The sequence below is a fragment of the Haliotis asinina genome, chromosome 3, assembly GCF_037392515.1.
Source record: "Haliotis asinina isolate JCU_RB_2024 chromosome 3, JCU_Hal_asi_v2, whole genome shotgun sequence".
NCBI lineage: Eukaryota > Metazoa > Mollusca > Gastropoda > Lepetellida > Haliotidae > Haliotis > Haliotis asinina.
Window position 1 is genome coordinate 11,936,127 of NC_090282.1, and position 118,238 is coordinate 12,054,364.

Genomic DNA, 118,238 nt, shown 5'->3' on the forward strand with positions numbered 1-118,238 from the left:
GCAATGTCTACCCATTATTTCGATTACGTGAATGAAACTTGCATGCTTATATAAGAGGAATCAGAGACCTCACTGTATAGACTCAGTTAAAGAACTGGTGCCTTACAAGTTATATATTTCCCAGAGTTACATCCCTTTTTGCATATTGTTATATTTACAGTGTTTATGCCGTTGACCTGTGCTTTTAAACAATAAGCAGAAACTCCATATCATATTCATGCCATGTGAACAAAAAAAATCGAATGTGGTATCGAAAGGCTAGGTGCTTTCTCCTGGGGCGTTAGGTTCGAATCCCGAATGGGACACATTCATTCTGTTCTTACCTGGTAAAGAGTCACCCAAATACAACAAGTGTTATAACTGACAACGGTCTGTATTCGTAGCTTCGGTCAACGGTTACATTTATCAAAAGGTGCACAAAGTACGGGATCTCGACTACCATTTGTCAAGCTACCATTCTTGATGGGGGCCACTGGAGTAGTCAGCTGGTGATAAGGTGCCTTACGCAGAGAGTGTTGGTTCGAATCCAGGATGGGTTTCAACGAATGTTCCCGCGAATGTTAACAATCGACATATTCTGGAACCTTTTCTCCACTATTAAAAGTAAATGGGAAAATGTAGAACCTTTGTTTTCCTGCGAATGTCAACAACTGAGATAATGTTGAACCTTTGTTTTCCCAGTGAATGAAAACAATTGGGATAATATGGTGCTTTTGTATTTCCCATGAATGTCAACAATCTGTATAATGTAGAACTTTATATTCCCATGAATGTCAACGATCGAGATAATGTGGTGCTTTTTTACGTGAACGTCAACAATCGGAATAATGTAAAACCGTGGTTTTCCCGTGAATGTGAACAATAGAGATAATGTAGAACCTTCGTTTTCCCTTCAGTGTCAACAATCGGAATAATGTAAAACAGTGGCTTTTTCACGTGAATGTGAACAATAGAGATAATGTAGAACCTTCGTTTTCCCTTCAGTGTCAACAATCGGAATAATGTAAAACAGTGGCTTTTTCACGTGAATGTGAACAATAGGGATAATGTGGAACCTTTGTTTTCCCCGTGAATGAAAACAATTGGGATAATGTGGTGCTTTTGTTTTTACCATAAATGTCAACAATCGAGAGAATGTAAACCCTTTGTATTCCCACGAAGTCAACAATCGGAATAATGTAAAACCGTGGTTTTCCCGCGAATGTGAACAATAGGGATAATGTAGAAACTTTGTTTTCCCCGTGAATGAAAACAACTGAGATAATGTGGTGCTTTTGTTTTTGCCATGAATGTCAACAATCGAGAGAATGTAAACCCTTTGTATTCCCACGAAGTCAACAATCGGAATAATGTAAAACCGTGGTTTTCCCGCGAATGTGAACAATAGGGATAATGTAGAAACTTTGTTTTCCCCGTGAATGAAAACAACTGAGATAATGTGGTGCTTTTGTTTTTGCCATGAATGTCAACAATCGAGAGAATATAAACCCTTTGTATTCCCACGAAGTCAGCAATCGGAATAATGTAAAACCGTGGTTTTCCCGTGAATGTGAACAACAGGGATAATGTAGAAACTTTGTTTTCCCTTCAATGTCAACAATCGAAATGATGTAGAATCTTTGTTTCTCGCGAATGTCAACAAACGAGATAATGTGGAATCTTTGTTCTGCTGTTAATGTCAACAATCTGAATAATGCAGGACCTTTGTTCTCCACCAATGTTAACACTCGGTACACTGTGGAACCATTGTTTCTCTTTGAATGTCAGCAATCGGTATAATATGGAACCGTGTATTTTCCTGTTAATGTCTACAATCGGGATAATATAGAACCTTTGATTTCCTAGAACGGGGTTATCTTATCGGTATATAAAGGATGTCAGATGTAAATGTCTATACAAGAAGACACTTTTGGTTTTGTTGAATGTCTGCTGGTCACGTGAGTATAGTACCATTCAGACTGGAAGATACAGGGAATTAAAGCCTTTCTGAATGATTGATAAATGTGAGTGAATCGTAGCGACTTTCACTTATGATTTGACAGTTAAAGCAACGTGACGTCAGTCATCTGGAGCACGTGGCATCATCACCTTTTGATAGTGATTGAAAAGCATTTGCTCATAAATATCATAAATCGAGTCTATTTTCAGCAGACCTTTCTGGTGGCCATGGAAACGGTAGTTGTCGCTATTCCTTTTAGTCGTTGTTGACAGCAAATGATGACGTAATACATCCCCCCAGTAACAACATCATTGTAACCCGAACAACAGACCGGCTTAGTAAATATTTTTGCAAGGCAGATATTTCAGGAATGGTTTTATCGTTTTCTATCTTTCATGTCATCATTCACTAGGACACTTCGTCTATTCTTTTAAACTGGTTTTGGCATGAACTCTCATTTTGTTCGCCTCTCATTAGCTTATTTACATCAATACCTCAATTCTTGTGATTCTTTTTCGTCCTTTTTTCAAGCGATTACATATCTACGTTGCCACCTATGTATGCAAACTGATTGTTTAGCTAAAATGACTTTATTGTAAAAGATTCCAGTAACGACGATGGTCACTCTGTCCTGTCAGTATAGTAATGAAAACACAACCACGACGTGAAGAATACTTCCCATTTATTACATACAGGTACATCACTACACGTTGTTTTCAAAGCCAAAGACTTATATACGTATCTGTCATCTACGTCTCAGACAATCTAATACCGACTATTCTGGCAAGATCAAAGGACGTATTTCTTAGGTACATGCTTTCTAACGGAAGAAACGTTTTGTATTTAAAAGAAATTGTTACTTTGGTATTTGAATCGAAACAATATCAGCAGATGGATACACGGGCACGACATTTATAGCAATATCTAGTGTGTCTATATTTATTTAGAGGAATGCATGTCAGTTTGTTATTTTGTTTTTGATGGGGGTGGGGGTATGGGCGGAACTCTTACCTGGGGATCATATTCCCAGGATCCATCAGGCGACATCTCGCAGCGGATGAAGATTAGGGCACTCTGAGAGAGTGACTGACATTTCGAAAGCCGGTCAGTGTGCTTCGAAGTTAGCATGGCGGACGGATTCAACCTGCGAAGGTGACATTGCCGAGAACTGGAGACAGTTTGAACAGGAGTTTGACATTTTCATGGAAGCTGCGCATGGTTATAAGGATGGCAAACCACCGGTATATATCTTCTTGAACATTGCAGGAAAGGAAATGATAGAAAGGGAAAAGTCTTTAACATACGGGTTAACAGAATCAAGGGCAAGCCCACAAGCTCTAAAAGATGAGTTCAACGAGCTGTGTAAGCTAAACACAAACACTACGTTGGAGCGTTTTCGATTTCAAAGCAGAAGTGACCATTTCCAAACCTTCTATACAGATCTAGAGAATAAGACAAATACGTGCAACTTTAGCGATCTCAAAGCCGAAATGATCAGCGAGAGAATAGAGTGTGTGTAGAAACCACTGTTTGCGGCACTAGCAACACTGCAACGCATGCTACTAAACCTACAGGAGAGGGAAGGACTTCACAAATGCACACACTCTCACAAACATGCTTAGAAGACACCTCTGACAACGAAGACGAGTTTGACGTATTGGCAGTTCTTCCCTACGACACATTAACGAACAGAGCAACTGCAACGGGACACAACAGAAGATCCACTAAGCAGTTGCCATTAAATATACTACGACACATTAGCGAACAGAGCAACTGCAACGGGACACAACAGAACATCCACTAAGCAGTTGCCATTAAATAAACTACGACACATTAGCGAACAGAGCAACTGCAACGGGACACAACAGAACATCCACTAAGCAGTTGCCATTAAATATACTACGACACATTAGCGAACAGAGCAACTGCAACGGGACACAACAGAACATCCACTAAGCAGTTGCCATTAAATATACTACGACACATTAGCGAACAGAGCAACTGCAACGGGACACAACAGAAGATCCACTAAGCAGTAGCCATTAAATATACTACGGCTGGTCAGCATGAAAGAAAGATGTACACCCAGATGGCAAACCATGTCACGCATTCAGGGACGAACTCGCTGAATACTCAGAGATTATATACAAAGGCGAGAAGATTGTTGTGCCTCAAAGTCTGAGGAGTGCGTACATGAAACAAGTACACAGATCACATCTCAGCCCAGGTATGCAAGAAGAGAGCTAGATAGTTACTATATTGCCCAGAAATGAACAATGACAGACTTACAACATTGTGCCAGATTTGCAACAGCTGCGAAACGCACCACCAGAAAGAGCCACAAAAAGAACACAGTGTACTAGACAGACTGGCAAGCTGTAGCAAAAGACGTTTTCACGTGGAAAGGGAAGAATCAGCTGGTGTTAGTTGACGCTTACTCCGGATGGTACGAGATCAACACACTAGACAACACAGCTTCAACCACAATCAGCAGGAAACTGACAAGCTGCTTTTTTTATTTCAGAAACCCAGATATACTATATTCCAACAACGGCTAAATAATTCAACAGAATTCTCTGAATTTACATCAACCTAGGGTGTTTAAGCACAGAACCAGCAGTCCTAATTACCCACGAAGCAACGGACTCACAGAACGTGCGGGCAGTTCCACCAAAACCCTTCTACAGAAGTGTGACATGGACAGAACCGATCCACATCTGGCAATAGTAAATCAGCGCAGGACACCAAGAGATCCAATCTTGGTATTGCCAGGCTCAACGAATGATGGCGAGACGTACTTAGACACAGCTCCCCATGTCAATAAAACTCCTTGAACCTTCTCTCAAGGATCCACACGTAATCAGAAACAGGCTGCCTAACATCAGGCAGCATCAAACACCACAGTGCGGCAAAACAGCAACACCAGTGGGAGAACTCGTTCCAGGAGACAAAGTCAGATTACAGTCAGAAATGGCTCTGACAGAGTAGGAGTCGTAAAAGGTATGCACGACACACCGAGGTCCTACATTGTTGAATCGGCTGGCAGAACATGCCGGCATAACAGAAGACACTTACTTCCAGTGCCTGAAGAGCTCAAGAAGAGACTATACCACACACCTCCACAACAAAAACAGTAGATAGCACCACAACAAAAGTACCAGCTGCAGGAGCAAACACATACCAAACCTTCGCTAGTGAAATCGCCCTGCAAGCCTTCACCGTTGAAAGCACCCCTCAAGTTACCATCAATGAAATCTCCAACTACGACCTCGCCAAAGTCCCACACACCGACCAAACATCCCCAACAGCAACACAACATACGCTGACAAAACGAGGAGTGGAAGAATCGTGCGTCCCAGTCCAAGATATATATGCATACTGTTCAGTGTATGTTCAAAGACTGTGTTCAGCATTCAAGTTATCATGTTAATGAAAAGTGATTTGAACTCTAAAGTTTACATTCGTTCATATCATAAATTATGCTCGGTGCTAAACAAAATGAACTACAAAAACAATTCAAGGAAAGTGAGCGAAAAGAACGATAACAGTCTGATTCCATAAACTCCCCACCATATCCACTAGTGTACGCTAGTCTGAAGGGGAACCTTCAACAAGGAACACCAACAAGTGCCAACTGCGCTATTGTGTTCAAAAGCATAATCAAGCCTTATCAGTTTTCTGCCAGCCTTCTTGCTACATAATATTATATTAATCTCTTTCAGTATCATAAGTCACTCATAAAGCAGGAGAGATGAAGAATCCATGTTCCGGTCAAATAACATCACATATTTTATAATAATGCATGTCAAGTTTTAGTATGCACCGAGTCTAGTTGTCGTCTGCCGTGTGGCCTTGTCCAGAGCGAGCCATCATGTAGCCTGGCAAGTATTAAACAAGACTGTACGACACACATCGTTTGTAGCAGTCTTACAACGGATATGGTGCTGATAAACTTACAAACATAGTCAGGCGAACTTGGCAGACAATACGGTGATCGCTGATTATGAGCCCCGTCTGACATAATCCACCAGGGCATCTAGTCTGAGCACACAGTCCATGAAACTGTCTTTTATAACCGGTATCGGTTGCAGTGACCCAATTCGGTACCGGAATCCTGCTTGAACAACTAACCTGAGAATGATACCTGTCGGTTATGCCTATCCGGTTCAGAAACGTGAAGTCAGTTGCTGTAGTCCACCTTTCTGAAGGCAGCCTTAACAAATTCAAGACTTGACCTCAAGATCGATCTTCACGAATGACGTTTCATGATATTTTGTGATCTTCTCAATGGAATAGTTACGACATACGTTATAGTGTATTACAGGGAGGCGTAAAATCCTACTCTCGGTTCTCTACAATCTCGATAACAGGTATCTAATCTTATGCCAAGAAAGGGCTAGCAACCATTCTTGATTTCAAAACAGAATAACAAGAAGATGGTAGAGTACATTCCTGCGCCTGCTTGGAACATGGTGGTTTCTGTATGCATGTGCAAACATACCCTGGTTAATTTCTGCAATGCCCAATGCAATACACTTCCCGCGTCTGTAACCGTGACTGGTAGGGTCAATATCATAAAGGGAATTGGCACATGGACGGTCAGCGAGTGCTCTGTCGACAAGTGAACAATGGAAGGTGGGATACGGTCTGTTTGCCCTGTGTATGTTACAGAGTCGATGAGACAAAGGAATGTTTCTACATATGACTACACGCACGGAACCACACATACTACACCCATGACGACCCAGATCAGAACTGATCTTCACTAACTCATGACGGAATCGGGAGCTCTGATTCGTTGACGTGGTTGACACATACCATAGTGTTATGAGTTGATCAAAGATATCAATTACTGGATGGTCCAGACTCGATTATTTACTGACCGCAGTCATTTAGCTTGAATCTTGCGGAGTGCTGCGTTAAGCAAGAAACACTATGACGAATCTGCTTTACTAAAACACATACAATATTACAATCCATGTTCACTCTACATACAATGACTAAAGTGGTCGCGCCATATCAACACGTGAACTTGCGATGCGACAGCAAAGCATCGAAATAAGCAGCTAGTTAAAGCCAGATTTGTTGTCCCCTCAGAACATATTTAATTTGCTCAAAAGCGGCTTCTCCTCTCTCTGTGCTTGTCGTCCTATTGTCTGACTGCATCAGCTGCACAACTTCGTCAAATATGACGGACATATCAGAGCCTTCCTTGGCCGACACCTGGAAGTGCGGAAGCTGCAATCCGTCAGGGATGACGGTGTGTAGAATCTCACAGTTTTCGAACCACTTGTCCTTCCTTATGTCGGTCTTCGTCTGTACAATGACCATCTGCAGCCCATTTCCCCTCTTTTCAGCGATACTGTCCATCAGTTCTAACGCCCTCTGAAAGGACAATATCTCATCCACGGAATAAACTAATACGAACGCATCGGCGTTGATGATGGCTTGGCGTCGGCCGTACTCGAAGCAGTAACCTCCTGGTGTATCCAGAATCGCTAATTCAATCTGCTGTCCGTCCACGTTGACGACTTTCATGTGTTTATCACTCACCGTAACGAGGTACCTGTCAATGAACGTCTTGTAGATGTACTGATTCAAGATAGCAGTCTTCCCGGCGCAGGCACGTCCCATTACAGCCACCGTCAGAATGTCATCGGTCAGTTTTGGCTTGTCATTCACAGGCGACGGTGGCTTGGACACGGATTCAGCTTCGGAAATACCGCAGTTCAACGCTGAACTTTCAGGCTGATCCATTCGCACGTATTTGTTCTTAAGCAGTTGTATTGGAACCAAACGTTCGCTTCCTTTGTAACGGTTGAGTGTGTTGTTACAGCACGATTTTGCGAACAATTTAAATAGGATCCTTGTAAGGTGAAGACTGGGAAGATCCTGGCGTCTTCTCCGAATCAGTTTCTGCTTGTCTTACCACAAAGACACAAGCTGACGCTGACCGTTACGTTTTCTCGCCGTATGTACTTTTTAACTACTAGGCAAAATTCAAATACAGCTTATTAAAAGTATGTTCGTGAATATAAGAATGTGGTAAAGTAACCATAGTTACAAAGAGCCGAACGATCACGTGACTTTCGGTATGTCACACGTTATGAAGCCCAGCTGAAACCTCCACGTTATATCCTACGTTTCACTGCAAGATGCCACGTATCAGTGATAATAGTTGAGGTCATCAAACTGTTCCAGTTCAACAGACAAACCCTTTCGTTACATTCAACAGAATTGGAATCGCTGGTATAAAATGCGTCGAACTTGGTGAGACCTTAATGAATGTGAGGCATGTGTATAGCGACAACCCTTTCTGATTATGTCTGTGTTTGTCGTATTTACCATTTGAGACGACATGACGACAAAATACCGAACATTCGGCACATCAGTTCTCAAAAGGCAAGGATAACTAGTTCGACACAAATGAAAACAAAACAATGGTATTTATCCATATAATGCTGCTCAACCTGTTCACCATGAAGGATTTTGGATAAGGATGGGTAAACCCCCTCTGGATCTGTCCCTGACCACCTGGCCATTCATTCGTGGTATACACAATGCTAAGTTCTCGTTTAATCTGGACACTGAGTGTCTTCGTTCGTTTTCCATTGGGATGATCTAACTATAGTATTCCCAGAAATTATTGAGAATCATGTTGCGTCATGTAACTCATTACGTTTATGAACTTCTGGAGTTTTACTTACATAAACATGTTAAAACATCATCCTTTTACAGTCTCAGTCTTGTTTTAGTACTTTGTTAGACCTCCTCGCTCAGCAATGTATGCCTGAATACGCCTAGGCACACTACCCATCAAAGTTTGTAGGTAATCGTGTGACAGGGTATCCCAATATTAGACCACCTTGGCCTTCATATCTTCAATATTTCTCAGTCCCTTTTGGTTTATTCTGTCCTTCATGACTCCCCACACATTCTCAATTGGGTTTAGGTCTGGGCTGTAACTGGGCCAGTCTAAAACTTGAACATTTTCGCCCGACAACCACTGTTTTGTGTAGCGCGCAGTGTGTTTGGGGTCATTATCATGCTGGAAAATCCAATCATCTTCATACAATGTTTGTGCTGCCGGAAGAAGGTGACCATTTAGAATGTCAGCGTATCTTTCTTTTGTCAAGTTTCCCGTGAAAACACACAATGGCGTCACTCCGCGAGCCGATATGCCACCCCACATGTGAAACTTCGGGCTATGTTTTGGTCGCTGGTAGATAGGTTTGACAGTATCTTTGGTCCAAATTTTCACACAATTAGGGAAAAACCAAACAGAACTTTCATCCGAAAAGAAAACATTATCCCAATCTTGATTTTCATGAGCCCGACACCAGTTTAAACGTTTTTGCTTTTGTGCATCTTTCATCAACGGCGAGGGAATTCCACGTTTTTTCACCCAATTAAGTCTCTGTAATTCCTGCCTAACTGTTTCATTGCATACCTGAGGACTTCCTCTGCTAATCATTTCATTTCTGATGTTCTCAACACTTTTCAATTTGCCCCTACTCACAATCTGCCCAAGTCTTCGGCGATCCACAACACTGTATTTCCTAGGCCGACCTGCCCCTGCTTTGTGCTCTATCCCGGTTCCTGTTTGAATATTCTTCAAAGTTCTGTATACTGTAGACAGAGGAATACCATGTCTACAAGCTAACACTTTAGCATCAGCCTCACCCCTTTCAAAATCATCTAGAATGAGCTTTCTTTTCTCTCTTGCTGTAAATTCTGCCATGTCAACACAGGAAGCCGTCTGCTCAGACAAGGGAGATAACTCTTGACGTAATGAGCTGCCTTCTAAGCCTTCAAGAGTTGTCTCCCTTATTTAGTATGCTTAGTGCATAGTGAAAGCCCTTTTTCCAATCTAAGATTTTCTCAATAATTTCTGGGAACACTGTACACATGTACATAGACTTCGGGGGACCTTCGCTTGTACTTTACTCAGTACCTCGTTTTTTCGTGTTATTTGTGTGAACTCTCTGTGCCATACGGCAGAGGTGAGTTATCTCACCAGTTTGTCAGTCCCATGGCAACTGAAAAATGCGTGAATAACAAAGGAAGGTAACCTGGTAATTTTCACAGTGGACACAAAAACCCAGCTTCAATAAACAATGAGTAAATCATATTGCAACAGACAACTTGATTGTTTCTTGTTTAACGCCGCATTCACATTATGTCAGGTAGAAGGTGGGGGTCTGTAAATAATCGCTTCTGGACATGCAGTCTAGTGATCAACAGCACGAGCATCGATCTACGCACTTGATAATAATAGTAATAGTGCACATTTGTAATGCGCTCATATCCACGCTTGAAACATGCTCAAGGCGCACCAATCACGGAAGTACAATGGAATGGGAGATGACAAAGTTAGCAAGATTCGCAGAACTGACGGAAAAGATTTTGGCCTTGAGACCAACTTTGAATAAATCAAACGTTGGAGAAAGTTTCAGATCTTGGGGGGAGAAAGTTCAACATATACGGAATATAATAAGATCTCTGGCCAAAGGATTTGAGCTGGTATTGTGGCACTGTCAGTAGGTTCTTGTGTTCAGATCTCAGTTGACGTGCTGGGGCATAGACAGATAACAGCTCCGATATGTATGAAGGAGTTTGGTTGTGAAGAGATTTATATGTCAGACAGGGAATTTTCAACTGGATCCTTGCTACTGGAAGCCAGTGGAAATTCCTAAGAACTGGAGTGATGTGTGATTTCTTTGGGGTGAAGGTCACGATTCGTGCTGCTGTATTCTACACCTTTTGAAGCTAATCAAGAAGGACTTCGGGGAGTCCATCATAGAGGCTGTTACAGTAGTCAAGTCTACTCAGTGTCAGGCATCTAGCTAGACAATTAACAGTTTCCATGGTGATCAAGGGACGAATATCCCCAGTCACGCGGAGATTCCAGTAGCAAGCCTTACAGACGTTATTAATCTGAGATTCCATGGAAAGCGTTGGGTCAAGCAGGACACCAAGATCTTTGACAGTCTGTGATGACTGCACTTCTGCGTCAGAAACATAAATGGTGTGTATGTCCACTTTAAGGAGCTGCTGCTTGGATCGCCTCAGTTTTATCACTGTTCACTTTGAGTTTGATTGTGGCCATCCAGGATTTCCAGGACATGGTGCAGTCGGCCTTATCACGGAGAGCTTCAGGTGAGTTTTGAGGATGGAATTGGTTGTACGAGTACAATTGACAGTCATCAGCATAGGAGTGATGAAGGAGATGGTGTTGTCAGATAATACTAGAAGTACTGCCACAGTAGAGGATGAGTAGCGCTGGACCTAGAACAGATCCGTGAGGGACACCTTAACGCAAATTAACTGGGGCATGATGACATGTGTCAACCATGTCAGCGAGCCTGACCGTTCGACCACCGTCGCATTATACGTATACAGGCAGGTACAGGTTGTTGCTACCTTAGTGTAAACCAGAATCAACAGAGTGGGGAATTATCGATGAACTTCCTTTTGTCGCTGCTTTGAGCTCTTCCACAGTTTAAGAACATTCTTTCAGTTTGGTTCAGGTGAACGGCTGATGGGATGCAGGTCACCTTAGAAATGTGTTTTAAAGTATTGTGAAGGATCCCAGGATATTGCCTTCCATACATGTCGCATAGGCGGATTCACGTCTGCCCTTCCCAAGAGCCGGAGGACCAATAAAAGCCAGAGACCGTTAGTACTTTTCCCCTGGCCCGTCGGCAATGGAGAAAGGGAGTCCCACTTTCGTGTATGGAGATGCCATAACCACCAGCTGATTCATGCAGCTGTAGCGTTTGTAGGTGGCTCAGCCATTGTGTGTGAATGCGTTTCATGAGTGTCAGTTTGTAAAAAAGATCAGGACTATTCCACACAATCCAGTGATCAACATCATAAGTAGCGTTCAACGCAATCGGATACAATGACAATGTCGCCTCTTACGTCGAGCATGGATTTCTGAAGAGCATTGCCATAGTGGCGTTTCGTATGACTGCAAGACAGTACCTTGGACACCCATTGGTCAGTGTTATTAACAACTGGATGCGGTTGTAGTGCCACATTCTAATAACCATTCCTTTGAAAGTTGTGTGATATTCATGAATGACAATGCTAGACCTCAACACCTGCTTTGACCAAATTTTAAAGTGACTTTTGCGTTACGCCACACTCAGCAATATTCCAGCTATAAATAATCGAGTCTGGACCAGATAATCCAATGATCAACAACATGAGCATCGATCTGCGCAACTGGGAACCGATGACATGTATCAACCAAGTCAGCGAGCCTGACCACCCGATTCCGTTAGTCGCCTCTTACGACAAGCAGAGTCGCCCTTTATGGCAAGCATGGGTTGCTGAAGGTCTATTCTACCCCGTGACCTTTACGGGTGCCGAAGTTTAAAAAAAAGCCAGTGGATATAGTAGGTGTTTAATTAATACTTATGTTTATATGTTCTTCCTTCAGTCTATTTTCATGGTGAATTCCCAGCTAACATCACATTACTGGGCCAGTGCTGGCATCGTTCTGGCATGTGCCGTTGGCACTGGAATAATGTCTGCCAGTGGAGAGCCAGTGCTTATTTTCCTTTAGTAGCCCGTTACAGGCAAAACTGTGCCGGCCTACACACGGATGGTTACCGTAAACACAACACCACAATGCTGTACTGGCCCGGTACAGGCAGTGCACTTCCTGTCTGGGGAATTGTTGGAGATTATCTCGGTCATGTCGTCTGCTCTATAGAGGTGGCCAAACGGAAGGGGCTTACACTTTCCATATTTCTGAGTGTAAACTGATGTAATGTGACTCTAAATAGTAAACAATCTTTGTTTTGAATCACTTGTAGAGACTACTTTTGCTACTCAAGTTAAGTGTTGAGCTAAATTTTGAATAATAACATGCAGTATAAGTTTTGCGGAGACGAGCATTTTGAAAATTTGTAACAGTCGGTCATTCATAATACATGCCATGTTTTTAGATCATGCAAAACCTGTTTGCATATCTAATTCAAAAACATAAGTTCAATTCACGAGGAATTAAAGTCATATGGATAAACTTGTGTTTTGTTTTGTTTAAATCCTTCATAATATTTTGTTTGGTATCAGCTTGTTTATTTAAACCTATAGAAACGGTATTAAACTTAGATCCATAACCGGGCCAATGCCACTCAAACTGTAAAGGGGCAATTAGGCTGTGTACTGGGCCAGTTCAACGCCAGTGTGCAAAATAGTACAGGCCCAGTTCCGAATGCCTTAAACGGGCCTGATGCTCTGACCCAGTTATGTGATGTTAGCTGGCTTGTCAGTAAGAGTTAAGAAAATATCTCTTTGAAAATTTGGAGATAAAGAGAAAGTCAAAAGGAAAGAAAGCTGAGTAACCGTGGGATTAGCTTCAATGACAGGGACACCACAAAAATGGGCTTCATACACGATCCATGTCTTCAGTCTGACCAATGCTTTAAACCTATCCCACTTGACAACAACATCCAGGTGCTCCACTTAAAACTCACCCGAGGAGATGCTCAGTACAATATATACAGAAAGAGACAAAATAAAATACATAAGCCAAGTATCCCAAAGTGGTCTTTTTATTTGAAATGTAATCTGATAGTGTCATAAATCCTTTTGTATTTCACAGCTTCAATTGGGAACTCTTTTGTAAAACAATAAAAGCTGTTGACAAAAAATTAAAGAGAATGTCAATTATTCCATTAATCGAACAAAGAAAATCAGAAATACCAGCAACTGAATGACATTATGAAATTACATCAACAATTAGAATTTGGCCCAAAATATAACGTCACTTCGAACCAACTGTCATTCAAATGTTTATACATTCAGAAGACTCTCATTATCTTCAACCAACAAACTGATGACTCAAGTCATGGGGCAACCCTTCCTTATACCTATATCCCAAAACCAAGACTCTTAAAGTTTGTCCAACAGTTTGTTGGTTCTATCATTCAAGATAGTGAGAGTCAACCATGGTGACGTGCAGTACTAAAGTGTTGTTTAATAAGAGAATTGCAATAACATATACATGTACACTGTGTGAGAAACACAAAAAATATTGCAGGTGTGACCAGAATATGTAAGGAAAAAAAGAACATTATGACTGAAGTGGTCGCAAAACAGAAAATATCATCAAAACTTAACAAGTTATAAGATGTCATGCTTCCTGTAGTGAGTGTCATGGCTCCCAAGCTGACATCATGTCAAATATCAAGCCAAGAATTGAAGAATAAACCATTGAGAATAAAGTTTATCTCAAAGCATTACCTGAAAATTGATGATTTTATAAAGAATAAAAATATCAGTGTTTTGAATACCAAACTGACATCAGGTGGAAAAATGTGACAATATCGACATTATGTAGGAGCACTTCCATGAACAATATGGAAAAAAAACATAACAGATATTATTTGTATAGTTCTGTGATGCTGATATAATAACCCGAATAACTGCATCACTCCATGACATAAATATGAAACACAAATGTGAAGAAATAAATTAATAAAAATTATTTAATGCACAAGAAAGAAAATGAATAAATAGATCAATAAATATGAATCCAACAGCAAAAACACTGGGCAACAGTTGTGATAACTACAGAAGTACAATATGCTACACTTGCATCCTCTTTTGTCAGGACGTATCAACTCTGGGACAGGTCAGTAACTTATGTATCCCTGATACATAATCTGACTTGAACCCGTCCATTCACGTACATGAACATAATATTCATATCACATTTGCAACCAAAGTAAGAAGAAAACTGTTGCCTCATTACTTAATACTTCTACACAAAATGGAACATCAATATCAGAAATTCATTGAAAATGACTTTAAACTCTGGATGTTAATTACTGAAACACCAGAAAGAAAGCATCCTGATTTAAGCAGCATTTTTATCTTAAACCTCTTGTGTGCTTTTTTATCCACACCAGACCAATTGTATTTTCTTTTCCCAAAAATTTTTGGGATTACAAACACTAAATATTCTCTCCCTGTCCACATAAAGGCGGCTCCAACGTTGGAAACTTTCAAAATAAAGTTGAATTTTTTCTTTCCCAAAGCCTATTTCTAAAATCAAATTATGTCACCAATTTCAGTGTATACTTATTTTACTATTTTTGCCTTCTCCATGCATTGCATGTATGATCTACGTAGTGCGTTGGACATGTACCAGTTGGTGGATAATGGTGCGCTAAAATATCCATTATCAATACTATTAAATATTGAAAACTGAAGTACAACTATTTATAATTTTTGCATGCATATTGAAAAAAGGAAAAAAAAACCCCAACTGATCTGGCTTAAAAATTCTGCTATAAATATATTCTGAAATATGTTTTTGAAAATATATGTGCTCCTAAATTCACTCTTGATAAGTTTTTGGATTTAATTTAATTTCAAATTTCTGTACACATCTTCAGTTAAACCAGTTCATATGGCAGAAGATATTTTCAGTAGAACATACCGATTTGCACCTGATGTTAATCAATGATCATATATCACAACTACTGTAGTTTGAGCAGGTGCTGTATAAGTGAGTCCTAGTGGAAACTCAAGTCTGGAATGTGAGAGAAACAGTGCAAGATTAACATTAACATTCTTGTCAGATTAGTGAGAAATAGTATTTGACACAGTTGTGAAATATAGAGCACAGTGAAAACAAAACCATCATTACAGGTATTAATAAATATTACACATTGCCTTTGTGCGAGAATTAGGATTATACAAATGATGTAACTGTTATATGGTAGGTTTAAACATCATAATCTCTCCCAATTTTTGAGCATGTTATTTAATGAAGTGACTTATGTGACTATAAACCATCAGTGAGAATGTGTGAATATGCTGTTTAAATATCATGCTTTAAGGCAGTGCTGCATTTTCTTGACGATGACAAAATGAGTAGCTCCTCAAAACTATGAGCAACATTATGCAAATGGCTATTTCCGATGAATACTTCTCATATCTGCCCCTTTGAACAGTCAATAAATGTTATAAAAACAACAACCCCAAAACAAAAAAAACAACAAAAAAACAAAACCCCACCCCCCCTAAAACATCACTTACTGAAAAGAACCAAAAATTTTGTTTTACAGAAACTGGAGTTTGATAGCAAAAAAAAAATTCCCATAAATTTTCTATAACTGGATCAGAACATTAGAATACTGTGCTATAACTAAGACCCAAACCCTCATAGAATGTTCTAGGATTTATCTATGCTACACTATCTGAAATACAGAAGAGGAAAAACAACAGCAGAATTATATATCTTCAAAAAAAAAAAGCCCTTCATAAATTCTAAAATGGCACCCAATACGAAGAAGAATGAAAGGCACTGGGGATGGACAGTATCATCATCATCATCATCATCATCATCATCATCATCATCATCTCACAGCTTTTCATTTCAAAAACAATTTTCTTTCCCATATCTAATAATTCAAGTTCAAATGACAAAACAATTCTCAAATCTTCAAACTGTGATTCCCGAGTCAGAGTAAATGGGCACAAAGTATGAATTCATCTTTACTTCAACAACATTCCTGGGCAAAAGCTTGAGCATTCAACGTGAATGATATAATCTCTCCTAGCTAATTCCACTTTAACTGAAGGCTACAGCTGTACAGATACATTGTCAACATTCACATTCAATTTGTAGAAATTTGAGGAAAAAATACCAAAAATATTATGAATTAGTAATCACAGTGTATCACAAGGCAACAAGTGAGAGTCCAGTCTTCAGTAGCCAGAGTCATGAATATGTATGCACAAGTTATTTAAAAAAGGTGCATTAGCATCAGGGATGTAATATGTCGATAAAAGCTAATGATCATGTCAGCTAAGACTTCATGCACCATCCACAGACACAACTTCATGTTTTCTGTATTGAATGACAAACCACCGTTCATAGCCTTACAGGTAACTCTGGAAGTTCTGAATGTAGTGAAATCTTAGTAACATACCTGTTACTTTGAAGAAGTTCACATGGAAATCCACACCAAAATATGTAAAAGATACCAAATTTAAATCCAATGTAAATGTTCCATACCTACAATAGTTTACATGGACTTCTGACAGACTTACAGTCTTCTTTGGATGATCTGAAGGCAGTGAATCCTGTTAATTTGGAAAGGTTAACATGGAATTCCACATCCAAATGTCTCACAGATACCAAAGTTGAATCCTATGTAAAGTGACTACAAAAACTGGTTCTAAATATCCCCTGCTCTGGATTAAGCCTAGCGTTTACTGTAAGCTGAGTTCAGGTTCGAGGTGGAATGTACGTATCACAACCGTGTCATGTTATCTGATTTAACCTGGCTACTGAATCTGGACTCCGCAATATGGAAACAGTGAGGGTCTGATGTAATATGGCAGCATAGGCACATTGCAGGCTCAGGATATATCATGAAAAAACATACAAACAACTGTCGTTAAACGGTAACAAAACAAACATACAAAAATATGAAAACTGGAAACTGGTACAATAAATACGAAGCGAATGTGGGCGAAGTAACCAATAACTTATATATATATAACTTGAAAGTGACTTGAAAGGAATCACAATGTTTAAAATTCAAAATGGAACATAATATACACACTGAACAATAAGAATCTCAAACTATGTACATTTAAATAAATAAATTATAAGTAACCCAACAAAAACCCTAAAAGAGTCCCAAAACGGAATGTCCTCTCACCAAATTCTGACTTAGAATAACACAATAACTGCCTCAGCTGGGCAATGTCAAACATTCAGGAAAACCATGCATACCAGACTCTTACAATGCAAAAGTCAGTCCATAAGAAAATAAGGCACCTTGTTAGAGGAGTATCTCCTGCAATTAAACTATAATCTGTACAAAATTTTGCAATTCAAAATGTCAGATACAATAATCCATCTGCTGAATATATTCACCTTCAGTGGTTTCTGTACATGTATGAAACATGGCCCCTTCTGAAGGAGTCACTGAACAGAATTCAGATTTTGACAGAACGTTCAAAGGCTGTTCTTGTGAGCATAACTTTTCAAAACAATGTAGAAAAATATCACCTGTAAAAAAGGACATAATTCTGTAGAAATGTTTCAAATGTCTAAACATTTTATGTGTTTAAATATCACATAATATCTGTCAGTACAGGTAGAAAATCTAAATCCTAATATCACCACGGCTTTCTACTTAATGTATTCCTAATATGGAAAGCAAGGAAGGAGTGTGCTAGATAACTGCCTTCCGAAACACTTACCCTAGTTACAGCACTAAAATCACTTTGCAGAAAAACACTAATAAAGTCTTGAGAGAAACTGCATTGAAAAATAATTTCAGCTTTCAGGGACAATATTCATGAATTAGAAACCAAAATTAATGACTACAGAATTTGAACACGTTTATACTGTCCATATCACCATGAGATGCAGGGTTTGTAATTAATGCTACAGATTATCATGCATAACAGCTGGCAATGAGGAAATGCATGCATACAGGTGAATATGTGCAGTGTGGTGAATTAAGATGAGTGTTGAGTATCGGTGATATTCTGTTATTGTGAAGTGCCAGGGCTGGCAGTGATCACTTATAGAGATGAAGAAAATGATTGTACTGAACCTGACACACAGTCATCTCTCACTCAATCATCCATAGTCTCTCCCAGGAAGATTTACATTATCAGCATCAGTGATTGGGGATCATACCAGTATGAGATATGTCACCGATGGGGGTGCCATATAAAGACAAGGCATAGTATTAGGGCAAGCTTGGCCTACACTGGAAGTTTAATGGGTCTGTACCAGAGCATAAGCACCACGGCTACCTTTGGTGGATTTTACCAGTATTTCTGGGTCACAATGGAAGTTTTGGACAACCATACAGGCATAACTACTGATGCCTCTAGTGGATTACAACAGTATACAATGGAAGCTCACTTTAAAGTCCATGCACCTTGCTGTTATTATCCAGTCCTGTTCACAAGAACTTAGCATTACACAAATCATATTTAAACTGCTATGAAATAAAGCCAATATTTCATGTAACTAGGGGTCATTTAGTGATATGAATTTTAAATTTTATCCACAGTGTGATTTATATTGTGGTATATTTGGGTCAAATTGTTAGCTACAAGTAACATTTTCAATCATACCAGTAATTTGGCATCATTTTATCAGACCATGTTACTGACCAAATTGACAATATGTTAGCTGATGACGGGAAATCTATTTCTCCAATACCAACATTAGCTTGTGTTACTGATTAATGTACACGGAGGATGGTGATAACAGCTGGGTAGTGTTCCACAGTCAACTAACATCATCACCCTATCCCACGAACATTGGACTATATGCAGTATACATATACAATTTCACAGATGATTGTCATGAATTGATCTTATCAATATCCATTGTAAAACCATTCATATTAACATTTAGTGGTATTCACAATTAGCAGGAATATTTTCATAAAAAAACATCATAGATGCTTGGTAAGATTGTTATCAAGCCAACAATACTTAGTTATAAGTCACTAATTTTAAAAATGCATCAAAAGCTTAATGTTGATACAATACTGACAAGGTATATAGCTTGGACTGCAGTTTAGATGACGATAACGAAATTAATATGCTTATGAAATATGATCACCTTGATGGGGATGAGAAATGTCTGTACATTGTAGAGTCGGTGAACTATTTGTTGAACATCCTGATGGGTGATCAACTGGTTATGGGGAGCAGGTGCATAATTTCACAGTACTGAAAATGGGGCCTGATTTGGTATGCCTGGGACAGACACATGAATCATTCAGTCTTTCAAACTTGTTTCACTGAGACTTGAATTGCCGTTTTCAAATTCATGGAACCCAACACCGTTACTGAAATGCCCATCCACTGACTGGGCAAAGTGGAGTTTCATATGCTTATTGAGCTCATATTTTCGCACAAACTCTTTCCCACAAAGGGTGCATGTGTGAGGCTTGGCACCTGAATGGATGCTCTGAATGTGTCGCTTGACGTGATCGCTACGACTGAAATGCTTGCCACAAATGTTACACACATGGGGCTTAGCACCTGTGTGTATTTGCATGTGTCGTTTAAGATGGATATTTTTGGCAAAGGACACCCCACAGGTTGGGCAAGGGAACGGCTTTTCCCCAGTATGTGTGTGAAGATGGACTCTCATGACACAGTAAGTGCTAAAGTTTTTGCCGCAGAATTCACATGAAAATGGCCGATCTCCTGAATGAACTCTCATGTGACCCTGCAGGTTTGATTTAGTGCTGTATTTCTTAAGACAAAATTCACAAGAAAACCCACTCTGGGAGTGTATTTTTATGTGTTTGCTAAGGTTCTTTTTGTCTGAGAAAGACTTGTTACATATGGGACAAGTATGCCCATTAATCAGGGAGCTAAAGTGGCTGCCGGAGAAACCATTGTCGCCTTTAGGAGATCCAGTTGAAATGGTAATAGTGTTGTCATTGACATGCAGGAACTCTGGCTTGATGGGCATTTCTTCACAGTCTCGCTTATGTTGATCCAGCATTTTCTGGTTGTCGAAGATCTCCCCGCAGATGGTGCAGATGGTGACCATGCTACTGCTGCTGTTGTTGAGTCCTCCATTGGACATGGAGAAGCTGTCTTCTGAGGTGGATGTGTCATCTGGACGAGAGACGGGACTGGATGTGTCCATGTCTAAAGCAAGGCACAACATTACTGATGAGAAATAAAGGTACATGTGAGTGAGTGAATTTAGTTTTATGCCACACTCAGCAATATTCCAACTATATGGCTGCAGTCTGTGAATAATCGAATCTCAAACCAGACAATGCAGTGATCAACAGCAACAGTATTGATCTGTGTGACTGGGAACTGATGACATGTGTCAACCAAGTCAGCGAGTTTGAACACTCGATTCCATTAGTCATCTCTTAAGACAAGCATAGTCAAAGTTTGTGGGTTACTGAAGACCTATTCTACCCCAGATCTTCACGGGTACATGTGGCACTCAAGTTCATTTCCAAATAAATACGGCCCAACACAGGATCTCTCTAGATGTTCTATATGGCCAGGTGGGAAACACACTGACCTTTTCCTGCATACACAGTGTTCACGAATAGTGTCTGACCCTCTGACAAATCTGGCAGATTTGCCAACGGTCAGACAAAAGTCCCCAACCTGCTAGCCCCAGTGTCTGACTGAATATGTCACAATAACTTTTGTCTGAAGTTGTTATTTGTGGCATGTAATACGTGTTCACTGTTTCTAAATTTATGATTATAATGTTTGTCATTATATAATGTTAATAATTTCAAAGCCAATAATGAGAAATGTTAAATCTGAAATGTGTGTTTAATTTTTTTCTGTGGGTCCTGTGAATTTTCACTGGGTCAGACAGACATCTGAAACTTACAGGATCCAATGTCCTGTTACTGTGAAACACCATTCGTAAACACTGCATACAGCCTCATTACTTGTTCTTCAAGAAGAATTTCTGTTCTTTCAACTACAGACAATTCCTGTGCTTTATATATAAATTGTTCTTGTTCTGTAAACAGGCTTTCCAGTGTTCTACAAACACACTGTTCTCCTTATACCACTATAGTCTACAGACCATAAAAGTGCTACAGAAGCAGCCTGTTCTAGTTTTCTACATACAAAGTTCACCAAACACCACAATATGCTGGTTATCTGTATACAAACCATCAAGTGTGAGGGGAAGCTGCAACAACTCCTCTGGCAGGAACTCCTTCAGTTTTTCAAACAAGTCAGGGAAGAAGTGTGCCACCTGAAAGCAATACAAGTGGCATCAAGTACATGACTCAAATGGACTACCCACAGACCAATACATCAATGAACCTGTTATCAAGTGTACAACACCAATGTATTTCAATACACATGACGATACATCAATACACATGCCATCAAATACACAATACTAATGGACTACCCAGACCAATACATCAATACACCTACCATCAAGTACAATGCTAATACACTACCAACAGACCTACCGATACGCCTTGGATCAAGTACACATTGTTACTGAACACCCACAGATCAATACATCAATACACCTAGGATCAAGTATACAATGCTAATGGACTACCACACACCAACACATCGATACACCTACCATAAAGTATGCAATGCTAATGGACTACCACACACCAACACATCGATACACCTACCATAAAGTATGCAATGCTAATGGACTACCACACACCAACACATCGATACACCTACCATAAAGTATGCAATGCTAATGGACTACCACACACCAACACATCGATACACCTGCCATAAAGTATGCAATGCTAATGGACTACCACACACCAACACATCGATACACCTACCATAAAGTATGCAATGCTAATGGACTACCACACACCAACACATCGATACACCTGCCATAAAGTATGCAATGCTAATGGACTACCACACACCAACACATCGATACACCTACCATAAAGTATGCAATGCTAATGGACTACCACACACCAACACATCGATACACCTACCATAAAGTATGCAATGCTAATGGACTACCACACACCAACACATCGATACACCTGCCATAAAGTATGCAATGCTAATGGACTACCACACACCAACACATCGATACACCTACCATAAAGTATGCAATGCTAATGGACTACCACACACCAACACATCGATACACCTACCATAAAGTATGCAATGCTAATGGACTACCACACACCAACACATCGATACACCTGCCATAAAGTATGCAATGCTAATGGACTACCACACACCAACACATCGATACACCTGCCATAAAGTATGCAATGCTAATGGACTACCACACACCAACACATCGATACACCTACCATAAAGTATGCAATGCTAATGGACTACCACACACCAACACATCGATACACCTACCATAAAGTATGCAATGCTAATGGACTACCACACACCAACACATCGATACACCTACCATAAAGTATGCAATGCTAATGGACTACCACACACCAACACATCGATACACTACCATAAAGTATGCAATGCTAATGGACTACCACACACCAACACATCGATACACCTACCATAAAGTATGCAATGCTAATGGACTACCTCACACCAACACACCTACCATAAAGTATGCAATGCTAATGGACTACCACACACCAACACACCTACCATAAAGTATGCAATGCTAATGGACTACCACACACCAACACATCGATACACCTGCCATAAAGTATGCAATGCTAATGGACTACCACACACCAACACACCTACCATAAAGTATGCAATGCTAATGGACTACCACACACCAACACATCGATACACCTGCCATAAAGTATGCAATGCTAATGGACTACCACACACCAACACATCGATACACCTACCATAAAGTATGCAATGCTAATGGACTACCACACACCAACACATCGATACACCTACCATAAAGTATGCAATGCTAATGGACTACCACACACCAACACATCGATACACCTACCATAAAGTATGCAATGCTAATGGACTACCACACACCAACACATCGATACACCTGCCATAAAGTATGCAATGCTAATGGACTACCACACACCAACACATCGATACACCTGCCATAAAGTATGCAATGCTAATGGACTACCACACACCAACACATCGATACACCTGCCATAAAGTATGCAATGCTAATGGACTACCACACACCAACACACCTACCATAAAGTATGCAATGCTAATGGACTACCACACACCAACACATCGATACACCTACCATAAAGTATGCAATGCTAATGGACTACCACACACCAACACATCGATACACCTACCATAAAGTATGCAATGCTAATGGACTACCACACACCAACACATCGATACACCTACCATAAAGTATGCAATGCTAATGGACTACCACACACCAACACATCGATACACCTACCATAAAGTATGCAATGCTAATGGACTACCACACACCAACACATCGATACACCTACCATAAAGTATGCAATGCTAATGGACTACCACACACCAACACATTGATACACCTACCATAAAGTATGCAATGCTAATGGACTACCACACACCAACACATCGATACACCTACCATAAAGTATGCAATGCTAATGGACTACCACACACCAACACACCTACCATAAAGTATGCAATGCTAATGGACTACCACACACCAACACATCGATACACCTACCATAAAGTATGCAATGCTAATGGACTACCACACACCAACACATTGATACACCTGCCATAAAGTATGCAATGCTAATGGACTACCCACAGACCAAAACATCAATACACCTACCACAAAGTACACAATAATACTACCCACCCATCAGACCCTTCTAGCCCTTCCTACAACCAGGAATACCAGTAGCTTGGCCTGCTCTCTTTATTCAACAGCCAGAATACCACCTGAACTATGCAATTTTCTGAATAAATTTGATACTTTATACTTATCCTGACTTACGCTTGCTTTTGTCATGAGTCAGGATAAGGAAAAATATGTAATTTTCTGAATAAAATTGATATTTCATATTTATTCTGACTCAAGATGAAAGCAATTAAGCATTTAAGCATGAGTCAGGATAAGGAAAAAAGTCAGCTAACCCCATTCAAGGACATACCAGTGGTGCTGACTGTTGCCTGTCCTCCCCACAATGGTCCACCCATGTCTGTATGGCATCCAGCACCTGCTTGTCAGACAACACCTCCCCCTGGAGAGACTTGAGTGTCTGTAATAGACTGTACACTGCCAGGTCCAGGAATGTCTCCTCTGCCAGAATCTGTAACAAAATAAGTCAGATGAATAGAGAGGAACAAAACTACCACTAAATCCCAAATCCCAAATCCCAAATATCCCCAAGCCAAGGATTCAGATTAGGGTCCACTGACTTAAGTACCCTTATTTGCCTGAGTAAGGTTGGCTGTTCATGGTTTACAGAGTAAGACTAAAGTACCCTTATTTGCCTGAGTAAGGTTGGCTGTTTGTGGTTTACAGAGTAATTCCCAAATTGCATGACATGTTTAATAACTGTGACATGAAAACTGTTGAAAAAAGCAACGCTATCACGAAATATGTGGTTTACAGAGTAATTCCCAGATTGTACGATATGTTTAACGACTGTGACATGAAAACTGTTGAAAAAGACCAAGCTATCAAGAAATATGTCATCAACAGTGTCCTATTACGTCCTCAAGTGGCATTTAGAAGCTGGTATGATGAAGAGGAGCACCTGTTATGAATAGACAACTTCTTCATTGCATTCAATGTGACATTTCAGTGTATATACTAACTCCATTACTCCATACACTGTTTGTATGATAACGGTGTTACGATTTACAGCCATCCACTACAATAAAGACCTTGTCTATCCACAAAAAGTCCTCCTCTTCAGTGTCTCATTATTTCTTAGACTTACAAGTTTTCTAAAAATCAGTACATTTCTTTACAATTCTCAGAGCCACATGGAATTAAAACAACTGTTCTTGAATGTTACCTTTTGAAAGTTTTCCTTAATGAAGGCTACACTATCCTCCTGTAGAGTCTTACAGTCGCACTGAGTGGCCACCTGATATGTCACAAGGCATGTGTCAGGACGGAGCTGAGACAATAGAAAGTCGCAGCACAAGTTACTAATCTCATCCAGTTGAAACATGAAGGCTGTTGGCAGTAAAGTCAACACATTCTCCTCCGTCACGGATATGGCCGATGTGTAACAGAATTCAATAATACTTTGAGCGGCATCTGGGTCTACATCAGTCAAGTGGTATTCGGCTGGCGTTTCCCGTGGGTTGTGCTCCAGCAGGTTGTGAAAATAAGGCATGCACGCTGACAGGATAAGTCGATGAGCTGGGATGCGGCGGCTGCCGACATTGAGAAGGACGTCACATAGTTCTGTTTTTCTTCGGAGCTGGTTGATGGATCCTATTAGACAGTCAGCATGGTTGACAGAGGTATAGTGTAGTGAGCTCTCCATTCTGGCAGGGGGAGGTAAGTCTGTCTGTAGGTGGGGCAGGAAACCATGGAGTCCTGCAAATATACACCATAGTGAGAGGTGATCTACAAAGAATCTTTTGTTCAATAATATTCCAGCAATAGGATGGCAAAACAATACAGTGATTATACTTTGATTAACGATCAATACCACTAAGCAAGTTTTTTGAGCCTGACATGAACAACATACCTGCTTTGCGACCAGTATGGTACAATTTCTAGGCTGGGATCACCAAATGAGAGAATGAACTGTTTGTTTGTTTGTTCTGGGACTCTTTTCACAAAGCACTAAGGTGATCCAAAGTCCTTAAAGTAGCCTTAGTGCCGTGTTAAAGAATGGGAGTTAAGGTTAACCTTAGTAAAGATTGTTTCGTGAAAAGAGGTCCCTGAAACTTGCTGTACATTGTAGTAAATTGCGTATAATCATTTTAATGAACTACAATTTAAATTACTGGTCCTTTTGAGTTTACCTGTCACTGTAGTTTACTGTATTTCAGTTCTAACAGCTTGTGTGAGAACAAAGTGACACAGTTTGAAGATGATCTTCGAGTAAGGGTCCCCTGAACAAGCACAGATTGCCTATTGAGCACCTAGCATCATGGACATATTTGAATAGACAAGCAGGACCCCAGGTGCCAGACACAATCAAGTTATCACACAACTGTCTTATCACGACATAGCTTGAGGTGTAAATAAAATGAGAATGTTCCTTAGCAACAGGGAAAGAGCACTTATAAATTGCACTGTGAAAAACTACAATAGACACCTTTCAAGGGCTCTGTGATGAGGCTGTTAACAACAGTCTTCAGGTCATCACTTATTGCTCAATCTTTCAAAACCAAAACTGGAAATTATGTACCAAATTCACCTTTGAGAATTATCTTAGACAAATGGAAGGACAAAAGACCATTCAACAAGTTTACAGCTTGTTTTTATAAACTACTTTCTTGCTGTGTAAAAGGAAATGACTTACATACTCATCAAAATCACAAGTTTCCTTTAAATGAACTTGATGACCTGAATGAATAAGGGCAATGAAATATGACAGTTTCTCAAACATAAGATGGACGTGTAACACCCTTTACACAACCTACTTATCCATATTATGATCCAGTGACTAAGTTGAAATACCCTGTCAGGATAAGTAACTGCTCTGAACAAAACAAAATTCAAAATTAACAAAATACTCAAGGAAAACTGTGTAGTAACAAAGGGCTGTTAAGATTTCCTCATTCAAATTTGGAAGTATGACATGATTTAAAAACATACCAGTAAATATAATACTTTGTTCAGTGATGGTTACATATAAGCATTTTCAGGCCTTAGGTTGCCCATCAACCCTTCCATCTTGTACCTAAGTAAACACAGCACATCTGCCATATGCAAAATCAAGAAAATGGTTGAAAACAGTTTTATGATCAGAACAAAAACATTAACAAGGTCTACATCAAGGTTTGCATCAGCAATCAAATATTTATCTATACCTGACCAGGGGCTATTGTTCTCTAGTAGCAACTGGAAGTAAATATTCCTTAACTGGAATGAAATATTTCCAGGTATGTTTTTCACAACGATCAAGACCTGTAATGAAGAAGAGACTATACTGTTCATTTATTAAATTTTCATCATAGAATACTATGTCCATGTTTAAAATGCCTAAATTTGACCAGAACAAACATTTATAACTTTAAAGACAAGGGCACTTTGTTGAATCCTAGGTGAATTCCTGCAATGAATTCCTCTTAAAATTTCCACAACACATATGATAGACACCAGTGTTGTACCATGACACTCGGTTGCAGTCACTGTAGTGATGTATACATAACACAGCACACAAACTAAACCACAATAACTTAAATATCAGTCTATTATAACAGACCCAGTTAATTGTCGTGGGCACAGTATGTATTAACAATGATTAATGTATCCCGCTGAAGTGGTTATGTTACATCATGAGTGGCTACAAGGGGGAAGACTTAACACCAGGATGGGGACTAGCCTACAGCAGTGTGTGTTATGATGGAATCACCTCAGGGGAAACCCATAGATCTCAGCCCTGGGCTGTTCATCTGCCATATCATACTGTAGACTTTGAAATTTCACCCCCACCTGCTCCACCCTTGCACTTGGTTTGACACTGGTGGGATACACTGTTATAGTTAATAAAACAATAACTGTGTCAGCGATTTGTACTTGAGTGTGTTTACAACTCCAGTTGGTGTTGACACGCATATCACCATTCCTCATGCTTTCAGTGAAATTGCTTGTAAATAAAGTTTTGGGATATTTTAGAACATTGTAAATGACTTTATTCATTTCTAAATGGACTTTCAGCTGTAAAATATCGAAACATATCATCAAATATATTATCAGCGTACTGGCACATGGCCTAATTTGTATCCCTCTGAAAGTTGAACCAATACATCTCAGAACACATCATGACAGAGCAGTTACTCTAAATCAGGATGTAACGAGCATTAAGATCTATCCAAGATTAGAACAGATGTTTTACTTACTATAACTTCTCACATCAGACCTCACCAGGATCTTCTTATATATTCCATAGTGGTCTTTGGAACTGGTTGAAATCTCACAAGTGATAATTGTTTCATTAATCAATGAGCAGTCATTGATAAAAATTGGTTAACATGTTTCAGATTTTCCAGGTTGTTACTGCAGATAAGTAAACATGGTTCTCTGATGTTGTTTTTTGTTTTATTTAGTAAACTGCTGAAATGACCTTTTGCAAACTCCACATCCAAAGTAAAATGATGCCACTTGCTACTTAAATGTGATGACTAATGTATCATAAAGACTAACTTCCTGAAGTCTTCCAGAAATATGCAGTCATGACTTGTCAGTAAGTGACACTGAGTTTTCTAAGAATTAAACACGTATTAAGGCTATGATAAGTTCTAAGATATATTCCATTATCAAGTGTTTCAAACACTAAAACAGCACTGACAAAATAGTTTGTGTTCGATTATGAGAAAATGTAATTGATTGAGCATTTGGTCAGTGTGACCAATCTCCTATTATTTCATTTAATCAGAACACCACTATTCCATACTCCATGTATGGAGCTCCAAGATTGTTACATAACCACTGCAACATGGGGTTTAACACTTACGATTACTGGATATTTTTTGTGCATAAAAGCGTCTGTGTGTATATGTATATTGGAGACCATATTTAAACATAGCCAGGTGAAGTGAGGAGAAATGGGGATTAATGTAAAGCAATGTGTGCAATCCTTGATATCTCCTTGATATCTTAAGTCTCCACTATACCTTGGATGCATCAACGAGTCAGCCTGATAATTTTATTACCTCCCTTTGTGGGCTCCGCATTCTCACAGTAGCCAATCACCTAAGCTGCCGTTAGAAGTGAGCTTGCCAGTGTCAACAAAAACAGTGGGTGCAACCACAAAGGTTTGTCCACAGTGTGACTCAAATTTTGAGAAAATCATACAGACAAATTGACAGGGCTGAACTTGCAAGAACTCCTTTTACCTCTTCAAGAAAACGTCTGCGTGGTTTGTGTTGCCAAGTTTAAGCAGTTTGATAATTTAAAAAGTGAAAGTGAGTAGTAATTGCTGCACTCAACTTCCCATTGTAGATACCTGATTGGATAAAAAGCCATCCTATGGAGGTAATAAATTCACTGGGCTAAGCCGTAGATTTATCCAGTATATAATGGAAACTTATTGGAATGTATAACCTGAAGTTATTGAGGATGTGTGTGCATGGGAGTTTGCCATACTAGCCTGGATCAAATGCCGGTCATTATGCTCAGCTGGGTAACAAGTTTATCTATCTGTAAGGCAGGTTGGGATCTGACCATTGATCATACAGTCCACAAGCACTTGATCAATGCTGGCCAACACTGTAACTTAGTAAGGCAGGCAGGTATCTGACCATTGACCATACAGTCTCATAGCACCTACTCCATCCACAGTTACAGAGACAGTCTGGTAATGGTGACCATTAGTCAGCTGTAACCTGGCAACCACTGTACCCACATGCATCACTGTTCCACCTGCTCACAGCTTAGCATGTCCAAACAGACATTCCGGAGAATTCGGGTATGAACAAATCCACATGAAGAGAGTTGACTTAATGGATTGGATGGTGAGGCTTAATTACAAGGCTGATTGCTTGTCACTGTACCCTGAGAAGTAGGTCGTTCCTCAATAAAATAAGATCTATTTATTAGAATGTCTCTTCTTCCAGTTAATAAATATAATTTGTTTTTCTCAACTCTCCACCAAACAAGAGCCACCCTTTACCCAAGGCATATGCTACAGAATGTTTAATTACTGCCTCCATGGGATGAGGGGAAGGAGGAATATACCAGGTCAGCCAATATCTCATCCTCATATTCATAACACATAGCAGGTTAACAATATACTGCAGGTACATTTAGATGATAATTGCTACTTACTGAACGATTCCATTATCATTTGGCTAGTATCCTCAAGTTGAAGAAAACTGTTCTTGTGAGTTCTTTACATAGGGGTGTTTCAGATGGAGAAACTGTCCTAATCTGGATATTTTTTATCACATCACTAATTGTCCCTATCTGAACCCCCTCCCTGATGACAAACCCACAGTTGACACGCTATACTAGACAACAAGAATCTCACTTCAGCCAGGTGTGACTGGGAATTTAGTATGTTGTGTACTATCACTGCTGTTATCAGTCACTTGAGTCAGAAGGGGGAGGGTTAGTACTGACATTTTACAGGTCAGTGGCTGCCAGTGCTGTGAGGGAATGAAAAGTTCAACCAGCAATCCAGCTACAGGAACTGAGGAACAAATCCCAGTTCCCATGGTCAAGTTTGTATCATGTGTACATGACACAAAAGGAAATCAATCTGTTTTTGTGACTTATTATTGAATTATCAGTTTTTAGAATAGTAACTTAAGATTCTAATGCCTCACTACCAAGCAAATGTCCTTGTATAATTATGTTAGTACCTACTAAAAATAATTACTTTGCTTGTCTCCAAAACAGTGAATAAATTAAAAAAGGAGCCCAGTCTTGAAAGATCTGGCAAGTCTAGAAAGCTGGAGCCTGAAATTAAGACTTGTGCACAGCTGCCTTCATTCTAAAAACAATTCTTCTGGATATAAGATTATATATAAGATAATTTTATTTCTGTTAAAAAAGGGGGGTCAAGCAGAAACTCTATGCCGCTACCTCACTACCTGTCCTGGAGCAGGTACACTGTCACAGAAGATGTGGACAGAAGATGCTTCTCAATTCTCCCACATTTACATCCTTCCTTGAGTAATCAGGTTGTCGCTGATCAGATACAGTGGAAAATCTCTTTGTGCCTTCCCTTCCTCAAACAATTATTCATGAACCCCATCAAAAATTCATCTTTAATGTAAATCACATCACCCAACAGTTAATGCACACAGATGCTTTGAACAATCTATTCAAACACAATAAAATACTGACATTTCAATGCCTATCACATCACACATTATGGAAATATTTGGATGAGAATGTAATAATTTATTGGGCAAAATATGAATAATTTAATAGCAAATGGCTCTATCCAATAATGCCTAATGCTAAATATATATTTAACACTACATTCATGGTACAGCAAATGATAAACCACACAGACTGGAGGGGTGACTGTTTACATTGATCATGCTGATAACATAATGTATCAATTATCTTCATCATCTCTTAGTTACCATATCACTCCATCTAGGGTAGAGCTGTCAATTGGTTCAAAATTCATAACTGATGGTTGAAGATTTGGACCAATCATGAAAAAAAATTGGTTAAAGGCCACATACAACCAAAAAATCAAACATAATTAAAATACAGTTATCACTCATTCATGATATAGAAAAATACATTGCTGATTAAAAAGAAACAAACAAAATTATAACCGTATAATCAAATATCAAAAGTGCAATAATTTGTACTTAAGTTTACCTAAGCTGTGATACCAAACCCAGTCAGAGCCTGTGGGTGTGCACTCAAGTGTAACAAAGTCTTTCCATTGGCTACTGGTTCATTTGCCAATAAGCTTAACCGGCTCTTTGTTTCTGACAGGTGTTAAGCCTAACAGGTGTTAATTTCGAATTGCATGTCTGCATTGCATATTGTCACTAGCAGACAGGCAGGCAGACGTATAGGTGTCAATATACCAGACATGGAGTTTTCTCCGTGACAGAGTCTGCTTATCACAATCAACAAGTTTGGGTTTTTTCATGTAACAAGTAGATTATTCACTTGTTTGTGTCCACAACCAAGATTAGACTACTGCTCACAACCTCATGCTACGGGCAGGCATACTGTTTCAAGCTCCACGAAACATTCAATGTGTATTCGTTATGAGCACAGCATAGCTGTTGAAACCACTCCTCCCTCCCCTCAGTGCTGCGGGAAAATTTGTGAAACTCCAATTTTGTGGGCTTTTTTTTAATGACATTTTTTTTTTCAACATTATACGTTGAATGGTCACTTTTGATGATCTGTTTTGGTAAGTGCATACAGAAAGGCATCAGAATCTGCAGTCTTTTTTACATACATGTGACCTTTAACATTGTTTTTTTTATTTCCTTTTAAGGTTGTAATTGAAGACAAAATTAAAGAGAAATAGGTGGTTCTGCTTCTTTGTGTTTATTTAGAAACAGAGCAAGATGCATTTGAAAAATTCACATACAACTTAAATAGTGCAGCTTGCAGTTTAAAACTGATGGCTAAAATATCACACACATAAACTTCCTGGAGTCTTCAAGAAATCTTTAATCATGACTTCAATAAGTGAAGTACTTTTTTCAGAAATAAGCATGTTCTAAGGCTCTGACAACTTCTAGAAAGTACGTCCTAGCAACTATATCACTAATTTATAACTTCTTACACTGAGTGTTACCATGTCAACAACCAGTTTGACATATATACCCGGGCCTTCTCTGTTCTTTGGAACTCACTTATCAAAACTACAACATGTGATATGAAAAAGTAATCTTACTTACATGAAAATTAAAATACTTTTAATTCAATGATCATACAAAAAGCTAACTGAAAGTGGCAAGATGCTTTTTTAAAACTATGATAATACTATTAAATATATTGAATTTGACAGATTCTTTAAAAAAAAATGTTTCATCCTGCTTGTGAAGGAAGGTTTAATTACCAGTAAATTTCCTGTAAGACTAAATAATATATTAAATGTTCAAAAGCTAGTACAACCACAAAGACGTCTTTATTCCCCTGTAGAGAAACAGCTTACTTTCTCCACTTATTCCCTATAGTTAGTCACACTATGACTGAAATACTGCCAGTGGGACTACAGATTATAACAGAATTACTATTACATAAGTTATTGGGCGAATGGACATGGTTTTTTGCAACCTTTAGCAATATTCCAGCAATATCACTCCAGGGGACACAAGAAATGGGGGGTAATGGTGAAGACATGGGGGTAGTCGAACCCAGATGAACATGCAGACAGACAGAGAGACAGAGAGACAGACAGACTGTAAGTTATTGTCATCTTGAAGCTGCACAATGCTGACTACAAACACTGATTTCTAGATACAGGCATGAAAAACTTAATCAGTCAACCAGCTTCCAGTAAACACACACAGGTAGGTTTCAGTGAGAGATAGTGACTGCTCAAAATATGAAATAAGTCCTAAATTTTACATAGCAATTCAACACAATAATGACACAGAAACTGTCAAGGACTTGATGACCACATAAAGACAAGAAATAAATACTGTCCACATTACTGTTCAAGTAGACAGTATAACAAAAAATCCATGTCAATATTCTCTGAAAATGAAACAAGCGAACAGGGTCCAACTAACCTGAAAGAAACTGCTGGACATTAACTACACCCATGTAGGAGGGGAATGAAGAATTTCCTTATTTTCACCTAATCCTATTGTGTATCTCAGGCTGCTAACCCACTTGGTCCAATGCTATTATCTGGTGGAAAACACTACTTCCTATTTCAATAACATCCTTATTTCTATTGAATCTTACGTCAGGGGTTATTTCCTACTGTCATGACATGACCCTTTTGCCTTTTGTCAGATAGGCACACAGCCGGACCTACCACGCAAATGTTTATCCTGGTCTTGAAAAGAATCACAACACTTTAGAGAAATAAATGATGACTGTCAAAAGACTTTTCACATAAGACATCATTACTAGTACTCCTAATCTAGTACATGTGATGTCTTAGAATACCACTGATATTATATGATAGTTTTATGTTTCAAAACAACCGCATTCGGACATTTTGCTTTGTCTGATTTTTTCTCCTCCATTTTCTCTAAATATACTTGAAACTGAGCAGGAAATCCAAGGCATCTATGTCATAACTAAAATGTCTGATGGTGAAAATGTGGGTAGTCCCTTGATTCAAATACTCTGGAAGATCTCAAGAACCCAAGAGACCATCAAACTATGTAACTGTTCTGAAATGGTACAGCCAGGGGGGTAGGTGATAGTGAGATAACAGTACACCATGGTATATGTGGTCAGAATCTTGCTGTAATATTGCTAAAAGTAGCCTTAATCAATATTCATTCACTGAAAGTAGTTGGGAGCTGTCAGCTGTAAATAGAACAGTGGTCATACTAAATGTGACTGAAAAGACAACTAACACACATCTGGGCACAGACAAACCCCTTAACAGTATTATTAGTGGACACAGACAAACCTCTTGACAATAGTAACAACAGACATAAACCCCTTGACAATAGTAACAGTGGGCACAGACCCACCCTTGACAGTAGCAGTGGTGGGCACAGTCAAGCCCTTTGACAACAGTAACAACAAACACAAACCCGATGTCAATACTAACCATGGACACAGACAAACCCTTGACAGTATTAGTAGTGGGCACAGACAAACCACTTGACAATAGTAACAATGGACACAGACAAACCCTTGACAATAGGAACAATGGATACAGACAAAACATTGACAATGGGAACAATGGATACAGACAAAACATTGACAATAGTAACAATGGATACAGACAAAACCATGTACACTAATAACAGTGTGACACAGACTAAACTCTGAACACTCTTGTGTAATGTCTTCTCTTACTGTAGTACTTACACTGCTTCAACTATGCATACCACACAAACACTAGGCCATATTTCACAGCTAATACACATCCATCATAATACTTAAATGAACAGTTTTGTTTTAAATGCCACTATCACCAATGATAGCCCATGCTTGCTCAAGATAACAAACTGAAACTAATGTCAGCTAATTACCTCTGGGTTAAAGCTATATGACATTCATTATGCTACCTTTTGACCATAAATCTGTTGTCATGGTTACCAAGCCCTAAAGAGAAAATGGTCTTCAAATTTCCATGTAACATTAAATAACATAGAAAGAACAACGTTTAATTAAAGGCGAAAAAGATGTGTCACATATAAAGACTGCCATGCTCCTGTAAATAACAGCATGATAAAAAAAAAAAACCATGTTGACCATCTGTGGAACATGTGAAAAAGAATTTTCATAGGTAATATCGTGCAAATATTCTTGACTTTCTGACGATTAAATGATTGAGAAACATGAATTTTTAAACCTAATTAACATGTGCTGTAAACTGCCTAAAAATAACCATAATGTGATCATTATTCAATCATTCATGACATCATTTCTCCGTGATAAGTCCAGATGAGCATGTCAGTAATCTAACCCATATATTTTCTATTTGAACAAATGAACACCTGCCATGTCCTGCTGTTAATACTTGTCTGAAAAGACAAACAAAATAACTATTAGGGACTAATGCACATCATAACACTGACATGGATATTGGCATTTGCTGGGGGGTCAAATAGTTGAGGTATCATAAGGACGAGTACAAATATGACATTCTTAAGGGTGATGTCAATAAAATGACGTAGGACAAATGTGAGTTTCCTTTGATGAAACTGGATGTTAGTATACGTACTAGTAATATTACCTAAGAATCAAAATGCTAGTATGATATGACAAATTAATCCCCACAGCTGAAATTAAGCACGCCACGATTTCTCCTGATATCTGGTCTACCGATATACATTTAACGTCCATATTGTGCTAATACAAATCTATGACTTTTGATACTTAATTAGTTTTTCACAGCCACAGATACATTCACACCTCTTAACATTAAGATGATACATTCTGCTCTAAACACAACAGAATATATAATTTCATTTTTAACCTTTGCAGTCTGTAACTATATCAATATTAAACTTTCCCAATAACGACACCCTTGTAAAGACATCAAGAGTTATGGATTCATTAAACTGAATCAGCTCAAATTCAAATAGTATGCTATGATGCCTAAATGAACAATGGCGATCAAGATAAGTGCCTCTAAAGAAAATTAATTTCAAAATATAACAATCGTGATTGAACTTGATTATGAACTCAAATGACATGAAATAGAGTACTGACGAACTATTAACATGACAATCACATTTTATAAGTATTATAGTTGTAGTACTTGTAGTACTTGTAGACCAATACTTGTAGTGCTAGAACAGAAGTCTGTCATGTGTTACTTGGTCCCACATAATACTATACCTGACTTCACAGCACCATAATCGTTTGTGTATTTGTTATTGTTTTTTCACCAGACAAAGCAATGTTTTGGCTATTGGCAGTCTGTGAAAATCAGGTCTGAACCAGACAATCCAGTGAACTAAATCTTCACTGACCTGTTAAAGCCAGTATGGGTTGATGAAAGCCTTGATCTAACATAGATCCTCATGGGCCATCATCATAGATACATCTCCCCAGCTGAAGTCTTTGGACATGTGTTCACACACATGATACAACCATAAATTTTCCCCTGAAGATGGGGGCTACAATTGGTCCTCAGTTGGCCATGCTTGTAGTAAGAGGCGCTAACTGGATTCAGTGGTCATGCTTGCTGTTTTGGTTGACACATGTATGTCATCTTATCACAATTGCATGACACCATACTCCTGATGTTGAATTGTCTGGTCGAGACTGAGTTATTTGAAAACTGCAACAGCTTAGCTGGAATATTACCAAGTGCGGTGTTAAACAACAATGCAACCAACCAAGGCAAAAATACTGGCTACCTGGTACTGTCTGGACCAAACGACTGAGCAACAGTTCACATAAGTAGGGCAAGGCCAATAATCAGCCAGGTGTATCACTGTGGTTAGCTGATCTACAATTAATTGCCTTCTACAAGAAGCATCCGTATTCAATACCAGGTGAGGTGGTTTCAAAATTGCATTCAAAGATTATTGTACTGAGATAGCTACATGTATGAATGCACATTTGTATTAGTCTGCAGTTTGAGAAAGTCTCATTTACCTGACACTGAAGGTAACACTACTAACAGATGAACATTTTCTCATGTCTTTTACTATCAAATCATGCACCCTCTGTTGAGGCTGATGCTCTACAGCAGTGGTCTGCATCTTTCTGCTCCTTACAAGTGTAGTGTAAACTTATGGGCAATTATGAGATGAGATTACAGAACGTCAGACTGTCCACTCAGAAGTGTGTGATTCAAACCTGAACTCAATGAAGCAACACACTACCTTTGAGCTCATCAGATGTAATTGCAGAGAATCTGATTTTACACTGGTTTTATCCGTTTCCAACTCTGAACATAGGGGGCCTCACAAATTCTACCCATCTGGGGAATCGAACAAAAAGTGAGTTTACTTTTACGTCCCACTCCACAATGGTTCAGCTATATGGACCAGACAATTAAAAAATCAACAGCATGAGCATTGACCTGCACAAGTGGGAACCTATATGTGTCAACCAGGTCAGCAAGTCTGATTACCTGATCCCATTAGACGCCTCTTTCGACAAGCATGGGTTACTGAAGATCAATTCTAATCTAGACATTTACAGGTGAATTGAACACAAACCTTGGACAAGCTAAAGCTTTAACCATAAAGGTACCCCACCAACTCATGATTTGAGATTATTTGGGGAAATGTTGGTACCAGAAGGTGCCAGTCATTTGAGACTACCAATAAGTCTCATAGTCCCTGAACCACATTATTTTCCCAACTGCCAAGCCCTCTTTGCAATGCTAAAAGCCTCAAATGAAGCAAGTCTAGATTTTCTCAGGTTCTCTGGTCTCTTTGGGGCTCCTTTTCAGTTTATATGGGTTAGTTTATTACTATAAAAAATCGTAAATATTCAGAGACTAAGCATTAGTCTAGGACTACCAGTACAAACGTAACTCTTAGCATCATTCAGTACAGAGGAGTGCTATTATTTGGACAATTATTAGCCGAGCTCATTTGGCCAAATATACTGAAACTGGACTGAGTGTAAGGTTTCACCATTTATTTGATATGATTTGTTTGTAGCTGCGTAACTGCAAGGGGGCCCTTAGACCATACAGGGAGCCATGTCTAGGAAATGCTTTCATGTCAAACTCGCCTTTCAACATGAAACAAGTAAATCTGTGATCTCTTCAGCCTGCTGTGACCAAGAAGGATATTTCTGTGAATGGAGGAAGTGATATGATGAGCTCAGTGCAACAGCTCACTTCCCTGTTGCGTTCTTGTCTTCCTTGATTGTACAGACCGGTCTTCTGGGGATTACACATGTTCAACATTCACCTACCACTAGGGAGGGCTTCTAGGAAATACACATGTTGAGATCTAGGGGCTGGTGGGGTTATATCATCATCTCTGCTTGATGAATACAACTTTGTCAACATTACATGATTACTTTGACTGACAAAACAACAACCTAGGCATGACATTCAGAACAGGGAATATCTCAATCAACACTTAAAAGAAACATCAACTAAGACTAAATGACAGTACCTGCTATTTCTGACAGATACTTAGTCTGACATTTTCCTGAATACCACAAGAAATATGGGATTTTCCAAAATCATGTGAACCTGTGTTAGCACTTGCTTGAACAGGGAAATGAAAACATGTTTTCAACATTCTGAAAAAATTCAAGTAGATCCTCTAGATAAACAACTTAAATTTACAGCTTGAGCACAGTAAAATATTTACACAGAAACTAATTGATTGTAAATGTGACATAATTCTTCCCTTCCACGAAAATAAATTCTCCAAGCAATACACCAGTACCATTTTTCCAAGGAATTCCTTTGACTATCATGAACATTTGAGATATTAACCCACATTGTATACTGCCAGCTACCAAAACACAGTAAAATAGCAAAACTAATAAACATAAAATACTCAAAGAAAAGCTGATCATAATTAAACCATCGTACCAACTCTGTGAAGTTTTTGCAGAATTCTTTACCCCAAAATAAAAAACAGTGTTTGCGTTAATGCAGAAAACTGCGTTTTATATGCAAACTGTGCAAAAAAACATGCAAATAATATACATGCATGGGTGTTGTCCATGCATAGATTCAGATCTACTTAATTTTAAGAAATACCAGTAAAATATAACAGTAACATCTAACAAAACAATAAACTGGTTCAGAAATGTAATGAAGATTTCATGCGCAGCAGATTTGGACTACTTATTCATAATTTTATTTCTGCATGCGTTTGTCCAAAACCTTCCATGAACACTGAAAAAGTTGTTGAACAAACTATCATTAAAATACTGACACAGTTCACTTGATGTGCAGGAAAGGATAGAGACTGCACAGCACAGTTTCATGCATCAATTGTCAGCACTTGTGCATGTGCTTCTTAACACCTTCTTAACAGTGCCTTTCTCTGCACTGCTCCCTCGTACCAAACAGTGAACTGTGTCCATATTTTATTGATAGTTTGTTAAACAACCTTTTTTATTTTTAGGACAAATATTCTGCTAAAACCTCACAGAGTTGGTATGATGCTTTGATTACGATCAGCAATTCATTGAGTATTTTATGTTCATTAGTTTTCAAGTTCGACCGCAATTCATTGGTATGCTTTTGAGTCAAATGGACTATAAGAAGTGAACAGTATGGATATGAATACTGAAAATATTACTTTGGCAAATTTGACCAAGTTATATATGATAACATTTGTTTTTCAACAAAAACAGAAAAGTCAATTCCTGAACTCATGTTTAACTGAACACCATCAATAAATTGAAAATTTGGGGCATGTCATTTTGAATTTTGCTGAGGAAACTATGTTTAACAAGGACATTGGTCATACACACAACAATGATGTGACATGACCTTAGTGTTGTCACTTTAAACTGCAACGGCTATGATTAGATACAGGAAGTGTAATGTCTTTCCATTGTTACACACTGCAACACACAGGACACACAACTGCCACTATCACACAACTACAATCAGATACTGAATACATAATGTTACATAGTATTGTAAACTTTAACCATGAAAGTCTGGGTTAGAATGTATCTTCAACAAATCATGGCTGATGTAAGTGTTGACTTACAGACTCGGATAACATGCTGACATAGTTGATGCGTAACTTTCAGTCCAAATTGAGTATGTTGACACTCATGATATTAATCACTGGGTTTTCTGGGCCAAACATGAATACAGACCTGTCAAATAACTAGACCATTCCTGGGTGTGTTTATAAGCAGCAATCAAACAAACATTGTAAAGCAACTATGAAATAAGAGTAAGACAAGGGATTTGTTTTCTTTGAACCAAAGCAACAAAATATGACTTCCACTTAATATTATCAGGGCTATTTCATGTGAGAATTGTGAATACATACTCTGTGTGAATTTACAATAATGTATTGTCACACAGACAAGTTACACCATCAGTGATTAGATCAATATGTTAATACAAACATTAAGGATCAGTGATCAAACAAAACAAGTCATTCCTGAGGACACCAATTACTCAAAAAAGAAGAAAAAAAGAAAAAAAACAACACAGAAAATGACATAAACATAACAAACTCTGAACAGAAGGAAATGTTTCCATTCACTATCTGATCAGCAAATAAACATTTTCATCCAATGTCCGACATTGACACCGATACACTGATAAACCAGGTCAGTTCTAATGATGACTTTGTTTTACATCTTCTCTGCTTCATAGTTGGAAATGATATATTATGTTACTCAGAGTAAAATGCCAGTAAATTCATGGCAGGAATCACCAGAATGGACATCATACATTGTAGACATAGCTAGCAAACGCTTTCAGTTTCAGCTGAATCCCCACTCTGAACCATGTACATAATGTAAATTACCAGTATATTCCATGAACCATTTAACCAGAACATGTTTCTTACACTAGACAATGAGGATCACAAACATGACATGCCATTAAAGAGAAAAAGTCACACTTTTTTCTCTGAATTTAAAAATGTTTTGACCTCATCTTTTAATGTTTCGTTGTTACTACTCATATGATGAACAAGAGGCTGATAACTGAGTACCCTTATGATGAGATTGATAATCTTCAAAAATCACAAATCAATCACAGTAGTCATTGCAACTATAATAACTGAAGTTCTTTGCAAAAACACTGTTAATGCCAACATAGTATTGTGAACTTGGACGGCAGCAGTCAGCAGAATAACATTACGTAACATTAGCATTAATTGCTAAGTCCTCTTGCATTCTCATTATTGTTGATTACTCGTTACCCAATCATATGTAATCTAGTTTGATCTATATGGCCATCTATACATTCATCCTAATGGGCTGTGGCCAAATACTTATAACTAGAAATCAATAAGAACACGGGCAGATCACACATGAAATATTAATTACTAACATCAATATGGGACTCCACCCAGGGCATTCAACAGGTTGCTCCTGTTCACTGAGGAAAGTCACCTATCAAAGAACCACACAAACCTAGATATGAACCACAAAGAAGTAGGGTTCAGCATGCAAGAAAACAAACTGTTAGTTCTCATACTATGTTATCGTAAAATCTTGTGCTAAAAATAACCCTTTTCACTTCACTGATCCGATTATCAAAATGCTTGAAAATTTCACATTGGCGACAAATTATGTCAATATGTGCGCACAAAAAATGACTAACCTGTATGAAAACACGTTTGACTGTTGTTGTTTTTGAAGATACTGTCTTGCTTTGGTTTCACATATGGACGAGCAACGTCACGGGAAAATTTTATAGTCCGTGGGAAAATGAGGAGGGGGAGTAACCAAAACCCCCGACAACCTGTTGACGTAGCACTTGGAGGGTCAGCTTGACGCTGCACGGAAACAACATGGATTGACAACCAAGCTAGGATGTCGCAACCTAAGAACCATTTGGGGAAGGAAAACAAATGTACTAGAAGGTATTTCAGTGATAATGGCGAAAGTTCTCACCTGCTCGGGAGGGTGTCAACGGAACTACCTTCTTAGTGGGCGAGAAGGATATCCCGTATGCGTACTACGTCATCAATTTTCGTGTTCAGGGGAGCATTAATTTTCTATGACTTGATTGTAGACATGGGCCACAAGTGTTGCTCTCTTGATAAACAGGCAATTTGCCGGATTCACGATTCTAATCTGATTGGTTTCTATAAATGATAACATACTAGAAGCAACACTTAGATCCCTATGTAAGTCTTCACGATTGAATTTAATGTTGTAATAGAGAATACCCACCGTTATTATTTTTTTCATTTTGAGACATGCTGTTTAAGTCAAGTAAAAACATATCAGCAATTTAATTAATCAACAAAGGACTACTTTATACACCTAAGCAGAGGATTTCTTTACATAGGTTTCACTTTCTGATTCCATATAAATACGTCATGCAGATATTATTCTTCTTAAATTGGTACTGCTTCGAACCTCTCCTCCAGTAGAATTCAGGACTTTCTAAATTCATTAGATAAATAACGTCTACTGTGGCAAAGCCGGGGTTACCTCTCTAACAGTCTCGACCATGAGCGTATTATAATTCTAAAAAGTGAAACAAAAGACTAGACACAGACATATATAAACACATTTAATTTGCTTTTATCTTAATCGCAGCTAAGAGTATGCCGAATGGATCCCAGGCAAATTAAGAAGTCACTATAATTAGAGTAATTCAAGTTGTTATCTAAGTAATTAACTACAGTGACACTGGTATATTAGGGATGTCGGGTGGGGGAGGTGGTGGCGAGTGGGGGAGGCGATGGATCTGTCTAGGGTGATGCAGCTACTCCTGTAGTGCCAGCTTTAGATTGAGCACGCTGACATATGATATTAGGGTAAGTGTTTTTGTAACACACAGTCGAGACAACATGGATCTGTTATTACGACACTCATCGACATTGGTAGCATTTTGTGCAAAGTTAGAACTGGATTCAGTACAATGGATGGGTTGTTTAAGTAAGTTAGAATTGTTTCTGTTACCTAGTTATATTTAACCCTAAGAGTCCGGGTTACAGCCTATGTCTATTAATGTCTGAATGTCTATTAACCCTTTGGGGACGCTGGGGATGCCTCGCTGTCGAAGCATTCACATGTCAGGGTGAAGGCCTGGGTTCGACTAGCAACATGTATGCAGTGTGTTGAGCCTATTTCTAGTATTTCTCTAAGTATATTGCCGGAATACTGCTACAAACGGCGTAAAACATGAGTCACAATTAAACCGGTTTCAGAGTAGTAACGACTTGCAAGTTCAGGTGAAGTGAAGAAGAGACTAGGAACTGTCTCGAAACGTTGTGACCTTGTACAATAAAGAAGTTGAACCATAAAGCATATTTAGTTTGATTCCACCAACTTGCAAATGCCTTTGAACCGACTTGCAAGTTTACATTAAATCCCATTTCTCTTGCATATTAAAGGAATCTGATGTGCTACAAATGCAGTCATTGATGACATGAGTTGTTTCAGTTTCAGGGTGTGTGACACATGACTAGCGTGTGTAAATGTTTGTTAACATACCCCCTACTACCCAGACTATATTCCTCGTGCAGAGCAGAACAGAACTTTAATGCTTTTCAGGCAGTAAGACAGCGGCATTTGTAGATCACAATCATTTTATACATGTGATGACAGGGCTGGAAGTCCGAGTATAAGACATGTAACATACAAATAAATGTAGTACATGCTTTCTTTTACACAATGGACTTACATTTAGATTTTCACATAAATGTTACCAGAAAAAAGTGACTTTATAATTCACTTTCCCACACTGGGCGTGACAGTGTTACAAAAAAGTACAAAGTAGTTGTCCAACGTTTTCATTTTTCAAACAATTGACAAATTGTTTTTCAAACAATCATTTTTCAAACAATTGACAAATTGTTTTTCAAACAATCATTTTTCAAACAATTGACAAATCCAACAGAGTTTGGTGTTTGTGAGAGAAAGCTTCAATAAATTGTTTTCTGAAATCAACACAAATAGGTACATTCTAAAATTGCATGGTATTCATCGCCGATAGAGGTATTACAGAGAGTATAAATAAGGTACACCATTTCAACGGCCAACCTCCACTGGTAGACGGTGAGTAGATGTACGGAAAAGAAACAATTTAATCCAGTCGATATTAAATATATATGTTTACTGAGTGTGGCCATTGTGATGTTTTATGTATGTAATCGCGTTTTGGGCTTGCAAGTATGTGTTGTGTAATTTTACCATTTTAAAGGTTTTACTTCATCTTTTCATGTCGCATATAGGCCCTTAGCCTACATGCGTGGTCCTTTCGTGACCCGTATATACACGTGACATGCAAGTAAAATAACGTTCATCAAACAAAATGGAGGCCACCAGGCGAATTCGACCACCAGACGGAATTCAGTGTCATATCCTATTTTATCAATAGATTAATTATATCTGTACATCTTTCAAAACGCGACCGAGTAAGATTTTACGTCGCTTCACGAACTTTTCTGCAAAGTAAACGTGAAGAAAATCATATACTGTATAACACCATTTACCAGTTTGCGTGAAATGAATGAGCGAGATTGCATGTCTCATATATTCTCCGACATCACAATAAACGGACGCGTAAACGATATCTCATTATTCTCCTGTAAACCGCCGCCCTTTAATTTGTTAATGTATATGCACACCCGATCTCTTCAACTGATTTGTGGACTCGGTGAAAGGTCGCTGTCGTCTGCTCCGGTACACGCCGTGGTAGGAGGAATGAAATGGCGTCTATATGTGTCGACAAGTTGGAGGGAGGGGGCCATATAACAGTGACACTATACATACGGAGAAGCCCAAGTCTGTAACATATTTCACAGTGAAACGGCTGAATAATAAGTAAGCTCGGCTCTGTCTTTAACTCAACTTCGGATTAAAGGTGCCACTAATGCTGCCATTATTTACCCCTCTTATGACACTAGCTGACTATCTTTTTCGCATGAGCCTTGTGTGACTAGAGTAGTCCCACGGGTGTTGTTTAACTTGTGTCTTTTTGAGTGAAGTACTCCAGTGGATATTGTTTGCCTGGAGTACCCGCATGGGCGTTGTTTGAGTGGAGTACCCCCATAGATATTGTTTGACTGGTGTACCCCCATGGGCGTTGTTTGAGTGGAGTACACCCCCGCCCCTCCCATGGATGTTGTGTGACTGGAGTACCCCCATGGATGTTGTTTGACTGGAGTACCCCCATGGGCGTTGTTTGAGTGGAGTACACACCCCCCTCCCATGGATGTTGTGTGACTGGAGTACCCCCATGGATGTTGTTTGACTGGAGTACCCCCATGGGCGTTGTTTGACTGGAGTACCCCCATGGATGTTGTTTGACTGGAGTACTCCCATGGGCGTTGTTTGACTGGAGTACGTACATGTGTGTTGTGTGACTGGAGTACTCCCATGGGCGTTGTTTGACTGGAGTACGTCCATGTGTGTTGTGTGACTGGAGTACTCCCATGGGCGTTGTTTGACTGGAGTACGTCCATGTGTGTTGTGTGACTGGAGTACTCCCATGGGCGTTGTTTGACTGGAGTACGTCCGTGTGTGTTGTGTGACTGGAGTACCCAATGGCGGAGTTGTTTGACCGAATTATTACCGAATACGGCATAAAACAGGATTAGAAAGAAACTGCTAAGTAGTTTCGTTGGCCACCATGTTACAGCTCGTCCCAGCTTGAACTTGGTGAAAGATACTGGCCCATCCCTTCATCACAGTCTTTTGTGCTGTACTTTGCTTTATCTTATCAGTGAGATTAAGGGCCCCTATGTATCACATTGTGTCCACGTCGAACATGGAACAAGTAAATGCCTTCCTGTCGGTTCATGCCGAGTATTATGGAAAATGTTCGAGCAGGGGCTAGTCATTAAAGTGTTTGCCCACCTCACTCACTCATTCGCTTAGTCGAGTATTGCACTGACAGACCATGAAAGGCAATCAGCTTAAATCGGGAATCAGGCAGAATGGCGCTTGCATGTGAAGTAACGCCGCGACTCCCGAGCTGTTGTCAACAATCAAGTAGGCAATGAGGCATATCACTTTCACCCCGATACATACTGTGAATACGACACACTATCAACACGTCTACAACTTCGCATTTGATCTTTACTTTACCGCTGTTGAATTTTAGTTTTCGTGTAAATTTGGTAACTGCTGAAAATTAGTTTACCCATTGTCTTCCGTTTTGCAAGATAATCTGGTTTGTTTCGATCTACACTTTTTATTCAGCAACACTGTCATTATTGGTATATAGTTTCCAGCGCAGCGAAAGTGAAAACGTTTATATGGGTGGGTCATTGTTTGGTAAGTGCGTCGCGTGTGGAGTTATTGGAAAGATATGCTTATCTATTCCGGCATTAAGGCAGATGTGCGTTCACCCCAGTAAAGGGAAGTATTAGGAGTTTTGTACTGATTTCTAGCTAACATGTGACACAAATGACAAAGCCGGAAATGCACCAAATTTCGCTGTTAAAACTCACGTCCTTTTGGTGACGACAGGACCCCCTTCAGTTACGATTACAAGTTTCACTGAAAGTCTTGTTCGGATTGACTGAACAATAAGCTACACTGCTTTATGTTTGGGGTTTTCGGTGTTGAACACGCAACAGCAGATTAGATACTGATAAACTATGCCACACTAAGACATTTTTACCACTGACGGCGAGGTAGCCAAATGGTGTAATCGTTCGCTCGTCACACCAAAGACCTGGGTTCGATTCCCCACATGGGTACAATGTAGGAAGTCCATTTCTAGTGTCCCCCGCCTGAAATTGCTGGAAAATAGCTGAGGGCGGCGTAAAACTAAGGAGTTTTACCTCTGAAGAGAAAACAGTGCAGATTAAACTGTCCATCTGACTTCATGTCTCAGTGACATTACTGCAGATGCTGCCCCCACAAATGCGAACTCCAGGAAGCCCATGTAAAAATCAGGAACGTATTACTCAAAACAACTTTCAATGCAAATTTTAGTTGTTCAACTGAACACTAATTCGTTTCTAACGTTCTATCAACCATATATTATTCTCCCTAGAATATAAAAGTTGGTAGCTGATAACTGAAATAACCTTTGTTAAACTATATTGTGTTCTCTTAACCAGGCATCACTCATTTCTATTTCAGACGGTAAAAGGTAGTCTATGGTAATTGGTTAAATGAATAGTGGGATAGAAACCACTTTACCATCTGTGATACAGTGTAAATTTGTGACGGAAAAAACAATTTTATCAACTTTCAAATACACTAGAGAGCAAGAGAACATGTCACCTAATGTTATGGCGCATAAGGAAGATACCAAGATATGTGATAGCATGAAACAGAATCACTAACGTCCAATCGATAGTAATCTGTTCACGGAATCAAGCACAAGAGACGTGGGGTCAAAATGAAATTTTGCCCAATCTTAGATCATTCACAAGATGTCATATTATGGAACTGTCCAAGCCTTCAGTAGCATGTGTGATGACCCCTTGAATCGATTCTTGCCAAAACACGTCTCCTCGTGGATGACGGTAATCGCCGGATGACGTCAGCAGGAATCCTGCCCCACGGATTCAAGAGATCTTGCTAGGGTTTCTGTCTATCTGTTGGTGGAGGCTTGCCGTTGTCTCCACTGTCTATCAAGATGACTCCAGAGATGCTCTATCGGATTCCATATCGGATTGCCGGCCTGGACAATACATGTACGTTGACGTTGACGTTATCCTGAACGAGTCTGGCAGTGCGCGGGTCGACGTGCATGGCCCTGTTGCATGATCAAATCCCTCGGCTGCTGACGTGTTGGCGTTAACACAACCTCTCTCAAGGTTTGAGCAGTCAAATCTCCATGAAGGATGGAAAGTCGTGTTGTCTGCTGACCACAGATCTCGCAACGTACCATGAAACCGCCTTCACCAAAAGGTACACCTCTTGGACAAAGTTAGGCGCCAGTCGCTCAACCTTACGGCTGTAAACTCGCCCACCATTTGGGTACATTTTGGATCGACCCTCGTCTGTAAACAGAACTCTATCCCAATCGCGTCGCTGGCACCGACTTACAGTTCGATCCAACGGTTACCCGCGTTGACAGTGTTTTATGTCGCCGTGACGAATCTGTTCCACACGTGTATTGGCAGGAGTAGTACCCCTCAATCTACCCGGTCTTGGACGGGCTTATGTCTGGCCTGTCTGTTAGTATAACGACTCAACAAATTGCCGTTGGATGCTTCTCTGCAATTAAAGATATTCTTGCAATGTGACGTTGTCATGCTAGCACGAAATTCACTTATTTACTGAAGTCTTGCTACTCGACCACAGAATGATTTTAGGAAATGTTTTCTGAAAACATTCCACTTTCTTTTCTTTAAAGAGAATGTTATTTTGGGATTTCCTGCTAAAAACAATAACCCCTTACATGCTATAACCTCATTTTTAAATGATATTTCAAACAAAGACAGCTGAGTCTTGAAGTTGTCCAGGAGGAGTTGACAAACTACTATAATAATACTAAAGCAATGGCATATTCAACCTTAGATTACAATAAGTTTGCTGAGTTTTGGTCCAGTTGTCATCGATTATTTTTTCGACTCAGCTTGTAAATTATGCAACATTCATTTCTTATGCCAAATCAGCTTGTCAAATACATTAAGCCAGTTGCAGTCTAATCAATGATGTGTAACGTGTCCATGTATGATATATGATGTGTGATATGCTGTACAGAGGATACAAAAGTGGAGTAAATAAAAAAGAAAACAAACACTTTAAGGCAGAATCTCTGACTAGGAAAACGTTAATTTAAAAGTGATTTTCCTTTTACCCCTTAGTGTCATAAAATGTGAAAGATATCAGTCGGCAGTTGTGTCTTTTGTATACATATATTATTAATCACGTGTGACGCGGTCTATAGCAGTATTGGTTGGAATGAACAAAACAGGAAGTGCAAGGTTCAGTTAAATTCTAAATAGGATGTTCCTTAACACAATTTCAGCAATGATATAAAAACGTTCCCCCATTAGCCCTCTTTCGAAATTCCCTCTTTCTTTGTTTGAAACTTATGAAACAAAGGTGCAACTCCTACATAGAAAATTTGAACGGCATCGTGTGTTTTTTTAAACAATTGTTTTGTATAAAAAATGTAGATCATATGTTGACATATTGTTCAAAATAGCCGTCTGTACGAACGCCCGAGACCGAGATGTGAAATTAATATAGTCACCTGACCGACCTATAGGTTAAATATTGAAAAATAATAATTTATATTAGACACATCGTATAAAACATTTTTTTCCATAATGCGGTATCGAAAACGATAAGTAGAGGTTCATTTCATCCGCCTTTTCCGTAGAACCCTGTATCAAAAACCAAGCTGAACATCTTGATTCTTGTGAGCAAGGGTTCGTTTCAACTTAACAATGTCAAAAGTGATTATCGCGTAGGTTTTCGAAGAGGATTCAAACATACTGAGGGAAACAAATAAGGGAATACCACTTCATGAAAGTGTTCCTTGTTTATTCTCAGATTTTCCTCCCATTGCGCTATTCCAAGCTGTCGATGAAAACTCGTAAATGGTATAGGAACTCTTGAAGTTTCCTGTGTTCCTTTATTTATTACTGTCAGTATATATATCCGAAAGTTTCGAATAGACATTTCATATCTTATTTTAAACTGTGTTTTTGGTTTGATCATGTAACTGTTTCCCAACAGGAAAGACATAGTAGCGGAACTGTCGGTTTCAAAATAAGATGTGAAAGCATTTACTGAAATTAAAGTCATCCATGGTGAGCACTACAGGAACAGCAAATTAACGTTGGATCCATATCAAATGATCCATGCACGTACCTTGTGATTAGAGGCCGGGAAAGACACATTTCCGAAACAGAGAGTCGCGACTGATGTGGCTTTCCCGGCAGTAGTTGCGGTTGCGTGAACATCGAATGTGGCTCTCCTGGTTATGTCGTCAAAACATGCTTAGAGATTCAAACCTGTTATCGTATTTAACAAAGCAATGTTTCATCATAATTCTATTCAGATTACAACATGTTTTGTTTCTATAAGTAGCACCACATTATATACTAGCAGGTATATTAATAATAACACATGGTGATAAGAACATAAGCAGTGTCTCCTCACATATAAGAAGTGTACCAAAGGTCAGTTATTCAAATTGTAATGCAATTTCCATTACCAAAAGGTATAAACAATATAACCTACTGATCAGAAAGGTTTATCAGTATCCTAACACCGACATATCGCCACCGCCCCACCCTAGGCCCACCCCATCCCACACCCTCTCCCTCACATTAGCACACACACGCTCTCTGCCATACAAATCGCTCTGGCCAATACACCCAATATTTTAACCTTTAAACAGACGTGTATGCCAAGGAAAGCGCGGACGTTAACAGCAGTGCTCAATCGTGGGTATCATTTCACCATATGTTCTTAATTATCTGACTAGATTAGGACATAGTCGGACGCGCTAACGAACCCAATGTGACAGTTATATTACAGAACCATTGAAATACATGCCAAAGCAGTGTCAGTCTTGTTATAAACTATTTACCCACTACCAACCATTTACGCGTGTACTAACTATATGAGAAACCTAACCCTGGTCATATGAGATTTCAAAAGTATTGAAATACATGTCCTACAATCACATGACAACAATGGCCAGATTTACACAACTGTGAAATACATGTAATTGCAGAGTTGATTGTTCGTTTATTTTAACAGCGCTTTAAATACATGTAAATCTGAAAGCCAGGTGATACGCAGATTTCGAACGTTGTTCATATGGATGCCGGATGACACGTACATTTTCTAACATTAGTAAATCTGGATAATACAGTCATTTTGTGCAGTGCAAGAAGTTGCTGGCTCCGCACTCTTACAGTAGCCAATCAGCTAGGGATCCGTTATAACCGTGTTTGCCAGTGTCAACAAAAGGTAGCTGTGGCAGCTGTGAAGGTTTGCTCCCAGTGCGACTCAATTTGGCGGAAATCATACAGACAAATGTACAGGTCCGAAACTTTAAAAAACATACATGCAAGAACGTCTTCTACGTCTTTCAGAGAACCTCTGCATGGTTTGTGTTGCCAAGTGTAATCGGTTAGATGATTTGAAAAGCGAAAGTGAGCTGTGATTGGTTCGCTCAACTTCCCAGCGTAGACACCTGATTGGATAAAGAGCCAGCCAAGGGAGGTAAAAACTTTATCCGGCTGAGGCGTAGTTGCGTCCAGGGTAAAGTGGAGACTTATCGGAACGTATACCCTGGAGATATCGAGGATGTATCAATCAAAGTGGGGACGCTATTTTACCGGTTACGGTAATCCATTAATTAACGTATTGGAAATGTGGCTTTACCGGCTATGGCCATGTAATTGAAATGTTGCCTTCCCGGCAATAGTCATTTTTAAAATGTGGCTTTCCCGGCCTGTCACCTACCCTGCACTCGCCAGGTTGCCATTTACTGAAATCAGGGGGGCTATTCTCATCTTGTGCTATCGCTTTCTCGTCTCGTGCTATCGCTTTCTCGTCTCGCCCTAAATTTTCGAGGCGAGAAAGCGATGGCCCAAATCAGCCACCATAATATAGAGAGGGAGAAGAAACTCCTCGACAAGTCGTTGGACGTATGTCTCGCCTCGTTACGTAACCAGTGCAGCCAATATGGCGGCAGCTTAGTATTTAAGACTGAGCCCGGTGCTGATTACATTCGCTGAGTGTTGTGACAACTGAACACCTATATGTAGGAGATAAGTTGACGATCGATGCTGTCACTTCAGTTCACGTCAAATAATTGTTATTAGCGTCAGTATTGGGACAGTAGATTTATAGTTAAAGGTCACATGCAACAAAAAAATCAAACATAATTAAAACACATTTATCACTTATTCATGACATACAATATACATTGCTGCTTTTAAAAAACAAATAACACAATTATAAGCGTACAATCGCGATTCAAAAGTGCGATATTTTGCACTTGGGCTTACTTCCCCCGAAACGAAGCCCTCGGGAGACCGAACCCAGTCATAGCGGGTGGATCTGCACTCAAGTGTAACGACGGTTTCCGATTGGCTGTTTCATTTGCTGATATATATGCTGAGGGTTCATTGTGTGTACAGAAAGATGATCTGTTTGATGGGCATTTTAGAAGTATAGCCAGTCACAAGAAAGTAAGATTCTTCATGGATAACAACTTCTTTTTGTGTACTTGATGCGTCGTTTCAGTATGGATTCATATACTGTTGTCAAACAAAATCATATACACGAAAAGAAGTCGTTATCCATGAAGAATGTATATAGAGATGTTGGGTTTGGAAAATACATGTTCTCTGAATTTGCGCTCGATCAAATAAAAAATCATGTCAGTAGGGATGGTAAACTACTGCGTGGCTGGAATCTGTCATTCGTCCAAGTACAAAGCAGGACTTGAAACTGACAAGAGTTTGCACCAGTTTCCGTCAGATCCAGTCATCCGAAAAAAATGAATGTAGTTTGTTTTTAACCCACAGACATAAAAACATGCCATGTGTATCACACGTGCCTAATTACATAATGTGGCAGACACGGGACTCGGGTGCAGGAGTCGTAAATCAACTTATTTTCTTTATGTCGTATAGTCTGATAGGTGTTAAGTTCAAATTGCACGTGGTCAATGATCGAAGCTGTGTATTGCATGTTGTCTTTAGCAGACAGACATTTAGGTGTGAATAAACCAGACACTGAGCTTTCTCTGTGACAGAGACTGTTTACTACAATCAACAAGTTGTTTTACGTAACGAGTAGATTATTTACTTGTTTGTGTACACAACCAAGATTAGACTACTGCTCACGACCTCAGACGCTGGGCATGCATAGTGTTTCAAGCTCCTCGAACCTATTCACTGGAGGCAGCGCAGCACAGCCGTTGAAACCAGTTTCCCCCCCAGCGCTGGGGGGAATTTAGTGAAACGTTTGAACTCCGATTTCGCGGGCTTTTCTTTCATCGCGTTTTTATCAACTTTATAGGTTGAATTGGCATTTTTTATGATTTGTTTCGGTAAGTGCATACCGAAAGGTACCAGAATCTGCAAAGTTGTGTTTTACGTTGCATGTGACCTTTAAGTTTCAAGTCGGTCTGTTATAGCTCACTGGCTTCCATTCTCGAAGACAGACTAAATTAGGTCGATAAAAACTTATTTCACACATTCGTTTAATTTCTAGAAGGGAAACATACCTTTAGTCAAAAGGTATTTGCAAGTAATGGTGATATTTTTGGCTTAAAAAATGGTTACGGTGTATTTGAGGTGTGTGAAAAATATAGTTCTGTTCTAGTGAGGGTTATAGTTCTGTAGCTTCTTTCTTTCTTGTTGTTGATCTTAATATTTCTTGTTGATCTTATTATTTGACAAAACCGGAAAGGTGTTTATAACGCTTTGTGATAATTTTACACTTTCTGTTTTTGAGGGATGTGTGACAGTGTCAGTTGAATTCTGTTAACGTCCATGCCATCCCCCACGTGCAGTAAGATATCTGAATTAATTATTAATGTAAATAAAAATGTCTCAAAGTAGATTTTTTAAAAGGACAGCTGATGTTAACACGTGTTCTAGCGATACTTTTGCTTTCTTAAACATGTTTTGGGAGGGGTGGTCGTGGTGTATCATTTATTCTTTCATTCATTCACTCATGTACTTCTTTTTTCTTTCTTTCTTTCATTCATTCACTTGTAATTCTTGCTCTTAATTCTTACTATAATTCATTCATTCATTGTAAAATTCCGACTGCTACAATAAACACGCTGTAGTACGTTTAAAGGTCACATGCAACCAAAAAATCAAACATAATTAAAACACATTTATCACTTATTCATGACGTATAATATACATTGCTTCTTTTAAAAAACAAATAAACAAAATTATAAGCGTACAATCGCGATTCAAAAGTGCAATATTTTGTACTTGGGCTTACTTCCCCCGAAACGAAGCCCTCGGGAGACCGAACCCAGTCATAGCGGATGGATGTGCACTCAAGTATAACGACGGCCCCCGATTGGCTGTTTCATTTGCTGATATGCTGAGGGTTCATTGTGTGTACAGAAAGGTGATCTGTTTGATGGGCATTTTAGAAGTATGGTCAGTCACATGAAAGTAAGATTCTTTATGGATAACAACTTCTTTTTGTGTACTTGATGCGTCGTTTCAGTATGGATTCATATACTGTTGTCAAACAAAATAATACACACTAAAAGAAGTCGTTATCCAGAAAGAATGTATATAGAGATGCTGGATTTTGAAAATACATGTTCTCTGAATTTCCGCTCGATCCAATCAAAAATCATGTCAGTAAAGATGGTAAACTACTGCGTGGCTGGAATCTGTCATTCGTCCAAGTGCAAAGCAGGACTTGAAACTGACAAGAGTTTGCACCAGTTTCCGTCAGATCCAGTCATCCGAAAAAAAGTGAATGTAGTTTGCTTGCAACCCACAGACATAAAAACATGTCATGTGTATCACACGTGCCTAATTACATAATGTGGCAGAGACGGGGCTCGGGTGCACGAGTCATAAAACAACTCATTTTCTTTATGTCGTATAGTCTGATAGGTGTTAAGTTCAAATTGCACGTGGTCAATGATTGAAGCTGTGTACTGCATGTTGTCTTTAGCAGACAGGCAGGCAGACATATAGGTGTGAATAAACCAGACACTGAGCTTTCTCTGTGACAGAGACTGCTTACCACAATCAACAAGTTTTTTTACGTAACGAGTAGATTATGTACTTGTTTGTGTACACAACCTAGATTAGACTACTGCTCACGACCTCAGATGCTGGGCATGCATACTGTTTCAAGCTCCGCGAACCTATTCACTGCGCATGCGTTATGGACGCAGCGCAGCACAGCTGTTGAAACCAGTTTTCCCCCCAGCGCTGGGGGGAATTTAGTGAAACGTTTGAACTCCGATTTCGCGGGCTTTTTTTTCATCGCGTTTTTTTTCAACTTTATAGGTTGAATTGGCATTTTTTATGATTTGTTTCGGTAAGTGCATACCGAAAGGTACCAGAATCTGCAAAGTTGTATTTTACGTTGCATGTGACCTTTAAGCACAGCTGAAGTTGCGCTGGGAACGAGCCAAGTCACTGTGTGCGTTGGAGCATGAAGAGAAACGCGTTAATTAGTACAATGGTAAAGATACCAAGGGAGTGACCTATCCCTGTTGTAGATTATTCCTGCTGAAATCAAAGTCACATTCATCCGTGCATGGTGAGCACTACAGGAAGAGGAATCAACTGTGGATCCATATCAAATGATCCCTGCACTTACACAATGCCAGGTTTATTTCCCGCCACGGGTGTTCACGAGACAGATGCTACCATATACAGGTACCCTTACATGTTGAAAATGACACATAACATTGAGTAATGAACCAAAATTAGCACTTCGTCACACTATCCCAGGTGCGTAATCTACTTCCAAATATGGAATGACTGCAAGAGGGGAATTCCTTGTGTGACGTCACGAGTTATCTCCCGAACGAGGCTCACAACGGGAATCGCCCTTTACATGTGAGTGCAGAGCGATATATCTTGACAACAGTCGGTCTACATTTTGAGATTGTTTCATACATTGGAGAACAAAATGCAGGTATGTTGCAAGAAGGGAAATGATGTTTCGCGGTGAACCCAGAAAAGCAATTGCACAGTCCCGTTACGGGGAGGGTTTTTTTAATCTTCAGAGTGAGTGAGCGTGGGGTGGCTTAGATTGTTGCGTGGAGAAATGGTTTCTTTCTTCAAGAAGATTCGTTGTGATTCCCGGTCAGTTCTGACCGTTCGTTTCATTTTATAACTGGAGTGATAGAAGTATCCCACTGCTGTTGTGACACACAGAACTAAGGGATCTATTTGAGTACTGGTGACTTAACATGCAGAAAAGAGGAAGTCACAATTTAAATTAAAACATTTAATATTGATTTAAGAAACCCATATAATCTTGACAGTGTATATACTTGATGATCAGAAAGAACAATAGTCATGCTGGTGTCTCGGATTAGACTGTGTCTTATGTGTATAACAGTCTTGTCAGTACTGAGATGTTTAAGACATGAACGTTTTTAGGGCAAATCAAGGCAAAAGGGAACATTTCACCATTTTTGTAAATTACTTTGGCAAGGAAATTGTAGATTTCTACATTATTATTTGTGATGCCCACTTTGGGGATCCCTTATATCATATTGCTTGAATATTGATAATACTGGAGTAACACTTTTTCATTGACTCCATCACATTTCAGCAATCATGTCCAGGTTTGTCAAAAATAAAGCTAGGTTTGTTTTGTCCTGTTCTCCTGGTGACATGGCTTTGCCATTCCAGCATTTATTAAAAATGAGCGGGTCTACATTCAATGACCTGTAATGCGTACATTGTCATTTTGGTACATGCTAAGTATACTGGGATACCTAGACCAGTCATTTCACAAAATCAACAGGGAGCAATCGTTAATTTAAATCTTACATCGTAAAAGGTTACTCTTACCAGGAGAAAATCACATAGCTGGCCATGAGACTGTTGTGGCCTAATCTGAATCTCTGTTATATTCAGATTTCATTATCATGATAGCATTGATGGTTTTCTAACTAGACAGGATTGAATTTGTTAAAACAAAAAGGATTAGTTTATTATGTTTGTAACAGTCTGTTACAGTTTGACATTTCACTCATTCCAATTTGAATCCGTTAAGTTGTTTTTATCAACAAACATTTTTTTCCAATGGGTTGATTGATATTATAAATGAGAATGACCACATCCCTCCAGTAACACATCATATATGTTACAGCTAGGGTATATCTAAAACTATCGGAAACACCTTTAGAAGGTACAAAACGTGGGGACTGAAAGTAGTTTAACTTAGTATTGTTTGATATATGAACTCTCACTTCGATGAATATCAAGAGAGTGTCCTATAAGACATTACATAGTCCAAAATGACTTGACTAGGAGTTGTTTTGAACAAAGATGTGTCGTGGCATTTATTATTAAAGCATAGCTACCTTGTAATCTCTTGCTTGAGTCTTGTCTTCAAGTTATAAGATTACACAAGCTGGCATTTATTATGCATACATCAATGATCATAAATAAGTCAGCTGTACCAGATATGTGTATGTTGTCTGTAATATATTGCTGAGATATGCCAAAGATATACACATGCATCTTCTATCACAATGGTTCATTTAACGTAGGATACCAGAGGACTGTACTATTTCCTCAAAATCTGGTTTACATCTAACGCACACTGCAGGCCAAACCGTACTTAGTCATGCATGCAACCAACCAGAACAAGTGTTGTTTTAATGAGTCTGTGTTTTGGGAGGATACCGTATCACTGAGCAGACAGTGACTTTATGTGTGCACATGAGTGAGTGAGTGAGTTTAATTTTATGCTGCACTTAGCAATATTCCAGCTATATTGCGGCGGTCTGTAAATAATCGAGTCTGGATGAGACAATCCAGTGATCAACAACATGAGCATCGATCTGCACAACTGGGAACTGATGATATGTGTCAAGCAAGTCAGCTAGTCTGACCACCCGATCCCGTTAGTCGCCTCTTACGACAAGCATAGTCGCCTTTTATGGCAAGCGTGGATTGCTGAAGGCCTATCCTACCCCGGGACCTTCACAGGTCGTGTGCACATGATGGCATATTGTCTGTAGTACCCGAGATTGGTGCACTCAGTAGTACTAACAGAAGCACTTTGCCATAAGTTAAATCGTATAGGTAACTCGATTGGGTGTGAATATGATGCAGGGTAATTAGAGCGTCCCGTAAAATCCCCAAGCATGTTGGTTACAAGACTCTATCTTGGATTTCATTTGCTCTGTATTCTGCATGTTGTAAATTTGATTATTATGAATATCATTATGATTCTTTATGTTATGTTGACCTGGGACATCAGTGCAGAACCAAGGCCATGATGGTGTGATTTTTGCATGATATGAGTAAATCATGACATGTGACTGTAAACTACATTCACTGGTGAAATTATAAACAAGAACATTTACCTATATATCAATGAGAACATTTACCTATACCTCAAGTATATCTTGTGTACTTTACATAAACTGTGTTTTTCTGATGACCCTTTATAAAGTGGTAAGGTAAACATATGTGATGGTGTGTTCCTAATTGACAAGACCACACAATATCTCTGGGTAACACGTTTTATACGTCCCAAGGACTATACGAGGAACAAGATAGCAGATTGCACTTATAGGTCTGTTGTGTTCATGGTTATGAATAATACACCAAAAGAATAAGGGTGAAATGATCCGCATTATTCATGACAATATGACAATATATTAATACATTTTAAATCAGGGGTTTATCATAGATATAGATCTTCTCAAAGGCAGGTGTTCTGCGTTGAGTGTGATATCGGTAAAAGTTCCCAAATTAATGTTAAAAGATCCTGCCTTAGTTACATTAGTTATAACAATTGTAACTGCACCTGCTGCACCAATAAACTCCAAGAGCTAGATGTCTTACTGCAATGTGTGCAGTGCTGATATGCCTGTATCATGCTTACATTTAAGGACAACTCATGGTCATTCAATTCCCTTTTGCTAAAGTTAATTATTGTTTTACCAGATTACCCAACAATTTTGCATTTGCTTTAGAATGCTAATAAATCTAAGATTGGGCTACATTGTTATACTAATCCTTTTTCAAAATGATATCGAAAGATTCCAGTTGCTTATGTATAATGTTAAATGATGCACATGTCCATTTTGCATCAGATATTGTAAGACAAGGGAAAAGAAAATATACATCTGTGGAATGTTCATGTTCTTAGATCACATGGACTAATGTCATAGTTAACGTTGTAGAGCACCTTTAGTTCATTCTGGCTGTTGTTGCAGGACCCAAATGCTGACACTGAATGGAATGATGTACTCAGAGCTAAAGGCATCATCCCACCCAAAGAACAGGAAGTCACTGAAGATGACTTGGTCAACATGGTGGAGCAGACCATTCAGGAAAAGAGCCAAGGTCAGTACAATACAGCTGTCACAACCTTTGTCAATGCAACACAGCTGTCACAACTTTTGTCGATACCTTACAGCTGTCACAACCTTTGTCGATACAATACAGCTGTCACAACCTTTGTCAGTACAGTACAGCTCACACAGCCAAGGTCAGTACTATACAGCTCACAGAGTCAAGGTCAGTACAATACAGCTCTCACAGCCATTGTCAGTACAATACAGCTCTCACAGCCATTGTCAGTACAATATAGCTCACACAGCCAAGGTCAGTAAAATACAGGTCTAACAGCCATTGTCAGTAAAATACAGTCCTCACAGCCTAGGTGAGTACAATACAGCTCAGAGAGCCAAGTTCAGTAAAATACAGCTCTCACAGCCAAGGTCAGTACAATACAGCTCTCACAGCCAAGGTCAGTACAATACAGCTCACACAGCCACTATATATGACACAGATTATATATGACCAAGATCTTGTATGGATAAATTCTCTTTTAATTCTTTGAGATACGTGAAGGTCCCAGGGTTGAATACCCCTTCAGCAATCCATGCTTGCCATAAAAGGCAAATATGCTTGTCGTAAGGGGCCACTGACAGGATCGGATGGTAAGGCTCACTGACCTAGTTGACACATGTCATCGCTTCCCAGACACAGGTCAATGCTCATGTTGTTGATCACTGGATTGTCTCATCCAGACTCGATTATTTACAGACCACCACCATATAGCTGGAACATTGCTGAGTGTGGCATAAAATTAAGCTCACTCACTCACTTTAATTTTTTGACACAGAGTGTTTCAGGGTCATTTCTGACCCCTTCATCGGGTGAACTGGTGAAGGGGTCTGAACTGACCTGAAAAATTGTGTGTCAAAGAATTAAAAGAAGAGTTATCTATAAAAGATCTAGGTCATATAGAACAACTTTCTAAATGCAGCTAAAAGAGATCCTTCAGATGTTCAGGATTCTGTCACTAGCGTCAGGATCTACCATGTAGTGAAACAAGGCTTTTTATCCCCATAAATATATAATTATGATAGACTAATGTAAATTCCCATGTCAGTTCTAAAATTGCTCTCTGACACCCTGATTGTGCCTTGCTGTCTCAGGAAAGGCCTTAGCTGACATGAATCTGGATGAACTTGATGAGAATGAAGATGACATCGATGAGGAAGAAGAGAGGATGTTTGAAGAGTACAAGTGAGTGGTTATCTAGACAGCATGGAGAAAGTATTTCCAGTTCTTAGAAATGTTTTCCTGTTTGCCTGTATACAGTAGCTACTCTGAAGGCCAGTGCTAAAATCACTGATTAACTTCCTGTTACTCTCTGATTCCAGGAGACAAAGAATTGCGGAAATGAAAGCAGCACAGTTGAAGAGTAACTATGGCGATGTCTTAGAGATCACAAAGGCTGACTGGGTGAAGGAAGTGAACAAGGCTGGCGAGGATGTGTGGGTGGTGGTACATGTGTACCAAGATGGGTAAGATATTTCACCCCCCCCAGGTACCATCCCCATAGGGTGACACTGCATCAGCCGACTGATTCAGTTGTAGAATGCTTCAAGGATCATCAATGATTTACTTCATTTTTTCATATTAGTTCTGACCCAAATATCAAATACTGTAAACGTACTTATGTTCGCATGGTGCAAATTTCACGGAGTTGTCAGTTTAGATTACATCGCACGGTTGATTATTCGCGGAATCATTAATTGCCGGAAGTGCCAGCTGTCTGTTTCACTGTCACTAACAGAAATAAAAACAATCAGAGTGGCTTAACCTGACATGCGGCATGGATTGCTAAGTCAGAGGAAATCCCTGCCTGTCCAATATATACAGTAATACGGTTACTCACGGAAGTGTTAAGAACTTAGGAAGTGACACATTGTGATGGTATACTACATAAAGCGCTGAAAAACACATCAGTGTTATGTTCCGAATTCTGACGATTTGATGATGGCATTGCGAATGTGGCTAATTGACTATCAATTACAAGTAAATGAACTGCTAAAGTGTATGAAGTTGTGATTTCAAACATCCAAGTTGTTGAGAATGTGTTAACTGAATATCAGTTACGAGTACTAATGAACTTCTATAAAGTTTTAATGAATAAATAAAATGCTGCTGTATTATTTCTTTCCGAGTTGTTTCAAAGTAATCCGTTTTGTATCAAACAGTGTATAAACAGTGTAGCATTTTCAGTTTTGAACCTTTCATAAAAGCAACATAATGGGTGCAGATGTGAATAATAAACATCATAAAAAACATAGTGTGTTATTATTGAAATAAAGGACAAAAGAGCTTTTGCTCTTGGTACATTTCCATGAAGCGGTTTTAGGGCTAAGGTTGTAGATGACTTGTTGACAAAGAGTGTAAGCAGTAGGCCTGTAGATGCAAGGAATTCATTAATATATAACTACAATGTGTCTTGTTTTTCAGCATACCTTTGTGTAAGCTGATGAATCAACATTTATCAAACCTCGCCAGAAAGTTCCCAGCAACCAAGTTTGTGAAAGGCGTGTCCTCAGTCTGCATCCCTAACTATCCAGACAAGAACCTACCAACTGTGTTTATCTACTGTAATGATGACCTCAAGAAACAGTTTATTGGACCAATAGCATTCGGGGGGATGAATCTTAAACAGGATGGTGAGACTGGCTAAATATTGGTTAGAAATATATACATTTGACATATTGAAACCAATACAAAGATATTGATATCTTATGGCACTGTGCAGAGTTGTCTCCCTTTGTCATGAATTCATGGTCCTGAATTAAAAATTCCAGATTCACCCTGGCTATTTGTCTAGGTATAATATGACCATAACTGTATAACAGATAAAGGTCTAAGACATGACTGATTTAAGTCTTTCCTTCACCTCATCCTCGCATGATACGTTATGGTGTAGATACTGATAAGAACAGTATTGAACATTACTGAGTCAATTAACCCAGCTACATCAAAGATATCAGGTGCTGAACATGCTCAGTGGGTGAGTTTGCTTTTATGCTGCTTTTAGCAATATTCCATCAATATCACCTGAAGTGGGCTTCAGTGGTTGTACCCATTTAGTTAATTGAATACAGGTCTTCAGCATGACAAGCAAAAGCTTTAACCACTAGCCTACCCCACAGCCCCTGAACATGTTCAGTGGATATGAACTCTGACTGGGTAATTATTGTGTTCTAGGAACACTGAGAGTAATGGGGACAAACACAGTCTAGCAGTGTGCAAATATCAGGGCAGATTTGATCCAATGTATCCTTCACATTGTACCCTGTGAAGGTGACCAACATGAACAGTGAACTGTTGTTTTGTTTCAGAGCTCGAGTGGATGCTTGCTCAGATAGGTGCTGTGAAAACTGACTTGGAGGAATCACCTAAGAAGGAGATCAGAGATGTCATGAACTTGGCAGTGCGGCAAAGTGCACTAAATGATGACAGTGACGATGACTACTGAACTTCCATGTATACCCATTTTAACTGATATTAAGCTGGAGTTCCTTATCATTCCCTCAGTGAGGGGTGGGACACTGTGCCAAGGGAGACCACTCCTCTACATCAAAACATCCACACCATACAAGGGTTCATATTTGACATACCATACTCATGAGTATGCCAGTGTGATTATTTGGCCATTCCTGCTAGATAATGGGCCTTCATTTACTAAGTCACATACATATTTTCCTTCTGAGATCCTTCATATTGTTATTGAGTTGAAATGTAAAACAAATTTATATGAACCTCTTCTCTATTTCTTTAGTTTGAAATACAGGATGAGAATGTTTTGGGTCAAGTTTACTATATTTAAGCTGGAATGTTTGTGAAATATCGGAGAAATGGTTTTACATTGTTTACTTGAGAACAAAGCCAAATATTGGGTTGTATATCTGTATTCCTGATTGGTAAGGTTCACAGGAGGCCATTAAGATAGAAAGCCAGGTTGGGATGGCACCTATTCGTAGTTTCTGCTTGCCCAAGGGATAGTTTTGTTCTGATAGTAAGTACGATGATATACAATCAAATGGATAATGTTTATTTATTGTCTTAAAGATATCTAGGTCATTTCATGAAAGTATTGTGAAAAACATTATTGGACTGGCTAAGTAAGCAATACTTTAAAAATGTTCATATGATCTGGAGATAACTACAAGGCCATGTACCCTCCTGTTCATAAAATGTGCAGACAGTGTCTGTGTCTTGGACTTCCATGCTTCTCTGTGTTCACAACTGATATGTTCTTGATGGCAGATCCTGAAAGGAAGTAAAGCATTGTGCAGTGTCTGCAGATGCCTGCATGTTCACAATAAACAATGCCTGATGACGAGGGACTCATCATCAGCATATTGTGCTTCGTTGAAGCTAAGTTTTTCTTTGCTAATTTGTTTCAAGAAGTGCTTCCTTTCTGGAGTTTGTATCATGATAGTTTTCCATTAGTTGGGATAGTTGGCATGACAAGCTTCTGATTATCACATACTGGACAAAGATAGTTAGGGATGTATGTAAATTTTTAAATCATTAATAGTTATATATTTATTTATTGACACTCTTATGAGATATCAGTCATAAAAATACCAAAATCCCTTACTTGTTTGTCGAGTATAGATATGAAGACCGATGTAATGGCAGCCTCTTATTGTCATAATCTTGGTTGTCATGGGAACCTCTGATATTCCCTACTTACAGCAATACATCAGTGTTAATGTGTACAGAGAAACCAGTGATTCCGATTGTGTAGAAGTTGTGCTTAATGTGATGCATGACTAGTCAGTTAATGCCACTTTCAGATTTATAAAAATCATGCAATGTATCCATCCAAATTAGCAACTGTCCTAACTTTTCCATGCCGTGTGAATCGTTCTTTGACTTGACAAAACCTATAAAGTTGTTTTGCATGACACTAACAGATAGCTGCCATCTCCTTCTTTTGACTTCTGTGTTCCATGTTTAGAACGTTTGTGTCTCTTTGGTCACCTGGAAGGTTTTGATTTTGTTGATGATGCATTTGCCAATACACATCTTCCTTTAATAGCTATACGTTTGAGTACAAAATATCCACCACTTCCTTGGTTAACATTTAGAATCAGAGTGATTAGGTTATAGTTATTCCAGGTAGCATTGACAATGAAAATAAGTAAAGGGAATCAGAATGTGTTTCACCATTAATTGTCTTATGTAGGTTTCACTTTACCAGCCAAATAAAACTTTGTGAAGAGAATCATGTAAACACATTTTATATGATTATATTTGTTTTTACTCTACAAGCCAGTTTTTCACTATTCCGTTCTGAATCAGAACCTGGCTTTGGTTGAGTGTATACTGTTTTTGTATTCAGTCATATGCCATTGATGAAGCATCAGTGCACCATTCTACGGTTTTATGTTGATGGTACGTCTTCGAAATGTACAAGTATTTGTTGAAGCATCTTACATGTAAATGTGAACGTTATTTTTTAGTTGATTACTTTTAAATTGCGATCAAAGACTTGATCACTATTTTATTGTATGTTGGACATTTCATTATTCGTAATCCTATCATTTATGATTATCCTGATTCAGGAAGATTTTTAACCTGAAAGGTAGGTGGGGAGTTATCTCCCCAATCATTTATCTTGATAGCACTGTAAGAGATTAGTCTCAGAACATTAGTACATCTAGATTTCACTCTGTGGTACTGCATGTGCTGTGACAATCATTACTTAGGATAGCAAACTGTGTTAATGACAAATGCCTGTTGTTGTCTGTCAGGGTGAATATTATGGATTTAAGTATTGTTAGTGGTCCCTCTTCCATATTAAACAGAGTTGCCTCCCTTTGTATCTGATAGGTTTTATTTCATCATCATAAGGACACATGATCTGCATCCTGTTGTGTTTTCTGCCCATGTTTACCATGTTGTGATGTAACTCAACTACTGTGGAACTTGTCAATTAGGTCAGTGCATCAGATTAAATCGATTAACGACTGCAATGAACTGCCATTGTAGTCAGCCTAGACGTAGGCCTGATATCATTACAATACATGTAGCAAATCATAGTTTAGAATATTTTTCCAAAACCAAGAGTCCACTCCAGAATATACTTAAACTGGCATTTGTACATGAAAGAATTTACTGATCCACAGAAAGAAAAAAAACCCAATGGTTCATGAATACGTCTCCAGTTCACTGTGTAATTGTTTTGATGTATCAATATGAGAAAAGGAAATCTGGTTCATAAATGATAACCAAGATATAGTAAAAGATGGTTCTTTGTGTGATGTTGCCTGGCACTTTAGCACAAGGTGAGTCTGTCATACCAGGTGACTTGCAGCCCTACTCTACTGTTGTCCATGCATGGTATCTCAGTGGGCTAGTATCATAAAACTGGCATAAATAAAGGACTAACTACACATGAAACCATCCTGAACACAATACCATATTTCTCCTGATATTTATGTAGGGATAGCCACATGGGGAAGTTTATGGCCCGAAACAGCCATTTCGCAATAAGGATGTGAAGATGTATATTGCTAGGATGATGTAAATGAGATCAATAGTGTTTGAATATATGTTCTCACCCGCTGTGTGAATGGTGTGCTCCTTCCATGCCTTGAGATTGTCTGTGATGTTGGATACGAAGCTGTTCTGATTGTGTTTCAACATGCTGCTGTACATTGTCAGTCCAGTGACAAAACTCCCAAGCAACATTTTTTAGATTGATTCTGATTTTAGGTTCCCTTAAATACTCACAGTTGGGAAAATTAGTCTGAAACCTGTATTTTTCCACCAAAAGCAAACTTTCATCTTTCCCATAAGGGAGGAGTTCCTGTGTTAGGGTTATCTCCAAAACCTACAAATTAATGCTGATCATATATTCAGGTGACTTCATGAAGAACACCACACCAACATTATTTATGTGTTTAGTAATGACTGTCCAGAAATTTCCACTATATGATATTGTAATTTAAGAAATATAGGTCTGGGCCACGCTGTGTACCATGCCCAGTTGTGATTTTTCATTACATAATAACATTATCATGTGATTGATCATGTTAGTTTTGTCATTATAGCATTTGTCTATAATATGTACATGTATTGCCATGTTTCTTAGTTCTACACAAAAAACTGTCTTGTATATACATTATTTATGTGTTGTAGCTTTGTACTTAATGTGATATACCTCCTCATGTGTGGATATCCATTGTTTAAATCATTGCTACAGTATGTTGAAACAGGAATAATTCTAATATATTAATAAACATGGATAGAAATAACTCATAGAGATGGAGGTTAAACTAGACCTTTCATTTCATTTTCCAGCAAAATGTCTAACCCATATGCTGCGGATTTCTTAAATTTAAGTACTCAAAAGAGCTATAACATTTATCAAACAGTTCAGTGTTAAAAAATCATTTTCTGTCTACCATGATGTGTTTTGGGACATTACAAAGTTTAGCACAGTGGAATAAATGTGTCTCAGTATGTGGAAAGTCACATTTGTCTTTGCTTAATAACTAAACAAATATGGATATGGATTGTTGTCATGCAAAATCATGTGAAAATATGAACTGCTTGGAAATCTGCAATGACTATATTTGCAAAGAGTTATGGAATATAATGTAAAATTTTAAATGGTTAGGTGGCATATTGGCTGATAATTAATTATGTGTTTAAGTTGATTTTCACTATTTTGCTTTTCCCCCATGAATTTTTATTTTTACAGAGATGCTTGGCTACCCATATGAATCACAACTGTGCGTAGTCCATTTTCATGTAGTTTATAAAGTCCACCACAGATTGTTTTTACATTGAATAAAAATGTGAAAACAAATTTTTCTTTGTTGTTTTTTGCCCTAAAAGTTTCTATATTTGTTAGACGTGTGAGCAGCAGGTGTCTATGCTTTTGTGAAGTGTAAACAGCAGTTTCTATACTTTTTTGAAGTGTGAACAGCAGTGTCATGTTACAGTTAATAATTTGCTGTGACAAAAGGTATAAGAAATCCCCTCAGAACCAGCAAAATGTAAGAGACAAGTCTATAAAATATCCAGTATTATGTATTGACCAAAAAGCAAGATACAATGATTCACAATACAGGTTTCTAGTACAATGCAGCTGAGTCAAATCTAGAGTATTGAGTCACAAATATAATATGAACTCACCCAAGTCTATGTTTGAGAGTGAGAGACAGTTATAGTGAATGTTACACGGTGAGCGGTCAGTCTTAGGCCGATGTTGACAATCAGACGAAGAAGCAAACAGATGACACAACTCGAGGATAACTCAGAGGGTAATGCCAGGTGTGTTGTCAACACAACAACCAGCCTTATATGTATACAGTCACTGATTTTTAGCATTCCAGTGAAGTATGAAACCTTCGCGTTCGGCCTCGTGTTTACCAACAGTCAAAACACACACCCAAAGGAGGCAACTCTAAAGCGCTACCTGTAAGACGTGCCGCTAATTACCGTGGTATGAAATGTGACCCATATCAACCATTACTCAAAATACTAAACATTGTGACAGTAATAGCTATCACTAAATCAATAACACAAATTACAGAACACCCACTCTCGTACACTCACTGAACAGCAGTGTGTGTACTTTTGTGAAGTGTGAACAGCAGTGTCAGTGTGTGTGTGTGAACAGCATGGTGAATTAGAGGTGGATAGAATGGCTGATGGTGTTAGGTGGAAAGGTGCAGGTGGGAGATGGGCCGGGTGACAATATCTAGGGTGAGATATGAGATAGATTGTGGTAGAGCAGGTGTAGCGGTGGTGGTAGGAGTGGGGGTAGATGGGAGTTAAGGGTAACGGGTGGGGTGCCAGTGGAGAGGCACAGGGTGAGGTTAGGGTATGGTTAGGGAATATTCTGATTCTGATTCTGATTCTGATTCAGATGCTGCTGAAAGGATTTGAGGCATGTGTTGGTTTTGCCTTTGTTGAAATTTCACGCCAATGCATTGTCACTAGATGAAATATTGTGCTGTAATGTTTCTAATGAGCGCAACATGTCAAAAACGTTTTAAGGATAGTTTACAGCGGATGGTAAATTAAAATAAACAGTCAGAAATAGTAATACATCACTGATAGCAGCACAGAGATACGGTTGATCAGGAACGACAAAACTGGTTGATAAAAAAGTGGTATTTTACATGCATTGAAAATGTCAGCAGTAACTAAATGAGTAGGTTTGTGTCAGCCCAGCAATTCGATCAATGCTGTAGTAAACTATCAGCTGTCTGCGCAGAAAGCATGTTAGGCACAAACGCTTCTGGCGATCGCAGAACGGATGGTTATCCGTTAAACAAACACAATAAATGACTACTTCATAATCTAGCGTCCGCGGCATGGCCGCCCTTAGACAACAAAACGTTGTCATGGAAACTGATTTATTGAGTGTCGGCAAAGGCAGAACCCATACGCAGGCAACACGCTCTGCAATGAGGGAACAGGTCACTTTTGGGTCACCATTAACTGTATGACAACATGTGTGGAATCGATTCGAACATAGGTATAGGAAATATTAGTATCATCGTTAATTCCGTGGGCATGCGTACAGTTGAGCACGTGCTGACAGCCCGTACAGCCAAAAGCAGGTGTTCGTTTGACAGTTAAAGTCGTCTGCTCGTTATTCAGTGGAGACGGCAAGTGGTGCACAACATCTTTGGAAGATTTGTTGAACAGCTGGACTGACGAAAAATATGCGTGTGTCACATCGGTGAGTATTGAAGTGTTTTCCTTTTATTCATTCCATGCTGAAATATTGATGACGGTATGTTGATTTATTTGCGTGCATGCGTGTGAGCTGAGAATTGAGATATACGTCAAATAGGTGTCTCTTTCAACAAATGTTTATCAAAATACTGTATCAAATCAAATGCTATATTTTGTGTGTGTACCTTCCGTTCAGTAAATGGATACATTTAAAGAAGTAGATCTATACATTTTCTTAAACGACTTTTGTCACCTACCATCTCCACCTCTTGACGTAATATATCTCGACAGGTAAATCCATGGTGACATACCAATGTGAAAGCTAAAACACTACAGTGGTACTTTGCTTTTTGTTTGTAATTTCATTTACATTCATCTGTATGGAATATCAATCGTGTCACGGTGTTTTGTGTATTTTGGGGAAATATGCATCTTTCCGGGAAGTCTAGACTTCGTTTTTGTTTTACTAATCGATATATTATGACAATCAGGCGACGAAGCTGTTTGGTCACAACTGCTTACACGGTGTATTTTAGTATGCTTTCTAACTGCCATTCGTATCCACTTATTCAGTTTGGGACATGATGTCTCAGGTTACTGGGTAGAGGGAACGATGTATCTCTGACCAACCTGTAATCTGTGCCAGAATAGTCTTGTTGGTGATGTATGCCATGTATGTTTGTCTTATGACTACTTTTGCGAATACAGATGAAAAAATACTGTTGTCACCATACTTTTATGTTAACTCGAATTTACAAAAACTCCTACTCTTTTTAAAGTATATATAAAAATGTGCTTCCATAAAATTTTGTAAACTCTCCAAATGCAAAGCTATAACTCCGTCCAATACACAAGTACTGGTGTACCTTTCACACATTGTTTCCAGTCAAAACATGCCTGTTGTACATAAGTATATCTAAATTAAATGTATATTTTCAAACAGACATACTCTACGCTGAAGTTCTGTTCTGTTTTGTGCCTGACAAATAGTCACGAAATCGGTAGTGTGATACCACAACAGATACCACCCATGTGATATATGACTCGCACACACCGGATATTCCAGTGAAAGATGACTTCCTGTCAGGAAGGCGATATCCTGTTCATTTTATTTCGCTAATATATTCATCCAGCCAGTGCACATGGTTAGGTCTGACATATTCCATACTGTTTTCTCGATAAAGTTCTTCATTCATAAACAGTCAGTAAACAATTATACGAAGTCATATTTGATTGAAAAAAGATTACAGTTATCAAAACGGTTACTAGTATATATTTGTAAACATAACTGTATTAACCTATCATATATATATATATATATATATATATATATATATATATATATATATAATATATATATATATATATATATATATGCATGATTGTTTGTTTCATTTTTAGCCACGTCAAACGTGGATTAATACTTTCTTTTCTTATCCCGAAATGTCATTAGCTGTATCTTTTCAAGTATACACTCTTCCCGCCTAACGCGGTGTATAGGGCAATAACCCCAATGAAAATGAAAAAAGAAACTAATCTGATAAAAATCAACGCTTTATTTTTTCTAAAAAAAATTATTTGAAATGTACGCACAGTGATTTGTAGCTAATGTTTCAAACGAACAGACCTGTGAAGATCCGGGTTAGAATTGATCTTCAGTTACCCATGCTTGGGCGACTAATGGGATCGGACGGTCAGGGTCCCTGACTTGGTTGACACGCGTCATCGGTTCCCAGTTGCGTTGATCGATGCTCATGTTGATGATCACTGGACTGTATGGTCCAGATTTATTTACCGCCCTCAAACAGCTGGAATATTGCTGAGTGCGGCGAAAAACAACCAACGAACTTCCAACCATCTAGACTGAGAAGGACAAATTATTTACCACTGAGTAAATGCAATTAGCGATTATCTAACTGTGAAGCGAATTACCCCAAAGGTCAAAATAGTAATTATTTCATGAACAAACAAAAACAATAACTAAAAAGGGAATGTATGCTTGAAACTATTAAAAACAAAACTGCTGAAAAAAAGAGTTTACAAGTTTTTTTCCCCCAAACATTCAGACTAACAACAAATTATACCTAATTCTATAGCTGCAGTGTAATGAATTGTCCCAGCATCCCAGCATCCCAGCATCCCATAACCTATCCCACCCACAGAAACAAATAGTCGATGACTGGCTGTTACCAACCAAATGTACCTAATTCTATAGGTGCAGTGTAATGGATGGCCCCATTTAGTGAAGTCCCAGCATGTCGGCATCCCATAAACTACCCACCCACCCACGGAAACAAATAGACGGTTACTAACTCCCACAGGAAGTATCAGTTAGTATTTGACGGATGTTTCCGCGGAGTGTAATTCAAAGTTTTATTTCAAATGGAAGTCTCCAATCTTGATGGTTGTTTACACGAGAATACCCTTATAAATAGTAAGACAAACTCGGAATTGTCCAACTGAAATGTAACGTTTGCGAGGAAGTCCGTGATACTGCTTGGCCTTCACCATTTGATTCTCCTGCTCACCGTCCCACCCTATGCACTCCTATACGCAATGGCTTACCTCTTGGTTGCTGAATGAGTGTCTCTGATTCGTCGTTGATAAATAGGAGATATAAACCTGAAATTATAGGTTACTCTTGGTTTGTTTCAAATGGGATTGGCCGAGGACATTCGTTTTAAAGAGACAAAGAACTGAATAATATCAAGCAGTGATATTGAAATAATAAATGTAATTATACAGTATATTTGGATTGCATCTGTTCGTAGACTGGCCATCTATCTAATGTCTACACAAGGAGGTACATGCTTGGTAGATGGAGGCCATGTCAGATTTTAAGGGGTATCGTGTTTACAAAGCCTTCTGTGGTGGATATATAAAAAGAGAGAGAGAGAGAGAGAGAGAGAGAGAGAGAGAGAGAGAGAGAGAGAGAGAGAGAGAGAGAGAGAGAGAGAGAGAGAGAGAGAGAGAGAGAGAGAGAGAGAGAGAGAGAGAGAGAGAGAGAGAGAGAGAGAGACCCTCGAGGATCAAACAAAAACAAACCTCGAGGGTACATGAGCCCATGGCCCCCGAGGGACCATTGAACAACCTATTTATCTTACCGAACACCTGAATTTAATTTTGAACTGATTGAAACACTTCTTTTGAATGCGAGGCGAATCGCCATTTGCCGACGACACAAGGTAAACGGATTTAGAGTTATCTCCTTCCCATCGATTTTCAATCGCAAAAGATCGGTAATTTCCGTGCTTGATGCGTGATTCAATGTTATTCGAGATAAAAAAGTAGTACCATGAAGCACCAGATGAGTTCATAAATCCCAGCGGTGTACATTGAAAATAATACATCGCCTGTAAGCGAGGTACATTGAAAATATTAGAATAGCGCTTATATATATTTACATGTGTGCGTGCGCGTGTGCGTGCGTGCGCGCGAGTGTGTGTGCACATATAATATACATGAAGACATTGTACACAAGCGTGGACAAGTTTTGAAGAACAGTATGGTTATGTTTTTTATTAAATGCTGTGAAATGCTGTGATCTGCAACTTTCTCATGGGATTATTAGCTGGGCAAATTATGAGGAAATGGTATTCGTCTTCTATTTGAAAGAATGAAATTGTTATGTTATGAACAATGGCATGTAACATCCTAATGTCCATCAATAAAATAATATTTTACTACCAGTTACAAGTAATTTTGATTTTGTAAGTCGGTAAAAACAAACTTAAACAGCATTCATCCTCAGACAGGGAGACGGGCTAAAGTCCGTTAGAATTATTGAGATTATGATTTGTTCTCATCAAGTTAGAAAATCAAAAATACTTTTTACTAGTAGATAAATATGCATTTGAATCATGGCCAAAAGGATTTTGCATGACACAACTTTTAACATATGGACTTCTTCCAAGGAAGCAAGGTGGGGGTCGAAGTGACTTTTACATGTATATTGGTGGCAATATTATATTGACCTCCACCTCACTTCCAAGAGTGAAATTGTAATGTTATAAGCAATGTCATGCAAAATCCTAATGTCCATCAATAAAATACATATTTTACTACCAGTAGAAAGTAATTTTGCTTTTGTAAGTCGGTGAAAAGAAACGTAAATAGCATTCATCCTAAGACAGGGCGCCGCCATTTTTGAAAATCGTGCTGTCAAATCCATTCGAATTAATCAGATTATGGTTTGTTTTCATCAAGTTAAAAAAACAAAACTACTTTCTACTAGTAGTTAAATATGCATTTGAGTCATTACCAAAAGGAGTTTGTATGACGCAACCTGTAACATAACCTAAGCGAGGTCGGTGTCGAAGTGAAAATACTGCGCGATTGATTTCCTCGCTTGATAAATTTACTTGGTTTGTAACGTGCACTCCCCAGTATGTAGCCACTTGTCAATATACGTCTTTATACTTGGTCTCATAATCCTAACGCAAAGAACTCCAATTATAATTACTTTATAATCATCCTTGTATGCATTTTGAAACTTAACAAAAAGAAGCGATCTGCGAATGTATAACAGGAATGTAATATGTAGACATTTTATAGTTTGCCTATATGAACCATAATTCGCACGCGCGCCCTAGTATATGTCGTCTGCATCATTACACTTCACGATGAAAACAATGATTCTGTTGAAAGCTACGACAACTTAATAAAAACAAAAATGCAATTATTAAAATTATAGTTACAGGAGCAATGTCAGGCTATTAACTTGTAACTACATTAATCAATCAGCGTGTTATCGGTTAATCCTTTGATCGACACAAGAAATGCCAAATGGGGGCCTTTGTCGGGTAATCTAGGTGGCGTTACCACTAATTATACCTGTTATAAATTCATTATCTGAACATCAAGTGAATGATGACTAATAACGTGTAGGTTTATACCACCTAACACGGATTACAACCCAGTTACACCAAGTGATTTTGACAGAATCGTCTAGGAAAACAAGGGTCGTAACTCGAAAACTAGGCAAAGCAGGAGACAAAACTAAGTGATAGTAGATTGTGAGAACACATAGCTTTCATTTTTCACAACAGCGATTTGTACAAACCTGTAAACGAAGTAGTTTAACCCCTGAAATGTAGATGAATACTGCACAGACCCTCATTTCTATACCTACAATTACGTCACGGAGACTCGCCGCTCTGATTGGTTGAAATTTCGTTTGCAGCTGATAATTGTGCACTGTTGACAAAAAGGTCGGTTTAAGTTAATTAAAGATCGAAATGAGTAGTTTTAATGGTGGGGTTTCATTTATAGCGATGTCAGCAAGTGATTTTGTATTTGTACCCTACTAGAGTGTAGACATCTTAAAATACAAACATTTACAGGAAAGTGATATCTTTTCAAACCATTCTTGCAAATAGATATCTTTTAATTTTTGTGTTAGTTCTAAAATAAACTTACCCTCATAATCAACACAAAGCCAGATCCTTTTGAGAATATAAATTGTCTGACAGAGAAAAAACCTAATTTGTCTGTCCATTTTTATCAAATAGCATCATTATGTTGTAACAGTTCTTTGGAAGCCTCTAAGAAGGCATCTCTGACATTTGTAAATAAGTGCTTCGGGTATTTGAATTCCATTCCATTGGATTCATCGTACATGTATTGAATTTAACACCAAGAAATCTTTTACACACTTTTAATTGAAGTCTTTCGATGTTATTGTAATAATTCAAATCTCATATTTTGGCTCCATGCAACAAAAATTGCTTAATTTTGGCATTAAATATTTTAAAGTATGAACATATATTAATATCTTCAAGTACATTTAATTGTTTAAATATGCCTATCGTGACATTTTGTGTTTGCAAACAAGCGTATTTAACATGTGCCGTCCAAGATAAGCAATTACTAAACAACATTCCGAAATATTTGTACGAACTGGTGCATTCTAATACTTTACCTTTATATAACCATTTCTCGTTGTTTTTTAAATATAAATGTCCCCATTTTTCAAAACCTACTACTTTAGTTTCATTTCTGTGTAGAGTTAGTTTGTATTTGTCACAATAACTTTCAAGTTCTTGTCCAAAAGTTTGTAATCCTACAATACTGCTTGAAAATAGCACGATATCAATTTCGTCTGCAAAGAGCAGAAGAAAAATATAGTCTAGGTCAGGGTGTAATTGTATTCCATACTCACAATTGCTTTCAATTTGGATTGCAAGGTCATTTATGAAAAATGAGAATAAAAACGGGCTAAGTATACAACCTTGTCTTACCCCAAGTTGTAGTTCAATAGTCTGAGAATTCATTGTTGTTGTTATTCTTAGCACAGGCTTTAACATTTTCATACGTATTATGAATCAATGTTTTCATTTTAGGACTTCGACCATGGGTATAGAAATAGACCACAGCTTTTGTCTGCTAACTGAATCAAATGCTTTTTCTAAATCAACGAAATGTGTATAGAATTTGCCCCCTTTGGTGTTGAGGTATCTCTGTATAATACTTTAGTCGTACATCCATGTCTGTCTCCTGCCTGGGATTCATTTATTTTATTCAGACGAGACGAGATAGAGCATCTAATAAGGAATCTTGAAATATAATTATTCCATTTTTACAATGTGGATATATTTGATCAAACCACGTCGAGCCTTCTGATTGAATGTATACACATGAGAAGAGTATATACATTTACCTATCCAGACCAAATAATGCAGGATCCAATAATATAAAAACAGCGTTTTCTGTTGTTTTTGACCGTTTCAAATATTTATGAAACTGATCACGTATCAAGACCAATATCCCACCGGAAAGTCTTCCACAGGTCGATATTTTATCTGCTGCTTTTACTATCACCTCAGAATCAGTGAAAATATGCCGGATATCTACATTCTTACTCCAAGTTTCTCTAATTCCACTGACACCCAATGATTTGGTATAATCAATAAAATCATTTTCAGATAATTTGTGTGTTATCCCACCAATGTTCAAAATCGCTTCACAAAATTCACAAAGTCCGATATACTGTTAACACTTGCAGAGGTCACAACTTTCTGCTCTGCTCGTTTCCGATGCGCCGTAAAATGTTTGCGAGAGTCATGGCCTTGGCCCCACCCCTAGTGAGAGTGTTCCCTGGGAGGGCGACGCGAATCCGACCTAAGCCCAAGACGGTGACGACTCTGGCTGCTACTACGTTCTCGCGAGGTGCTCCCTGTATGGTGTGAGGGAGACTGAGTGGGTGCGGGTGTATCTGTCGTCCCATCGGGGTCGTCCCAGGGAGCTTCCATCAGAATTCCTTGAAATGATGAACTTGAAACAATAACGTAGTTTAGGGTTTTCACTGCGTCGTCGTTGAAGTTCTTTGCGTTGGTGAGTAGTGAGGTCGTTAGCAATCCCAACCCCCTGGTCTTTCAAAGCACTCCTCATTTTCACCTATTGCCACTTATCCCCCAGAAACACATGCGAGCTATAATGGGCCTCTTGTCCCCCTTCTTAGTATAAAGTCTACGTGCCCTATATCCCTCGGGACTAAAGGTGCAAGGTTCTTCACTACTATGGCCTTAGAAATGTCAAAACGTTTTCCTTACTCTCAGTGTATGTCTCTCGTTGACTGTTCTCAGGCACATTATACAGCACAACATTGTTTCGTCTGCTACGTTGCTCTTGATCCTCGAATTCAGTGTCTACTTCTTCCAACTCCTTCTCTATAGCGACTGTCCTGTAGCCTCGGTATCAAGTTTCATCACATCCTGTTCTTGTTTACTATTGTTAAGTCCTCCCTGAGCACGTGGATGTCGATTTCATGCATCTAGTATCATCTTTGATAGTTCTTATATGCCTAGATCATCTGTCCTCATTCGCCTTTATCTGTTTCACAGTGTCCCTCCTCATATCATCTAGACCATCAATAGGACCGGGGGTGAGTTCTATACCTCCTGACAGATGTAACGTTGTGAGAAGCAGTTTCTTTTCAGGGAGAGTTGCTGTTATCAGATGTTTATAACACAAAACACACTAGTCTTGAGCTATCTGTGACGTCAATATTGTCGCACAAATGTAAACAGATATTTTCCTCAGTCAGTAAATCGAAAATGAAGAGGCTCAGGCTCAGCACAAACCTCTACATATCGCACAGGGGAAAGGGACAAGATGAGACGTATAGAGAACAGCACAGCACAGAGAGTCGGTCTGCAGGGTACATCAGAGCTGGTGGTGTACGGGGTGTAGCTGTCACAATGGCCGACCTGTCGGTTACACCTCGGGAGTGTAAAAAGCCCAATGCTTGCTCTATAGAGCGTTGGGCCTATCATAATTAGCTCATATAGATGGTCGGAAAGATGTCCGATGTCCGTACCCCCTCATTTTACACAGTAAATTTCCTGTATGGATAGTCCTTGCCTGCTGTAATATTCTAACACTGAAATAAATTGATTGATTGTTTTTTTCATACCTGTTCTTGTTCATTGCAATCAAGCGGAACAATCCCTCAATCAACAGAGACGGAGGTGTTTACTTACCCAATGCATGGAACCACCTTATCCTCAGTGACTAATCTTTATCCAAACATCTTTACCTGTAACTCGTTAACCTAATCAACACAAGCCTGCACACCAATCAGTTGAAGCCTGTACATAAGTTGAAGCCTGTACATCTATCAATCGAAGCCTGTACATCAATTAATAGAAACCTGTATATCTTGTTACCCATTGTTATCAGTCTACTGTCATGTGTATATATACTGCAACCCTTTAGTTTTACCCTCACTTCACCTGAAGAAGAGACTAGAATCTGTCTCGAAACGTTGTGACCTTGTATAATAAAGAAGTTGAACCATACAACACTTTTAGTTTGATTCCTCCAACTTCTAAATGCCTTTGAAACAACGAGTATAAGTCTCGCTTAAAGAAAGTCTGGAGGTCAAAGCTAAATGCTCGAAAGAAGGTCAACGCCAGCTATACCTTGGTTGTGCCAGTCCTCTCCTTTTCCTTTGGAGTAGTTGACTGAAAAAAAAGCAAGCTGCCCATAGTTTTGACCTCCTTACTGAAAGGATCATGTCTGATAACAGAGCCAACCACCCTCGTTCTTCTTTTAGTCGTTTATATAGGCCAATCATTTCTGGAGTTCTGGGTTTGATTAATGTGAATGCTCGTCATGATGCTATTTTATTGTGTACCTCTGCACATATTTACTTATCCGATGGTCCTCTGATGAAAACTCATGATGAAAGCAATTCCATAGCTATTTAAGTGTGCTTAGGTGGTTGGACAGAAGCTAAATTTTGAGATTGATTTTGTTGAAGACAATGATCTGCTGGATGGTACTGTCATGGAAGTAAACCAAGTCTTTCTCCAAGTCTGCCCTGAGTCTGTCATTTGTGGAGAAACTTTCTGAGAAGCCACATGCAATGTTTGGAACAGAATAGCAATCCAACCAACTCCTTCGCCTGGATGAAGTAGGCTTGTCATACATGTGAAAACTGAGGATTTCCATTTTGCCGCCCAGGACCAGTCACTTCCCACTCGCAATCGAGTGTGATTAAAAAAAACCCAAAGTATTTGCATGAAATGTCGGTTGAAATTTACAGAGACTGTCCAACACCTTGTTAGTGAATGTCCTTCGGTACAAACTACATGTCTTATAGGGAATGATGGCATGGTTCGCTGCTTCTACTACCATCTTTGCCATGCTTGTGGTTTCGACTCCGAGGTCCATACATGGTGCAGCCCTGAACATGTCCGGGCCGTCATGGAAAATGATGCTTTCAAACTTATATGGAATAGGCCCATAAACGGTCTTAGAATAATTCCAACCATCAAACTTGATCTAGTGTTGTTTGATAAAACTCATGGATTTATTTACCTCATTGAATATTCTGTCCCTCTTGACAGCAACGTGATTAGCAAGATTCAGGAATGGCATGTCAAGTATGCGGACCGCACCTTTGAGATGTATTACTTGCGTTCGTTTGTCGTCAGACTCCCCACTGAACTCGGAGCCGTTGGATTGGTACCTCCTGAATCAGGACTTCCTGGGCTGCGTGTAGAAAGGGGCAAGTGCCCCGAGCTGACGATAAGCCTTACCAGCCTGGATGTGCCAGGACCACCTAAACAGTGTGCTGCATACTATCTTTAGCACCGCTTAGAGAAGTCAATCTGGCTGTGGTTTTGGATTCTGAACGAATATTGAATGGAACCTGCATATAATCTGTGGGAAATGCATGCGTTTTTATGTTCAGTCGTTCGTTATCTTTCCTTAATGATTTGCTTCGATTTTGTAGTGTGATATAGAGGGTTTAAGTTGGCTTCCGTTCAGTATATGCAACACACAGGGATAAGGAATTATATCACTGAGAATATGAATAATTGACACTACATCTATCACAACTGGTTTAGTAGTTTTAGTTTGAAAACAAAACCCTTATTGAAATTATCTTTCATTTTAAACATAATGTATGAGCTGTTTGAAAACGTGCATTTTCTCTTTCTCCAAAAGGTTGTGTGAAAATCAGAAATGATCAGACTTATATATGGTCGCATGATTGTCATGTTGACAAGTGAAACGTAAGTGTAATAGTTTTGTATAAGCAGGATAGGAATAGTTATGTTGCTTTTGAAAGCAACACCGCCATATCCTTTAAAGTATTTCCTTTAATTGTACATAAAAATGATTATGATATATCAAAATCAGTTACCAGATGAACCGTCTCTAAATATGGATTGGTATCCCAAATTATTTTAGCTGAACATCTCCACAGCATCGCATCTTAGTTTTGAAATAGGCGACACTTAAGTCTTTATTCTCGATACATGCATGCATACATACATACATACATACATACATACATACATACATACATACATACATACATACATACATACATACATACATACATACATACATACAGGTGTGAAAACTTGAATGAAAATCATGAATGGAATGAGTGATAAAAGTAGTACCAGTAATGTCAAAGTTCACGTACTAGCCAATCAAATCACTCGAAGGTGTTATGACACACATGTGTCATAACACTTTGTTATGAAACACCTTTACGAAGTACATGTACCACATGGGTAAAATATATATATATACTGCATATAATTTACTAGAATGCCGAATCAATATATCAGTTATCTTGAAAGTAATTCAAAGTAAATTTTAAATTTTTAAATGTATAAAGGATAAAGGAAATGAGTTCTGAGTTATGGGTTTCTTAAACCACTCAGCGTGATAAACGACAGCGTTGCCCGGGTTACCGTGACTTTGAGTAATTACCTATGTTATAGTGATTTGTTGTCAGAGCCGTTAATTGATATTTGGTCGCGTTATCAGCATGATCAGTGTTAATATACGGTATGACCGACATTAACTGAAATATCGAACTCATTCACTGTAGAATTCGTATGGTTTCCGGGTGTACTTTTTGGCGTTTGTTCTTTGTAAACAATAACATGTAAAACGTACTGAGTCAGCAATTGTTCATTTGGCACACGCGGGTATTGACTAGTTCAGTGAGCATGGAGTAGCTCATGTCGCCGCGACACAGGTTAAATAATGGTTTCACAACGTGAAGCTTGGTCACAATGTGCCACGTAGCAGTAGACTAATGTATGCACAGTGAAATCTATCAAAGACTCCGACTACCGACAAACAACTTTTTCTTTTATGACTTTATTTATATTATTTGTAGGGTTCACAAGTACAACATACATTTTGTTCCTTGTAGATCCAGACATTCTTGTTTTATGATATACATATAAATATGGCAGAGTATGACAAAAGGTCGGAATCATGTAAAACGTTTGTGGCATGAGGACCAGGAGGAGGTGATATTTTTCATATCTACAATCTGTTTAAAGCAGCTGTATACTGACGTTATAGGAGTCTTGTAAAACTAATTGTACGCGGCCTTTTTCTGGCATTTCCATGTATGTATGTACTGTTTGGTAATAATAAAATTAAGTTTAGTTTTTTCTTTGTAACCGAATATGATGTGTGTTACGTTTGGTTCTAAACTGATTCCAGTTTCATATGTTATCCATTTCAGCAACAGTTGCCACAAGTATTGTTTACATGTATACAGCCAAATAAAAGATGTTTAGTTGTTTCATGGCGCTACAGGTTCCCATAAGGACAGGCTATATGCCAGTTTTTATTGTGGTCTGTCACGACCCTATAACATGACTGGAAGGAACGTGATGCACTCTGTTATGTGCTACAAGTGTAATACTGCGTAAAGATGCTTTGAATTGAATTGATATGAGATGCACACTCCATGCTAGCAATGGCCGGCACGTAATGGTAGCGCGTGTCTTGTCTAATGGCCACGTGACTATGTTACTAAATGCATAACACCACGCCTAGGCCGCTCGTAAGGTACGTATGTATTTACACAAATAATTTTTCAATTTTAAATATCCATAATTTTTTGTTTTGTGTAGACGCATTTGTAACATCATCCTCAGCAGTGCCGTCTCTCCCTTGCCAACAGTAAGAAGTTTCTTATCTCATCAGCGCATAATCACACGTTGATCAGGTATAAAAACAGTTGATAACGTATGTTCGGGATGACGTGTGCTGTAGTTTCATCATTAAAAGTCAGAAACAGGACAAAGTGGTGTAGTGACAGAAATAGATTATTATGTTGTACATAGTGTCGTGTCCTCACACAAAGAATGGCAACATTTATTTATGAAAATAGGGTAAGGGTTTTTAATTTTCACGACAGGCAAGTCATATTTGGCACAGAAACCTTACTGAACCTTCTCTATTTGCTCTGCCTCTAGTTTAAACCCGACCGAATATATTGTTATTCCGTTATTCACAAGTTATGCGCCTATTTCACTAGGCTTTACTATCTAATTATAAGACAATACTGACATATAGACACCTTTTGTACACGGGAGTTTCATACATTATTCAAAAAGATCCAATGCTCGTTCATCTTAATGAGTGTGACAACAACCAGAGGGGATGATATGAAACTTCTATAAGCAATAATAATATAGATAAACAGGACGCCTCGTTAGGCAAATCTTGTCTGTTTAACTTATTCATATCTTTCTTGCTTTCTAATAGAATTCCTCTGATGCACCGGTTTATGCAAATGGAGGATGGAATTATTACACCCAACGAGATCAGTGGGTTTGTGTGACTGGGACGGGTAACCTAGACACCCGGGACGGGTGGGTAATGGGTTGGACCTGGGTACCCGGACCCGCTTTTGATCATTTGACTAATAAACGAAGAATTGATTGAATGTTTTCTTTATGTCCTATTTTTGAATTTGATATCAACTGTCGACAACTAAGCAAGCCTTGTGTCACAAAGTTGCAAGTAATTGATAGTTTACATGTAAAAGACTCAGGAATGCAGACATTCACTTCAAATATAGAGTTTGAACAGAAGAACCGCGGAGTGTTCACATATCTTATTCAGTATTATCCAGTTGTCCGGGTCAACATGCTACGTAAAGAGAAATATTCAGTTAACATAACTGGATTGGAAACGAAACTAAACCAGGTTGAAACATAAACAACAAGAAGACAAAATCATCAATATCCCCCGCAGGAGTAAACTTCTCTTCATGAATATGTCAGTTAGTAATGACAATGTTAAATATTATGTTCTTCACATTGATCTAATGAAACCGTCCATACGTACTTCATTCACATACTACAGACTCCATGAGCGCGTCCATGGTTTGATCAGTGTACATCATGAATGTTGACACTGGAAATAGAGTGGTGCTATTGGTTTATGTCAGTAGATTCCTCAATACCCCCACAGTGGAAGGATAGTTTTGAAAGAACTAAAAAAACTAAAACACTAAACTGAAAAAACTACCAAATTTGGTGAAGAAGCATGGGATGGTTTTAAAGTTCGGCTCCGGAAAAGACGAAGAAAAGAGTCCAAAATAATCCTCCACGAAGACGCGTTTCGGTAGATGACAATACTGCTTTTTACGACCTGATTAACGTCGCACGTTAAATTCTGTCAAAAACAGCGATTGTCTTTGAAACCTTTTTCATTACATTTGTGATTGATTTTGACAATAACGATGTCAGCGTCAGTTGCTGTCAATATATCTGTATTTTTAACTAAAAAAAGCAATATGAATAAAAGATAAACTTATTCGATAAACGGGAGGATGAATCTGATGTTTAGATTGTTTTCTGTGTTTAATGCAGATATAAAATGGTATCACCATTACGATGGTGTGCAGTACTCCTTGACATTACTTTGTTTGCTTATAAGTTAAATGGTATACACTATCTATTTATACCTTCAATTGCTTTTGCCTGTCAGATTGTTGGAACGGCAGTTGTTTGTAGCTCCTTGTTTCTTACGGAAGGATATTTTTTGGTTTTAAATTTTTCCACATCGATAAGGTATCCCGTCTGTTGTGACTAATGCTTTTTTGACTTTGTGACTGATGCGACGGATTCCAAATATCCGGGCTTTTGATCGCCAATAACTGGAGGAAGATCACCATACCAGGGACCATGGGTCTTACAGTGCTTTAGCTACATGCATGGATCTTAGTTGTATTTACACCATTCCTTCAGCCGATGCCGATTGTAGAAAAGTTTAGCCAAAGTTTAAACAAAAATACACAGGTTAAATCTACCCCCTTTGAGGATACAATCACTTACAATCGCTGTCGCTGATTTATACTACCAATCATTAAAATGAATCTATCTACTGAAAATATTAATCAGAATTCATCAATTAAATCAGTTTTCTTTATAAAATCAGTACTCAAATGAAAATTAACGGTGGCAAAATGATGGATAATTCAACACAGTCAAGAATAACATATTTGACCGTGTCTCTCTCATCACAGGGTATACAAAACAAAACTTCACCTTTTAACAAGTATTTATGGATATAACGCACATGGCAAATGCGACATCGTCGAATGATGACCTCCTCAAATCTGGACTGGACCAGAGTAGGTGTAACTAATATAGGGGACTGGTTTATTGAAGGGGATAACTCGCAATGAGTGTTATAACGGGTACCCGGGTAGGAAATTCGGACCCGTCCCAGCCCTAGTTTGTGCACAGATCCTGTATTTGTTTGCACTCGGGAGTTTTCGAGATTTATCGGAAATTACCGAACAAGAATGCATTTACAGAACGGCATTGATACTGCATGACATTCCCTGATCATTTCTGTGGAATATGTCACAGGTTATTGACATGCAGTCAGACTGACTGAACAGTGAATGACAACAGATAGCAATTGCCGTTCCTCATTTAACACAAATCTCGTTCAGATAAGGCTAATATCTATATGCATAAGGCCATAATATTTTGGCCCTTTCTTTTTGAATATGTGCACCTTGATTTCAAGGTCGAACCCTTTTTATGCTGAGGGAATGTTGGTTGTCGTTCGTCGTGCTTGATCGGTCGATGTACGTCCCCGCTGTAGGCGAGAGCCCTATGACTATCACTGATAGACGGCCATCAATACATAACCGCACCTGTAAGCCAACGCCCAGATTCACAGTGGAAAATCAGAAGAAATATTTCTGTGTCTTTATTTATGTAGCAATTCATTTGCGACCCAAGCGTTTTTTAATGTTTACAAATTGTTGTTCAGATATAAGCCCTCTACAACATAGAAAACCAGGATGTTCATGCCAAACACCCTACAACATACGAAGCAAGGATGCTAATGCCAATCTCCCTCAATATGCGAAGCCAGAATGTTAATGCCAATCTCTCTCAACATACGAAACCAGCATATTCATGCCAAACTCCCTACAACATGTAACGACAGAATGTTCATGCAAAACACCCTACAACATGTAACGACAGAATGTCCATGCCAAACACCCTACAGCATACGAAGCTAAAATGTCCATGCCACAAACCCTTCAACGTGTGACGACAGAATGTTCATGCCAAACACCCAACAATGTGACGACAGAATGTTCATATCACACAACCTACAATCAGTATCCATGTCATAAGGTTTGACTATCAGCTGACAATACTAGTGGACTAGTCGCTTCATGCTTCACTTTATCTGTTGTAGGTATGTGAATATTGTTTAGTGCTTAAGTGAGCAACACTGACCTGCAGTTTGAACCAGCTACAAATAGTGACGAACAGTGCCATAATCAGATACACCGACAAACACACACTTACCGAATATTATCATTAGCATGGGTGATCCCCTACAATCTCCAAATGTCTGTCGTCTTTGGTCTTAGCAAACACAGACATCAAATGTCCGATGTACAGCACGCGACAATAGGCGCTATAATCAATGATATTGTTAACGCCATACGCTCGATACCCGACACCAGCATAAGGCACAAGCTGCACGACCAGATGCTTCTGACGGTTGTGCATGCAAAAGCAGGGAAGTCGACAAGTGTAAGTGTAAGACTTATCCGAATGGCTTATCATCAGGGCTACTGCAACAGAAAAGTAACAGTGTTCACATGCGTGCAGCCTCGGAAGTGATTTATAGAAAGGCTGACTGTCCTAGACAGTAGCCCAGTCTCCGTGACCGATCCTTTTTGTGAGAATTGCTTGTATACTAAGCTGGTCTAACGTCTTGATGTAAACTGGTTACATTTCTACATGGCGCTCTCTGGAAACAAAAAGCGACTAAAGGTAGGAATCACTCTCACATACATATATATGCCCAAATGCAGAATGCTTGATGCCGTTGTTTAAAGGTAAAATACTAGGGTGGGGCTGCGCACCCGTGCACCCCTTTCTGGATCCACCTATGCATGTTTGGAGAAAGGTATCGGATAAGAACCAGCTGTTTGAAAAGAAGTAGATACGTACATGCGTACAAACGTATATGTGACGTTTCACAAAATTCGCATGCGTAATTCCGGTTAAACCTTCCACATACCGACAAAATTTCAACGTACCAGGTTACCTTTGACTAAGGTTCGAATCCCAAAGTCTTCTGGTCTTTAAATTGTCAATACCTTATATAGTTCCATGCAGCCTTGTACTTAGTATTGAACAATTGTTTACTCGAGCGATTTTTATTAACCTGTATTTGTATTCTGTGGAACTCTTATATCTTTGTAGCAAGTCTTTGAGTATACTACACGTAAGTACACTCTAAGGTATGTATAGTATAGTAATATATCCCAGTAATGTCTCCGTCAAAACATATTAAGGGAACTCGAGCACAGACTCTCGTGTTTTTGCGGGGATTAAAGTTGTTTTTTTTCCAGATGACCACCGACTGGAAATGCTTAACAGTACAGTAAATCATAATACAGCATTTTGAGTTGGGGCCATCTTTTTTCTTTTTCTTTTTCTTTTTTCTTTTCAAAATCTTTATTCCTCGCAAAGACACGCGGGTCTGTGATCCTGATCCCTTAATATGTCACTGTGATAACAGTTCGATCTGCAAAGTCACTCCAAATGAGCAAAAAGGATCCAGTGTGGAGGATCAAGCATAAAGGATCCAGTGTGTTCCAGTCGTCATCTATGATTCTTGGTTTCTCGTGCAGTATGGTCCAACGCGCGTTATTTTCGACAACGTTGTAGACGTCTGCGACATGTGTCACATCCACTGTTTATTGTTTAACGCCTCACACATCTATTTGTAAAAAAATCGAGCCCGGACCAGACAATGCAGCGTTTGACGTCATGAGCAGCGATCCATGTAAACGATACTAAATGACATGTATTGCTGAATACCAAGTAGAATCCGGACCTTCAGGCTTTCATTCCTCTCTGTTCACATGCTGTGCTGACCATAATTTATGTTCAAAGGGTCGTTGTATAACGCATCCAATTTCATATGCACATCACACCCTATACATGCATTGTTTTCGTCGTTATCAACATTTGTGTTCAGCTAAATGTACCCGGTCGCGCTGTTTAGACACACGTTGGTGTACTGCTTTACTGTTGAATAGTGTCGAGTTATCTCCATAGGCGACATAAACCCGGAACAAACCGTCACACACACATGCACATGGGTATTATGACCTTGAACGATGCACTTTAACTATTCCAATCTTGAAGAGTGAGTGAGTGAGTGCGTGAGTGAGTGAGTGAGTGAATGAATGATTTTAGCTTTACTCAGCAATAGTCCAGTTTTATGGCGGCGGTCTGTAAATACTCTGGACCAGAAATACATCGATCTGTGCAATTCGGAACCGAACACATGTGCCATCAAAGTCATCGAGCCTGACTACCTGATCCCGTCAGTCGCCTCTTACGACAAACATGGATAACTGAAGATCTGATCTTCCAATCACCCATCAAAACCCATCCCATAATAGCTGGACAGCTTCTAAGTGACTCTAAACATCGTAATGTGATGTGACAATATCACAGTCAGTGATATATCATATTGCTACCTATGGTGACCCGTATTGGCATCTTTACTCGTATATCAGTATCTGATATCGTATGTTAGGGGTAAGGACCACTTGACATATTCTGAAATGAAAGTCACGGTTATGTGTTATACTAAGTTTGAACAGGGAGACTATATATAGATTGTAGATGTTGTAGATTATCACTGGTTTGAACTCCGAATGCGAAGTTTTTTAGGATCTTGCGAAGTCCACTAGTGATTTTCTTACCCATGTGGGCAAGACCTGTAGCAGCTCAACACATTTCTGGGGTGGTATCCCTCTTTATGTACTAGATGAATGTTCCTTTCACGAGTTTATCATGGGGTTTATTTTCGATGTCGCAAGTGCTCTACATTGTGTTTTTCTTAGCTGTACCTCTTGTCTCGGTAATGGGTAATTGTTACTTGTAATAGTGAGGTTTACCACGTCAACGGTATACGTTGTTATTCAACAGTTTATAGTGGGTGGTATACTCTAGTTTTCGTAATCACTGAGACTGCCTGTCATTTCTAACGCTTACCAGCGTCATTCTTTCATCCATAAAACTTACATATCCGTCTCCCGGGACATCGCCCCATAACCACCAAAAACCCAATTCCCGTTCACTGATATGCTCATCTTATCTGGAAATAAAGGTGTGATCGCGCCATCTGTTTCACATTTAGATAATTACATAAACATTCCGAAGAATATTCTCTGACAGGAGCCATGACTTCACCAATCCAGAAGTCAGCTTTTACTTTTACTGTCGAGGAATATTGACGTAGCTCCAGTGTTAGGTATTTACATATCCTTTGAGGAAATATTGCAGAATCTTTTATCAAGATTCAAAGAACATCATGGGGCTCTTGATCAAACTTAGTGTGATCACGGTTACAACAAAAGGGCCTTACTAAAGCTTTCAAAACGTTTTATGGTAGACGCTTCAGTTACGAAAATGATGTTGGGTGTAATTCTAAATGTTGTGTTGTGCCACATGTTCCCTCTGTTGAGAGAACAGTTGCATGATGGGCAGAAAAGGCTCATGCATGATGGAGTCCTAAGTTGTGTGTGTGAAGCGATGTGTGTCATCTGCTGAAATAATAATATGTGACTAGGTCCTCCTTTCATATTGCTTCTTACTTTCATGTTGCTGAAGTGATGTGCTGTAGGTTCCAACTTTCATATTGCTGAAATAATGTGTGTGATAGGTTCCTATTCTCATATTGCTGAACTGTAGTGTGAGAGGTTCCAACTTTCATTTTCTGATATAATGTATGTGATTAGCTCCTCCTTTAATATTGCTGAAGTGATGTGTTATAGGCTCCTACTTTCATTTGCTGAATGATATGTGAGATTTGTCCCTACTTTCATATTTCTGAAGTGAGATGTGGGATTAGATCGTTTCATATTAACACCTGATATGTGTGATCCATAGAAATTCCTAAACCTGTGTTAATTTTGTCTCATTGAGCTTGTTTGCAAAGTTTAGGCATTTCCTTCTATTTAATCACATGAGTTGGTGAGTTAGTTAGTTTTACACCGCGGTCAACAATATTCCAGCTATATAGCCGCGCTCATTCACTCGATGAAATGAATGTGACAATGGTTTCTGATAAACATTCTTGCCTCTATTGGCGATTATTTTACCAGAGTATTATGACGCTTGTTCTTTTTGATTCGGCCCAGAATGACGCATTTATTTCACGGGGGTGTCGTGACGAGTGTGAATCTGAGAGAATGGTACGAAGGTGATAATTAACTGTGGTTTTACTGTCCATATAGATAATTAACCCTTGATTTAATATGCCGTTGTTGTAGAAGAATATACCTAAACCACAGGAGCAAATGCCTGTGCAATTCCAAATGAACTGTGCATATTTGAAAACGTAATGGTACGACATAAAGCTGTAATTAGAACTATGTATACAATGCTGAATAGTCAAACCGTAATGCAATAATTAGTGTTGGCATACGTATGTGCTAAGATTAACATTTACATAGAAACAACAAAGATCTTAGAAATGAAAGGTCGAATGAGTACAAAACGTTTTCTTTACTGTCTTGACAATGCCTAGCTATAGTGTTCCTTACCAACAAAAATCTGCTGACAGTGAATGAAAGGAACATCAATCAGTTTCTATAGGTTTCACGGCCTTTAATCGTCATATATTGACATCGCCTTCTGTTGTTTCGTTAGGAACATTAACATGTAATCATGGCGATGAAAGGTATAGATTTGTCCTGTGAAGTATTAACGGGGCAAAGAACGTAAACCCTTAAAATAAATACTCATGTAGGAAATCAATAGAATTTCATTTGCTAATTAGTTGGGAAAGAATGATGGGTACACCTGCGAACAGTCATCACTTTCCGTTGGATCAGCAGAGACATCCTCCCGGGGGAATTGAGATTCTCATCACGTGCTCAGCGCCGCTCGTTGGTTCCGGCTAAAATGTGCGACATATTTTACGTCTAGGTGGATTGCAACGTGTACAATGACAAATGGTCATTAAATATATAATGAAACGATACGGGTATATACCTTTGATAACATTGCAGGTCATTCCGTGATCAACTGATTAAATGGTAGAAAGCCACTTCGAGGTATCACTCGCTTGATGTGAGGGAGTGAATGAGTCTAGTTTTACACTGCACTCAGCAATATCCCAGCTGTATGGCGGTGGTATGTAAGTAATCGGGTCTGGACCAGGCAAGCCAGTGATCAACGACATGGCATCAGTATAGGCATATAGGATACGATGAGTGAGTGAGTTTAGTTTTACGTCCCACTCAGCAATCTTCCTTTTATATTGCTGAGTGCGGCTTAAAAACTAAACTCTCTCCCTCTTTCGCTCACAGTTATCAAAGTGTTACAGCGTTGGTTTGGCATCACGAAGGTCCGGGTTCAGCTCTCTTGGGTGTAAGGTATGAAGCTCACTTGAAGGAATACTGGTTACAGAGGCGCACTCAATGACACACACACACACACACGCACACACACACACACACACACGTACGCACGCTCTCACTTATTCAAGGCAGAGTTGGAACGGCTGTTTAACAACCCTTGTTGTTGTTGTTGTTGTTGTTGTTGTTGTTGTTGTTGTTGTTTACGTTTGGCTGGTACGTTTTCTTACTAAGGTTCCAGCCTCGAGGTAAGCGGACATCAGTTGGTGACGCGAAAGTCGTAAGATGGATTTGCCGGAACCTAATCTGTTGGTAACGCCAGCGATGATTATTTCTCGTTTCAATATGATCACTAACTGTGTATTAATTTCCCAGTTGACGAGGTTACTTTGTTGATCTATCCAGTGAGGTGTGTGAAAACATAATACGTAGATATTGTTTTGTTTTCTGTAGAACCTTAGGGGCACTAATGTACGATACAGAGTTAAATCAGGATTACTCTGAACACAGGGATTTGTGAATTTGATGTCATTGTAATTTGGGAGCTCTCTTTTCATTCAGATCAAGATGATAAAATAAACTTACAAAATGTGAATGTCTTGAAAAAACAGCAACGTATATTGGATAAAAGTAACCAATACGGAAGTATGACAAAATTATAATTTCCTTGTGAGAAACCCGAGGAGCCTAAGAAACTGAGTTGATTAATCCATTTGTTTTCTCCAAATACATGTATGCTCATCGGTATCATATCACAAAATGACCTTGTGTTTAGTCAACACTCGTGGAATTCTTAGTGTAATTTGTAAAATATGATTTGATTTAAGCTTAGAAAATTATACACACTTTGAACCTCGCTCTTTCGGAAACGAAGTTACATTTCATACATAGTAGGGTTTACGTTCCCTTAGAACCACTGTATTTCTATATACATTCACTCAGCCGCAGATTAATCTTAACAAACACTTGAATGGGGGGTAGTTAAATAGTCATAGCCAAATGTAGCGGCAGTTATTTCCAATGACAAACTCTGTGAGTGAAACTATGGTCCTTTCTCTTTTAAATGAAAGGGTAGATGAAAAGTAATGAGTAGCTCTTTCCCACAAATACTCACACACACACCAAAGTCACACGAAGACACACATGATCAAACTGTCTCACCCATAGACTCGCACTCACACTGGCACACACACGCACACTGTACCTTCACTGTCTAACTCTCCCTCTCTCTCTCTCCTCTCTCCCCCCTTCTCTCTCTCACACATTCACATACACTCACACACGCACACTGTACCTTCACTGTCTAACTCTCCCTCTCTCTCTCCTCTCTCTCTCCCCCCTCTCTCTCTCACACTCCCATACACTCACACTGGCACACACACGCACACTATACCTTCAGTGTCTAACCCTCCCTCTCTCTCTCTCCTCTCTATCTCCCTTTTTCTCTCTCTCTCTCACACTCACATACACTCACACACGCAGACTCGTACTCTTACTGGCTAACATACTTTGGGATACACGTACGCACGCACGCACGCACGCACGCACGCACGCACACTTTGACTCACAAAGACACATGCCCACGAATACATACATATACTCACATATACACCGTTCGTAGAGATATCGAATGATGCTTCATTAGGAAATAATCTGATCATTAGCTACGAGACACCTTGATACAGACCCGCCCTTATCGACCAAAGTTGTATTCAATAACGGCATGCACAGATTAGATTCTCAGAAATGCTGGTTATGGTACACCGCTGTATACCAGTTAGGTAGGCTATTGATCATATTCCCTAATATCACATCCTCATATTCGTGTTCCACCGCTGTATACCAGTTAGGTAGGCTATTGATCATATTCCCTAATATCACATCCTCATATTCGTGTTCCACGCTAGTTACACAAAAGCTGCAGACAAATGTTGACAGTGTACACGTGCTAGTCACGAGTTGTTGAGAGTCATCTGATCCCTCGGATAAACGTCATCAGTAGGACGGTCTTCAACTAGTGGAAGGAGAGTTGTTCTTTGATATGGTTAAATGGCCTTCTATTTGTTAGATCATTCATTTTGGGCTTAAATACATCGATACTCTGAAACTTTTATGTACCGGGACCGTTATTTCCTAAATCCTTCTTTCTCCACTGCTACTGTCAGGATGGTATGAACACTAAAGATATCCAGGAGCCCTGTTCTGACTTCTATGGCCATTTGTTGCGCACTGTACTGAAGAGCTAAGGAGTCGTAAGAGGCGCATAACGGGATCGGGTGGTCAGACTCACTGACGTTGTAGACACATGTTCGGTTCCCAGTTGCGCAGATCTAGCCACATGCTATTGATCACTGTATTTCTGGTCCAGATTATTTACAGACTGCCACCATATAGCTGGACTACTGCGGAGTAAAGTTATGGGACTAATCAGAACTCTTGAAGGGTCACAGTTCCTCCAGTGAGACGGTATCAGTGTATATCCAATAGGCATGGCCAGTCATTGCAACTATTGCAGTGAAGCGTGTTAAATACTTGGTTTATTAGACGTCTTAATGAGGTGCTGTTCCCTCTAAATATTTACTCTTTTGTCAGCTGCATGATCTGTTTTTTTATTTAGCAGTAGAAAGATCGTCGTGATTATGAACCTTGTTCGTTCATCTCCATACGTTTGTTCTTACGCCTAAGCCTGAAACAAATCTAACACTGGGGGGTTAGGCTTGGTACATCACGGCACCTATGCTGTAAAGCCATTGTTGTTGGTCTACAACTGTGGATAACCTGGCTTTCGGGGCAAGGCTGTTTTTCGTAGCCATTGTTCCCACCGGTAACTGTAATAACTGTTAACTCAGCATGCCAGGTCTAACCCAACCGTGTAATCAAGACAGATATGTGTGACCTACCAGTTGTTATCGGGAGATCGATACGACTTATGATTATCAGCACACAGGCGGAGGAGTAATGATCAGCGCTGTACTGTGTTGTCTTGCAACTGGAGCTTCAGGATAGACTGGACCAGGGATCGTGCTGCCACTGCCAGGTGCAAGGGGAGTGCTTTGAAACTCGGATGGTTGAGTACTTGTAAACTTCCTTGGATTTGCCGGACGAATGTAAAGGTACTTGGGTTACGCATTAATTGCAAATGAGTTTAGATTAGGACTTGTGTAGATGCTTGGCCTGCAGGAAGATCGAAAATGCAGTTGGCCTGCAGAGTGTTTGTTAATGTACTTGAAATTTAGGATGTTTGTGGAAAGATGACTATACCTGGTTGTACTTGAGTCCTCGACTGATTGTAACTGTACCTGGACGGCGAACACGTGTAAATGTACCTGCAAGATCTACCATTGTAAATGTACCTGAACGATGGACAGTTGTAAATGTACCTTGACGATTGACTGTTGTACGGGTACCTGGCCAACGGACACGTGTAGATGTTGCTGGGCGGTGGACTGTTGTGAATGTACCTGCACGATGGATTGTTGTAAATGTATCTGGGGGATGGAAAGTTGTTGATGTACCTGGACGGTAGACGGTTGTAGATGTATCTGGACGATGGACTGTTGTAAATGTACCGGGACGATGGACTGTGGTAAATATGCCTGGACGGGGGAAAGTTGTAGATGTACCTGGGCGGCGGACACATGTATGTGTGCCTGCAAGGTGGACAGTTGTAAATGTGCTTGGACGGTGGGAGGTTCCAGACGTACCTGAACGATGGACTGTTGTAAATGTACCCTGATGATGGAAAGTTACAAATGTACCTGGTCGGTGGAAGGTTGTAGATGTACCCGAACAATGGACTGTTGTAAATGAAAGTTGTAAATATACCTGATAGATGTAGGTGTAAATGATCCTGAACGGCGGACACATGTAGTGAACCTGGACGATGGACTGTTGTAAATATGTACTTGGACGAAGGACACTAGTAAATATACCTGGACAATGGACACTTGTAAATATACGTGGACGATGGACTCTACAGTAAATGTTTAACATAAACAAATGTCGAGGGTACATCAATCCATGGGCCACGGGGGACCAGTGAATAACGTATTTATCTTCCGAAACACCTCAACGTTAATTTTGAACAGTATATCAAGCATGGGTATCGGATCGTACACTTCAGCCTACCTGTGTGAATCCAACGAATTGTCTTTTTAAAATCGCCGCGGTGTATTTTCCCTTGATATTCAAAGGGACTACATTTGAACGTTTTGTCAAAATGTGTTTCTTGAAATGCGAGGCAAATCTTTTCGTAGCCACCGCTAGACTTTCCAGACGACACAAGGAAAACATCGGTAATTTTCGTTTGTCTTGCGTGATTCAATGTTATTTGAGATGAAGAAGTACTACCACGAAGTACCGAATGAGTTGCCATTGGCAGCCGAGTACATTGCAATGTACCTCACATGTAAGCGGGGTTCACTGAAAATAACAGAAGTGTTCACTAAGGTTACCTTAGTGAGTTACAATCACCTTAGTGACTTTGTGAAAGGTGGTCCTGGACGATGGGCCGTATCTGGACGGTGGACTGTTGTAAATGTATCTGGACGGTGGACTGTTGTAAATGCATCTGGACGGCGGACTGTTGTAAATGTATCTGGACGATGGACTGTTGTAAATGTATCTGGACGGTGGACTGTTGTAAATGCATCTGGACGGCGGACTGTTGTAAATGCATCTGGACGGTGGACTGTTGTAAATGTATCTGGACGGCGGACTGTTGTAAATGTATCTGGACGATGGACTGTTGTAAATGTATCTGGACGGTGGACTGTTGTAAATGTATCTGGACGGCGGACTGTTGTAAATGCATCTGGACGGTGGACTGTTGTAAATGTATCTGGACGATGGACTGTTGTAAATGTATCTGGACGGCGGACTGTTGTAAATGCATCTGGACGGCGGACTGTTGTAAATGTATCTGGACGGTGGACTGTTGTAAATGTATCTGGACGGCGGACTGTTGTAAATGTATCTGGACGGTGGACTGTTGTAAATGTATCTGGACGGTGGACTGTTGTAAATGTATCTGGACGGTGGACTGTTGTAAATGTATCTGGACGGTGGACTGTTGTAAATGTACCGGGACGATGGACTGTTGTAAATGTATCTGGACGATGGACTGTTGTAAATGTATCTGGACGGTGGACGGTTGTAAATGTATCTGGACGGTGGACTGTTGTAAATGTATCTGGACGGCGGACTGTTGTAAATGTATCTGGACGGCGGACGGTTGTAAATGTATCTGGACGGTGGACTGTTGTAAATGTATCTGGACGGTGGACTGTTGTAAATGTATCTGGACGGTGGACTGTTGTAAATGTACCGGCACGGTGGACTGTTGTAAATGTATCTGGACGATGGACTGTTGTAAATGTATCTGGACGGTGGACTGTTGTAAATGTATCTGGACGATGGACTGTTGTAAATGTATCTGGACGGTGGACTGTTGTAAATGTATCTGGACGATGGACTGTTGTAAATGTATCTGGACGGTGGACTGTTGTAAATGTATCTGGACGGCGGACTGTTGTAAATGCATCTGGACGGTGGACTGTTGTAAATGCATCTGGACGGTGGACTGTTGTAAATGTATCTGGACGGCGGACTGTTGTAAAAGTATCTGGACGGTGGACTGTTGTAAATGTATCTGGACGGTGGACTGTTGTAAATGTATCTGGACGGTGGACTGTTGTAAATGTATCTGGACGGCGGACTGTTGTAAATGTATCTGGGCGGCGGACGGTGGACGGTTGTAAATGTAAAGAGCGGACTCTTGTACCGAAACGAATAAGGAATCTGTATAAAGATGTTTGTACTAAACAGGTATAGATCCATACGTATCTCGTGAGTGTTGACATTCTGTTTTTAACCCAATGTCATTGACTTAATGACCCATGGAATGTACATGGAAACATTCTGTGTGATCATTGTTTTTTGCGCTACTATATCTCCGCAAGAAGGGTTTATATGCAGCTACTGTTCACCTGATCACTAGGACATTTTCTTGGTGCCCATTTGATGTGTTATATGCATCACTGTCGTGGAAATCTCGTAACGTTTTTGCAGCGTTCTTGCAGCTTTGCAGAAGCATTGTTGTTACATTGTCGTGTCGTTGTTGTACCACTGTCGTATCGGTGTTGTAGTACTGTTGTAGCATTGTCATTGGATGCTCGTAGCGATATATATGTGTCTTTACACGAACACTCACGTTTCGAAACTTCGAAACGTTCGTAATTCCAAGAGACATATGCTACTTTAAAGCCAAATGTTAAAGTGTCTGTCGTTGAACAATGCCTGTGACTGAAACCATTCCTCCACATATAGCCTTAGTACACCACTGCGTCACGGGAACCAGGTTTTGTTAGAAAGTAACAGTAGGGTAGGCTGATACTTAAAGCTTCCGCTCACGTTTACAGAAGACCACGATTAGGCAACGATTATGCCGATCGGACGTGAAGCAATGGTCGATGTAGATCTTCATAATCGTGAAACATTTTGTATACTTTCCCTTTTCTTGACGCTCTTCTCTGGACGCTCTTCTACGATTTCATGATCTCTGATAGGATCTGTTATTCGATCAGTGACACTGTAATAAAAAAATCTGTAGCAAATATTTGACAATATGTAGCTACTTTTACGATCATCACGACTGGAGCATACGATCCGTTGCGATTTCGCCCGTTTTTAGACGTTCATAACGATCTGCTGCCTTTCGTTACCTTCTGTTTGGACAAAGAAGGGCCATTGAATGTAATTGTGGCACGATTCGCGGACAGCATGTGTTATTTTGGAGTCCTTTACCTTTGCCCTTTTTCGATCCCTATATTCTACAATGAAAATGACGACGAAATAGTGTGATATGGCTTCAGGTGGATAGCAATGAATTTCGTCTGGTCGCATGACTCAATTTATTGGAAAGCGCATCAAACGCAGAAGAAGGTGTCTCACTACACGGGAGAGTGATAGATCGTGGACGTATAATTCGTAGTACTACATGTTAGAACGTCCATTGAAATTCGTTGAATCGTGTTAGACCGAGATGGGTTTGCGTACAACGGGACACAGCTGGAAAGCTTAATATGATCTTAACGGATCTTCATAGAATCGCGCTAGAATCTTGGGACAATGGGAACTAACATCTATTACTCGTTATTACGATGTACTACGATCATCCCCCATTACGCTTTTTCACGCGTCCCACGCTGTTATACGATTTGTTCCGATGCACACACTCTACTACGCAGTGCCATGTTCTGAAAAGAAAGCTAATTAAAACTATCGGCATGATCGATTATCGGGATACTTCACGCCGTAGAGATATCCTGCGGTCACTACGATTTGGATCTGCGATCTCTCACGCGTTTTAAGATAAGATACGATTTATAGAAAAATTCCTAATCGTGCCCATCGTGCACTACTTGTGGCCTAGTATAAACGCAGCATCACGCTGAAGACCTGGGTTCGATTACCCGTATGGTTACAATGTGTGAAGCCCATGTCTGGTGTCTCCCGCCGTGGTATTGTTGGAATATTGCTAAAAGCGGCGTAAAAACGTGCTCACACAATCACCGTTTCAAACGTGAATTAAGAATGATAATATACCGATTCAGAGATGCACATTTTCCCTCGGCCTAGTATTTCTTGTTTTCATGAGCTTTATATTTTGTGATGCATTTATGTACTTGGTATGTATTTAGGATTCCCAAACTACTATTTGCATTTCACCAAGACGGAAAAAACCCTTTATGCCACTGTCACTACTCCAGAAAATAGTTCAACACCAGGAGTACGTAGTCCTTATTCTTTCAGTATACGAGGACTGGAGAAACTTATTTCAAACAACTGAATGGAATTTTATGGCGTATCAGTAACCTTGTGTTTAGTTCCATATATGCACCACAACATTGCTACTCTTTTGTAAACAGGTCAATAAACAATAAAACAATACGTTTTCAGATAAATACGTAATTGGTTCTAAGACTGTACACCACTGCTGACGAGTATCTGCGACATTTTCTAAATTATTTCCTACCGTATGGTGCATATGTTTTTTTATTGGTAAATGTGCCGCTACAGCCCTTATATGGAGCCCTGGGCCTTTCTTAGTTTCGACGGTGAATATGGAATGTTTCGAGTTGATATCTCCTGACAATGTGTCAGATATGCACTGAACATTGCACGTCAGTCTGCTAGGGAAATTCTTCACAAGGACAACACATGCTAGCCTAGTGTCTGGCACACTTGTAATCCCCTAGCATGGGGTAACTGTATCACTAGGATGACAGCCATATGTGTGTCACCTGCAGCATTTTATTTATAGCTACTCAATATTGGGTATTGCGTGAAGCCGGTGGCATTGATAGATAACAACGTCTTTGTCCTCGGCTGCACTGCAGCGACGTCAGTGGGCGAGTAAATAGGTCTCACCAACTAACGTCGCTCACACTAGCTCCAAGTGGCGAGTCGAAATCGAACCAAGTGAACGCTACCCAACAGTCCTAACACCTTGAACCAATTGTTTTGAATTACACTCAGATTAGTAAGTGTGTGAAAAAGTTCACAATATTTCTGCAATATCGTGACAGGTTAGAACAGAATTAGACTCACACACTATACCCCAAACGAAATTCGAACCTGGACTTCAGTCGTGGCACGCAAACGCCTTAAACCTGGAATATTGGGTAACAGTGGGATTATCCATTGTCAGTCGATAGGGAAACCGAATGACAGTGGCGATAAAAAGGTGCCATTTCCGACCATGTGTTTAACTCCCATGTCAATATCATTTCGCAGGTGACTGTCGACTCAGCGATGTAATGGCGGCACGGGAACGGAATCGAGAGACTCCATATCAGGATTTTACCAGGATTAAGAACGCCGTGTTTATCCGGCGAGCCGCCAGGGGACATTTGGACCGAGATGATCTTTTCACCGACCCTTCCTTCCCACCGGACTGGTCGTCCTTGACCTATGTCTATAGCGGGGATGACAAATATGAGAGAACCGTTTTCAAAAGACCCACGGTGAGATGTTGTCACTGTCATGTTCACACCTACAGTTTGATTGTTTTCATTATTTGCGAAAATGCCCATAGCAACGCATTATGTATTTCTCGTAAATCTCGATGGTTCTAGTCTTTCAGAATTAATTCGCCAGAGACTCATAATCCGTATTTATTCGTAGCTCGTAGGCTAGCCACTAATTCATAGTGCAGAAGGGGGATTTACGAACTCACCCTTTGTAGTGCTCGGGGTAAGGCGGGGTGGAACGGGGTTTAAATGCTGCATTTAAGATTCTTGCACACATACAGTGACATGCATATACAGGTGCGTGTACACATGTGCCTGTGAATAGGTGAGTGTGTGTGTGTGTGTGTGTGTGTGCGTTTCTACTATGAAGTCACTACGAAGGTGTGATCACTTATTTTACGGATCCATTTCTAAACACCTCTTTGCCTGTTGCAAACTATTCTTTGGGCACTTTGACTGTTATGGTTATTCTGTCATGTAGACGATGTGTACTTGCAGTGCTAGCCCGTTGAGGTGTCATGCCACTGTAACAAAGATATCTTCAGTCATTCAAGCTGATCATCGTTTGTTTCATCCGTTTCATCAGAAAGACAACACGCATTATCTCTTTACTTGGTAAAGGTCTGTCTTCTAGTGTCTCGTAGTAGTTGGGAATGGTAATGGACTCTGGGTCATGGACATCATTTCTCAGATATTGGATCCAAAGCGTCCTCTGACGAGAAAGGTCGTTTTAGCAGTATCCTAGCAATATCACGTCGGGGGAGAACGCAAATGGGCTTCATGTACACACGTGTACGTGATGAGTGAACGCTACAACCACTAGGCCAACCCGCCGTATTTCATTTATACCACGGCGGGAAGGCTTGGCATGTCTTGGACGTGTACCGTTTTACGGAAACCCACGGTATCGTGCGGCCAAAGGTATCAGGTATCAGGACAGACAGTGGTCCGACACACAATCGTAGGCTTCTGGCACACGTAGGGGTCATAACTTTCCAAAGTGAAATCCGGTCCCAACAGTCAAGTCAGCAGTTATATGACCTGTCATTTATCATGTTATAGGATATTTATAAAGCGCATCTATTATGGCAACTACTGCTTGCTCTGACATATATACTAGCCACATAAAGAAACTGTTCCTTTTTCAAAATATTACCTCAGTTGGTACATACGATAACAATGTCAGACTTTAATGGAGGGATCATGAGACAATAACAAGTTGGGTGAATTTCATTTGAAACGTCAATCACAATGACCTCCACACGCGGGCTCAATAACGGGTATGTCCACCATCGGCATTGAGAACAGCAGTACATAGACGACACATTGAGCCTATCAAACGTGCAAGGAAGCTTGTGGGATGTCACGCCAGATTCTCTCAAGTTCTGTTGCAAGGTCAAGGACGTTATCTGGTAGATGAGGAAGAAGGCCTAGACATCGATCTATCTCGTCCCAAACATGCTCTATCGGTGAGAGATCCGGTGAATTTGCAGGCCAAGGCAGTAAGTCAACGTTGTGGCGTTGCAAGAAATCCATAGCACCCCTTGGCGTATAAGGGCGGGAATTGTCCTGTTGGAATGTTAACCCAGGGCCATGACGTTGCAATAAAGGAATTTCCACCAGTCGAAGAATCTGATCCCTGTAGCCCACACCAGTTAAGTCGCCCTGAACAGTCACCAAAGACACAGGCCTGTGCATAACGTTCTTCCACACGTCTATAGGCACGTTGACGTCCATCACTATGGGAAATGTTGAACCTGGACTCATCTGGAAAAAACCCCAACAAAAACAAGGGTCTGCGGACATGATTTCGGCGAGCGGGTCGATGACGTTGTATCAGGATAGGTCGTATGGTGGGACGTCGTGGTCTGATCCCGTGGTGACGTAAACGTTGCCGAACTGTGTTGGGGTGAATAATTACGGTGAAGTCCAGCGGTGGTCCGGGCAGTCATCACTGCAGTCTGAAACCTGTGGCGAAGACGGGTCACCCTTATCCGTCTGTAATGTATTGACGTTGATGCACGTGGACGTCTGGAACGTGGCCGATCGATGACGTCATTTGTGTTCTGGTAGCGTCTCACTAGTGCAGAAATGGTGTTCCGGTAGTAGTGGAAATGTGCAGACACTGTCATTGAGACATTCCCCAACGAACCATCCCAATGGCCTCATGACGTTGTGCAGACGTTAGCCTTGGCATGCTATGCGTGTCAATAGCCGTTCGATTTTTAGAACGATGGCAAGGGCAGGGTTTGAGCTTTCCAAAATGACAGTATCGTGTGGCATTCATGTGCTTTGTTTCTCTTTCCCGCAATGCACGTGCAGCAACGCATTGCACGGCTCAAGGACGAAACCACTGACGGAACGTGGCACGTGCATGCATGTTGGATACATGTCACTAATCTCTGAGTTTAAATCCTTATGTGTCTACACAGGTTTGATAAATTTAGATTTTAAATCTTTGTATGCACGGTTTTTATGCCAAGTATATTTCCATCGATCATTGGATGTCAATATCAACGGCCCATCTTATTATGAATCTCAGCTGCCTTAGGAGTATTCAACTCTTGCAGACTCTAGGCGCACCGAGTTATTTGTAGCTGTCTCATCCCATCGAGGTACCCATTCACAGCTGGGTGACCTGGGGCACATAGACACAGTACTTTGTCCAAGTTTGTTTCACGTTGCTGTACCAGCAACTAGGTGTTTGCACGTATTCATGTGTCACTATCTGGTCATCTACCAACGGATTTGATGATGATGATGATGATGATGATGATGATACTTTATTTGCCCGACAAAGGAATTCGTTTTACAACAGTGAGGCATACAGTATAGTTAAAGTGAAACAAAGAAAAGCGATGATCTTTAACACACATATAAATGCGGTGAGAAGATTAACCAGTGTATATTCTAGGAGACAAGTAAGCAAATCCATGTAGAATGGTGGCTAGATCTATCATTCATTTAAAAGTTTAATGATAACAGGTATTGGGACCTTTTTGTGAGGACTTCAGGGACCGTCCCTATATCCAGTTGGTAAAAGTTTAAAACAAGAATGTAAATCATGAGACGGGCCAGAAAAAATCTTGTTAAAATACGATTCTGTGGGTTCTTTTAAGTGCACAGGGTTGGGCACTGTACACTACGGGCTGTGGCAACACGAAAAGAGTCTGCACACAAAGCTGACTCCAAGATTTTCACACCCGGATCACAAGTGGATTCGATCCCGACACCTCACCCTCGTTGGATCACTAGCCTGGCGCTTTAGCAAGCTCGCCCACCACGCCCCTATGTTACGGATGGACAGCGTTCGTAACTTACGCAGGCTGTTAGTCCCGAAGCCGACCGAAAACCACCCGGACCCACAGCCTCTGTTTTCCGCAGGTCCTTGTGGCAGACAGCTTATTCATCTCCAATAACTAAGAGTATTATTTCCGTATTAAGATATAGGGTCTACACATTCTGACCAGCACCCACTACTTCTTATGGTTCCCGTTTCACAAAGCGGATCTCGTAACTTTTCTCGTAGAATTCTTTCTTCCTATGTTACAGGTTACGAGATCTTAGACTTACGAGAGCTTTGTGAAACGGGGCCCTGGGTTCTTAGAGCTTGCAACCTTTCGGGATTAAGGGCAACACTATCGAGTATGGAATCTAAACTTTTGATGTGATTGAAACACTCATTGTTTTCCAAGATCAAAATTCCTTTGTTGGTGTGAAAAATCACAATAAAATCGAATATAATCTAATCCATATTACAGCTTACGATAAGATGGAATGTCTCGGAGAACTTCCGGGTCCAAACCTAAGACTGCTGTCGGTAATGAGAAGGAAAATCCCCATATGCAAACATTTAAAAAATCGGTCATAAAGCTTTACATGTCCTTGTACAGAGAATAAATCGCAGAGATAACATTAACCGTCCTCGATCAGGGCTGGACTAAACAACAAGATACCCAAGCGAGGCTGAAGTACCAATAAATGTTCACGTTATTATGAAGCTATACAGGTGTACTTATAGGCAGGTGCGGCATCTGTGCTGTTTGACGTGAGATGGCTTTTCCGACGGTGTGATCGCGCAAGTGTGCTAGTGGGTCACGGTTCACATTGTACCGGAGGAACGTACGGCAGCTGATGTTAACACAATCTCTCCAGTTTTTATGAGAGATTAAACTAGCGTCCAAAACGACAATATCTTATTCTCAATCACATGTACATTGTATTTTTGTAATCTTGTACTTGAGTTTCTACGTTCAAATTTCGGACTAGTTAATGTTTTTGTGGTTAGTCTCTCATGGCTAGCCCAACTGGCCAGCAAAATTTGAAAACTATTTCCCAAACAGTGTACATTAGTGAGTATGGGCCTATGGGCCTACACTGACGACAATCTACAGATAAGTAATCATTACTTTTAAAATGCAGGGAAATGAAATCAACTATGAAACCATTCATGCTAATATCTTTGTTGAGTCGTCAGCCGGTGGGCGTATCACTGGGGTGGTTTAAGTTACTGACAGGACAGTTAACCCTGAACTCTCTGACGTCTGTTCTTTTACTTGAAGTCAGAGTGCATATCATTTATGAGGGAATTGATTTAAGTCCGCTTCCCACGAAACTCAAGTCCTATCACAGCTTGTCGGCTTTACGTAGCAGAAAAGCCAGAAATGATTAAGGCCTCTCACTTCGAGGAAATCCATGAGGTTGGTAAAGGTACTGAACAAACCAACACTGGGCCTTGATTTTCTTAGCGCTAAGATAGTCGTAAGTAATTGTTGATGTATGGCACTTACGACTATCTTAGCGCTAAGAGAACTTCTAAAAATTGGCCCTGGTCCCCGGTCCTCAAAGCAATCACAGTTGTAAGTCTATATTAAACTATGAAAGTTACGATCATCTTAGAGCTACGACCGCACGGTGGAATGACGCACAGGTTCCAAGAATTCATCTAGCTATAGGTATTGCTCAAGGGACGCAACTTTGCAAAGCGACTTCGTAACTTTGAATTTATTAATCCTACTTCGTGGAGTTGCCATTACATGCTTTCTGATGAAATGAACACAGCTACAGTCGAGGCGTGATGCATTTTGGGCAAGTTGGAGAATGGAAGTTGTATGGCAAATCTAGTGTCTGAAAGCAAGAAACTATTCCTCCCACTACTCATATTCTCACTCATTACACTTGAGTGAGTGTGTGGATATGTGGAATGTTACATAAAAAGGGGGTATTAATAATAGAGACATATTTCTCTCCATTTTGGAAACGAATCAGAGTCTCCGCATTCAGGCTCTTATCCGTTTTATCCAGGGCTTGTAAAACAGACGTTATTATAACAGAGATCGAACAGACGTACAGATGTTTACTAAACACGACACGACAACACGTCGATGTTTTGGACATCAGGGCTCTATCAACCTATTGTTTCAGTCTACACCGGCTGTATCTAGGATTCCAATGATTTTCAGAAAGCCCAGACTAATATAATTACGCCAGTTAACAAACGAACCAGGGGGCAGCTCCATTAAGCTGGTTTAATGGGATCAAACATTAGCGTTCTCATTGCACGCCAGGTATGTCAGGGCATTTTACCTGTGGAATTACTTCGTAGTTTGAAGTTTAATCCGTGATCACTAATTCTCGATTCCCTTGGTAAATTGTATGACTGGTTTTAGCAGAGTACAAAGCACAGCGTGCCCTTATGGGGCTAATTAACAGACAGATTGACGTTTTAAAACCACCCGGTCATTATTAGGTTAATGAGAGCCACAGGACAACGGCCGCACAGTACATCCCAGCGTGCTAACAAGTCAGACGTTGATTTTCTATACTGGACTTTCCACAAGGCTATTTCAGAGAAAAATACTTTTGTATGCAATCCAAGCAGAAACAGTGATGAATAACCAGTCAGAAATCGTCTCAGAAATCATTAAAAAATAAATAAATGAAAATAAATAAATAAATAAGACGAAAAGGAAAAAAAATTAATATAGTAAATAGTGATTATGTGAAGGAGACTAGGGTTGTGTGTGTATAAATGTACATTAATTAGCTATATCTCTGTTCCATAACAGTTCCTCGTAGATTTTACGGACACTTCACACTTAGTTGAAGTTCATATGTGGTCAACACCACCAAACAATCATTGTCCACAGACTGATTGATTAGGTAGGACGTATGTTTCACATGACATTCACTGACTGTTTCCCTGGCTCAAAGAAAATCGGTTGTCCGACTAGTAGGACAGAGACTTTCTCACGTCATTTAGATTTATAAGTAGGTTACTGAAGAATCCTTTACTCAAAAGGTATTGAAGTATCCGCCTTGAATTACTCAAAAGGAAATGGAGTATTCGCCTTGAATTACTCAAAAAGTACTGAAGTATTCCCCTTGAATTACCCCAAAGGTACTGAAGTATCTGCCTTGAATTACCCAGACGATACTGAAGTAACCGCTTTAAATGGCCCAAGTAGTACTGAAATATCGACCTTCAATCACTCGAAAGGTACTGACATATCCGCCTTGAATTACCCAAAAGGTACTAAAGTATCTGCCATGAATTACCCGAAAGGAAGTGAAATGTCCACCTTGAATTTGTCTCATGGGTGCTGAGGTATCGGCCTTTAATTACCCAAACAGTACTGAAGTATCTGCCTTGTGTTACACAAAAGCTGCCTAAGTATCTGCCTTAAATTACCCAAAACGTACTGAAGTATTCCCCTTGAATTACCCAAAATGCATTGAAGTATCTGCCTTGAATTACCCAAACGGTACTGAAGTATTTGCCTTAAACTGCCCAAGCGGTACTGAAGCATCCGCATTGAATTACCCAAAAGGACGTGAAATGTCCACCTTGAATTTCCCGATAGGTACTGAAGTATCCCCCTTGAATTACTCAAAAGATAATGAAGTGTTCGCCTAGATTTACCCAAAAGGTACTGAAGTGTTCGCCTCGAATTACTCTAAAGGTACTGAAGAGTCCGCTTTGAATTACCCAAAGGGTACTGAGGTATCCGCCTTGACTAACCCAAGTTTGTCACTACTACACTGATGCAAACAGGTATGTTTGGAGTTGTTAGTGATATTATTGCCGACAGCAAGCACTAACTCAACAAAGCTGTCGCTGCTCAGTGGCAACGATTAAATCCATGCTTATGTCGAGGCCATAAATATCCGTAATGGTATTCGAACCTTGCACCTTCTGACCCGATTCCGATTTGTGCACCATGATCAAGGAGGGAAACCCAGACAGTAAAACAGTCAGGTACAGGTTTCATTATTCTGTCACACAGACCCAAGAACAAATGCACGCAACATATGCCGGAAGTCTAGAATGTGCTTACTTTTGTGAGATTGTATTTTTTCGAAACTTGCGTTTCTTTTTGCTGTTGAGTATGGACAAGGGAGTCATCTATAGGATGACGAGGGATACTGCTACACAAGCGGATGGGTAAAGCTCTATATAATTATACATAATACTCAAGAAAGACTAGTGTAATGATGTATGACAAAGGAGGATAAAAGCGGCTTGTAATGATAAATTTATGTCTCCAGTCATGCCTGTTAGGTGTGCTTGCATAACATGTCCAGACATCTTCGTGTCCAGGTGAGAGCTCCCATCTATCAGGATTACGTTAAATCTTCTATTTATCCCTCTACTAGGTTCAGGGTAATTCCCATCCGCTGTCGATCTATTGTTGAGGTTATCATCACTGAAAAATTCCACATGGTTAACTAATACGAAAACCAAGAACTTTTATTACATTTTTTAATTATTTCTTCTGATCGGCGGATCTGTTGATCCAGTAATACACATTTATATAACAAGGCTGTATTGTCGCCAGTGATATGTCTTCGTGGTAGAGTCGCTTGGAACCTAATGACTGTCCGTCTCTATCAGGTAATTGCACTGGTGGGTATCGATTGAAGATTACACCTGACCGAGCTTCGTTAATCCTTTGTCCGCTAATTGAATTTGGGTTCAGTGTCCCCGAAATAGATAACGTTTTCTTCAAAATGTACCAGCTGTAAAAAACCGAAAAAGCATCTATTGTAGACAACTCGACATCAGGTGGCAACCTTAATGAGATTGTTAATGCCAAATCTGTGTCCTTCAAGTGGATTATTATACCCGATGGATTAGCTATTGTGATAAGTTGTATGACGAGCTTTCCACAAGTAGAGGTGAACATGGACAATTGAATGTGGCACTCTTTAAAATGCAAATTGAATGTAAAATAAGACACGTTACGTCCAGGTGGCGCTCTGCCTTAGAGAGAAAAAAGATGGCAATGACGACGTAGAGTTACTGTTTTTACTTTTGTTCTAATAGCTGAGTGAGAGGCCGATGTTGGGGGAATCGAACCTGGATCTTCGGGTTTCCGATCGAACACTTAAATCACTGGGCTATCCCCGCCGCTCCCGATTCATGCCTCTCTCTCTCTCTCTCTCTCTCTCTCTCTCTCTCTCTCTCTCTCTCTGTGTGTGTGTGTGTGTGTGTTCACGTGCGTGCGCGCTTATAACATATGAACATCGATCGTTACCTGACTACTACACTAGAAGAACGCTTGGATCTAAAGTAGCATACTATTGGAGGATTAGAATCATATCAATCCACCAAGCGGTGCATGGAGCTGCATTTATAAACAAGTAATGTGTCGTCTTACAGGAAATATGCGAACAACCTACATTTATCGGCGTTGGCGGTGTGATTGACGAGCCGTTCCCATGGAAACAGTGGCGACAACGAGGCTGGTTCCAGGCGGCGGTGATAATCATTTCGCTCAACGTCAGGTTTCTGGACAGACTCATCCCAGGCTATAAAGTCTTCGAACAGAACTTTGATTCTGATTATATTGGTGAGTCGATGGATGAAAAGAAGAAAACTGTTTGTGGCTGCCGAATCAGTTGCAAAAATTTAATAAAAAGCACGCACATAAATCAGTACGAGACCCTTTCAGTAACATTGTCCAAATATGAGTGAGTGAGTGAGTGAGTGAGTTTAGTTTCACGCCGTTTTTAGTAATATTCCAGCAATATCACTGCAGGGGACAACAGACATGGGCCTCGCACATTTTAACCATGTGGGGAATCGAACTCGGATCTTCGGCGTGACGATGGAACGCACATAAACGACTATCCTTTAGTGGATTTTCAAGACGCGAAATATCAGAAAAGCTTGTTTGAATGTTTCACCCAGTCAAAACGGGAATATGGAAGCCTGAGCGCTGATTGGAATGTTCACTTGACGGGGTGGTGTCTTCATGCAGATCTTCACGCTGAAAGTCATTATATAATCTATCTTACAGACACTGAAACAAACATATCCAAGAAAGTCCAAGCAAGTCTTTATTTATTTCCACAATTTGAAAATGGCGAAAGTCTCTTAGCTCCTTTTCATTGTATTTCATTGTTAATATGTACTATTTTCCCTATAAACTAATATAATTTCCGAGACAAGCTGTTAAGGCATTATACTGTACGCGGGATGGCCTCCATGTTATTTGCAAACATTCAGCTAAATATTTCATTACTAAGCACATTCGATTAGTCCATTCTGGGTATTGGATTATCAATTGTTTGCATATTTTTTAAGAAAGCCTCTTATTTGAAAAATCTAATCTCTGTCAAACAGATGTTCCTTGAATACTATACGAGGTTCCAAATTCCCTCACTCACTGTTGCAGGCGCATTCCGATTTACCATGTGGCGGTTTACAGAATGGGTTGAGATAATTATAGACGACTACCTGCCAATGCTTGACCACGCCCCCTTCTTCTGCAAGGTCATCGGTACCCCGTCCGAATACTGGGGAGCTCTGGCGGAGAAGGCGTATGCCAAGTGAGGATGTGGTGTAGTCGACCTTTTGTGATTTCATGGTCTCCGTAAAATATGCCTTAATTTGACTAATCAACAGCTGAATATGACGTGCAGATATCATAACATGAAAAGTGACATTCTTTATATACTGAGTCAAAAAGAAACTCCACATTCTTTTCTTCAGGACAGTATAAAAGAACAAGAGATTGTAAGATGGTTAAATTGTTATTATTTCATTGCTGAGATCTGTGTGATGTACTGATGTACACGATACACTGACAGTGCCACAATCAGTTCCATTAGGCTACACCGGCGTTCCAAACATGGGTATACAGAATGTCAAGTCACAAGAATAAAAATTCGATTTTTTAGTTCAATATTGTGTATGGCCGCCCCACGCATTCACCACTGCCAAACACCGCCTCCTCGTCGACTGCCTGATGCTTGTGGACACGTGGTCGGGGATTCTGTGCCATTGCTCTTGGTTCCTAAGACCACGAAGCCTTCTCCCAAGTGCATCCCAAAGGTGCTCTAATGGATTAAGGTCAGGGGACCTCGGCCAGTCCATGATTCCAGCGTTTTGAAGAAAATTTCGTTTCAACATCGCTGTACGCGGCCAAATATTATCATGCTGGAACTGTAGACTATGAGCCGCCAACGAGTTCGGGGTGAACACCTGGTTGCAGTAAGCAGCTGCTTCCCACAGAAAACACCCCACACTATGCAACTTCCCGAATCTGTCGACTTCCTGTACACAACATTGGGCATACTGTTTACGACTTCGTCTCCAGACTCTATGCCTGCCGTCCGCGAATATGAGGGTAAACTTGGATTCATCACTAAAGACGACTCGATTCGGGTCTATCGGAGGTGACGTTGGGCCCACAGCAGACGTTCACGTTGATGAAAAGGCGTCAATATTGGCCCACGACATGGACGTCGTGAATGGAGATTGGCAATCCGCAACCGATTTCGAATGGTCTGTGAGGACAGTCGACCTCTAAACATCTCAGCCCTGGTTCGTAGCCGGCAGAAATCTGTCACGTAGGTGACGTAGGACGATTTGGCGGTCTTCTGCTTGTGACGTCACGCGTGGACGACCCGACCTTGGGCGATCAGAAGTTTGTTGTGGACGATCTCACAAGTCATATACAGTGCGACGGCTGCATCCCATTGCTCTTGCGACGTCAATAACTGATCTTCCCGCTTGCAACATGCCAACGGCACGTTCACTTTGCACATTTGACAATCATGGCATTTAAAGTACCGTTAGAACTGTAGTTTAAATGACTAGAACTGAGGTCAATGCAAACACGTGCAAATGAAGAAAACTTCGATGCGAAGATCACGTGATCGACTGCACGTGCAAAACCTGATTTAGCACTAACGTCATTTGCACGACGAATGGATGGGTTTGAGTGGGTTTTGCTAACGTTTTTCTAGAGTCGAAATATAGGGATCCTATTTGGGATACAAATTACATTTTGTAAAGTTTCTTTTTGACTCAGTATACATGACAAGTACACGGTGGTCCCTGAAACGAAGAAAGCCAGAAACAATGTGGTTGTGAGCGTTTGCTTTGACCGAGTCAAGTTCAAAGATCGAAAACAATCAAACACAATGACAATAGTGGACAATACCAGCTGATATCGATGCCCTCACCATGCCCTCACAATAGGTTCGCCTTCGTATAGGTTCAAGTTGAAAGGAATTCGTAAATCTACTGACACTATAAGAAAGTTGGGACGTTTTTGTTCCTTGAACTTTACAAACTCCGTTGCAGGTGTAAGAAGACGTTCCAGGCCATTGAGTATGGCAACATGCTGGACGCGCTCACCGACCTGACCGGCTGCGTCTGTGAGTACTACACACCCGACGTGAACCCAGCCGACAACCTCTTCCACATCATGTACAAGTCCAGCATCAACAGGTCCATGATGGTGTGTTGGCGGAACGAGAAGAGGCTTACTTCCACTGGCTTTGATGTTGAGGAAAGTCGGAAAGTGAGAAAAACGACATAATATTCCCCGTGTAATTATAGGATTGTATGTGATGAGTTTAAGGCCTACATGTCTTAATGCTTAATTGTTCAGGTCCAAGAGACTGTTCGGGCAAAATGACAGCCACGCACTAAGAATTCCCGCATTGATGTCAACGTGGCAGAGTATTATTGGATAGTGCGCTTGATGACTAGGACATTCACTAAGAAATTCGATAGATGGCTAGAACGGTCAGTATACAGTTGAAGAGATGACACCTCAGTCGATACGGTTTCTGTATCAAAAGACCAGTGCACAGGCACATGTTGCATTGAAAGGAAAGGAAAACAAGTTAGCTTGTATGATAGTGGTTTGGTTTCCAGTTGTACTACATATAACGTAGTGATAGAACGTGTACGATGTCAGTGTGCCTTGCAGGCGGACAACGACTACGATGAACATACGATGGAGGAACGGCATTTCTTGCATCTCATCACAGCCACGACAAAGGTAGGCACGTGGACGTGATATCATTGCGCGTACTCTGGGTAAAAAACAAAACAAAACAAAAGAAACGAACAAAAGAAAAAAACAACAACAAAAAAACAAAACAAAACAGAAAAAAACCAACAATAAAATAAACTGTCATAATGCTGTTACATTATTTAATGACCCCAAATATACTTTCACATCACCAAGAACACAATTGACGTCAGGATGTTATGACGTCCGGTACTTGATGACGTCTCAATGCTATGACCTCACTGAGATCACTGCTCAAGAACGCTAATGGCAGTTTTGTGGTCAGATAAATTCATTCTTTTGCTGATAACTGATGAAGAATGATTTTGGATGGTATATAAAATCTCCACCTTTGATCTTCTGATATCAAATAGTTCAACACTCGTTGGTTGATTAGAGTAAGAATATCCTCAGCAAACCTCGGATATTGATAACTAATTTACTCGTGTTGATATATTTGATATCAGGAGACACTTAAGGGAGACTCTCTATTGTGAATCATATCTGCGGTCATAAAATTCAGCAAAGTGGTGATTCCGGTTTGAGAAAATAAGTCTCTTTTGGAAATTTATAGCTTCTGTGTAAAGGTCATACCAGACAATGCACAAGGTGACTGAGTGAGTTTAATTTTACGCCACACTTAGCAACATTCCATTTATATTGCGGCTGTCTGGATCGAGTCAGGACCAGGCAATCCCGTAATCAACACCGTGGGCATCGATCTGCGCAATTGGGAACCGATGACATGTGTCAACTAAGTCTGCGAGTCTGACCACCCGATCCCGTTAGTCGCCTCTTACGACACGTATGGTCGCTTATTGTGGCAAGTATGGGTTGCTGAAGACCCATTTTACCCCGGATCTTCACGGGTCAGTGCATAAGGCAAATAGCCTGCAATGTAGCAAAGATGCATAGACAAGAAGGTACAGAAATGGCCCACAAAGGTAGTGAGAAAAGTGCAGAATGATGCCACAGGTAATAGTAATACAAAATTAAATCACGAGGGAAAGTTATGTCCATTGTTCTTGGAAGTGTCTTATTAGAAGAACTGATTAACTGACCTAGGGAAATTATTTCTATATAAAAAAATAATAAAATTGCACTTATTTTGATAATGTTCATCATGCCTAATACATTACACGCGTAACTATGCCCTCATGATTTAAGCTCGTCACGATATGGCTGAAATATTGCCGATTCATTCAGTCATGGTTTAAGCTGTTCAAACAATTTGCGACAAAGCGCTTGCAGAGTATATTTAAATAACTACCTGGTGAGGATAATTAACCTATGTGTAAAGGTAGAGAATTATACCGTAGTGCATACATGAGGTATCAATAGTGCATGAAGGTCGCGACAATATGACAAGGTAAGATAGATTTTGCTGAAAAGTAGCGAAAATATTGCACAAAGAAAACAAATGCATATAGCTAAAGAACGGTGGATAAACGATAGCAACAAGGTTGTGTTGTACACCGAAATGTGTCCATGATACTCACTTTATTCGGTATTTATTCCAGTTTCCCAGTACCGACGGGCGTCTGATCGAGATGGTCCGACTCCGGTGCCCGTTTCCGAAGGAGCCTAAGTGGCATGGAAAGTACTCCGATAAGTGAGTACCCAGCATAAAGTGTCTCAGAATGGGTGGTGCTGCAGTGTTGTAATGGAACATTGGAATAGAATTCTGCGATGTCGTGGTAACATGACCAGCACCTCTCCTGCACACAGTTCTGATGCATTTCTGAGACCACCAGCTCTCGTAGTTATATATTTATGCTCGGGCCAGACCATGCTCTGACAAGAAAAGTCAACGCCTTTGGGTTAAGACGACACACTTTCTCAACCAAAGTCACTGTGCCTGACCGTGTGATTAATTTGACTACCTTTTACAGCAAGCATAGTTTGCCGAAACCTATTCTAACCTGAAATCTGAACATTACATGGGCCAATTATACTATTGGTTCCTGGCGGTTCCTGGCGGTTCCAGGGTAACAAGATCCACGGCTTGTGAACCAATTAGGTCTTAATTATTACAGACGGAGTATAAGACCTTCATTATTGTGTGTAACTGGCTCAGAATCCTGGCTCAGAAACGGTGCGAATCATAGTCCGTCTTAAGAGTCTTTGAACAGTATTCTTTCCCTGCTGCCTAGCTCTCACTTCAGTGATAAACCCTTAAATGAAACAAGCCTAGATTTCCTCAGGTTCTGAATCTCCCATCTCACTGGGGCTCCTTCTCAACTGAAATGAGATTATTTGTTGCTATTAAAGAGGTATGTATTCAGAGATTAAGCGTTGTCTACGTGAACCATAGCCCATACATTTACTCGTTGGTTTATAGGTCTTTGTAATGTATAGCCCCTTGCTACATGAAAGATTCTTAGCCTACTTCGTACATAAATCTGAACTCTTAGATTCCTTTGACACTGCATACGGCCATAAAACACACTCAATATCCTTTAAATATAAATTATGTTTTCAGTGACTTCAACTCTTGGAACACCGTAACGGCAGAGTTCAAGGACAAATACCGACCTTTGTCCCGGAAGGATGAGGATGAATACTGGTTAACGATGGACGACTTCCGGTGTAATTTTGGAGGGCTTGTGATAATCAGCAGCACTGAAGCATTCAATTACGAAGGGCTCACTGTCGACAGAAACTATTCTCTTGACAACGACTTTCCGTTAGGTAAAGATCGGAATAAGTTCATGTTTGGCAATCAAACCCGACCTTTGCTCAACATTGAAAGGACGTCCTCGCCCTGTGAACACGGAATTATGATGTTTTGTGACTCCCGACCAAATTCCGGCAAAATGAAGCTTGTGAAAAAATCTTCCTTTGTGAATAACTGTGGCGTGGATATGGACGTAACGGGTGTTGACAGGACTGTTGTTCTTGACTGTACAAAGGAGCGGTTAAAAGCAAACGATAAAAGAAAAGTGACAGAGAAACATGCAAGACCAGTTCCTAAGGGACCACCTCAAGTGAAGGAAAGAAAAGTGAGTCAACCTCTGGATCAGCATGGAGCTACATCACCAATTGCCAGTAGCAGACGACAGTCCAGCCCCTGGATGTGCAAGTCGTCCGAAGACCCAGTCCCAATAGATGGAGACAAGAGGCAGAAGCGTGTAAACAGTTTCGTGACTCAGAGTGAACCCTACAGCTCATCTGAAATCTCGCTCCACATACGAACTACTCTCTCAGTGGATGACAATTGTCGGCCCCAGAGTGCCCCGTTGCCACGCAACCACTCAACTGGATCGCTAAGTTCATTGACGCAGATAAACTTTTTAGCAACAAAGGCCGACTTTTTCAGAGCTCATGGAAGGTGGCGGAACATTTTGGAGTACAAGGACAAGTGGTCAAGTAGGTACTATTTACGTGTTACTTGTTAATGTGTCAGACAAAATATTTAGTCGTGATTACTTGTGGGAATATACTCCACTCGGCGTTATTTAGAAATAGTCTTAAATGCCTTATTCTACCAGAAAAAAACACACCACTATAGCAATTTTCATGAAAACCAACTGTTTGGAAAATAATTGCGCAGCCAGATCCATGGCGGCATGGTGAGAATGGAATCTGGACAAGACAAACACTGATCAGTGTCATGAACAGCCATCCAAATCGGTATCATACAACGCTTCTTTGTCGACCAAGTCACCAAGAAAAAAAAACCCGGCCCAGTAAATATAGTATGCAGTTAGCGCATGCCTTCATTTCTACGGTGTTTTATAGTTACGCGCAAGGCCTGTCTTGCACGACATAAGGCAACATAATATGACGTTATAGTCAATTTAATGGCAGTCAGTTTTACTTTTCTCCTTATGTTCTTATTTTCTTTTTTCTGTGTTTGTTGTTTAACGCCACACTCAGCAATAAAAAACTAGTGACTGACACCGTAATTATCCAACATGACATATGATGGCATACAATCACCGACGCAACCCAGCCAGACCTTTGATTCATTAAGCCATCTCTTACTGGTAAATGTATCCTGTGGCCGGGCTCCATGACGTGACGTGGACGTCTCTTATGCTATTTTGTCTCATCGTCTGTAAAGATCAGGATTAGAGTTGGCTTTCAGGAACCAATGCTTGGGGCGACTTTCGTGTAGTCGAGTCTCATGATCTGGCTTGGATGGTACAAGCTTATTTACAGACTGCCGACGTGCACCTGAATTTACCTGAGCAGACGTACGCACGCACGCACGCACGCGCGCGCACACACACACACACAACAAAAAATAAACAAAAAAACCCAACAAAACAAACAAACAAAACAAAACAAACGAAAAAAAACCCAAAACGAACATGGGTTCTCCATATTCTACGGTATTTTATGTCGATTTTAGTTTGATTGGTTTTGTTTTATTCGTATGGAGATGTAATATAATATAACAAGTAATCATAAATTATAATACTCTGTACATCAGGAAACAGGAAAGGCTTATCCAGGTCCAACATCGAAGCTCACTCCAAAAGTCCTCGGATCCTGTTCCACGTATCACGCGCAGATGTCTCAGATGACATCATATCACCCTGCATGCAAAGCAAACGCCACGTGCTCATATCAGTCCTCCAAGATTATCGTCACGGTCCCTCCACTGCTAACAGCCTCCTTGTACCAGTTGGCTTTTGTATTTACAAGGTGAGATGGTCCATATTTTGTTTCCGATTTCAATAACGATCAGATAATGTAGCAGGGTGATTTCAAGACTTCTGTGTTTTGTTTTCAGACCAAGAATCCCGATCGAGATGAAAAACGACACATTTCAAAACTTCAGCTAATAGGCGAGGTTGAAGGAAAACCGGAAATGCGGGAAGTGAATGCACGTTTTGACCTCGAACCTGGAAGTTATTTCATTGTTCCTTATTACGTCACGCAGGCGCATGAGGGAGAATACCTTATCCGTATATTGACAGAGGGAGATCCCCCAAGCGGCAAAGCGGCGTGGTGAGGACTAGGTGTTGTGCCGTTTTGGTTGTTTGAGTTTGGTTTAGAGCCGCTGGAATAAGTGCTTCAGTAATTCCAGTTGTTAGTTGATGTAGGCCAGAATCATTACGTGACGCAAGTCTCAGACTTTTACTTTTTACGGACGCCCGTCATATAGCTTTAATAATGCTGCCTGCGGCGTTAAATAATATTAAGCTGCTACAAATAAATACAATGGTTGGTAATGAATAGATACACATTTTGCTCTTGTCTTTTCAGTACGATATCGTGAAGACATGATGAGCTGATAACCGTGTGCTTTAAGTACACATACCTGCCAGCATGCCGAAGAAGTCGTTGGCTGAGCATTGTTGCAACTGCACTTGGCTCACAAAAGTTCAGACATCAAACCCTGCAACTGACCAATCGCATGAAGCACAGGTAAACTGTAGCGAAAATGTGGTTGCGCAGCGTAGAGAAAATGACCAGTCTTCATATATGCGAACGCTCTACGCCCACTACGCTGCGCAACCCCACTTGCGCTACAGTTTGCCAGTGCATGAAGTTATGTACATACGATAAATCAATAGAGAGCAACTGATGTTTGAAATGGAGTTGATATATGTTTCTGAATGACAACAGTCTAGTATTCACGACCGCGATTAACAGAATCCAACAGAAAAGGTGACACGTCATAAGGTATCACCACATCACCACTGTATTTAGAACATCCCAACAGCACAACTATTGAAGCGCACATAAAATATGACAAAGCCGTACACGTGGGTGGACACATAGACGAATCAGGTGCAGCTTGTTATTTACTGTTTTCATCTTTGGTCATGTTAATGTCATGTATCTGTAAGATGGGAAACTTACAGAAATATTGATAACATGTGGGTCTTCAAGAAGGGACACTTGTAGTCAGATCAGAGCAACTATGGTTCGGGAGGCGATCCACTACTGATACCATTTGGTCTCCTCAAGGTCTGTTGCGTTTTGATGGGTTCCCTGAAGGTTTGATCAAGGTTTTGACACGTTTTTCGTATTCTGTCTAGACACTCTACGGACAAAACGTGTACAGCTTTTAGTCTGGCCAGCTTTGTGCCCACGGTATAACAATAATCCCTGACATGAGGTCGGATACAGTGAAATTCATGCCGCCTGTAATTCCAAGATAGGATCTGCAGTCAGAGCAATCTGAAGCTCTTTCAACCATAGTGAGATCCTCCATTGCCTCTCGAAGACCTGTGTTTACCTGTTCCCTGAACATCTTCCCAAATACGACGGACAGATACAGTCGGAGACTTTTCAGAGACAGAAACAGAGACTTCCTATCTTTACATAACTTTTATTATTATCCGAATACATACAGTCAATGTTTATGTCATTACTTTAATTTCATTTAAACACAATTTCACTGGCACTTTACATAACAAATTTGCAGTTTTGTTACCTTATGTTTGATTCCGTCCGCACAGCCCAGAACGATGCACATAGAGAGGCTGTGGGTCAGTGCGCTTCACCATGCTCTATGATCTCACACCAGCAGGTCCGACCTAGCACCCATTCTAGCGTCTGTCATTGATATGTTAATGCAATAAACTGTTAACACAGCATCATGACCTGGGTTTTTAATATCGAGACTGATTTCCTACAGATACCAAAGCGATCACACAAATTTTCCGTTGTTCCTGATGTTAATGATGATTCCATCCACAGTATGATGAAAAACCATATTCACTGACCCTCATTTCTTACTTCGAGGCCTAATAGTGGCCACCAAAGTGTAGGTGTTAGATTTATATTTTACCTATCTGGCCATCAAACTGATAACTTCC

The 118,238-nt window shown here is 39.8% G+C and overlaps 4 protein-coding genes across 8 annotated transcripts; 2 read left to right on the forward strand and 2 right to left on the reverse strand.

The window, feature by feature from the left end:
- Nucleotides 1-7,009: 7,009 nt before the first annotated feature.
- On the reverse strand, nucleotides 7,010-7,696 carry LOC137277401 (ras-related protein Rap-2c-like). Its single transcript, XM_067809108.1, has one exon. The coding sequence runs from the start codon at nucleotides 7,694-7,696 to the stop codon at nucleotides 7,010-7,012; it is 687 nt and encodes a 228-aa protein (XP_067665209.1).
- A 5,792-nt stretch (nucleotides 7,697-13,488) lies between these two features.
- LOC137277478 (myoneurin-like) lies at nucleotides 13,489-42,242 on the reverse strand. 3 transcript variants are annotated; one of them, XM_067809214.1, is made up of 5 exons: nucleotides 42,183-42,242; nucleotides 25,411-25,943; nucleotides 24,538-24,696; nucleotides 21,623-21,707; nucleotides 13,489-20,614 (listed from the first exon to the last, which is right to left on the reverse strand). In XM_067809214.1, the coding sequence occupies exons 2-5, from the start codon at nucleotides 25,888-25,890 to the stop codon at nucleotides 19,728-19,730; spliced, it is 1,611 nt and encodes a 536-aa protein (XP_067665315.1). In that variant the 5' UTR covers nucleotides 25,891-25,943; nucleotides 42,183-42,242; the 3' UTR covers nucleotides 13,489-19,727. The 3 variants fall into 3 exon arrangements, with proteins under 3 accessions (XP_067665315.1, XP_067665313.1, XP_067665316.1); XM_067809212.1 differs by lacking the exon at nucleotides 42,183-42,242 and adding an exon at nucleotides 33,749-33,834 and having other exon boundaries at nucleotides 19,528-20,614; XM_067809215.1 differs by lacking the exon at nucleotides 42,183-42,242 and adding an exon at nucleotides 41,890-42,164 and having other exon boundaries at nucleotides 19,529-20,614.
- A 13,479-nt stretch (nucleotides 42,243-55,721) lies between these two features.
- Nucleotides 55,722-67,025, forward strand: LOC137277481 (phosducin-like protein 3). Its single transcript, XM_067809220.1, has 6 exons — nucleotides 55,722-55,823; nucleotides 59,095-59,224; nucleotides 60,325-60,415; nucleotides 60,553-60,696; nucleotides 61,655-61,863; nucleotides 62,539-67,025. The coding sequence occupies exons 1-6, from the start codon at nucleotides 55,818-55,820 to the stop codon at nucleotides 62,673-62,675; spliced, it is 717 nt and encodes a 238-aa protein (XP_067665321.1). The 5' UTR covers nucleotides 55,722-55,817; the 3' UTR covers nucleotides 62,676-67,025.
- Nucleotides 67,026-68,782: 1,757 nt separating this feature from the next.
- LOC137279226 (uncharacterized) lies at nucleotides 68,783-118,014 on the forward strand. Of its 3 annotated transcripts, XM_067811727.1 has the most exons (12): nucleotides 85,351-85,500; nucleotides 85,936-85,973; nucleotides 98,910-99,139; nucleotides 107,808-107,997; nucleotides 108,826-108,979; nucleotides 110,742-110,961; nucleotides 111,376-111,447; nucleotides 112,980-113,071; nucleotides 113,942-114,828; nucleotides 115,898-116,112; nucleotides 116,201-116,418; nucleotides 116,677-118,014. In XM_067811727.1, exons 3-12 carry the CDS (start codon nucleotides 98,933-98,935, stop codon nucleotides 116,687-116,689), a joined length of 2,268 nt encoding a protein of 755 aa, XP_067667828.1. In that variant the 5' UTR covers nucleotides 85,351-85,500; nucleotides 85,936-85,973; nucleotides 98,910-98,932; the 3' UTR covers nucleotides 116,690-118,014. The 3 variants fall into 3 exon arrangements, with proteins under 3 accessions (XP_067667827.1, XP_067667828.1, XP_067667826.1); XM_067811726.1 differs by lacking the exons at nucleotides 85,351-85,500; nucleotides 85,936-85,973 and adding an exon at nucleotides 68,783-68,912; XM_067811725.1 differs by lacking the exons at nucleotides 85,351-85,500; nucleotides 85,936-85,973 and having other exon boundaries at nucleotides 98,872-99,139.
- The last annotated feature ends 224 nt before the right edge of the window (nucleotides 118,015-118,238 follow it).

What these genes read in the sequence shown, in the direction of transcription:
- LOC137279226 (XM_067811726.1), top strand. Translation starts at nt 98,933, where the DNA reads ATGGCGGCACGGGAACGGAATCGAGAGACTCCATATCAGGATTTTACC. An exon ending in CTTTGATTCTGATTATATTG is followed by an intron (nt 107,998 to 108,825) that starts GTGAGTCGATGG and finishes TCACTGTTGCAG; the next exon opens with GCGCATTCCGATTTACCATG. An exon ending in CATGGAAAGTACTCCGATAA is followed by an intron (nt 113,072 to 113,941) that starts GTGAGTACCCAG and finishes TTATGTTTTCAG; the next exon opens with TGACTTCAACTCTTGGAACA.
- LOC137277401 (XM_067809108.1), bottom strand. Translation starts at nt 7,696, where the DNA reads ATGGATCAGCCTGAAAGTTCAGCGTTGAACTGCGGTATTTCCGAAGCT.
- LOC137277478 (XM_067809212.1), bottom strand. Translation starts at nt 33,782, where the DNA reads ATGGGTGTAGTTAATGTCCAGCAGTTTCTTTCAG. An exon ending in TGTCCAGCAGTTTCTTTCAG is followed by an intron (nt 25,944 to 33,748) that starts GTTAGTTGGACC and finishes GTATATTTGCAG; the next exon opens with GACTCCATGGTTTCCTGCCC. An exon ending in GCTTCCCCTCACACTTGATG is followed by an intron (nt 20,615 to 21,622) that starts GTTTGTATACAG and finishes GCCTTGCTTTAG; the next exon opens with ACATGGACACATCCAGTCCC.
- LOC137277481 (XM_067809220.1), top strand. An exon ending in AGGATGTTTGAAGAGTACAA is followed by an intron (nt 60,416 to 60,552) that starts GTGAGTGGTTAT and finishes CTCTGATTCCAG; the next exon opens with GAGACAAAGAATTGCGGAAA. An exon ending in GTACATGTGTACCAAGATGG is followed by an intron (nt 60,697 to 61,654) that starts GTAAGATATTTC and finishes CTTGTTTTTCAG; the next exon opens with CATACCTTTGTGTAAGCTGA.